Source organism: Cryptomeria japonica, chromosome 6 (genome assembly GCF_030272615.1).
Source record: "Cryptomeria japonica chromosome 6, Sugi_1.0, whole genome shotgun sequence".
NCBI classification, from domain to species: Eukaryota; Viridiplantae; Streptophyta; class Pinopsida; order Cupressales; family Cupressaceae; genus Cryptomeria; species Cryptomeria japonica.
The window spans coordinates 528,133,575-528,277,753 of NC_081410.1; the positions used below are offsets into that span (position 1 = coordinate 528,133,575).

General features: G+C 37.0%; 1 protein-coding gene across 2 annotated transcripts; it reads right to left on the reverse strand.

The window, feature by feature from the left end:
* Positions 1–21,622: 21,622 nt before the first annotated feature.
* On the reverse strand, positions 21,623–99,296 carry LOC131067984 (auxin-induced protein PCNT115). Of its 2 annotated transcripts, XM_058003167.2 has the most exons (9): positions 99,020–99,296; positions 98,626–98,823; positions 98,213–98,385; positions 97,918–98,020; positions 97,423–97,747; positions 63,053–63,061; positions 22,648–22,795; positions 22,347–22,449; positions 21,623–22,177 (listed from the first exon to the last, which is right to left on the reverse strand). In XM_058003167.2, exons 1-9 carry the CDS (start codon positions 99,230–99,232, stop codon positions 21,839–21,841), a joined length of 1,611 nt encoding a protein of 536 aa, XP_057859150.2. In that variant the 5' UTR covers positions 99,233–99,296; the 3' UTR covers positions 21,623–21,838. The 2 variants fall into 2 exon arrangements, with proteins under 2 accessions (XP_057859150.2, XP_057859149.1); XM_058003166.2 differs by lacking the exons at positions 63,053–63,061; positions 97,423–97,747; positions 97,918–98,020; ... (1 more) ...; positions 98,626–98,823; positions 99,020–99,296 and adding exons at positions 23,122–23,319; positions 23,517–23,867 and having other exon boundaries at positions 22,648–22,820.
* Positions 99,297–144,179: the final 44,883 nt, after the last annotated feature.

Genomic DNA, 144,179 nt, shown 5'->3' on the forward strand with positions numbered 1-144,179 from the left:
CCTTTATCTACATCTCTACCTCTATCTTTTGTTCCCCCCTCTCTCTATAGACAAGTCTCCCTCTGTTTATTCATCCATCTTTCTCCCTCTCTCTCCCTCTTCCTAGACCATGAAATCTATATATATTTGCCTCTATAGCTCTATTTCTTCATATTTCTTCTTCCATCTCTCCATCTATATCTATCTTCTTATCTCTCTATCTCTCTACTCCTATATATTTATCTTTATCTTTCTATCTCTCCCCCTCTCTATCTACATAATTATTTCTTCCATCTTTATCCACCCCTCTCTTCAACATATTTATCTCTTCGATCTCTATTCATCCCCCTCTCCTCCCTCTTTCTTTCCTCTTCGCAACCATTCCCTTCTCCATCTCTATCTTTCTCTCTATCTCTCTCACAAGTATTGCACACATATATACAAAAATAGATAATTTTTTATTCTATTTGACCTTCCACACCTATTTGACATACCCATTAACACCAAGGTGTGATTGCTAGTTTACGCCGAAGGCGTATCCTTATTTGAGATGGACAAGCAAATTTTTAAAATCAATGGCTCAACATTCACACTAAGAAATGCAAGACCATTGAGAGCATTTGATCCGTTGATCTTTCTGTAGTCCTCGCTATCAGATTTCCATCAGGTTTCATCATTTCTCCTTGCCTTTTTCATTGTTTCTTTTCTGTCAATTTTCTCGCTGTATATACTGCTTCCGCCTTACATCAATCGCTTCTCTTTCGTGCAATATGTACTATTTCTTCCGTCTGTTGTGCTCTATTGTTATTCCGTCATACCCATTTCGTATCTTCTGGTCCAGAAAGATGTGAGCACAATCAGGCATAATCCTCACCACATCCTCATCCACATGTTCTGTAAGACATATGGAGGAACAGTCCTCAGCCTTGGAACCCCTGTTTCCAGACTAGACCATTTTGGGGTAACTATCCAGGGTTGCCTTTATATCTATTTTTATTGGCAACATACTCCCTGCCTGGGCCAAAATGGTAGCTACAGAATAGGGTAGACATCCATCAAAGCATATCAAAAGGGCATAGTTTAGTCGGAAATACTCTGGTAGACATGAATGCAAAAATATGGAAGCATAGACAAGGCATGTGAATGGGCTGAACAGTTTGACAGAATGCCCCAAAGAAATGTGGTCCCATAAAATGCTATGATTGCAGGATATGCAGAAAATTCATTTTTAGAAAAATGTTTAGATACTTTCAACCGAATGCAATTAGCAGGTGTAAAGCTTTGCCTATAGGCCCCCAGCTTGTGCAAAAATGGGAGCTTTGGAATAGGGTATGGACATCCGTCAATAAACAATAGAGGAATTTTGTCACATGGTGTACCTAAAATTGCCCTGTTAGACATGTGTACAAAATGTGTAAAGCTTAGATGAGCCAGGTGAACTTTGTAAATTTAGGGTTAAATCAAAAGCTTTAAAACTTATTACTGTTAGGCTATCACGTATCAGATCATCTTACCTTCTTAATGCTTTGGTAGTCGATCTTACATATTTCTTATCCATAATTACATCATCATCATTATTATCATTATTATTATTATTATTATATTTGATTGTTTTATTATTTATTTTTATTTTTGCATTTTCTTAAAATTTTGATTTATATTTAAAGAAAGATAATTATATTTATAATTCACATTCAAATGTTTATTTGTTAGTTTGTATTTGTACAATTCACTCTTAGTTAAAACAATAGAAGTTATTTTTAGTGATCACATATAAAATTCAAAGCTAAGTAATCAAAATTTAGACAAAATATGTGTATTCATGAATTAAATATAGATTGATAAATCATAATTCATGCTATATATTTTACCCTTAATTTTATGGAATGATTTTATTGGTCTCAAAAAATATGAACAATTGAATATAAGTTTTGGTTCACCTTTGTCAACCTCTAAGATAAATGCTAACTATTGAATATCATAATGAGTGATTTGAAGGGGACACGCGAGAAAATGTAAATAAAAAGTCTCTTAACTTTTGGCCTTCTCAATTTCTAGACCATCTAATCATTTCTAAAGAGGCTTGCAATGAATATTATTTATTCCCAAAGATTATAAAAGATTTACTGGATATTGATTAACTTGGTTCTTTTAATTATATGATTCATTTGGTAATTACTTTTGAACTATCCCATAGAATTTAGATTTTAGGTTAACTTATTTAGCCTTCTAATTTCAAAATTCAAGAATGACAATGTCAAATATTTAGGTAATTCTAGTATTGATACATGTGATGCTTTAGTTGAACCAATGCAAAAGAACTTGTTACAATAATCTAGGATGCTTTACTCCCATTGTCATGAGATTTTTTGAATTTTGAACTTAAACAAATTTCTACTAAAATAAAATACTTTTTCAAAATTCTCTATTGATTTTGTTGTTGCAAGACATTATGAGCGATCACCAACTTCTTTAATCAATAGGAGGTCAAGTTTGTTCCTCTTGATTGTTTCAATGAATTTGTATGTGGACCAATTCTTCTTTACAAAAAAATAATTGGCAACTTGTGAAATAAGGCTAAAGGAAAGAACCCTCAACTCCAGCGCATCCTAACCATGTGATATTCACCATTTAATAGTGCCAATTTAGGCTAATTTAGTTTTATCAATCATTACCTTGGTTTTCTTTAGGTTGGATTATAAACAATGAAAAAGGCTAGCTGATGTGTTAAAAGAGTTAACTCCTCATTACTATACATTTTTCATAGGGAATTCATAAGCCTTTCTTTCACTTTTTCCTCATGAGATGGATGCACTTCCCCAATCTTTCCTACATATTATTTGAGATTTAGAGCATAGGTTCCCATATGATGTGTGGTGTACACAATGTTCCATAATTGTATCACAATGGGTCTAATATTATTTTTCTCAAATCTCAAAGTAGGATCACTACTATGAATGCCTTGCTTTTTTATCCAAGCATGCTATCAAGCGTCTTATAAATCTCTCAAAGGCATGAAGAGTTTGTCTTAACACATCTTATGATTTGTGTAATAGGTGACATAAAGGAGAAATCCTATTTGTAAGTGCAAAAAAGTTACAACAATTATAATTTAAAATAAGGATTAAGACTCAAATGAGAAAGAGTGAATTCTATTACAAATAAGAAAAAAAAAATTATGAGTTAAAACATTAATAAATTAATTTTTAAAATTAATAATAAAATTAATAATTTCTTATTTTATTATATAAATTTGCAATCATCTGTTAGGCCCAATATGGAAAGCTAATGTACTGAGAGGGGAGGGGTGAATCAGTACTTCAAATCCTTTCTTCAACAATATCTTTACTGTTATGCATAAACCACAAACTGTTGTAACATAACATAAAGCTAGAACAAATAAATAACAATCATACATGATTCACTCCATAACACATATATTTTGGTTACGTAGAAACTCTTGGTTAGAGAGAAAAATTGCGGTGGGGATGGCACAACACAACATTACTACTGCAATAATAAAGGTTGCTCGGTTAGAGCTACATATTCAGCTATTTCTAATAGCTTACCCTGTTAGGAGTATCAAGATCATTAGATCTACCTTGCTAAAGGATTTTACAACACTTATTCTAAATGTTGCACCTAGTTAAAGGCTTTACAATTTATAGACTTTGTTAGAGTCTTTTACCCTATTAAAGGTTCTCTTACAACTTCAAATATTACAATAAAATCTTTACAAATATCTGCAACTTTACATCTGGAATGTTATATCAGATTCTATGTGCTCAAAATGAGATTACCTTGCTTATAGCATACCTCGGTAACCCATAGAATAACTCGGTAAACCCTTTTGTTTACTTTGTACCTTGATTGTTCTCTGAAATCCTTCTCAGTGACCTTTGTGTCTCTATAATAGTCATAACACTCAATGCTTTCTTATGTATCACACATGTCTTTCTTCATACACCTCTTTATGTCTCTATCTGATCTCAATCCATGTTGTATAAATAGGTCTCTTATGTCGGTGATCTGGTTCATTGCTTTGATCTTACAAACATGATTTATTGAATGAATAACCATACAAAATATTTCATTGGATAGATGATCATACACAATCCTTAAGTGCAATTTTCAATGTGATAACGGTTCTATGTTCCTCGATCTTGTAACATGTTTCCACATGGGTGTCTAGGTTCAATGAATCTGGTAAAACGTTTCACTCAGTGTATCATTATTTCTGCTCGGTAGTCATGCAATGTTACTCGGTAGATAGCTCTGTGTATACTGGGCTCTATGACTACTTTCTTCTATAACTGACTACTCTGTGCATACCGACTGAATGTTTCAGTAGAGGTAACCAACTACAGTATATAGAATGACTTTGGATATAAAACTAATGGCAACTATAATAAATAGTAACAATCTCCCCTTTTGACATTAGTTGAGATGTTTGACAAAACTACTTTCAAAGTCATAACTCAAAATCTATATACTTACAAAATTTTGACAAAACTGACAGCATATACTTTTGTCAATGAAATAGCAAATATACTCCCCTTATCAATATACTGTACAAAACTCTGATTTTGCATGCTCGGTGATCAATGTTCTGTATCAACTGCTTGGTTCACTGGTCGGCTCACTACTCTTCTTGTCAAAATTAACTGTGCATATGAATACTTTGTTCTGCTCGGTATACTCCCCCTGTATACTGCATTCCCCTATATACTTTGATACTATACTCACTCCCCCTTTTTGGCAAACATCAAAACTTAGTTACCATTTGGTGGTGGCAACTGGTCAAAAATAGATTTATACTTTGTCTTTGCATCGGTAAGGGCGGCAAAGAGGGCATCCTTGACACTGTCCATGAGTGAATTCTGAGTTGTAATGTCAGCTAACAATGAAATTAATCCATCTAAGGTGCTTCCCTCTTTCTAAGTGGATAGGGAGGTAGCTTTGTTGATCTACTCTTGGATGAATGAAAGATGAGGAATGAATAATGTTTGAAGTGTCATTATGTCCATCCTTATCTTGTGCTCTTCATTCCTGAGTTCCAATTGTTGAGCCATGAGCTTTTGTAACTTTGTATAAAAATGCTAAATAGAATGTGGCTCAGTGGTCAACTTATTTGAGAGATTGGTGATCTCTTTCTCAATCACTTCAATTTTATTTTTGATATCTTTAATGAATAAAGAGAATGTACAGAGTTTCTGAAATAAATAAAGAATGTGCTTGAGTTGAGGGGACAACTCAGCAATAAATTTGACAAGTTTAACTTTGCCAATAGCAATAGCTTTCTGGACCTCTTCAATCATTTTAGCAGTGAGCTCCTTGTCTTTTAACTTGCTCAAATATTCAGATGCATCTACTCTAGATGTCTCTATCTTGGTTAGGAGTTCATCCAGTTGAATGTGGATGGCGACATCTTTTGTCATTGTTGCTTCAGGTAGCATATTGGTTAAGAGTGCTTTCACCTTCTGAAGTACTTTATTTTTCTTTTGAATAGCCATTTTTCTTCTCCTGTTCGGCTTTGGCTTTGCATAGTTCACCGAATTCAATGAGTGCTTGCCCTTTTAATTTGGATCTATCAACATTGGGCAACACTATTGGTTTTGACAAATCTAATTTGAAACTATGCTTTTTCATCTTCTTTTCTTTACCTTTCATCGGTTGAACTAAAACAATGGCTTGGGAGGCTTGTTGACCCTTGATAGGTTGCTCGGTAGAGGGAACACTTTGGTCAGTTTCTTTAGCCTCTATAGTATCCTTTGGTGTCTCTAAGCTTGGTGTCTTGGTTGTAACATTTTCAGTGCTAGATGGAGCTTGAGAGGTCTATTCTTGAGAAGTAGTTTCTCCTATTGTTGACTTGTGACCTTTTGTGCCTTGTTCCGTATCCTGAGGGGCCTTGGTTGAAACAGGCTGATTGACCGAAGGATAGGGCTGAACTTGTTCCAAAACTGATTCACTGGATACAAGTTGGGCATAAGCATTCCCTTCTATCATTTCTTGTTCTGGTGCCTCGGTGTCCATGATATCCTCATCAACTTGTATAGTGTCAGCAGGGTCTTGCTCAGTGATATCAGGATCTTGCTCGGTGACATCAACTATTTCAACTTCAGCTTGCTCACTAGCATTCTTGATTCGAAATATTTCCTGCCATTTTTCTTTGGTCTCATTCTCTACATCCAAGTAAATGCCATTCATCAATTTCAAGGCTCTTTGCTTGACTAGGAATTTTGTGTGGCAGTTTTTCAGATGTTCGGTGATCTCATCTACCGACATGTCTGGGAAAAGATGTACCAGACTTCTTTCTCTCATTTGTTTCTCTAAGTCCATGGCATACTTCCACTTGTTGTCAATATGCAAATATAATTCATTTGGAAGAGATTTAGATACTTCCAATGGGACCAATCAGAATTTCAATAGTGTGCAGATGACAACTTCTTCTATTTGTCTCTTTTCATCATCAGATCTAGATTCATATTTAACATATTTGAATGCTCCAAACCCACCATATTGCTTCAGATTAGCACAAAAAAATTCAACACTATGTAAATTTACCTTTTTACTCTTGACAATCTGAAATTTGCTTGCATCTTCAGATTTAGTGTCACTAGACTCTTTAGCCAAAATGAGTCTCCGAGTAGATTTCTTGTAAGTTTTTGTTACCTTTGGTGCAGCAACATTCTTTGGTTTCTTACTCGGTGATGCTGTAGATGCTCTTGTGTTAGGTCGCTTTGTTGGAGGAGTCGGTGATACTTTTGATGTATATTGTTTCTTTCTTTTCAAAACTTTCCCTTTAGGCAATTCAGTGCTCAGTGTTATAGCTACCTCTTGGGCTTCAAATTCCTCTTCGGTGATGGCTAGAGTGCCCTTGACAGGTGTGGAGGAAGAACCTTCTCCAAATTTCTCCGTTAATACCTTGATCATTTTTGTTGCCTTCCTTGTAGCCTTGGGCACTACAATGCTCATTTTTACTTTTTCTTTTACTTCTTCATATGTTCCATACCTCAGCTCGGTAGCATGCCTTGGTAATGTAAGAAAAGCATCTATTTGCTATTGTGTGATGTCAAAATCAATCTCATAACCCATAGGTGGCAAAGATTGGGTTCTTGGTTCCACAACATTAACATAGCAGTAATCAGTGTCCACTTCAAAACATATGTCATCCTTGTATCTCTCCACTAACTTGGGTCGAATTTTATATTTGTTATGCATCTTCTCCTGAAACTTGTTGAAATAATCATCCATAATATCATTAAAATTATCACCTAGCTTCTTGATGAAGTCATTGATTTGATGGGTGATTGGTTAGTGTAGCTCCCAAACAACTTTACTGACTGATGGAAAGAATTTCTCAAAATAGAAAAACATGCATACCAGAAGTGATCCAAATTTTTGTGTATTAGCTGAATTTTTCTTCTTTGGCTTCCTTATGGTATTGAGATTCTCAAACAGGTTTTTCAACAATACCTCACATAAATCAATTTTCATGCCTTTCTTCACAATTTAATATGCTAAGTCGACTGCTGCACAGTGTACACTGTTTTCCCTTGCTGATTGGAAGAAACAATAACCTATTACTCTAATGGCAAATTTTAGCTCTGCATCTATGACATTGTTCAATTTCAGTAACCTACAATCAGATTCTACTCCGATTAAATTGATCAATTCCTTTTGTGATATCATTTTCTGAGCTCGGGCATGATCATAAATAGGGTAGCCGGTGATCAAATGAATGATTTCCTTGGTGATCTTAAACGGTTTCTCTTCTAGCCACATGAAGTCATCATGAACTCTGCTCATAACAAACTTGACCCATTGGGGTTTGAAGACACGGGGATAGGTTAGGGCTTTGGTCAAGCCCTTGATTTTGATGTGTTCATATTTTCTATCCATTTTACCATCAGTACACAATTCATCATATGTGTCTTTGATCTCAACATGACCTAGTTCCTCAACTCGACACTTGGTGAAGAATCTCACATCCTCGACTAATAAAACTCTATCTAGAATGAGTGAAAATGCAGTTTCATCATCCGGTTCAGATGCAATTTTGGGAGTTAAAGAGTATTTCAGTGAGGGCTTTTCAATGTTCTCAACAACAACGGGCTTCTAGATCTTACGTGCCATTGCAAATTTTAGATAAATACTAATAAAAGAACCTTAGGGTTTGAAGACTTTCAAACGGCAGATGCTTTCTACTTAGCAAATAATAAACACTTGATATGATCGGTAAACTATCTTGATAATGTGTTGTGATTGATGTAAATACCTTTGAATTTGCTTCGGAGGAGGTTTGATCGCCTTTGATTCGCTTTGCTCTTCTTTCTTGAAAACTTGGTGAGTAAAAAATGACTGCGCAATAGCTTTAAGTATTCATTGTACCTCATCAGGCTTCGTGCAGTTAGGTCAGAAAACATTAAATGCACACGGTACCACTTCCTTTTTATGCTTTTACCGAGTAGCCAGACTTCCTGCATCTGTCGGCTTCCAAAAGACTTTGATAAAATTTCAAATTTTCTAATGCATCTTTAATTATGCAGATTTTGAATTAAGTACAAGATGAAATAGGAACTGTTAAGATTTGACCTTTGAGAGAATGCAATCCCTTCATACCTTTACCGATTAATTTAGAATAGGTGCACCTAACTTGGTAGTTAAGGTGCTTTCTTCATTTGACACAATTTCTTTCTTTCTCCAAATCATCTGTAATTTTTCTTTTATTTCCTCAGTGTCTCCTCTAGGTTGATCTTTGCAATCTCTAGCCAAGTGTCCAACTTTATGACAACGAAAACATGTCATACCAGGATTTCTCCATGATCTTCGGTTGTTCATTCTAAACCTTATAAAGCAGTTGGCACTTATATGTCCATATCTTCCACAACATTCACACCATATCATTGTATTGTAATCCCATGGTACTACATAATAATGTCAGTAAGGATCTGTGTGAGTTCGGTAGCCTCTAGTATTTGCTCGGTGTGCAAACCACATATAGTTCTTCTGCTTAAACCAACACTCCTTGGTACTATGTCCATATCTATTGTAGTTTTTACAAAACCCTTTGAATTTTGCCTTCTTATAATTGCTAGTAGAATCTGTCCTACATTGGTTAGATGTGTGACCATATTTGTTGCAATTGTGACAATAACCATTAGACCTTTCGGTTGCTTACCTTTTCTGATTTGGCACATATTAGCAGTGTGACCTTGTTTTCCGCAGTATTTGCAAACATGTTTCTTTCCTTTGATATTCTTCTTATTTCCATCTTGCTTTGATGATTCTCCTCTCTCGGTTGTATGAATTCCCTTCTCGGTAGAGTCTTTTCCTTTGTAACCGAGTCCTGCTTCTTTGTTGGGTCTTCTTGTATTCAGTTGCTCATCCAACATCTTTGATGCTTCATAACTCCTTTTCAGTGTTTTCTTGGATTTCTTTTCCGTTTCAAGTTCATTGGTCAACCTTGATACTTCAAGTTTCAATGCTTGATTCTCATCATCTTTCAGATTTGCTTCATGATGTGCATAGCCCAATTGATCTGACAGATTACTTTGTATTCCAATCGTCCTAGTGATTTCATCATTCTTTTCAGATACTAATGCTTCAAGTTGTTGTTTTTCTCTTTCTAGATCTCTTACTTTATCTTCAGTTGTCCTCAATGCATCAAGATTCTCAGTAATCTGTGTGCTGAAATGTTCATGTCCTCTTTTCATTGCTTCTAGCTAATTAGTTAGTTCTTTGTTCTTCTCCTCCAGTTCTTCAATCATCTCTTCAGTCTCTTCAGATATACTGTTCTTAGATGTTGTTTCAATTTGTTCCACTAACTCTTGAGAGTCCTGCAAATCATCAGATAATCTTCTTCTAACTTTCAATGATTTTTGCATTTGTCTTTGCAAGTCTACAATCACTTGATTAGCATGATCCAACTCTTCTTGCAGATACACAATTTTTCGAGATTGTTTATAGATTTCCATTGATAAGATCTTTTTCTTTAGGCTATTAAACCCTTTTCCAAGATTCAAGCTCTGATACCAATTGTTAGGTCCAATATGGAAAGCTAATGTACTGAGAGGAGAGGGGTGAATCAGTACTTCAAATCCTTCCTTCAACAATATCTTTACTGTTATGCATAAACCACAAATTGTTGTAACATAACATAAAGCTAAAACAAATAAATAACAATCTGTAAAGCGGAAAAATCAAACCCTAGTCGTTCTCCCCTCCCCAACTCCAAGGAGAGAGAAGGGAGAGTCACTAGGGTTGATGGTTTTCACTTAGGAGAGACTTTACATTCAAAAGAGGGGTTGAAACCCACAAGATCCAATCCCACGCAATGCAAGATTGGATTCTATATGAGTTTCAAGGGTTGTGATAGCAAGGATACCCTCTTTTGTAAAGAATGTAGATAGAAAGATTGAACTAGGAATGCATGTAGAAGCAAGAAAGATTCACTTATAAATAGAGATAGGGATATGATATGAAGCTGCGGACCTGGAATTAGCAGTAAAATGTTGAGACGGCGCTGTCCTGCAAATTTGAGCAAAAGTTGACGGGACGATGGCGCCCGGCATGCACACGGTCCTCCGAAAAATCCGCGAAACGAAGGGGGATCTGTTCGTCTCTGCACAAGGATTCCAGATCTTCAATTTCAGCCGCATACCTACAACCTACACACAGAAAAGCGAAGACGATTGGGGGGTTAGGGATTAGGGGTTTGCCCTTAGGTCAAACCCCGGTTTTGGAATTAACCAAGAAGTGAGAAATGTTGTAAATGTAAATGACTGTAATGTAAAACAAGTACTAGTACCTTGTTGTAAGGATGTTTGTATCCTTATATGCGAAGGTATAGATGTTGTTGTTTGTTGTATGTTGTATGTTGTAGTATGTGATCTCCTCTTCAATGGTTGAATCCTTGGCTTGAATGCAACACCTAGCCTTGAATGGAGACTTAGAATGATCAATTGCTTGAAGGAATGCTTGAATGTTCGAATATTGTTTCCACGTCTTGTACACATATGTCCTTCCTCCTCAAAATGGGAGAGGAAATGTAGTTTATATACTTGCCAATTAGGGTTGATAGACTGATTTTCCCGACCTTAGGCCGACCAGGAAATGTTATTTTCCAAATTGCAAACATAAAGACCCGAAGCCCCATAGGAGACCGGGCCCAAAATAGGGCCAGGGAACAGGGCGTTGGGCGCCATGGTCCTGGGGGACCAGGGCGCTGGGCGCCCTAGTCCTGAAGGACCAGGGCGCTGGGCGCTCTGGTCCCACCTCCCGAGACAGCAGGGTGCAAGGAAGATCAAGCCAGGGTGCTGGAAAAATGCAGTTTTTGGTGTTGTGAGCAAGTTTCGGGGTCTCCATTCAAGTTCAGTGTTGCGTCGCCATCGTGAAGACCCAAATGTGGTCGAAATTGCAAGTGTCGCAATTTTAGGATGCTACATTTGGCCCCCACTTTAGCGGGAGTATAAGCGTACGCTCATACTTCCGGTAAAGTACAAGGAAACAACATTGAAAAACTTTCACCACGTCAAGGAGGCAAGATACACCAAGCCCCCAGTGGACTAAGGATCTTACGACTTCGATTGAAAAAGTAAAAGGGAAGATCACGAGGGAGAACCATGACTGTCAGTAGTAAGGTTCCCTCACTATGAGTCATGCAAGAAAGATATCAAAAATTTTCAAGGCAAGGCTAAATTTGCCAAGAAATTTTCAAGTATCTTGAAAAGATATGAACGGGATGTATGCCCCCCTACGTTAAAGCGATCGCACACGCCTCATCGGGGGTGATTGCTTTAAGGTAGTGATACATATAAGAATGAGAAAGGAGGACGTTATCACAAGGATTTAGCCCCCAAGTGTGAGATAAGCCCAAGGATAATAGACACAAAACACAAAGCACAAGGTGACTTCGCTTTCCTTGGGGTCAGTATGCTGTATGATAATTCATGTATATCATATGTATGTATGCATAATTGTTCTTCATTCCCCAATCAAGGAAGGTCACCTAGAAGAAGGGAACACATGTGTCTTTTGAGTCAACATGAGAGAGACCAAAAGAGATCTCAATGCTTTGCATCGTCCTCAAGTAGACAACACTACGGACAACAAATAGAAGAATGAGAATAACACATAGAAGAAGTAACAAAAGAGAGGAGGAGAGAATCTGCTATGCTAATGAAACTAGTCTAGCACGTCATCTACCCCCCCGATCTTGCTGATCAATGTTTCGGGAAGGTAGGGAACACACTAGAGGAGGAACATCCAACACAGCAGATGGAGCTATCACAAGATCCAAACAAGGGCTATGTTCATATCCCAAGCCACGGTGTTCTTGTCTAGGAGCTAGGATAAGTGCTTTAGAAAATTCATTAGATAAATGGTTATCAAAATCAACAAGTTCATATTCACTATCAGAATGAACAGGAGTAATATTTTCATCATGAATAATATTTTCATCTATATCATCATCAAGATTTATAAAAATAGGATCTTTAACTCGCACAGGATCAAGACCATCATGCATCTTATGTTTAGGAGATTTCGGCCCGATTCTCGGCTGAGGAGAAAATGGAATAATGCTTGTTGAAGGTGTTTTTGGGGATTACAAAGTTTGAGAGACAGCTGCCTGAGCTCTAAGACGACGCTTTCGTCGGCGTTCACGTGCAGAACGATTCCGTCTAGTCTTAGTAGGAAGTTGCGAAGATTGAGGAGGAGGAATGTTCTCATCCTTATCACTTGGGTGTTTAGGTTGTGGTCTCTTAGGTTGAACAATAGGAGAAGAGGAAAGTCTCTTCTCTCCATAAGAGGAAGGAGGAGGAACTGCTCCATATAAGGGAGGAATATTTGGTTTAGGAAGGAGACCAAGTCCATCATGACGAGGAGGTATAGGTCTACTTTTAGGAAGTTTATTAGACATAGACATAGTCACATCCATAGGGATGGGTTGGGAATCTTCTTGAGGAAAGACATTAGTTTTATCTTTCAAAGGAAGAACTTCCTTCTCAAGAACGATAAGAATATCAAGTTTGGGTGTTCTAGGTTCACTTAGAGATAGGATCATATCTTTTTTCCACTTTTGATAAGATTTGAAAAGATGATCACTTCGCGGAGGAAGAGATTGGAATTGTTTAGGCCAAAAATAATCAATAGGAATGCTAGAAGTTCTTTCAGCTGGTTGAAAGAGACTATGATTGACAGTAACAACTTCACCATTATGGGGAAATTTCAAACACTTGTGGATAGGAGAAGCAATAGCTTTCATGGAAGATAGCCAAGGATAGCCTAGCTTCACACGAAATTGTTCGGATGATGGAATAATAGCAAAATCCACATCAAGGGATTTGTTATGGACCTCAATAGGTAATGTAATAGAACCAATTGCAGAAGAAGAAAATGCATCAAATAGTTTCACAACCACATCTATTTTGTCATAGATCACTTGATTCAATTGCAAAGTAAAAAGAAATTCTTCAGTAATAACATTAACCATGCACGAAGGATCAATAAGCACTCCACGGCAAGGTGTGTTCTTGACTTTTACAACTATATATAAAGGACCATCAGGTGCCCTGATAGTTTCACTAGAATCAAAGGTGATGGAACGTTCTTTAGGGATTTTCTGCTGCTCTACAAAGTTAATCACATTCGGAGTCACAGACACAAGATCATCAGGTGAGACAGAGGAATCAATAGTATCAATCGCATTAGAGGTATGAGAAGGCAATGGATCAATAAAAATCTGAAGATTTTGGTTAGGAGGAGCTACAGATGTATTGCCTTTATCATTCACTCCAGAAACATAAATAGTATTATTATCAATCAAATCTTGAATTTTCCCCTTTAAAGCAAAACATTTTTCAGTATCATGCCCAGGTTGACGATGAAATTGACAAAAAGATTTGTTATCAAAATAAGGTGAATTAATCTTTGCAGGATCAATTTGCCTTATAGGAGGAAGAGTAAGCACATTTTGTTCCAATAACTTATTCATAATACTATGCAATGATTCATTCAAAGGAGTAAACTTTCTTTCTTTCTTGAAAAACTTAGAAATAGGAGACAGACCTGATGCTGCATTCACATTGTTGTTGATGATGTTTTCATTGAATTTAATGGACTCTCTGTTTGGTTTAAACTTTCCAAATGGTTGTTGACTACTATCACCCTTATCACTCGGAGCCATAGGATGTGATTGTTCCATTTGACTCACAGTCAGTTGATAATTGTGAAGAGTTGCGCACAACTGTTGGAAAGAAGTAAACTCAGAAAACAGGAGTTTTTCTCTAATATCTTTTTGTAAATTAGAAATAAAGATTCTTTGAATATCATTGTCAGGCACTGGAAAAGAAATTTGAGCATACAAATGCTTATATCTACCAATGAAATCAGTCACTTTTTCTTTAACACCTTGTTTACAATGCATTAAATCAATCAAAGTAACTTTAGGACTTATATTGTTTTGAAATTGTTGAATAAAAGCATTTGCAAGTTGTTCGAAAGAAGTAATAGAATAGGAAGGCAACGAGCAATACCATTGTAGGGCTTTGTCTCTTAATGTTCTAGTAAACAGTTTTGCAAGCAACCTTTGGTCATAAGCAAAATCAGTACATATTGTTTGAAAGGTCTTAACATGTGTTAGAGGATCACCCTTACCATTATAAAGCTCCAAATGTGGAATTTCAACATGTTTAGGGGGAATAGCTCGAACAATGTCAAAAGAGAGTGGACTCGCAATATCAAATGTGGGCACACTAAACTTAGACTGATTCATAGAGGCAATTTGTTGCTGTAAAGAAGAGACAGTTTGTGCAAGATTGTTAATGGTCGCTTCAGTCGACGAGTTCATATTAGACGTGTTAGATTGTGATGGAGGTATTATGTTATTGAAAGAAGGTAGAGAGTAAGGTGGTGGGACACTATGATAGTTAGTCATAGGAGATGATTGGACAGGAGGAACACTACAAGGAGGAATGGAATGGTTGAATGAATTGCTCCCTTGCGTCATGTTCATTTGTGGAGATATAAGAGGAACACTCACTGAAGGAATGAATGAAGAAGTTGGATTGAATGAAGGAAGAGGGTTGATTGAAGAAGAAGGGTTGCCCCCATGATTAGTGATCATAGGAGGAATGTCTTGTATTGAAGTAGTCATTATGTTTGATGTAAAAGTAGGTATACTAGCAATAGGAGTCATCAAAGGAATAGAATGATTGACTTGAGTAGGAGGTTGTGTATAACCTAAGGTTTCGGCACAACTTTTCATAGGCATCACATTCGAATCCACAATGTGTGCAATACCACGCAAAATATCAATTCCATTCTTATCACTTTGAAGCATACGTTTTAGACCCTCAATTAAAGGAAGAGCTTGACTATCAGGGTATTCTTGAGACATCCACTGTCGAAAATCGTCAAATTGGTTATCCAATTTTGAAAGTTGTTCTACAGAAACCTCATGGAGAGCTTCTTCATCATTAAGAGGATTAGAGGAATTACCCATGTCCTCGTTAAAAAGACCATTCAAATTAGGTTCCATCTCCTCAGTAATTAAACCTTGGAAGGACTTAATTCTAAGGCTTCGTCTAACGGGAATAGTGTAAGTAGGGCTTATTGTTGTAAAACTCATGCACTAAGGAGAGAGAGAAGATTTTGAATTTTAGAGGTAGCAAATTTCAGTAAAACCAGCCAATCTTCTAGATTTAAGCTGTTAAATACAATCAGGACAATCTCCCGAAATTTCGAAAAAAATGTCTGGGACCGTGGCGCTCGGGGTGCACACCGTCCTCACAACTTTTTTCGAAATTTGCAGGGATGAAAGTTATGATGATTTTACAGCTAACCTGAAAAAATTGAGTGATTTTACGATCTGTAGATAGGCCAAATTAAAGTTGCAATCTCAAAATTGAACCCTACCAAGATTGTCGAAAAATGCAAAATTTGAATTTTGAAAAAGAGAGAAACTGAAATTTTGAATTTTATGATTTTAGAGGGAATACCAAAAGCAATGCAAGTTTTGAAATTCAAAAATTGACTCAATTTCACGCAAAATTCAATTTTGAAAGTGGAAATCAAGGTTGTTGCAATTAAACACTTAATTTCAAAAGTCACAAATTGTAAAGATTTGAAAAAAGCACTGAAATTTCGAATGAATGCTAACACATTTTTCAGATTTAGGACAGTAAGAAACACAATTTTGATACAAATTTTAATTTCAACAATTTTTGAATGATTAGAAGCCTCAATCCAAGCAATCGCTAGACCAACTTTGACTGTAATTTTGAAGGTGTTAAAATTGATAAAATCAGCCAAAATTCTGGATTTTAGCAGAAAAATACAGTAAGATCTAGCTCCCGAAATTTCAGAAAAAATGTCGGGGACGATGGCGCTCGGAGTGCACACGGTCCTTGCAACTTTTTTCCAAATTTTCAGGGATGAAAGATATTATGATTTTATTGCGGAATCCAAAGTTACAGCTGATTTGGAGATGTTTTGATCAGTGAAATTGTCGGACAAAGGTTGAATCAAGAGGGTTTCGAAAATTAGGGTTTTGACACTTAACCACTTAATTTTCAAAATTAACGCACAAATATGAATTGATAATTTGTAATAGAAGGGCAGATCTGAAACAAGCATCAACAATTAAACATTTCACAAGTTTAATTACTTAAAAAGAAAATTTAGGGTTTTTATGCAATTAACCTCTAAAATTTTGCAAAAGATCAAACATGGAAATGTAATCAAGGAATCCAATTCTCAGATCTAATTATGAATAATAAAAAAGGATGTTCACGTCGGGTTCACCAAAATGTAAAGCGGAAAAATCGAACCCTAGTCGTTCTCCCATCCCCAACTCCAAGGAGAGAGAAGGGAGAGTCACTAGGGTTGATGGTTTTCACTTAGGAGGGACTTTACATTCAAAAGAGGGGTTGAAACCCACAAGATCCAATCCCACGCAATGCAAGATTGGATTCTATATGAGTTTCAAGGGTTGTGATAGCAAGGATACCCTCTTTTGTAAAGAATGTAGATAGAAAGATTGAACTAGGAATGCATGTAGAAGCAAGAAAGATTCACTTATAAATAGAGATAGGGATATGATATGAAGCTGCGGACCTGGAATTAGCAGTAAAATGTCAAGACGGCGCTGTCCTGCAAATTTGAGCAAAAGTTGACGGGACGATGGCGCCCGGCGTGCACACGGTCCTCCGAAAAATCCGCGAAACGAAGGGGGATCTGTTCGTCTCTGCACAAGGATTCCAGATCTTCAATTTCAGCCGCGTACCTGCAACCTACACACAGAAAAGCGAAGACGATTGGGGGGTTAGGGATTAGGGGTTTGCCCTTAGGTCAAACCCCGGTTTTGGAATTAACCAAGAAGTGAGAAATGTTGTAAATGTAAATGACTGTAATGTAAAACAAGTACTAGTACCTTGTTGTAAGGATGTTTGTATCCTTATATGCGAAGGTATAGATGTTGTTGTTTGTTGTATGTTGTATGTTGTAGTATGTGATCTCCTCTTCAATGGTTGAATCCTTGTCTTGAATGCAACACCTAGCCTTGAATGGAGACTTAGAATGATCAATTGCTTGAAGGAATGCTTGAATGTTCGAATATTGTTTCCACGTCTTGTACACATATGTCCTTCCTCCTCAAAATGGGAGAGGAAATGTAGTTTATATACTTGCCAATTAGGGTTGATAGACTGATTTTCCCGACCTTAGGCCGACCAGGAAATGTTATTTTCCAAATTGCAAACATAAAGACCCGAAGCCCCATAGGAGACCGGGCCCAAAATAGGGCCAGGGACCAGGGCGCTGGGCGCCATGGTCCTGGGGGACCAGGGCGCTAGGCGCCCTAGTCCTGAAGGACCAGGGCGCTGGGCGCTCTGGTCCCACCTCCCGAGACAGCATGGTGCAAGGAAGATCAAGCCAGGGTGCTGGAAAAATGCAGTTTTTGGTGTCGTGAGCAAGTTTCGGGGTCTCCATTCAGGTTCAGTGTTGCGTCGCCATCGTGAAGACCCAAATGTGGTCAAAATTGCAAGTGTCGCAATTTTAGGACGCTACACAATCATACATGATTCACTCCATAACACATATATTTTGGTTACACAAAAACTCTTGGTTAGAGAGAAAAACTGTGGTGGGGATGGTACCCACAACTTCACTACTGCAATAATAAAGGTTGCTCGGTTAGAGCTACATGTTTAGCTATTTCTAATAGCTTACCCTGTTAGGAGTATCAAGATCATTAGATCTACCTTGCTAAAGGATTTTACAACACTTATTCTAAATGTTGCACCTAGTTAAAGGCTTTACAATTTATAGACTTTGTTAGAGTCTTTTACCCTGTTAAAGGTTTCTCTTACAACTTCAAATATTACAATAAAATCTTTACAAATATCTGCAACTTTACATCTGGAATGTTATAGCAGATTCTATGTGCTCAAAATGAGATTACCTTGCTTATAGCATACCTCGGTAACCCATAGAATAACTTGGTAAACTCTTCTGTTTACTCTGTACCTTGACTGTTCTCTGAAATCCTTCTCGGTGACCCCTATGTCTCTGTAACAGTCATAACACTCAGTGCTTTCTTATGTATCACACATGTCTTCCTTCATACACCTCTTTATGTCTCTATCTGATCTCAATCCATGTTGTATAAATAGGTCTCTAATGTCAGTGATCTGGTTCATTGCTTCGATCTTACAAACATGATTTATTGAATGAATAACCATACAAAATATTTCATTGGATAGATGATCATACACAATCCTTAAGTGCAATTTCCAATGTGATAACGGTTCTATGTTCCTCGATCTTGTAACACGTTTCCACATGTGTGTCTAGGTTCAATGAATCTGGTAAAACGTTTCACTTGGTGTATCATTATTTATGCTCGGTAGTCATACAGTGTTACTCGGTAGATAGCTCGGTGTATACTAGGCTCTGTGACTACTTTCTTCTATAACCGACTGCTCTATGCATGCCGACTGAATGTTTCGGTAGAGGTAACCGACTAGAGTATATAGAATGACTTTGGATATAAAACTAATGGCAACTATAATAAATAGTAACATCATCAACATGATCTTTTATTTTACATTTATTCCTCTTGTTGTGTGAACCTCTAACTATCTACCAAATTTTAATTGACTGCTATTAATTATGGAGGTTCTTCCACCTCAATTTTTCTCTTTGTTATCTCTAATTATTGTCTTCTATGCTAGGTGTTATCTTCTCTTTATTCTTGCATAGCCTCTCCATTTACTTCTCTTCCACTCAACACTTCACTCAAATCTGCATAGTCTTTTCATGTCCACTGCTTCTCTTCCCCTTGTTGTTCACTATTCTTTTCCAATGTGCTTCCAAGATCTTTTAATCTACAATAAATTTTATTCATTAGCCAACACAATGCTCCTTGCACATTTCGTGCAACCTCAAATTGGAGAATTCCCTTCTTTTTCTTTTCCCTTGTTCACCATGCCTCTTTCCTATTTGTATCCTTGCTTAGCAGTCTTTTGTGGAGGAAAATGTATGTTCTTCTTTCCATGTTGTAGCAGCCCTATTCCCCTGTTTTGGTTCTTTACTCTTCTCTTTATCTTCTTACGCGCCATTTGATCTTCTTTCTTCTCTTTATCAATTTCTAAATCTGCCATGCATTTCCGCTCCTCTTTTTGTCCTTTCAACTTTCTTCTACTTTGTCTCTTTAATTTCACATGTAGCGTTTTACCTTCAATTCGACATCCATATTGATACAATGTTTGCAAAATAGTAAAAATCATTTAAATCCATGAGTTTAAAAAACATTAGAAAATCTCTACTGAGAAGCATGGAAATTAATAATTGCTATAGATTATGGAATATCATATGAACCCAAAAATAAAAAACTTACCCTTTTTCTAACTCTTCATATTTGAATGGTTAATAATGTTTGGTCCTAATCAAAGGCAAGATAATGTTTGTTCATCATTAGAAACAATTCTCAGTGGTATTTGTATAAAACTCTTTGAACATTTAATGAGTATTTTTTTAATTTAATTCTCTACATTCAAAACAAGAATATGTTATGTTAAATTTCCAAAACATGCATAAGCTTTTATAGAATTATTAATCTATCCCTCAACCCTCCCTCGCTTTATCTTTAACCCTCCTCTCCATACTCTCTCTCTCTCTCTCGCTAACATAACACAATTATATTATCGTGTATGGTGAAGCGGCAAAGTTTAATATTTACGGCAAACTTGCTTCCAGCGCCTATGGTATTTTCTGCAATCAATTTCTGTATTTGGTGTAACATCTCTATTTCTGTTCGTAGCTTCTTCTGGAATCATTCCAACCCTTCACACGAATAGTTTGGAGTTTATATTATTCTGAATACTTCCCTATTCTGTGCGTGGGAAATATCAAGTTCTTTTTCTGCTATTCTTAAAAGTTGCGGTTGAAAGTATAAGGTGTAAACTGTTACTTTCGACTGAGTTAATTTCCTCCGATTAATGAATCTGTATCTTGGGATGTTATTGCCAGATTTAGATTATGCATTTATTATATCTATGGTTATGATTCTACTGGACTTCTCATTAATAAGCAGCATACTTAATCTGCACTTTTGAACAACACTTGCAATTGCTGAAAGTGAATATCAAAACCTTGTCAAACCAATTACAAGCAAACTGTTTGACGGAATTACTGAGAGGGGTAAGTGGCAAATCTAGGAAAAATTCGTAGGGGTTTTTACATGTTTGTCCCAAATCAACTATTTCTAAAGCTTGCAGGCAGGTTTTTCAAAGCCATCTTGTTTTCAATGATCATGGAGCTGTCATTCTGCGTGACACTATTTTCATTTCTATATATCAATGAAATTGAAAGTTATGGACAAATATTTTCCACATAAAAATGTTTAGTGGAATAATCCACTTTTATTGAAAAAAAAAAAATATATTTTCCACATACACCTTGTTACCATTATATGGTTATTTTTGTTTAAATTAAAATGATCAGAAATGAATTTCGTATTTATGTATGGTTTTTTTTATTACATGGTCTTTATTCGATGTTGATATTACTTCTCTGAGCGTGTTTAATATTGTTTCAAGGAAATGTGAATTTGTGTGTTTAATATTGGTTCTTGTACTTTGTCTTGATAATAAAACGTGTAATTCTCACCAGATGGACATTTTAGATTATCTACTTTGAAACTTGAAATTGTTGACATGCACTGATGATAAATGTCATATTGTTATCCTGATGCTGGAGCCCACAAATTATGTGAAGTAAAACAGTGGTTGATGAATATTGAAGTTTTTGAGAGAACCTTGAGGACATTACAGATCTATATTACAAACTCTTGACTGAACTGATGGCTTTAAAGATCAATCTGGAAGTGTTTGGGTTTATCACAAGTCCATAAATATTGTCTTGCCAAAATGTTAAAATCCCAGTATTCATAGGGAAATAGTTTATTGGTTTTAAATATATATTTCAATTTCTTTCTATTAATAAATAGTATTAATGACACATATATTTATCATGTTTTTTAATATCTCTATACAGTTATTTACCAATAGCTCTCTATTAATAGAGCGAAAACACTACATCTTTTATAAGCATATATAACTGATATAGTAGAACAAGACTTAAAAAACCAAAGCTCTTTATTAATAGATTGTGAAAATACTATAAAACTATATCTTTAATAAGATATGGTATAACAAGACTAAAAGACCATTTATTCAGAACATTTTTTGATGATAATTCTTCATTGGCCTTAATTCATCTAGCTTAATTGCAAATGCTCTGATCTGCAAAGCCTTTATTTCACGCAGGTTACATACAAACATTTATGTGCTTTCATTCAATGAAGAATATTGTAAGGGGGCGTTTCTGAATTCATCCAGCTCATTTGCAATTCCTCTTCCCTGCTTCGACCTCCAGCTGCAGCATCTACAGGAAAGATGGCCTCAATTTCTTTCATGTCATCTGCAGTCAGATTTACAGAGACCGAGAATATATTATCGTCCAGGTTCTTAATCTTGGTGGTTCCGGGTATGGGCACAACATCATTCCCCTGGTGCTGAACCCATGCAAGAGCAAGCTGGCTTGGGCTGCATCCTTTTCGTAAACTGATCTCACTTAGCTTTTGGAATAGAGCTTGGTTGTGCCCAAGATTCTCACTTTGAAGCCTTGGACTCCCCTGTTTAACAAATCAATTATATGATCTGGATTAATTTAGAATGATAAAATCAAATTAAAGTAATTGTCACCTTCAATTCTCCACTTTGGTCTTCTAATATAGATTTGTGTTTAGATTTTATTTTGTTTGAACTTATCCTTCATATCAAAAGTAAAATTCAATCCGATACCTTACGGTAGTCATAATCAGTCACACTTTCAAGAAGTTTTGCTCCTGAGGCAAAGAATCCCCTGCCTAAAGGGCTGTATGTAACAATCCCAATCCCCAACTCCCTGCGAATGAAAACAACGAAATTAAACTAATCAGCATTCACATGACTTATTTAAATTCTTACAAGTTCCTTATCAAAGCCTCCAATTCGAGTTTTGGTATAAACCCAATTTCACAAATATTTGTCCTCAGTGCTCTACATAAATGAATTAAAAATGAAATTAGTGACTGTTGTGTTATTGTACTGTCACACTGTATGCCTGCAGGTAGGAATGATTTGGGCCTCAGAATCCCTAGTCCAGAGAGACCATTCAATCTGCACAGCAGTGATTGGATGCACTGCATGGGCTCTACGGATTGTTGAAGCAGAGGCTTCGGACAAACCCACATATTTTATCTTTCCCTCTTCTACCAGCTTCTTTAGTTCACCCATCTGTATAAAAGGCCATGTCAATTGCTTGTTATTAGACTTCTTTTGGTTCGCTAGACCTCAGTTAAAGCTAGAGGGATACACGTTTGTCCTTGAAAGCCGTACAACCTTGATGATTCAGACACTACAGTAGCTTGATAAAAGAACATTTTTTAGCCAGATTACAAGTTTGAAATCTTAAGAATTATAGTAGCTTGATGAAGCATATCTGCCGCAATATTACAGGTTTCAAATCTTAAGACTTACAGTAGCTGATAAAAAATATTTTGGTGCAAGATTACAGGTTTGAGATCTGAAGACTTACAGTAGCTTCTATGGGTACACTAGTATCCACCCTGTGCTGATAATAAAGATCAATGTAGTCTACATCAAGCCTCTTGAGGCTTGCTTCACAGGCAGCCCTCACGTATGCAGGATCTCCTCTCAGGCCGAATTCTCCATTAGCCCAAGTGATTCCAAACTTAGTAGCAATCTGCACCTTCTCTCTGATGCCTTTCAGAGCCTATTTAGGAACAATAAATGCAATATTCATAAATTAGAACAATGAGAAAATACATTAAGTCCATAGGAGTAATGGATTAGGAATTGAAAACAGGATACTTCTGAAAGAGAGCACGGACAACTAACTGTAAAGCTTTTAGGCATTTTTTTTTTGAAAGCCATGGAAGTGTGAGATTAAGATTTACTAACAAAACTGACCTTTCCTAGAAGAATTTCATTGGTTTCTGGTCCATACATGTCTGAAGTATCAAGAAAAGTGACACCTCTGTTGACAGCATAGTGAATGAGGTCAATCATCTCTTGCTCAGGTTTGGGAGGGCCGTACAAAAAGGACATGCCCATACATCCCAGACCCTGTGCAGACACACAAAGTCCCTGCTGCCCCAACTTTTTCGTACCCACATTCGCCATTGCAGTATTTTCTTCTGTGAAGATATGAATGAAGTTGAAATGTTATGGTACAATGTTTAGCACATACAACTTTTCGCCATTATATACTGTAGCATCATCTCTTTTCAGCCTATCGAAATTAACTTGGTCTTTAAACTATGGAAATTGACCTGATCTCGCATTATTTTATTTCCGATTATCGAAATTGAATTGGTCTCGCATTTATTTTGTTTCAGTCTATCAAAATTGACTTGGACTGGCATCATTTTGTTTCAGCCTGCCAAAATTGAATTGTTCGGCGAAAAGTCTTGTTTTCAAGATAAGTATCGTAGAGGTTGCATGTTTTCGAAGCTTCCAAGGATTAGATGTGGTGGAATAAGCATTAGTTGTCGCACAAAAGATGTTCTTAACTCAAAAGCATGTTCTAAATCGTTATTTAAGTAGACGTCATGTTTCGCCATTACTATGGACAAACGGCATTAATGATTAAGGTAGAATAAGCCGAAGGAATAAAATAAGATTAGCAATTGACATATTTTCTGTATTTGTTGAATTTAAAAAAAGAAACATCTGAAAACGTTTTCTGTATTTTAGTCTTCAGTGCAGGTAAAAAGCTTTCAAAGCTTATTTGATAAATAATTTACCAGATCTAGCCATAACAGTATGAGAACGTAACATCTGCAAATGTTTTCTGTATTTTAATCTTCAATCTAGTTAAATTTATAAAAAGGGAAAAGCTTCAAAATTTATTTGATAAATAATTTGTTGAGAAATAAGGGGTTGTACACCTTGCATAATAATGTTTATAATTGTAATATTTATTTATTATGTGATGTTGCATATAGATGTGTTGATGTGCAAGTGGAAGTAAAAATCCCAGATAATTAAATATTGGAGAACAAGTTAGATGCAAAGAAATATTGAAGAAAAAAAATGAGCTTCAAAACAACACACAAGACATGAATTTACGTGGTAAAATCTTGATAAAATACCAAGGAAACATTCACGGGGCAAAGTATCAGTAATCTTATTGCTCAAGAGAAAATAATTACAAACTTCACGGCTGCTAACAATTACATCACTTTTGCCTTTACAAGCAACATAGATATATACAAAAATTCTTCTAAATGCAACCACCATCAATCATAGAAATAACCTGATCAACTCCTTATAAGAAAGTAAGAACTTTCCCACAAAGAATAAGTGTTATTCTGAAGGTGAGAATATCCACACTAGGCTCAATGACCGGTGCTTCAGTTGCTTCCTGTGTAACAGTAATGTCCGGTTGTTGTAAAGGTTCCATAACTAGTTCAATGATATTACCAGTTGTATCAATAGTGTCCTGGATTTCATCAATATCATCTACAAAGATAACCAGTAGAGAAGTAGTTTCATCCTTATGCTTAATAGGATAGACAATATCTGGTGCAATAATTTCTTCTTCATCTAGCTTCGATTGAGCTCCAGTCTCTGTTTGATCAGTTTTATGAGACATCATTTGCTCATGCATCCTTTGAATATTTCTGGCTATTTGGTGAGTATCAACTTCAATACATTGAACCTTTTCAGCCAATAACTTCAATCTTCTTGCCTTAGAATGAAATTGTCCTTTGAAATTATCAAGCAATTCTAATAATTCATCTCTAGGTGACTGAGGAAAATATTGAATGAAAACTCTATCAATAATTTCTTGATCTTCAGACAAAAGTCTGTGGTAATTGTGAAACAAATGCCTTTTGCAAAGTGTTTCACCACATCTTCAGGTAGCCTTAACCTCATGCTCATCTTCTTTTGTAACTCATTAAAATATCTGTTCATAGCAACAGGGAATGTGTTCTTTATAGCCTTAATGATGTTCTTGATTTGAGTTGTTACTAGTATGTCTTTTGACCATTGAATGTCACCAATTCCTAGTAGGAAATTTAAAAAATAGAAGAATAGACCAATCAATAGTTGACCATATTTGAACTTTTGACTAAGACCAAAATCCAATATGCTTCACTGTCTTTCTTAATTGATTGCAGGTTCAACATCAATTGGCTCCTTATTGCCTCGCATAAGTCATAATTTGCATTCTCAACAATCATCCTATAAGTTGATTGCACAACAACAGATGGCACATTGTTCATCCTACTGGAATAAAATATCCTATAACTAATGACCATAGTTGCAAGTCTAACTAGGGTCTTTAATGTTGTTGATCGAAAACGCATGATCGTCAAATGTGGTCTGCGTCAGTGCAATCACAGTCTCTTTTGAAATTTTCCTCAGCTTTGGAACTTCACCAGTTTGCCAAAAACCAGTCACTACATGAATTGCTTCCTTCGTAATTGTGTGCGACCTGTCAAGATACATATTCTCTCCATGCACATGACTACGAATTATCCTTACATGTTCTTCTTCAAAATCTTCAAGAAAATATGCCACATTGTGAAAACCTTTTTCATAAACCCTAAATAACTCGGGTTTGATTTTCCTGCTTTTATCACATAAAGATTTGAGTTGAGAATAAATTGACAGTGATCCTAAATCCTCAATTTTATAGTTAATATAGCTGGATAAATCACATTTGATCATAACACCATCAGGAACTTGAGATAATGCATTGTATGATACTATTTTGTCTGATTCCATGGACTCCATATGTTTAGCAGTAATCATAAGTCTCTTTGCTTGCTTAGACGACGATGCCATTCTAGATTATCTAGATTTGAGAGTAATTAACAAAATAATACCTTATTCCCTTCGTGCTGGCAGGGTTTCTGGTTGAAATCTAAAATGCACACTCGTTTCGCCTTCTCTTATCTTCGAATCCGCAACACAAATCCATTCACAATCAGCTAGCAATTCTCTTTTTCTCTCTACAGGTGCTCAAAAACTCTCCTTCAAATGCAATTAGGGTAAAAATTACCTGATAAAAATTGCTTTTATAAACTTACCCACTGCATTAATTACACAATCGATAGGGTAACAAACCCTAATATATTGTTTAACAAAACTTGCCTATACCGATAGGTATATAACCAGTTGAGGATTCGATAGAAAACTGATAGATAATGATATCAAGAATTCACAAAACAATTCAAAATGCAAAACTCTCTTACCACACATTCTTCAAGGGGTCCAGAAGTAGTTTACCGCTATGCTCCCCTTAGGCCTGTTGAAAGGCTTAGTTCTCTGGTGCAGGATTCTCCACACTAGGTGAAGGGTTATATTCCTCTGCTAGCTTGTCTTCACTCTTCTTCTTCCATATTATGTTCATCTCCACTCTGGTTTCCTCAACATCGACCTTCTGCTTACCTTTCTGATCTTCAAAGTGGTTAACCGGTTTGTTCTTCCTAGTTCTACAAAACTTTGCCATGTGTCTCGGTTTGTGACAATGATAGCAAGCCATCCCAGATGATCTCCAAGGTCCTGCATTACCTCTTCCAGTTCTCCTTCTACAATTCATGGCCACATATCCATATTTATTGCAAATGGTGCAAATCACATTTGTTACCTTTTCCATTTCATATGGACTAAACCGGTTGACATAGGGTTTCTGCCAGTTCATGTTTCTCCAGTTGTCATAGGTTCTCCTCCAATCACCATTAGGTCTTGGATTCATGTGAGGTGTCAAATGGTTTGCTCCATATCTGCATTCAACTTATCTATGTCCATATATGTTGCATGTGAAACAATGACCTTCAAATCTTCTAGACACATACCTAGCATTTGCATTATAGCTTGTGTTCTTGTTAGGTCTGCTTCTACACACATTAGTAGTATGTCCAGGTTTACGACAGATAAAGAAAACAGGTTTGAAATATTTCTTATCGGTAGGCTTGTTAGCCTTAGGATCAGTTTTACCTTTGTGCATGGTGCTCTTGGTACCAGAAGATTCTCCTTTCTTAGATGTACTAAAACCTAGTCCAGATGTGTCACCTTTCATCCTCTGAGATTGGATCTGCTCATCCAGCATAGAAGAACTCTTATTGAACTTTTCAAGCTTTCCATTAGCCTCAATGAGTTCTCTGGTAAGATCAACATTGTGTTTTGTCAGAGTCTCTCTTAGAGATGTTGCCATTTCAAGATCTAGCTGCAATGCTTCTTTCTCTTCCTTCTCCTCATGCCAATGTTCATACAAAGTTGCCTTCTCATGTTTGATCTTAGCAATCTCATGATCTCTCTCTTTGATTAGGTCTTCAGTTTCCCTTCTTGCTTCAAGCTCTTGGCTCATGCGAATGGTTAGGGCTTCAAGCTCTCTCCTCAGATTTAGCTTTTAACCATTCAGTTTTTCAACTTCTTCAACCAATGCATCAATGTTGGCCTCATCTGAACAACTATTATCAGAAATATCTAATAGTTGCTCAGTCAACTCTCTCCTTTTAATTTGTGAAGCTCTAAATCTAGCCCTTAGGGTTTCAAGCTCTTCCTTGGTTGCATCAAGAACTCTAGCCATCTCTAAATAATTCATATCCCCAATGGTGGCTTTAGGGTTTCCTTCCAAGTGATTAAGCCTTAAAGAAGTTAGGCTTTGATACTAATTGATAGACTTATAAAGCACTGAGAGGGGGGGGTGACTCAGTGACAACAAAAACAATACCACTTCAAACACAGAAGAACGTAAAGACAATTAACCACTTTACTTAATACTATGCATGCAATCCAAAATGATATTAAAGCGTCCACAATAAGTAAAACATCCACCATAACACAAGTGTTTATACGTGGAAAACCCAACTAGGAAAAACCATGGTGAGATGAGACTCACAAGTTAACTATCTGCAGTAATAGGTAACTGACCGGTAAGGTCTACAAAGTGCTCTGCTAGGAGTGAATCTTGTTAAAGATCCCAAAGCCCTGTTAGGAGCTATACCCTGTTAAAGGTAGTACCCTGTTAGGAGTAACCACAGTAGAGGATTTCAAACCCAAACTAATGGATCACCTGGTTAGAGGATTTGTATAATGAAGCTTGTTAGAGATTACCTGGTTAGGGGATTTGATTGTTGTAGTGATTAGAAAACAACAGGCGGTGTGATCTAAAAGTAGCACAACTTGCTTGAATAGATCATCTTTTGCTCACTCAAAACATCATCACCAACATACTGCAACGCCTTCAGTAAATTGCAACAATTTAACACTTCTATCTCGCATCATGAAAATAGTTCATCACCATGTCATTATATAGACATTAGATTTCATGTCGTCTTGGGAATCACATCACAATTTCCTAGGTGCAGTGTATCTAGACAATCTAACATAACACATCACAGATTGCCGCCAAATCTATTGGTTAGGGATAACTCATCACGACCAGTGATAACTCATCACACAATCAGTGAGACCCATTGGAACATCGATACAGGTTAAGAGTTAACCTCTTCCAACTCATAGATCGATTGTCCTCCATGCGGTTCCTTGTTGATCTTCGTTGAATCTCCAAGTTGGTGTCATGCCATTCCTGCATATATCTACATATATCGGTTAGACACCTTCAAAACCGATTGGACTTCTCTATACATATAATACTATCGGTTTGCATTACAAAGTCTTAGGAATAGTACCGGTTTGTCTTAACTAAGATGACTAAGACAATGTGAACATATGTGTGTGTATACATGTGCCATCAATGACAACACATGAAGTCACCCATTACAAGAATCATCATCAAGCCAACAGGTCGATCTAAGGACCTCCTATCCTCAATAGACCTAGTGTCTAAGTTGGGATCTCTCTCTCAAGCCATTGAATATGAATCATTGTCTTTTTTCTATTTTGTATGTAAAAAATCTAGACATTGGGCGAAAAGATGCCCTCTAAATGGTGACAAGGGAGACTCCAGACCCAAAGTACCTAGGCATTGGAAACCTAAAACTAAGCTGGATGAAAAGGGAGAAGAATTAGTTGATAATATGAATGAGGGAAGCCTCCAGTAACCCTAAATCATTTGAGAAGGGAGAGGAGTCGGGAGTGAATGAGGTGGCCTCTAGTAGCTCTAAAGAGGATATCCAAGTCGGGGTAAAATCCCCTTGTCTTGAGCAGGAAGATATGAAGACAATTTCTGGGGAAGATGGTTCCAAGGTTGTATCCTCTCAACATATGGAGGATAAAATTAGTAATGTTGAACTGCATCTGGAAGCTAGCGTTGAAAAGAATAGGAGTGGAGATCTAGAAGAAGGGGAGGTGTTGGTCCAGTCATCCAATGATGTTGGGTCTAGAAATATTATTGTAAGTGATATTGGCAGTGATTTGGAGGGCTTGGTTGGGTCAAAGGGCTAGTTGGACTATACATTGAAAGATAGGCAATATTCATGCATGATGGGTTCTTCTTTTGGTTTTTCTGTGTGTAACTATAGAGATTTCCTCAAATCTAAACTTTAATGGTATTCTATTAGTTATGCATCCAAATACTATAGTTTTGGACACTGCTCAATCTCCAAGTCTTGAGTGGAGTAGAGATGAAAAGGATAATATTAACCTGGAAGATATTGAGTTTGATAAAGATATGTCCTATACGAAAGTTGATAGGAGGAAGAAGAAAATGTAGTTGATCTTTGGAATAAGAGTCTCCACCAGAAACAAAATGAGGGCAGGTTGTGGACCCCAACGAAGTGTGGGCAAGAAATCTTCAAAATGGAAAAGAGAGCAAGAGTGTTTCCAAAACATTGTTGATGGATCATAGAAGATGACCCATGAACGTATCTTCCAATCCCCTGGTAAGAAATGAAACTTTTATCTTGGAATATTAGGGGGCTTAATAGTTCCCATAAACAAGACGTTGTTCATAATTTTGCTAGGGATCATAGACCAGATATTATTCTTATTCAAGAAACTAAGATGCCTAAGGATAAAGTTGAAAAATTGAAGTTTTTCAAGTTTTGTGAATCTCAAGGTAGTAGTTTTGATGGTGCTTCTGGGGTAGTTGTCACCTTATGGAACTCACAGTTTGTTCAAGGTATCCCTTTATTTGATGATGGCAATCATGTTGTTACTCTATTCAAGCACACTAGAGATGGGTTTTCATCAATTTTGTCTAATATTTATGCCCCCAATAATAAGGTTTCAACAAGGAGATTTTGGGTGATGCTTTCCTCTTTTCGAAGAAACCATTTTGATTTTCCTTGGCTTATTATAGGAGACTTTAATACCCCCTACAAGAATCAAAAAAGTTTGGGGGGTACCAAATACAACTAGATAGAAAACAGGAGCTAGCTGACTTTATTAATGATCATTGTCTTATAGATCTGGACCTTTCAGGAGCTAACTATACTTGGACCAACAAAAGGGTAGGTGATAAGCTTATTCAAGTTAGGTTGGATAGGTCCCTCATTTCTACAGATTGGCTGCTTCATTATCTTTGCTCTTTGAAGGTGATGCATAGAATTGGATCTGATCACTATCCCATAAGTTTTGTGGCGGAACCTAAAGAAGGGAGAAGGAGATTCCCTTTTAGATTTGAAAATATGTGGCTTTCTCACCCGAGTTTGTATGATTGAATAACGAATTGGTGGGATGTTGAGATTGATGGAACTGCACTATTTCACATTGCTAAAAAGCTTAGAATTGTTAAGGAAAATGTTAGAAAGTGGAATAAGGAGATCTTTGGTGACATTTTTCTGATGAAGTTGGCTATCTAGGCTGAGTTGAGCCTTATCCAGGAAAAAATTCAAGAAGGATATCTAGGGAATCATTTCTCTAAGGAAAGTGACATCCTGTCAAGATATCATTGTGTCATCTCAAGAGAGGAGTTGTTTTGGAAGCAATGCTCCAGGTCTCTTTGGTTACATGCTAAAGATAAAAATACTAGATTCTTTCATATCACTACTTTGAAGCATAGAGCTGCAAATAGAATTGATCATATTCTTAAAGATGGGATCAAACGTGAGTGTGATGAAGATATTAGCAAAGTTGCTGTGGAGTATTTTGCTAACCTTTTAAAGGCTGATCCTGTGTCGGGCCTAGAGGCTCAGAATAGTCTTGTTGACTCCATCTCAAATATTTTGACTATTGACTAGAACAAAATGTTGGTTGCTATTCCATCTAATGAAGAGATTAAGAAGGTTGTTTTCTCCTTTGATGGCAATAAGGCTCCTGGACTGGATGGTTTCTCCATGCTCTTCTTCCAGATCTTTTGGGATATTATGGAGGATGATGTTTCTAGTATTGTCAAGGAATTCTTTGGGGCTCGGTCTTTGCTTAAGTAACTTAATTCTACCTTTATTGTCCTTATTCCAAAAGAGAAAGGAGCCAATTCTCTAGATTCTTTTCACCCTATTAGCTTGTGTAATTCTTTCTACAAAATCATATCTAAGGTGTTGATGACAAGATTACTCGAGATTCTGCCTCTTCTGATTTCTCCTCAATAGAATGGTTTTGTGCTTGGGAGGCAGATCCTAGACTCTATCATTACTGTCCATGAGAAAATTCACTCTTTGAATGTTTCCAAGTCTCAAGGTTTTCTTTTGAAACTTGATATTTTTAAGGATTATGATAGGGTTGATTAGGCATTCCTTATGAATGTCCTTGTGGCCTTAGGCTTCTCTGACAGGGTCATTAGGCTCATTTGGAAGCTTATTTCTATAGAAATCCATGGTTGTTATTATCAATGGGTCTCCCTCCCATTTTAAAAAAACTTCTCATAGCTTAAGAAAAGGCGACCCTATCTCTCCTATCCTGTTTACTATTATGGTAGAGAGCTTGGGAAGATTTATTCAGAAATAGGTGGGTAATGGATCCGTAAAAGGTTTGAAACCTTCTTTTGCAGATCTGATTTGTTCTCATTAGCAATTCATTGATGATATTGTCTTAATGGGGAGCTTCACTGTTGGTGAAGCTAGAGGTATTAAGTCTACCCTAAGTCTTTATGAACATGCTTTGGATCAAATGGTAAATAGAACTAAAAGCTCCATATTCTTTATCAACACCCCAAAGGCTAGACATAAAAACATTGTTGATATCCTTGGCTGTCAGGTTGGAACACTCCCTTTGACCTATTTGGGATTACCTTTGGGGCTTAAACCTCTTGATTCTTTCTATCTCTATTTGATTGACGAGTTTAATAGGAAGTTGGTAGGTTGGAAAGGTGCCTTGTTGAGCCAAGTTGGGAAAGTTCAACTTCTGAAGTCCACTCTTCAAAACCCGTCGATGTATGCTTTGAGCTTATTCAAGATCTCTCCTAAGTATGCTAATATTATTGAGAAAATCCAAAAAATATTTTTTGTGGTCTAGGGCAGAGGAGTGAAAAATAATTGCTTTGGTGGCTTGGGAGAGTGCGTGTAAACCTAGGAGATATGGAAGTTTGGGGTTCAAGGGTATCAAATATTTCAATTATGTTCTTCTTGCTAAGCAAGTCTGGTGGACCTTTGGATGTAAAAGTGAATGGAACACCCTTTAGAATAATAAATGCCTTTATGTTTGTCATAACTTTCAGATGTTTCTCAATTCCCTGAATCTCCCTAATGAATCTCATCTTTGGAACAATATCATCAAGGTGAGGGATGTTTCTCTTCTAGGGTCTATTGGAAATTGGGAAATGGCAGAAGTATTTTGTTCTGGGATGATTATTGGATTGGTAAGGCTTTGATGGCTTCTGATCCTACTTTTGGGGCTTTTAAATAAGATTGCATTGCTTCTTTGGGTTTGAAAGTGGCGGATTATTAGGTTGATGGATGCCGAGTTAATCTCTCTTTGGTCAATCCTACCCTTGGGCCTCTACAGTCTTCTTTGAACTCTTTTTCTTTGGAGAATGAGAACTCTGAGGATGAGTTGGTTTGGAGATGCTCTTCATCTGGTAACTTCTCTATTGCCTGGGTGATGTGGTTATCTCTTAATTCTCCTCCCTTTGTGGTCTAAAGTTTGGATTAAACATTTGATTCCGAAGATCAATACTTTCTTTTGGCTCCTTGTCTTGAACAAGATCCTTACTACTGATAATCTCTGTAAGAGAGGTCTTTCCATTCCCAACATGTGGTATCTCTGCATGCAGGAAGCTAAATATGTTGATCATCTCTTCTTGCACTGGCCCTTTTCTACTGAATTCTGGAGTCAAGTGCTTCAAAGATGGGAATTATGATAGATCTTTCCTGAGTCAGTCAAGGATTTTATTTTCTAATGGAAGGTGTCAACTAAGAACCACATCTTACAGTCTCTCTGGTCTTTTGTTTTTGCTCATGTTGCTTGGGGAATATGGAAGGAGCGTAACAACAACATTTTCAAGGAGGCTTACCTTCAGCCAAATATTGTTTTTAGAAAAATCAATTGGGATATTAATGATAACCTCTCTATTTTAAACCCAAAGCCTAGTCGTCATAATAGACTGGTCTGTAATGACTATGAACTCAGGGTTGATAAGGCTTGGGAGGTGCAAATGTATATCTCTTTGATTCTTAAGACTAATCTTAAAAAAGGGTAATTCAAGCTTGGAGAAGGCCCACACAAGGATGGGTCAAAATTAACTTTTATGGGGCAGCCAAAGGTATCTTTGCATGCAGGAAGCTAAATTTGTTGATGATCTCTTCTTACAATACCCCTTTTCTGCTGAGGTCTGGAGTCAAGTGCTTAAAAGATGGGAATTATGTTGGATCTTTCCTGAGCTAGTCAAGGATTTTATTTCCCAATGGAAGGTGTCAACTAAGAACCATACCTTACCGTCTCTTTGGTCTTTTGTTTTTGCTCATGTTGCTTGGGGAATATGGAAGGAGCCTAACAACGTCATTTTCAAGGAGGCCTACCTTCAGCCAAATATTGTTTTTAGAAAAATCAATGGGGCTATTAATGATAACCTCTCTATTTTAAACCCAAAGCCTAGTCCTCATAATAGACTGGTCTACAATGACTATGAACTTAGGGTTGCTAAGGCTTGGGAGGTGCAAATTGATATCTCTTTCTCTTAAGACTAATCCTAAGAAAAGGGTAATTCAAGCTTGGAGAAGGCCCATGTAGGGATGGGTCAAAATTAGCTTTTATGGGGCAGCCAAAGGTAACCCTGGGCTAGCTATTTGTGGGGGAGTGTTCAGAGATCATAATGGCATGGTAATTTCAGCAATGGCGCTCCCCTTGGGAACTCAATCTAACAACCTAGTTGAATCCATTGGGGCCTTCCAATGTCTTAATCTTTCTACTTGCAACATAACTTCAAACATGTTTAGATTGAGGGTGATTCTAAAAATATCATACAATATCTCAAAGGTATATCCAAGCCTTCTTGGAATGTGGAGTTATGGATTAATAAAGCAAGGGATATTATTAACTCTCTCAAAAATTGCATTATATCCCATATTTATAGGGAGTCTAGTGTTGTTGTTGACTACCTCACTAACAAAGGGGTTAGTAGTGCTAGCCAAGTTACATGGACCAATGAGGATAGGGTGGATATTGAACTCTACATGCTCATCCTTCATGATAGATTGAGGCAGTAAGGACAATGAGTAATACTGATTTTATTATTCATAGTGATTCTAGAAAGATCACCTTTTAATCATTTTGGTATGTGTTGGCCACAGGTGATGCAATTATAGTGTTATTATTTCACATGCTTTGTGGGTGGTTTTCCCTTCTACTTGTTATTTTTGTTTTAGGGTGATCGATGTGTTTTATGTAATTTTTTTGAGCATCATGGGTGGAGCTAGGAAGCGGGTTGAGCCTCCAAGCTATGAGAAATTGAAGAAGATCCATAAAACCTAGAAGCTATGGGTGCAAGGGGGTGTCACTCCGGACATTGAGAAGTTGCAGGGGGTCAACAAGGATGTCATCGCTTATTTCGATAAGCACTAAAAGGAAGGAACCATTATCTTGCATGGGCGTAAAATTATTGTGGATGAGAAGTTGATAGCTAAAATCATGGGCCTTTCCTCTGATGGCATGAAATATTACATAGATAGTACTATACTGATATTGTAGTGCAAAACGTTCCAAAATCGAAGAAGGAAAAGGGGAAGCTAGTGAAGAAGACGACCAATTTTTATGATATCAATGTTCTCAAGGACATATGGGCCCAATTCCTTAAGGTACTTATGGATTATTTTACTCTTGATGGGCATTTCACTAGGGTTTATGGCCATCATTTTGTTTTGTTAAATCATTTCCACCATAATGTTAGAATTTCTTTTCCCTTGTTCTTGATGTCTTCCCTTCGGGCTAGCCTCAGAGATCATAGAAAGAATCTTGTTAAATACCCTATCCTTCATGAAGTGTTGCTGGTGTTAATTGATAAGCATCTTTAGGCCCTTCCTGCTCCTCCTTCTTATACCCCCACTTCTTCTGACAATAATACTATCGTTGGGGAGTATGAGGATGAGGATTTCTCCTCGGAGTTAGAGGATGAGACTTTCTCTCCTCCTAAAAAAGGTAAAACTGAGAATTCTCCTAAAGCTAAACCTTTTAAGGATAAGGGCAAGAAGGGTATGAAGCAAGTTGTTATCTCCTCCTCTTCTACCTCTGCTAGTAATGATGCCTTTGCTTTTGATGGTCATAGAGGGAATTCTGAGGATAATGCAGCCAATCAAAGAGTTAGCCCCGAGCCTGGTAGTCAGAATTTTGAAATTCCCCCTCGTCTCCTAATCAGGGGACTAATAATACTACTAGGGCTGCAGCTCAAAAGGACCTTCATCTTAAGAGTGTTGAGCTTAGTGACAAAAGGGATGACTATGTGGACATCATGGGTATGGCTAGAGACCATTCTATTGATACTTTCAACCTTTTTAAGTGGCTCTTCCATGAACTCAAAGATGTCAAACTTAACGAGAGGTCTTTGGGGAGCAAGCTGGAAGCTATGCCCACTCCTACTTGTCAAGATAAACATAATGGTGATGGTTAGTGGACTGTGGAAGAGGAAAATTCTATTGTGAATTGTATTAATAGAGTTGTTGCTGACATTGATCATATGAAGAAAGGGTTTGAAGATTGATTCTCCATTGTTGAGGAGAATTACAAGAAAATCCAGGCTACTCTCATGACCATTATGTCCAATAGTCACAGAATTGTCGAGCAAATTGTTGATGCTATGAATATAATGGTAAATAATCTAGACGACCAGGACAAGATGATGGTTAGTGTGGATGAGAACAAAGATAATACTCAGGTGGATTTTGGCCCTTGTAAGTGGACTAGGGGGATCCTGAAGAAAAAAGTTGCAACTCAGACTTTGGACTACAAAGATCTTAGGTCTGTTGCTAACAAAATAAGTCTTCTGGAGGCTGATGTTGTTGAGACCCTTAAGAGCCTTGTGTAATTTTTGTTCTCTATTTTCATGGTTTTGTCTATGTCTAGTTGCTGGTATGTGGGTCTCTGCTGGATTTTTGTTGCTAGTTTGGATTTTTGCTAGGTCTTTGGCTACCAAATGTATTGCTCTATCCTCTGCAACTTTTTTTGTTTTGGATTCTCTTTTTTTGTGTTGATTCTAAACCTTTTAGAATCTTCTTTGTAAAGGGTTCTAGGGCTCCTTGAAAACCTATTTTTTCCTTAATCCAAAACATCACAATTATTTACAAGCCTATTTATTGATGAATGATTCAGAAGTGTATGTGCACAACATTGATCAATAGTCAATGTCTATCTCCATGATACGTTTCAGTGATCTAGGGGAATTCTCAGACATGGGGTCTGTTAATCTGAATGAGGATGAGCCAACTGGCTCTATGAAGAATGATTCAGAGTATGGATGTTTCTTTGATGATATTAATACTATAAAGATGAACTTTAGTAGTGGATATGAAGACATGAACATTGCTAATGACATGGGGATATTGTGTGAATATGTGGAGACCAATGCATTTGGCGAGATTATGTGTGATTGTTATGCAAAGAAAAAGAGGGTTTATCAAGAAAGGAATCCTCATGATGATATGTGTGGCAAGACACTTTTAGACTTGTATAAGCTAGTATTGGAAACATTTAATGAGGATATATCTTATAGTGAATACCTAAGGGCTGATTATGTAATGAGACCGGAATTAGAAATACTCATAGGTGATGAGAATGTTGATGAAGTAGGCAGCTTGTGCTTGTGAGATATAGAGATGTGCAATAATGTAAGTCTGAAAGTTTAGATATGCACTCTTACACATATGATGCGACGTTGTTACAAGATGGACCAACATATGAATGTTTCTCCTTTGATACATTTGATGTCCCATGCTTTGGTTTGTAGCACTACATTGTTGATGAATGTGTTTATCCTCAACAGACCAATGACAAAGATAAGAAAGAGGTTATCTATGTTATTGAGTATGAGTGTTTCATTTTTTCAAAATTAAATGATTGTGATATATAAGATAGTATTGAAAAGGATACTATAGAACTCTTTGTTGGATTTGAATTTATCCTATTTGATGGATGCAATAAGGGTGTGCCATATGGAGGTGAATATGTTTAGTTTTGACCTAGTTACATAATACATGATCAAAATGAAAATACTAATGGTGACAAGTGCAATGTTGTTTTGAGGAAGGATAGTAGTATTGCATGTGATTAGATGATTGACAATGATATCATTAGGCTGGTGATATTGTCACATGATGAGAATCAAGTTTTTGACAAAGGGAAGTATTGATTTTTCCTTTTTGGTGGCTTGGGGCTGCCAATTGAAGGATGAACTTGATTTTTATTTAAATTTTTATTAAGGTGCCCAATAGATAAAGCTTGTTCTACTTCTACTAGAGATCTGGATTCTTGTAATTCCTGCAAGGGGAATTCATCCCCAACTAGAGCCACTATTAGCACTCTCAAAATTTTCTTGATAATTTTGAGGGCTCAAGGTGTAAAATAGAATCATACACATTGATATGTCCTTGGAATAACTTCTACAAAATGCCTCAGAGTTTGTTCATGAACTTTATATTGGTTATGAAGTGTATTCAAATGACCATTTGATGAGTATTTTATATTTGATCGGTGACTTTTTGTATCGGTCACCCATGACTTGAGTTTGTTTTGTTAGGAATTGCATGCATAAAATATCATTTATATGTAGTTAAACATTAACATAGGAAAACACAAATAATAACAATGAAGAGACAATATTTAACGTGGTTCACCCAATCTCAGGCTACATCCACCAAATAGAGAGTCCAATATTATTATCTATTAAATCAAAACCGATTACAACCAACAATCCCTTGCAACTCAATACTATTGCAAAATGCTATAAAATTCTCTATGGAAAACCCCTAACCCTTAGGCTTTTTATCAAGATTCATGTCGGTTATAAATTAGGGTTACAATATGTCAACCAAAAGAAAAATAACACCTGACGCCTTTATAAAATAATAAGTCTTTTTTGGCCTCACAGGGTGCAACCCCTTGACCCCGCCTTGTATCATGAAAGGGAGCGTGCAAGGGGTGCTTCCCCCAAACCCTTGTCAAAAAATATTGGGGGAAACCATGCCGATAGAAGTAGGGAAAATTTAACCTCAAAGTCTAATTAGGCTCCATATAACAACATGTTTCTCATGGGTTCCTTATCATTTAAAAATTGGCCCCAAGTTCTAGTGTTTCTTTTCAGTTGGTAAATTTAGGATTTTATTTATCCTTAGTATTTGGCCCCACTTATTTGACATCTTAGGAAGATGAGTTATATGCATGTGCTTCAAAGTAATTCTAAAGTGGACCATATTTTAAAAGTCCTCAATGCTTGTTGAAGTGGTTTGCACACCTTGTTGAGGCTCCAAGTCTTATTTGATGTGGCAATTTGGTCGTGTTCTACAAGGTAACTTGGGACTCAATGACAAAAGAAAATACATCTCACTGAGTTTCGAGTAATAATTATCAGCCGCAAGGATTCTAGTTATGCAACTCACATGCTTGGTGGACTATTCCAAAGCTTTTGTCAAGTTTTTAGTTCATGCTATGAGACATAGGTGATTGTATACTTAGAACTTGGTGAATTATTTATTTGTGCCTTGGAAAATGTCCAAGAAAGCGGTTGTGTAGTGATGTGAAGATTAACTCGACACTCGTTGAGAGGCTTTCCTTCTCTTGGGCATGTCTCTGAGTAAGTGAAGATAAAATGCTTTGTCAACAAATGGAAGAGATCTAGTGTGTTAACTCGAGATGTGGTGAGATGGTTTAGGGGATTTCAACGAGTCCTTGAGTGAAGAAAAGAGAGACTAGTGATGTTGAAGTGAAAGATAGGTGTATGCTCGGTAAATCTCAAAATGACTCGTGTCATGTTCAAAAGGTAAATCAAACGGAATCTAGACTTTTGTTGATGGTCGTTGATGCCATTGAGATTGATGGATAAGAATTGAGAAGAATAACATATAGAAAAATAAATAAAGCAAGAAACTAGGAACATGAGTTTTGTGGCCAAAAACCAAGAATATCTCGATGAATCACTTGTAGAGGATCATCACCAGATTGGGTTATCGGAAGAATTAATGTGTGTTAAGCCCAAGGAAGGAAAATGGTGGCATGAAAAGTTGCATGGGTACTGGTGGTAGATTATTTTGAAAGAAAGAACCGAATTGGTAGTTTGGTGATTATAGAGGATAAGTTTTGATTCTTTGAAAAGACACAAAGCAAAAAAGATGTTTTATATGTGTGGGATTGGCTATATTTAGAGCTTCTTCTTTTAGAAGCACTATATTTTTTCTTAAGTCAGTGACTAATGCATTGGTTAAGAAGTATTATTTAAACTTCCCTCCATGCTTGTTCAAGAATAGTTTCAGTAATGAACTGCTTGTATGCAGAGATGGATTGTGTGTTTGCAAGGTGCAAATTTTGTGACACCGAGTGGAGGATACTTCAATGAACTGCCTTGTAGCTAAAGGGACACTGAAAGGTAGTTGCAATTGCAAAAGGCCTTTCAAAAGCTACCTATCATGATCTCTTCATCGTCTAATGACTGAGAGGTAAGGGGAGTAGAGAGGAGAACAATAAGGGTAGAGGATAGCTAGCTCTAGCAAAGAGCCTATTAAATTCAAATTGATTGCCAGAGTTGGAACCCCTATTCTCATTACAACATTGCTTGGTGAGCTCCTCATCTAATTTTATTAGCTTTTCTTATAGTTCCATGAGCTCCTCCTCTAGTTTTGAGGATGCTTCCCTTCTGGTTTTGTTGAGCTCCTCTTCTAGTATGGAGAGCTTCTCTTCTAGTTTCTAGCAACAACGAAGCTATGATAGCATTGCTCAAAGCAGTTAGACTTAAATGATGTTTTATTCTCCACCTAGATGGTTTCTTGTACACAGTCTAATTTTTGTCCTATTCTTATTTTGTAGTGGTATTTTTTCTTTTATGCATATAATCCAAATATGTGTCAAAAGAAAAGGGGTTAGTTGTAAGCAGCCTGAAGCTTGTTGCATTCCTTGTTACTATAAAAGGAATTGCAAGGTTGTGAAAAGGGATTCTAGTTGGTGTATAGTTTTAGAGGGGAATACTACTAGAAATAGTAGCAGTGTTTGAGTCATGGAGTAAGTCTAAAACAAGGAAGAATGTAAATATTCTAATGGGTAATGTCAATTAGTTTATGATCTATCATGGATATTTTGCAAAAATTGTCTCCATAATGTATTTCTTATATGACATAAATAACAATATTAAAGGTTTTGTTATGTCTTCAAAAAAATCTTGTGAATGTGTAGCATTGTTCGTGGCTTTTCTTTGAGGAAGACATTAATTTCCTTCATTCAAGTACAGGAATTTTAGGAATATAGTATAGATTTCATAAGAATAATCTTTGTAGTAATAAGAGGGGCTACATTGATGTCAGCATCAGTGCTACAAGATCTCACTAATTAGTATGAATTGACATTTGATATTCACATTCAAGTAGGCTTTTGTCTCTGCGTCCTTGATTAGACATTGGTCCATGGAATTCTCACAACCAAACTCAAGGAAATTCAAAATATTCAAGATTTCTTTCTCTCTGTCTTCTTTATTTATTGTTTAAGTTATTACAGGTCTGATATCTCCAAGGTGATTGAAGGATAAAGAAGCATGCTGTGAGAGTATTATTATTGTTCGATCTTTTCATATGATAAAAATGGAGATTCTTATTATTCTCAGTGATTAGTTGGAAGAGATGGGATCAATATTAGGTAATAGGTGAATTGTGAACATCCATTGTTTGTAAACCTAATAATTATCCACCATTAACTACTTGTAGTTGTTGATTAAGGATGAATTAATAATGTTACATGAACTTGTGATTTGGGAACACCCTCCTGAGTTTGGTGGAGATCAAAGTGAAGAGGGTTGGCTTTACGCCATGTTGTGTTGTGTTTTATTGTCCTCAATGTGTGATAGGTTTGAATAATTAACCTATATTCCTTGTCCCATGGTTTAGGTTTCATGATTTTCCCTAGGACTGAGGGTAGCAATAAAATTCATCCACAAGTTGTAAAATTATAATTAATTAAATAATAAAATATCTAATTAATTTTAAGAAGAGGAAGGTTCAAGGATGATTAAAGGATTTAAAATATAGAAATAGAATAATTAGAAATGATGAAATATTAGTTTTGAAGAAATGTGATTACATTAATTAAATAATTATTTAACTAATAAAGATGAATAATTAGTGTGTTAGTGAGACATTTTTAGGTGTGTACATTTGCCTATCTTTGAGACAATGTTGGAACAATATGGTTTCAAAGAATTTTTTTGAAATTTCCTACCCTTGCATGGCCTGGTGATGGTAGGGTGTAATGCCCCCTCAAGAGATTGTTTGTGCATTAAAGGTATGAATGATCTCTCGAAATAAGAAGAATAATATATGAGAGATGAAAGAATGGTTAACTTGATGACATGTATGGGTTTGATTGGATAGAAGTGATGGTTGGAATGATTTGTAAATTGATTGATTAGATTGATGGGTAAAGATCTAGTCTGGTTTTAGGAAGGACATGTCATGTATAAGACAAAGATAGATGATTGCATCTAGTTTCAAGGACACATCCTAAATAAGACAAATGATTGATGAAATGTGATGAAAGTGAAGAATGTTAGGGAATATAATTGATTGATAGATTGAATAGTTGATAACAGGAAATGAAACTATCATGAGTTCTTGTGTCTTTATTATATTACAACATTTTCATCATTGAGACTTATTATGTATCAATGGAGCTTTGTACACTAGGATATGAAAAACCAAGGTGTAAATGATGTCCCATTGTAGAAACAAAAACATAGTGGACAATGAGTGAATCCCTCCATTCTAGGTGTAGCACTAAGGGTCGAAGTATGTGTGATAGTCACAAGCATAACTATCCTTGACTTTTAGTTTTTTTCAAAGGATACTTGCTGAATGAACATACCAACATAGACACCCAAAATACTCATGCCCGAAAACTTCATGAAAACACACCACAAACAACAAACAAAGAAAAAAGATCACACTCCACCCCAGCTCCTCTAATCACTTGTGGACACCCTCAAGTAGCATAGGAACATGATCTGCCATAAATTGATACAAATAAATCAATAAAAGATAAGAATAACTTGACCCAGGTCAACACCCATATTGATCTTCTTGCTAAGGATAAGTGTTCATGGATAGGATGTCCATTATAGGAAAGATGTATCTGTTAGTACATAATATCTAATAGGTGCCTATTTTAGGAAGGATGTATCTGTAAAGGCACATTGTGTGATAAGGATCCTTAAACTAATAGGGAGTTGATCAATTAAGTTGTAGGCTAGTTTGGTAGTTTGTTTGTTGATACATGATTTGTTAAGCTCAATGTTTTGACCTGTTGTGCATTTTGTGTCTACTTTCATTTGCAAAGGATAATTATTCTGAATTGTGATTGATGGATTATTTTAGGGTTTTTGATTGTTTTTATGATTTTTTAGGTTTTCAAAATTTATTTGATTGTTTTTGGATTTTTTATGACATTTTATGATTTTTTTGGATTACAAGCAAGATATATTTGTTTTCCCCCAGTGTGTAGCAAGGAAAGGAATATTATCAATGAATGAATGAACTATTGAGGTGGAAATGGATACGAGAAAGATGGAGGTATCTTATTATGGGATCAAAGGCGAGTTGGTTTTCCAAGAACTATCTCATGATGGATAACATATTTCCAAGATAATTGATTTGATAGTGTAGGAAAATGGCATGGTGCATTGAATGGAATGTGGTCCACATGAAGGGACATGTCAAGAGCTTTTTAAAACCATGTTTTTTCATTTTTCTTTTTGTCCTTAGTTTTGATCAAGATCATAGATAGTAATAGATGATGGAAGGAAGGGATTGATATGATAAGGGATATGGACTAGAGGGTATGGGTAAGGTGAATCCAATAAGATACTTGATACTTATGAAGATTCTTAGCTTTGTCAAGATCAAAGATGGAAAAACAAGATGGATGTAGATAGGGTGATGGATAGTGGATGAGGGATAATGTGAGATGTGGTAAGAAGGATAGAATGGATGAAACTCACCTCCAAGTACAAAGGTATCTATTTATAAAAGGGTGATATGAGAAATCATCACAACATAGATAGCACCACCTAAATAAGTGTTCCTGAATGTTTCAAAGATAGAGACCCAACCCACACTTAGAACCTTCAAAAAATTCAACCAAACATATCTAGTGACTAGGAAGCATACTAAAAAGGGAAGAAGAATCCCAAATTGGATAAAGGTACTTAGTCTTTGATTACCCATGTGTGTGCAAATGCATTCATTTTGGTCCATATGTTCATTGTCATCTTTAGAATCTGGCATGACTAGCTACGCGAGTTGTCTTGACGTCAAAAGCATCCTAGATAGAGCCTCACTACCACCGAGTGTCCATAGCACTGACAAGGTCATCATTTAATCTCACAAATATTGCTCCATTGCCAGCTAGGCATCCATAGCCATGATGGAGTTACTAGAATTTACCCAAAGCCAAGCATTTTGATATTGCATTTCATTGCATTTTTGCTTTTCTTTTCTTAGTATTTATTTTCTTGCTCATTCTTTTCTTTTGATCTTTTTGATATTGGTTTTATCATAATTTATTTTTCTCGCATTGGCTTGTAAGAAACAAAGCTCATGTGGGTTTGAGAATTACAATGGCACTGAAGAAGGATTTTAGATTTTTCACTAGTCATGTCTTCACCTAAGAAACCACAATGACATAGATTGACATATTAATTATATGAAATATAGTAATCAGAAGATGTTGGTATCAAGATACAACAAGTGATTCTCTTTTTAGACCGAGTAAGTATCCCAACCAAAAGATAGTGTCAAAGAGGATCAGCCTTAAATTTTGAAGTGTTTCATGAATATATATTTAAGAAATGGACTGAACATAAGTTTGAGCGTTTGGAAAAATGACCCAAATGTCTATTTCACAGATGAAGGATTTATGCAAAGGATTGAATGGGAGGGATGGAAGGATGGAAAATAGGTGTTGGATAATAGATAGGATATTGGAAGATTTACAGTTGGGTGGATAGAAATGTCTTCAAGATAAATGTTGGCACACACTTTAAGGAGTGGTGGAGTGATGGAGGAGAAGTGGATCTTGGATTTTGAGATTTTGGGGAAGGAGAGGACGTGGTATTTGGGGAAGGAGCGGAATGGATTTGGAATGTGGGAGATGTGTAGATGGACGATTGAAGGAAGCTTTTAGAACAAGTTTGGACACCAATTTTAATTTTTCTTTGGGATGCAATTCTTTTATGGGAATCCACATTGATTTTGATTTTTCTTTTCTTTCTGGTTCTTTTGAACACAATTCTTCTTTGAGTGACTTAAGAATCTACATAGTTTTGGATCTTTTTTTTTCTTAATGGGGCTTTGTGGCCTTTTGGATATTGTTGTTTTCTTTTGGATCATATTTTGCTTCATTTTTACATGTATTTTAGATGGGACATGTTGATCTTTTGATGGATATGGATTTTTGGACTTAAGGATTTTATGTGTGGCATATGTTGGTAATTGACAATCATCTGGTGGCCTCTAATGCTTGATTATTGGTTTAGGGTTATCAATGATGGCAACTCTTCGTGAGATTCCCATCCGGTAATCATAGATCTTGATTTTGGAAGAGGACGTCAACCGATAGCTAGTTAACTGATATTTCAGGATAAATAGAGCAGTTTTGGTCCAGGTGATCCGGTCAAGCTGACATGAGACTACACGTTACACTAGTAGGCTAACATGGTAAATGACCTATTTTGTGATTGTGGATATATAAGACCGATGTAGATGATATTTTTGGTGGATGGTATGATTGTATGTGAGTGAATGGTGATCGAGAATCCTTTTTTATGTAGTTTCATGTGCATATTATTGATTTGGTAGTTGTTTGAGACAGAGGATAGGGAAGAACAAAGAAAAACAATAGAGGTGATTCAGTCGGTATATTTGGCACTTAATCGAAACTCATTCAAGAATTGTAGATGGTATTTTGGAGTTCATTTTGTTGTAATTCATCATTGTAATTAATCAATAAGGCAATGAGCCTTCTGGGGTTGTAGCCCTTATTGAATTTGAGCAGTGAGCTCTAGGCAGTGTGCCTGAATGCCTGTGCATTCCCATTTTGTAATATTGTTTTGCTAGTGGCCATAGAATAATATTGTGGCTTCAAATCCCACTGTGGTTTTTCTCATTTGGGTTTCCATGTAAAAATACATTGTTATGATCTTGTGGTTGATTATCTTATGTTCTTTCAATTTAGTTTCATTTGTATTCTTTCGGTGGTTTAAAGTTAAGTTTGAAAATCTGCTAACCAATAGATCACTGATTCACCCCCCCTCTCAGTGATCCCTGATTCCAACAACATCAAAATTGCTTCCGAAAGGAATGGGATTATGGGTGAATAGGAATGATATGGAGGTCTTTTGTATGAGTTGATGTAGGTAGATGGTTGGAAGGTTCTCAAAGATGTGTACCTTTTATGATCTTGATTTATGATAGGATAATTGGATTGTGAGCTTGGGGTCATATTAATAGTGGATGAAGGGATGTAAGGTCCTAATATGGATGGAAGAGAGGAAGGCTTTGATTTTAGGATACAAGGACCCAAAATAGATTTGAATAATGGGGAATGTGCATGCTTAGATTTAGATGGATCATGAGGAGGATTAGGACAACGAGACAAAGGGATACCTTGATCTTGACTTAAAGAGGACAATTGGAGTTTTTTATTTTCTCTTGATTTTGAATTGGATCATTGAAGATGATGGAAGGGATATCGTGATATTTATTAGGAGGTGTGTGTTGAAGGGGACTTGGAAGGACACCTTTCTCTTGAGCTAGAAGGGGGCCATCATGGATGGAATACAAAAGGATTAGGGGATCTTCATAAGATTCTTGATAGTTGGGATCTTGATAATAAATTGGATTAGATTGGAGAGTCATGGTATCTTTATATTGAATTATGCTAGGACTCATTTCTTCTGACTTTGGATTATCCTCTTGACATAGGGTAGGTGTTTGGATATGCATGGAAGATTCTTGAAAGGATTTAATACTTTGGCATGATAAGAATGGATTTTGAATGGCTCTTTGGAGTTGGTTTTGATAGATTGTTTTAATTTTTTGTGATTTTGGATGATAATGCAACTAAAATGCACCTTTTTTTTTGCAAAATGTTAAAATGTTTGAGACAAGTTTGATTTTGAGAACCTTGTTTGAATTGTTTGTAACCAAATTTTTGTTTGCGACCTTTTTTTGATGTGACTCTTTGTTTCAAAAGTTTTTGTGTTGAGAAGTATAGAAGACCAAATGACTGAAAAAAAAACATGCACATTCAATTACAAGTCCTATGTTGGAAGAGACAATATTTGTTGGGTTCCCACTATGGATAAATCTAAACCACACTTATCCAGAGTGGATAGCTTAGAAGTTTGGTAGCACTAGCTCCCCCACCACAACACTCACTTCTCAGGTATACCAAACTTTGAATTCTCAAAGACCCAAAGATCTAGAGGAACTTGCTATATCAACTTTGAAATGAAAGAATGTGGGATGGCTTCAAAGTTCCAACCTCCTGCACCAGCAAATAGAAGGATTTTGGCTACTAAAAATAATTGGTTTATAATAAGGGAACTTCAATGAAACTTGGTATCTACCCATGTGGTGGTGAATCACTTAAGAGCCTATCCCAATCCTTGTTAAAAGATTTTTATGCATCTCACATGAATGTGGATACTAAAGGAATTGTCGGTGTAGATAAACATCACCAAGTAGTCATGGTTTTCACATGACTTGTTAATTTATATAGCAGGCTAAAGAAATACTACTTGGGTCATTCCCTCTCACCAACCCTAATGGATTCTCGGGAGGCAATTCCTCTAATAAAACAAAAAACAAAAAATTGAGTGTTGCTAACACTTTTCTCTTGCACCCAGGACCACGAAATCCAAGGGAGAGGATAGTGTGTGTTAGTAGTAGGTCCACTCATGAGAACAAGTGTGCCAAATACAAAAGATATTGATTAATTTTAAGCACCAATTGAGAGATTGTTTATGATAGAAAAATGAAGACACACTATTAATCTACCTCTACAAGAAAGTAATTAGTAGTTTGAGGTTTCATTTGTATCTTTGATCAATTGAAACACCTTTTCTATATTCCAATTTTGCCACATGTTGCAGATAGATAATTAGTTATAGAAAAAATCTGAAAATGGAGATAAAACAAAAATAGAATAGAATCATAATTACCAACCACATGCAAAAAACTAACTATACTCATGTGAAACAATACCTGAACGCATGCAAAACACTATGAATGTGAAATAGAGTCTGAACAAATGCAAAAAAACTTCTAGTATGAGAACTATAACTTAAAACCTGTAAAACAGATGATTAATTTTCACAAATTATTGTCAAAATATTAATTGAGTCCCTTGTATCATCTTATACTTCTGAATGTAGGCAAAGACATATTTTTTATATTGAAAGTGTCTGATTTATTCATCCAGTTCATTGACCAATTGGTTTGTTCGCAAGGTTTTCTAAGATAATTTCTGTAGCCACCAATGCTTTTCTCATTGTTGTGATCCCACAATGTTAATTTTTATCTTACAAGTTACGATTAAAAAAATTGCTTTCCTCTCCTATGCAACAAAATTCCTTAAATCTAAAAATAATTTAGAATCTGCAATTGATAGGCGATAGTAGAAATAACAAAAACCAATTAATAGGTCTTACCCACTTTTACCTATCATGTATGTAAAATGGCATCTGAACGAATGCAAAATAGTATGTAGACATATGCAAAATATTGTTCATATGAATGTGAAATCCTGCATACAAATGCATAAAGTGGTAAAACATTCCTACAAAATGAAAGAAATTGAAACCAAATCAGTAGTCTATAGTTTCACGTCGGGTTCACTAGATGTATCATGGGAAAAAAAGGAATAAATAACTATATTAAACAAGTCTAACCACCAAGACTCAAATTTAATTACTAAATCCACAATGACAATGAAATAAATAACAAAAATCAATGAAATATGGAAATTAGGAATAGATAACCCCCTCATTGATTTCGTACACATGTGGCTTCCATTTCTCTTCTTAATTGTTGTGTTTGATTGCATCTTAGTGTTGCATTGCTAACCTACAATATGAAACAACACAATAATTTTGAAGATAGTGGTTAATGAAAATGAGAGGATAAAGGTAAATTTATAGATTTTGAATAGAGGAATTGAATGGTCGAGATGCATTTGAGAACAAAATGAATCAACGATTGAGATCAGTTGAGATATAATTGATAGGGAGTTGAACTCATTTGATTGATGAGTTGACTGAATTCATTCATCAATGAACTGGATGGATTGATTAGTGAACTGAATATATGAGTTTATTCAAAAAAGCTGATTTGGAGTTAACTGAGTTAACTGAGGAGATGATTGAATTAATTAATTAGTCAGAAATAGGTGATTGTTAGATAGACTGAAAGTCAGTGCCAATTAGGATTTTGACATGTGTTGTAGGAAATTGAATTGAAATTCAAATTTCAATTATATTTGATTTGAATTTGGATTTTCAAATACATGAAATAAAATACACATTTTATTGAAATTAAGTGAAATTAGCATTTATGGATTTTTGAATTTTTGAATTAGTAAAGAATGAATTAGATAATTTAATAGCTTAAATAAATTATTTAATTATAAGAAATTGAATTTAATTAAATAATAAATATTATTCAATTAAAGTTATTAATTTATAATTAATTAAATAATGTTTATTTAATTAATGTAAAGAAAAGAAGCTTAAATGATAAAATGATTGGAAGGAAATTGAATAATTAGTTGATGAGATGCAAAGATTAAAATAGTTTAGAAGAATAAACATTAGATTAATTAAATAATTACAAAAATATTTAATCAATAAAGAGGAATAATTAGCGTGTTACTAATGAGATATTTTTAGGTGTCTAGACTTGCCCCTATTTGAGATAATGTTGGAACAACGTTTAAAAGAAAAAGTGAAAAAAATGCCCCAGTAACAAATATGCCCCAATATGTTGAGGCATAGAGGTAGGATGCCCTCTCGAGAGATTGTTTGTAGTATCACTAGATGTATCACTGGAAAATTAGGCATAAATAACTAGATTAAACAAGTCTAACCACCAAGACTCGAATCTAATTACTAAATCCGCAATGATAATGAAATAAATAATGAAAAATCAATGAAATATGAAAATTAAGCACATTAAAGCCCCTCATTGATTGCATTCATGGCTTCCATTTATTTTTTTAGTTGTTGTGGTTGATTGGCTCTCAGTGTTGTGCTACTAACCTGCAATATGAAATGACACAATAATTTTGAGGATAGTGGATGATGAAAATAAGAGAATAAAGCTCAATTTATAGTTTTCAAATAGAGGAATTGAATAGTTGAGATGCATTTGAGAAAAAAATCAATCAACGATTGAGATTAGTTGAGACATAATTGATTGGGAGTTGAACTCATTTGATTGATGAGTTGAGTGAATTTATTGATCAATGAACTGGATAGATCAATCAATGAATTGAATAGATGGGTTTGTTCGAAAAAGTTGATTAGGAGTTAGTTGAGCTACCTGAGAGACTGAATTGATTGATTAGTCAGAAAAAGGTGATTGTAAGATGGACTGAAAGTTGGTGCCAGTTAGGATTTTGACATGTGCTATAGGAAATTGACTTGAAATTCAAATTTTAATTATATTTCATTTGAATTTGGATTTTTGAAAACATGAAATGAAATGTACATTTTATTAAAATTAAGTGAAATTAGCATTTGGGGATTTTTGATTTTTTAATTTTTTAAAATTAGTAAAGAATGAATTAGATAATTAAATAATTTAAATAAATTATATAACTATGTGTATTAGGAATTGAATTTCATTAAATAATAAATATTATTTAATTAAAGTTGTAAATTTACGATTATCTAAATTATAAAATTATTTAATTAATTTAAGAAAAGGAAGGTAGGATGATTAAACAATTAAGATAGAAATAGAATAATTAGAAATGATGAAATACTAGTTTAGAAGAAAGGCGATTAGATTAATTAAATAATTATTTAATAAATAAAGGCGAATAATTAGTGTGTTAGTGATGAGACATTTTTAGGTGTCTACACTATGTATCCTAGGAGTTTCCCAGAGGTCGCTCCAAAGACACATTTCTTAGGATTTAATTTGACTTTGTACTTTTCCAAGTGATCAAAGACCACTACTAGAACATCCAAATGTCCTTCCCTTGTAATTGATTTTCGTAACAGGTCATCTACAATCCAAATGGCGTGACATTCCAACAAAAAGTACCCCAGGGACATGTGAATGATGTCTTGTGTTGATCTTCATTTGCTATTTTAATTTGGTTGTACCTAAAGAATCCATCCATAAGTGATAACATAGCATGGCCCACTGTGAGATCAATGATCAAATTAATGTTTGGTAATGGGAAGTCATCTTTCAGACAAGCCTTGTTTATGTCTCTAAAATTGGTATATATCCTTATGTTGACATCTAGTTTGCCAATAGGCACAGGATTGGAAATCCATTGAGGATAATCAATTGGTCTAATGAAACCAACGTCCAATAAATTTTCAAGCTCAAATTTCACTAGTAATTTCACCTATGGATGCAACTTTCACAACTTCTATTTGACTAGTTTGGCACCTAGTGTTACTCATAAATGATGCATAACCAAATCAAGATCTAGTCTAGGAATATTCGCATACAATCATGCAAAAATTATCTCTTTTGAAGAACTTTGTGAACTTAGGTTGCTCTATTTATGTTAATGATTGAGTGAGGAAGATGTTGTGTGGTACTTATTCAGTCCCAATGTTTGTTTTTATGGTCTATTTGATCAAGATAGATGACTTCTCTTGATATGTTGTCATGGGGAGGGTGTCAAAACTTCCAATCTCTGATGCCTCAAAGACGTTTTCACCATCGAATGTGTCCTTTCCTTTTAATTTTTAGGGGTTAGAAAGAATCACGATGCAGTTTTCACTAAATGACCCATCATTTGTTTTTGTTTTAATATTTTTGTGAATAAAAGGTTTGGCACCCTCTCCAATGTATGTCACGTTACTAAGTTCAATGGTGTGTCCTACTTTATGGTCTCCAAGAGGGAGATCATCTCCAATGCCAGGGTAATTAATGAAGGCCTCATCATTTTGGAATGTGTCAAATTGTGGAGTCCTTGTTGGTCCCAATCAATGAGTTGGGAGTGAATGAGGAGAAGGTCATCGGTATGTTCAAAGTCAACACATATAAGGGTAAAAGACACAAGAGTCTTTGGTTAGGTCTATGAATTCATCAGGATTATCGTTGGTACTTTCCTCATCAGTCTCAATTGTAAGAGAATCTAAATGAACATCGCTAGGACACTCAGCAATAGGAGTTCTAACTTTTCACCTAGAGCCTCGAGAAGTAGAGGGTTTGGGATCCCAAAAAGTCTTTATCCATGATTCACCACTATCTTTCTTTTCTTTGGGCATATAGCTTGATGATGCTTGATCAACTTTGAATAACTTTATGAAATTTTCTTCTCCTATAGGTTTGCTAGGTTCTCTAAATTTTTTCACAAGATCATAATCACTTAATGATTTATCAAAATCTCATTCCCATTAATTTGAGTCTATTGAACAATGGTTGTGTTGGAATCAGGGATCACTAAGAGGGGTGGGCCTGAATAAGTGATCTACCGATTAGCTAATTTTGAAACTTAACTTTAAACCACCAGAAGCATACAAATGAAACTGAAATGCAGAAAGATAGGACAAACAAACACAAAAGAATAACACTAGATTTTTACGTGGAAACCTAAATGGGAAAAAACATGGTGGGATTTGAACCCACAATATTATTCTACTATGGCCAGTATCAAAATAATATTACAATATGGGGAATGCACAAGCATTCAGGCACGCTTCCTAGAGCTCACTGCTCAAATATAATAAGGGCTAGAACCCTGGAAGGCTCACTTCCTTACTCATTGATTACAATGAGGAATTACACCAAAATGGAATCTGAAGTATCATCTACAATGCTTGGATGAGTGCCAAATATACTGACTGGGTCACCTCTGATGATTTGCTTTGTTCTTCCATGTTTATTGTCTTAGTCAGCTACTGGATCAAGAATGTGCACGTGAAACTGCACCAAAACTAATTATCAATCACCACTCGCTCGCATACAATCATACCATGCACCAAAAAGATCATCTACACCAAACTTATATACCAACAATCACAAAATAGGTCATTTACCATGTTGGCCTGCTAGTGTAATGTGTAATCACATGTTTTTGATTAAGGTAAAAGCAGGATTTGAAGGGGCCCCGAAACCCTTTACAAGCAGAACTTAAACAACAAAATGACAAGAAACAAAAGAGGACATGCCTACGAAAAACTAGCAAAAACCAGAGAAAATCGGAAAAAGCCCCACAAGGCCAGTAGGCCATCCAGAGTCTAGAAGATACTAGTTGATTTTTTCCAGAGCTTTTGCCAGAGTGTTGCTAATTTCATGCAGCTCTTTGATGTTATCCCTAAGATTAGGGAGATTCTTTGTAGGAGCAGCCGCAACTTTCTTGACACTGGCCCTGGTCCTCTTCGCAGTGCCACTCACCGGAGTAGCATCACCACTACCAGTCTGGATGGTCTCTTCATCCAAGTCAAGATCCACAACCGGTTTTGGAGTGTCACAGACCTTAGCGATATCCTCCAGGTTTTTAATGACAGTACAAAGGAAAATCGAGATAACGCCCATAAGATTTTTCATCGCTTCCTTCCCATCTTCCAACAATTTAACCTTATCCTCCATATTCTGCTTCTAGTTTAGCTGCTCTCTGTTTTCATCCCCCCTCTTCTCATCCATGTTTTTCCCCTTTTTTATCTAGGTTCTTCAGGTGCTCATAGGTCCATCTATCGAAGTCCATTCTTGCCTCAAAGAATTTCTTGAGGTTATCCAAGATTAGCTCTTTACCCACACTTTCCTTATCCTCGCTAACCCTATCCTTAGTCCGGTCCTTCTCAGAATCTTTGTTCATTCCCCTCTCGGAGTTCACATCCATCTCCTCATTATCCTTGAAATCCACTTATTCCATCGGATGGCTATTGTCCTTACTAGGGCAATCATTGAGGATAGGGCTTTCATGACCAGGCTCATTACCACCACTTTCTTCCTCATTACCCAGCTCCTCATCTTTCCAGTTGTCTTCACCGATGGAGTCGTCCATCGCCATACCACTACTTTCCTTTTCAATTTCCTCTATTTCTAACTCAGAGGCACTTTTCCTTTTTTTGCTAGAGGATGCTTTCTCCTTGTTGGAGTCTCCTTCTTCCATCTTTCTCTTACCTGGAGAGGCCGAAATCCTCTTATTTACCAGCAGGGCAAGGTTTTTGCAATGCTCATAGATGAGAAGCAAAAGCTCGCAATGGAGAATAGGGCTAGAAGGGTTATTCCTATATTTATTAAGGGACCTGGAGAGCGACCTGAAAAGGTAGTAGGGTAGGGATACCTTTTTGTCATGTTTGAAATGGTTTAAGAGAACAAAATGGTAGGTGTGGGCCCTGGAGAAATGACCTTCAACCATGATGTATTCCATAATTGCATTTAGAATCTAACCCCATAGTTTCTTGAGGTTTGCAGCTTCGTAGTAGCCCCCAGTAGCTTTGCCGATTTTAACCCTTTCTTTCTCTTTCCATGGGAACAGATTGACTGTATTGTTGGAGACTTTGAGGTCTTGAAAGAAATTAAGCCCACTATGGGGCATTCCAGTTATAGTAGATATGAGCCCATCGTCTAGTTTAAACTTGACTCCATAGATTTTAAAAGAGCCATTTGACTAGTTTTTAGAAATCTTGGAAATGATGAGGTTGACCCCACCTTTGTCATAGTCCACGAGCTTCTCCATGAAGTTGGTAAGAGAACCCTTTTCTAGTTTCGCCTAGACTTTTGGCATTTCTCTCCAAGTCGACATATTATCTGGTTCCTCCTGCCTTAGGTCACCTCTCACCTTCGGATTCAGGCTATCTACTCTGTTTCTCTACAAACTAATTCCTTCTTTCCCAAAGTTGCTTGAGATTTTGAAGCGGGTTACCCACAAAGCGTGTGGAAAATAATTAAAGATTGTAGGAGATCTGTCGCTTTGCCAAGTAATGATGACCTTTCCAACAATGCATAAATAATTATTTTTACCTGTCATGATTAAATTGTCCTTCTCTCCCCATATAATGGTCCTTTCTAAGGGACTCTTTAATGTTTAAATTTAGATCCTCCTCGTGCCAAATTGATTGGGAGTCTGAGTTAACTCCTATATTCGCTAAACAATCCGCTACACTGTTTTGCTCTCTGAAGGCAATGATCTCCCTAGCTTTCATGATGATATTTTCAATTGACCAAGAAGGCTCTGACTCCCCCTTTAAGAACTTACTTATATTGAGTGAATCTCCCTCAAGCCATAATTTATCATAATTGAGATTTTTGGCTAAAATTAAGGTGTTTAGGGTGGCAGAGGCTTCGACAAAGTGGCTAGTTTGATTTCCCAGGGGACTAGCCACTGCCTTTAAACAACTTCCAGCATAATTCCTGACAATGCCCCCATATCCAGCTTTACCCGGATTCTTTTAGAGGCCCCATCAAAGTTAGCCTTAATCCACCCCCGATGAGGAAAACACCAGATGAGACCTTCTCTTTCATTTTCCTTGCTGGTAGTAGTACTAGAGAGGTTCTGTCTTTGAAGTCATCTTTAGCAGCAGGTCCATGATCAGTGCCATAGAGGCATTCAAAACTACTCCTAAAAATTTTATGTGCCACCTCTTCAGGAATAGCCCTTTTATCCCTAAAAATCCTATTGTTATGCTCTTTCTAGATATTCCAAATAATAATCGATAGAGTGATTTTCCAAGTCTCCATAATTTTAGGATTAGAATTAGGGCATTACCATTGCTGCCAGGAATCCCCAAGGGAGTTCAGAAAAACCCAACTCAGGTTCCACTTGCTCAAGATGATTTTCCAGATGTCCTGACTAAAAGTGCATTTATTGAGAATATGACAAGTTGTCTCTTCTTCCCTGCAACAAATAGAACACCTATTAGGAAAAATAAAACCTCTTTTATGAAGGTTGTCTAGAGTTAAAACTTTATTTTGGATGAAAATCCAAAAGAAGATATTAACCTTAGGAACTAACTTCTTATTCCAAACTTTAGCCCAGATGGGAATTTCTTCCACTGGATCATTATGAATTGCCATAGCTGAGGAAATAGAATATTTCCCATCCAGGGTTTCCCTCCATATCAATTTGTCATCTTTGTTGTCTCTAGGGATTTTAATAGAGAGAGATATCTGAAGGAACTTAAGCCCCGGGCATTGCTAGCTAAAATCAACCCAGTTCCCATTTCTCCAGTAATCTCTGACGAACTCACCAAATCTGCTTTTGAACCAGTCTTTCCAATCTTTAAGGATTGGGATTTCCTCCGGAGGTTTATCCAGAATCCATCTATCTTCCCAAAATCTTATTCTCCTCCCATCCCCAAGGTTCTAGGTTCTACCAGCAGTAGCCCAGCTTTTAGCAGATTGAATAGCATTCCATATAGCTGATCCTTCAACAATGAAAGAATTATCAAGGAACTCTTCCTTAGAGGGTTGCATGTAGAGATATTTGTTTTTCCAGATTGAGTTCCATTCTCTTTCCTCTCCTTTTAGTCTCCAAATTTTCCTGGCTAATAAAGCTTTATTCATAGAACCAATGTTCCTTAAGCCCAACCCACCTAAGGCCTTAGGGGAACAAATTTTATTCCAAGCAATAAGGGGTATTCTATTTATGACTTCCACCCCTGACCAAAGGAACTTTTTTTGGATTCTTTCAATGGCTTCCGCAAACTTTGAGGGAATTTTGAACAGGCTGAGAGCATAACTAGGAAGATTGTGAAGAGTGACTTTGAGCAAAGTAATTTTGCCCGCTTGACTAAGGACAACCCCTTTCCAACCAGCAAGTTTAAAGGTAAGTCTATCATTCAAATTATTCCAAAAAGAATCCTGAGTCTTCAGACATAGAGGAAGCCCCAAATAAGTAGAGGGAAGCTCAAAAATATTGCAGCCAAGAATCCTTTCAATCCTTAGTTGCCTTTGGACCAGGGTATTGATGAAGAACAAAGAACTTTTATCCCAATTGATTTTTTGGCCAGAGGCAGATTCATAAGTGTTTAGAATATTCTTCATGTTCTTAGCTTCCAGAATGGTGGCTTCCCCCATGGTAATAGAGTCATCAACAAATTTTTCATGAGAGAAAACAACATTGGAGGAAGAAGGTTTCAAACCCTTAAGCTTGCCATCTTCCACATTTTTAAGAATAAATCTGCCCACACATTCAGCTAGAATAGTGAACAGGATAGGGGATATGGGGTCCCCCTATCTAAGACCTCTAGAGCTTTTGAAGAAACTAGATGGGGAACCATTGAAAATAACAACAGAGGAGGAAGTTTCCATAAGTTGAGAACAGAGCTGAATAACTTTGACACCAAAGCCAAACACTTTCATGATCCTAAGGAGAAACTGCCAGTTTACTCTATCAAAAGCTTTAGCCATGTCTAACTTTAGGAAGAAGCCCTGGTTATTCGCCACTTTCAGGGACTGGATATTTTCATGATGGATATGATAGACTCCAAAATCTATCTTCCAGGGACAAAGCCATTCTGCTGGATAGAGATAATCCTAGGAAGAATTTCTAGCAACCTGGAAGTCAGAACCTTGGATAAAATCTTGTAAACAGAGTTACACAAGCTAATAGGTCTAAACTTTTTGAGAGAATTAGCACTAGGGATCTTTGGGATAAGGACAATGAAGGTGGCATTCAGTTCCTTAAGGAGTCTTCTAGAGCCAAAGAATTCTTTGACACCATTGCAGATGTCAGCCTCCACTATGTGCCAAAAATTTTGGAAGAAGAACATAGGGAAGCTGTCCAGACCAAGGGATTTGTCTCCTTGAAAGGAGAACACTACCTTTTTGATTTCTAGATTAGAGGGAATATAGGATAAAAGGTTGTTGTCAGCTTCCATCAGGATTGAAGGAATAGCTTGCAAAAGGGTGTTTTGATTGCTGAAATCCAGGTTATCCACATCTCCCAACAAGGTGCTAAAATGCTCAAGAGCTTCCTTTCTGATATCACTATCCTCAGTTAGGATGCCTTTGTTGCAGGATAGGCTGGCTATTCTATTGGTTTCCCTATGCTTGAGAGCAGTTAAGTGAAAGAACCGGGTGTTTTTATCTCCTTCCTTTAGGAACAAGGCTCTGGATCTTTGTCTCCAGAATGTCTCCTCATTGGAAATGATGGTGTGGTATTTGGATAAAAGATCATTTTCGGCCATCCTAAGATTTTCTGATAGCCCAACCTCTTGGATTCTATCTTGAACCTCCTTTATTTATGCTTTGACTTGAATTTTGCTCTTGAAAATATCACCAAAAATCTCTTTGTTCCAGATTTTAATTTTAGCTTTTAGGATATTGAGCTTTTTGGCAATTCTAAAAAGAGTCATACCCTCCGCTTTAGAATTCTACCATTCAGCAATATGAGCTTCCAGAGAAGGATGGGAAAGCCAAGCTTTTTCAAATCTGAAAGGGAAGTTTCTCTTGGCCGAAAAAGAGTTGGTAGTAAAGGAGATGGGGTAATGGTCAGACCCAATTTTGATGACAGAAGCAAGGGAGCAGCTATACTTAGAAAACTAGTCTGGTGAGATTAAAGATCTATCAAGCTTAACTTGAATCAGATTAGCTCCGGTTCTTCTATTGGTCCAGGTGTAATTGATACCTTGGAGATCCACATCAATGAGAGCTTGATCATTTATGAAATCCATAAGGTCTTGTTTCCCATCAAGTTGTAAAGGGATACCTCCCATCTTCTCTTCCTCTTTGAGTAGAGTATTGAAGTCTCCCATAATAATCTAGCTTTAATCAGCAAACTTGAGTCTGTCAGCTGCCAGGCTGTTCCAATATTTAACTCTCTCGGTTTTGGTGTTGGGCACATAGACATTAGATAACACCCAAACAAAGTTGTCCTTAATATGCTCAAGCTGAACAAAGTTCCTGTTAAAAGAAGAGATGATTTCCTTACTTATAATATTTTTTTGGTTCCAAAAAATCGCAGTTCCTCTAGAAGCTCCCTCTGAGTTGGATCTTATGACCCCATTTTCCTTGAAAATTCTAATCTTTTCAACTTTTTCCTTAGACATCTTGGTTTCCTGAACCAGGACCACATCCGGTTTGTGATCTCTTATGATGTTTCACAACACATCTTGCTTGTGAGGGGCGTTCAACGCTCTGATATTCCAGGATATTATCTTCATACTTTAACTGGGGATAGGGCTGACTCAATGGAACACTGTGTTCCATCAGAATGGTTCTTCCAGCTTTCTTGTTCCCTTTGATGTTTTAGGGATGGCCTTTCCTACTTTTTGTTCTGACTTCCAACATCTACCTTCTTCTTGATCTTGCTTCTAGTTGAGATTCCTCCTTGTTTGTTTTTCCTTCTCTCAAACCGGGAATCCAGAGATTCCCATCTAGCATATCCATGCTTTGAGGAGGGGTTTTACATAGAAGTGGCTTTGGACTTCCATTGGTTAAAAGCAGTAAGGGCTCAATGTCAAAAGGGTCTTGAGCTTCATTAAAGTCTTCCTCGACTGATTTTGAGAGTGATGTGGCTGGAATGATTTCTTCCTTCTCCTAACTAACAAATCCAGCCTCCTGGTCTAGGATAGTTTCTTCCTTCTCATGACTAATAGATCCAACCTCCTGGTCCTCTGGGTTATTTTTATTGTTCGACTCAATACCTTGCTCTGCTTCTTTAGAGCTCTCTGGTTGGTTGTTGGAGCAGACATAGTCTTGTTTATCATTACTGCTATTCCCATTCCTCCTAACTTCATTTGCTAAATCCGTTACATCCTTAATTTGATTACATTCAATTGGTGGGTCTCCTTGTATATTTACCATTTGCCAGATCTTTTTGTTCTTGATGTTACTATTAGTCTTGCTTTCCTTTCTTTTCTTGAGCGGACATAATTTTGCCCAATGCCCAAAATTTTTGCAGTGGAAATAGGCAAACGAAAGAAATTTGTATTCAATATCTTGTGACCATTTTCCAAGTTTAGATATTATTTCTATGGAATGAGGCATATCCATCATTTGATTAACTTTTATGCAGATATGAGCAAAGACTAACCTTGATTTAGTCATTGTCATCAGGTCAATCATTAGGAGTTCTCCAAAGGATTTTGCAATACCCTTGAAAACTTCCTCATTCTAGTATTCCAGCGGGAGACCCGGGAGGCACATCCATACTGGCGCAGAAACAAAGGAATCATCAAGGGCAAGGTTCGGGGCCCATTTCTAAAGAGCCAGAGATGACTTACCAAACATCCAGGGGCCTTCGCAGAGAGCTTTATTCATGTCTTCTTCAGAGTTAAAACTGAAGGTAAAAAACCCTTTAGGCAGTGCTGCCACATCCACTTGACCTTTTACGAGCCATTTTCTCCTTATGAGATTCCTAACATCATCGATGTTAGGCCTAAAACTAGAGAATCATCCCACTAATGTCATGGATAGGCTAGCTACGGTCATGTCACCCACTTTGTTTAGAACAGAGATAGCAACCAGTCCAGAGGCTGAATTTGAGATATTTGTAACTTCTGGAAGCCCAAATTTAGCTAGCGGCTTCACTCCAAAGAGAGAAGACCATTTTTTACCTTTACCTCTATCGTGTGTGTCCCCGGGTTTTGAATCTTTATCCTCTCTTAGTTTTTCTTTTTCCTTGTCCTCTTCTAACCCTTGAGATGCCTGACCTCCTGCTTGTTTGCCAGATCTGGTCCTAGAAAAACTACAATCTCTAGGAAATCCGCCTTCCCTAGGAAATCACATGTTGGCTTGACCAGATCACAAAAGATAAATGTGGATCACCAAAACAATAATAAAATAATGTTTAAATGTCAGCCCAATCATCCTAAAGATGATTCAATGCACCACAATCACCAGAAAGCTTTCAGACCCAAAACTACTATGATCTTCCTAAAACATTGGTTAACTTGCTACTCATTGACATCGACTTCCGGTTAAGAAGAATTAAGGCTTCTGGATCAAATCTCCATGAAGATTTGCCTTCAATTATGACCCTAAACTAATAACAAACCATTAGAAGCCACCAGATGAGTGTCAATTTCCAACAATCTCCCCCTTTGGCATTGATGGAAACACTCATGAAAAATGGCTAAGTGTTGAGCACTGTATACCAGATCAAAAGAATTTATAATGCTCCCCCTTAGACAAAGAATTCCACTCTTCAATACTGTACATTTTTCACTAATTCTCACCCCCTTTGATAGCAATGCCAAATATGGGGTGTTGTCCAAAACTTATATACAAAGATAGTTGTTGGATATTTTACAAATACTTGAAGATGTCAGCAAAAATGGTCTTCAAGGATCCTAGGTGAGTATCCCACCCACTCTTCAAGTTATCTAAAATAGTAATAAATGGACTAAATGTAGTGGCATGAATCTCTACCTTCTTCAGATCAGATGACATAGGTTGTGCCATTGGCTTCATGCAATCTTCCATATTAATGAGCATGGTGTCCAACCATGGGCAATTAAGTTTTGGAGTTCACATACTGTCCTCAAAATTTTGTCTTTCTCCACATTGAGCCTTGAGATATGATCATTTAGAACCAAAATTTATCCTTCAACATTTCTAGTTGGAGTGACATTGGGAACAAAGGACTGAGAAATACTAGCAAGTTTTCCCTAGAAAACACTTATTTGCTTGTCTATATCTACAGTGAATTTAGGCAAAATTAGACAAGACTTATACAATTTTCCACCTTCTGTCAGAGCATCTGAAATAATTTGCAGACCTTTATTTAATCTCACCCTATTATCCTCAATCATCCTCTAAAATGTATGCATCCTAACATCCTTAGATATATCCAAAACTCTCTTAGTAGTAGACTTCTCCAAAGAATCAAAACTGGTATTTACACTATTATTTAATTACATTAATTTACGAGAGGGGCTATTGTTAGAATCTAGCTGTACATTTGGAGCCACCTTCTGTAAAACATCTACCAATGTCAAACTGAACTTCTTATCTTCAGATTCAGACTTTACTAGATCCTGGCTAGCTTGAGCTTGAATAGCAGCTACGAGCATGAGCTTCTCAATAGGAGACATATGTCCAAGGCTGATAGGAGCATCAAGATTGATAGGGATCTGAGGTAAGGTGGTAGTAATTGGAGGAGTGACAATTGCCAGATCAGCTACTCCTTTTCCTTTGTCAGACTCTGCAACCTTTTCCTCTCCATTCTCAACATCCTTTTCTCTATCTCATCCCCTTTATCTTTTACACCAGCGTTGCCACTTCATGCAGTATCATTCTTTTGGATCTCAGGGGCTATTAAGTTGTCCATCACTGGAGGGGTATCACCAGTCTCAACATTGAGTGGTGTGTTACCTTGATCTTCTAGATGTCCCTCAGTCTGAGTTTCACCCTTCTGATCACCGAAAACACCTTTCTTTTCTTTCGTCTGAGAAGAATTGAATGCATCTTTATATAGAGGATCATTTACAGTTATATATCTCTAGATGTATTATGTCTCCTTCCTCACCTCTTCCACCTTCCCAATCATTAACTTATTTACTTTTTTCTTGCTTCTAAATTATTTCTTGTTGGCTTCTTCAATAAGCCTTTTAACTTTTTCTTGAGTGATACAGGTGCAAACATTTACCAGCTCTCTTTCTTTCATCCCATTGTCAGTTTTTTTGGTAGTAAGTCTCCTTGCATCAATAAGGTTGTACAGGTCTTTGGGAATACTCTTCTCCAACTCAACGAATGTCTTGCTAAAATTGTGTAAGTATAAGACAACCATTCTTCCACTTTTCTCTAATCAACTTCATCTAGATTCTCATAGTAAGCTCCAAGATTCTTCAAGTTCCCATCAACTATTATTTCATCTATTAGCTAGCCTGTTGACAGTGGAGGAACAATTGTGTACTTATCTTGCAGGTCACCAGACTCAAGGTCTTTGTCAATTTGATTCTTGACCTGTCTACCTCTTTTGGACCTTCCGGAAGGAGCAATATCAGATTTGGCTTTCTTGCTTTGCTAGGCTCCACCAGATTGCGGCTTCCTCACCACTCTAGCAAATTCACCTTTCTTCTTTGCCTTGCTTGCTTCCTCCTCAGAATTTATCTCAAAGGCCACCAAAGATATAATAACATAAGTCCTCTTGGGCTTCTTCTTTTGCTTCAATACACCTTTCATGGATGGGCTAGGTCCTAAAGATTGTGCTACCAGAGCAGGGGCAGACTTGGTCTCTTTTGGTTTGGCCTTGGAGGGAACCGGATCAACCTTGGGCTTCTTGATTTCCTCTTTGGCCTCTTTCTATGCATATTTTTCTCTTTCCTTCTTCACCTCCTCTTGGGTGAACCCCATCTGCACTACTACTTCCTCTACCATTTTTGTAACCTGCCTTTTCCTAGTAGGTGCAGTGAATTGTTTGTGCAATTCAAGGTCTTTCTCCTTGAATGTTCCAAATCTCCCTTCCTTAGGGCCCACCAATTGGCTCAATAGATGTTGAGCATATGTGTCAAGAGTGATAGAGTCAACTTCATACCCCATGGGCATGATCCACATTGTCTTAGGCTCCATTGCTTCCATTTGACATTGATCTTTGTCTACCATGAAGCAAATGGTTTGCTCATACTTCTCAACAATCTCTTTAGGGATCATTTCTTTGTTTTTCATTCCAGCTTGGTAGGATTTGAAGTATCCCCAGAGAGAAGCTATTCTCATTGTAGCATCACATATTCCCCATAATCCCTCTTTTATTTGCATAGCCACTAGTCTATCATAGGCCCATTGGACCTTTCCTTTCACACAAGGTATCTCATTTAGGAAATATAAGGCCAACTAAATAAGAAGAGTTCCATATTTGAAGGTGTTCTTATTATCTTTCTTAATCTTGTTCAAATTACTTATCAACTCATTCAGGAGGACTCTGCATAGATCACACCTTTTGTCTTCTTTCAACATCAAATAGGTTGAGTATATAGCAGTACCAGAGACAGAGTTGTGGCTGCTTGACTAGTAAACCTTGTAACCGACCATCATAGACGCAAACTTCACATCATGCTCCAAAATGTCATTTATGGTCATTGCTCTACTATCAAATTTGGAACTAGTAGCAGCTATCACCATGTCATTCGATACTTTCCTTAAGCTAGGTACTTTACCGGTTTCATCGAGGCGTGTCATAGCTCAGATTGCATGTTTGGTAATCTTGTGGGGCCTTTCAAGCCTTATAAACTCATCATGAAATCGATTGAGAATGTACTGGATCCACTTTGATTCATCGAACAACGAAAAATGGATGAACTGCAAAAAAATCTTGTCCTAAAGAACCTTGTATTTTGGTTTGAGGTTTCCCAAACTTCCCACCAAGTGTTTGTTATACAGGTTCAACATGTCTGCGTTACCAAGCTACTTGAGATTACAATGGATGTATGCCCTAATATCTTCATTGTGAAGCACGTCGTAGGGTACCGAACAAAATGCACCTTCCATATCATCTTCAATAGACTTAAAAGGATGTTTCTTGAATATAGGTCTGGCCCTATCCTTAATCTCCACGACCAATGGGGTAGCAATACTAGAAGCTGTAGTTATTTTGAATTTAGGGTTTGCAAAAATAGATAATTGAACAGATAAATACCTTGATTCACAACCGGGCGTTGAAATTCACTTTAGAGTAGCTGAAATCATTGTTAAAATTGCCAAATAGCTTTTCTCTTCTTCTCTGCACTAATTGATTGATCACATTATGACAAATGAATCTTTGAAATACCTTTTTATCCTTCGAAAACCTAATTCTCCTTTTTAATAAATGTTGCATCCGGTTACCATGATTTTCATAGAGTCACTTACCAGAGCACCAATTCTTCTCTGAAACTTTCGGATAACATCTGCACATGTGATTTAAGCCTTTTGCAACCTTTTAGAATTGATTGTAGATCATTGAAGAGGGGATTCCTAGAATCTACAAGAAAAGCTCCCCCTAAGGCATAAAGCCCTAGTTACCAGATGAAGATCCAGCATCGGATTCGGGTGCAAATCCATTTTCTGCTTCAAATTCATCTTTTATGACCCACATTTTCTCATGTTTGTCTCTAATCTCTTCTACCTTCCTCTTTCCCTTCTCATCTAATTTTTTCTTGTCTATCAGAGCACTATTCTTTCTTCTACAGTACTTTGCAATGTGATCGGTTTTGTTGCATTCATGACAAACAACATTCCTCTATATAGGTTTGAAGTTCATTTGATTTGGTCTCATCCTGCACTAGCTAGAGATATGTCCAAACATCCCACAAGTATAACACCTCTTGTTTTGGAAGTTATTCATTGCTGCTTTACACATATTTGACTTGTGACGAAAATTATTGCATATGAAACACTGACCGATAAAGGTAGAAACATTATTAATGTTGTTCATTCCATTATTCATCCTAATTCTGCATTGATTTGCCATATGACTGAATTTATTACAAGAATCTACCATTGAATTTATGAGCATTAGGATATCTTACCAGAGGATTCTTTCTCTTCTTCTAATTGGGTTTTGCATTGCCTTGTCCAGATCGAAAGGATTCTCCTTTCTAAAATCCAAGTCCTCCCATGTCCTTTCCATGTCTCTGACTTTCCAGCATCTCATCAAGCCTTGCCGAGCTAGCTTTGAATTTGTCTTTGTAATCATTAGCAGTAGCAAGTTCATCCCTTAAGGAAACAATTTGTATTTCAAGTTCTGGACCATTATTCCTTGACTGTGTCAACTCAAGCTTCAACTGATCATTCTCATAGGTAAGCCTGAATCATTCATCAACTCTTTCCTTCAATGATTGTGCCAAATTCTCTTCATTTTCTTCCCATCTTCAATCTCCTTAGTTAGTCTCATCATAATGGATTGCATCTCATTCTTCAAGGCAACATTCTCTCTCAAGCTTGTCACATTCATCAACTTTACCCTGATTTTCCATTATTTGATCTTCTTTCTCGTTTAGCTTGCCCATCAATTATTTCCTTTTGTCTCTTGATGTGCTCACTTGATCCTTCAAGTCATTAATGAAATCATCATCAGCATTCAAGTTTCTCTTCAAGGAACTAATCTCATTTCTTGTTGCATCAAGATCCTCAAGTGCCACACTGAGCTGTCTCTAGAAACTGGAATCCATTGAGTCAATCTCCTAGACCTTCCTCAAGCAGTTAAGCTTCCTTAGAGGAACTAGGCTTTGATACCAATTGTTGGAATTAATGATCACTAAGAGGGGGGGGGGGGGTGAATCAATGATTTGTCGGCTAGCTGATTTTCAAACTTAACTTTAAACCACCAAAAGCATACAAATGAAACTAAAATGCATAAAAATAGAACAAACAACCACAAAAGCATAACACCGGATTTTTACGTGGAAAACCAAATGGGAAAAAAAATGGTGGGATTTGAACCCACATAAATTATTCCACTATGGTCAGTAGAAAAACAATATTACAATATGGGGAATGCACAATCATTCAGGCACACTGCCTAGAGCTCATTGCTCAAATAAAATAAGGGCTACAACCCTAGAAGGATAATTGCCTTACTGATTTATTACAATGCGGAATTATAGAAAAATGAACTCTAAAGTAGCATCTACAATGCTTGGATTAGTTCTGGTTGAGTGCCAAATATATTGACTGGGTCACTTTTGCTAATTTTCTTTGTTTTGCCCTATTTACTATCTTAGTCAGCTATCGGACCAAGAATGCACACATGAAACTGTGCCAAAACTGATTCTCGATCACCACTCACTCGCATACAATCATACCATGCACCAAAAAGATCATCTACACCAAAATTATCTATCGGCAATCACAAAATAGGTAAATTACCATGTTGACCTACTAGGGTAATGTGTAATCACATGTCGTCTTGACCGGATCAAAAAAGATAAATGAAAATCACCAAAACAATAATAAAATGATGTTTCAATGTTCTCCCAATCATCCCAAAGATGATTCAATGCACCATAATCACCAAAAAGCTTCTGGACCCAAAACTGCTTTGTTCTTCCCAAAACACTAGTTAGCTGGCTACCGATTGATATCCACTTCTGGTTAAGAAGAATCAAGGCTACATGATCGAATCTCCATGAAGAGTTGTCATCAATGACAACCCTAAACCAATAATAAACCATTGGAAGCCACCAGATGAGTGTCACTTGCCAATATGTTGTCCTCTTGTTTATCATTCGGGGAAGTGGGATAAGTTATTTGAAATGTTGTTTTGGATTCAAGACCACATAACCTTAATGGCACAAAACCATGTCCCTTAGTTCTCTACTTCTTTGGTACTAGCTTAGATTGTAGTGGTTCCATGATGCCTTTCTTTTGTAATCCAAGGGGACCTTTTCCATCAAATCCTATATTTTGCAAGAACTTAGAGCCTTTTCCATAATTTTTAATTGTATCTTGATGTGGTCTATGCTATTTTTTTGCTTCTTTGTAGAGAATCTTGTAAATATCTTCTTCTTCCATTTTACCTCATCTTTTGAAAGTGGTGGGATCTCATTTTATTTTTATTATGGATATATACTTTAGGAATGTGGTCTACCATAAATCTTGAGGGAGTCCATTAATTGTCTTAATTACATGGTTTGATTGAGATTGTATTCTCCCATTCCTTTATCCTTAAACTTTCGTTTAAGCTCTCCTTTCTTTGAAGTGGAAGCTTTTAATGATTTGGGATCAATGTATGTTGAAGATGGATTAGCTTCCCGATTTATAGGGACTATTATCTCAGGTCGTAGTCAAATGTTATTGCAATACATGCATGGGTTTTAATTGCCTTTAACCATGACCTCGATTCCATTGTGTGGGAACTTGATGCATTGATGGTAAGTTGAAGGAACTTCTTTCATTTCACGTATCCATGGTTGTCCCAAAACTATGTTGTATGTGAGATCAAGATCAAGGACTTGGAAAACCACATCTCTCAATACTAGCCCAAATTGAAGAGGTAGAGTGACTGTTCCTTTTGAGGAACATTCTTCATCATCATATGCATTTATAGTGATTGTCCTCCTAGAGTACACAACATTTTTAAAGAATGCCAATCCTAAAACAACTTTCAAAGTGCAAATATTGAGACCCACTCCTCCATCTATCGAGACTCATTTTATGCAGTGTTTATGGAGAAAAGATTCAATGTGAAGTGGTTTATTGTGTGGTTGTTGTGAAGATGTGTCATCTGCTTCAGTGAATATAAGGCAATGAGGGCTACACAAATGTCCCATCATGGCTTGAAACTATTCCATGTTTAGATCAGTAGGAATGGATGTTTTGTGTAATATTTTGTCCAAAATGGCTTTGTGCAAAGGTGAAATTATATGAAAGAGGTCAAGGATCGAAATGAGAGAATGTGTCTTTCCCAATTGGTCTACAATGTCATATTGGTTATTGGATGATGAAATTTTTTTAGATGTAGCACCTTGTAGAATAAATTTACCTAATCTATTAGTGAAATTGTATTTGTGGGCTTTACCTTTTATGGTTATGGTAGAGACATGGTTGTCCAATTCAATGATATGGTTGACAATGTAAGTGTAGGCTGCATTAGTGTAATTAGCATTGTTGTTTGTTTTAGGAGCTTTTCCCTTATCATGTTTTCGAAATGAATCTTTAAAAATTGTTTGTTCTTAATTGGAAGAATGACCGTCAACTTCAATTGTGCCATTGTTAATAAGATCGTGGATGAGATTTTTCAATTTATGGCAATTGCTAGTCTTATGGCCCTTGCTCTTGTGATATTCACAAAATTCATTGTCATTCCACCATGAAGGTTTTACCCTTGGCTCAAATAGTCGATTGCCTGGTAATGTAATAAACTTATTGATAGCCAATTCTTCAATTCACTTTCAATTGGTTCTCCCAAATGTGTGTACTTCCTTGTAGGTCTTGGTGCTCTTTGGGTATTTACTTGATAATTAGATGAACTAGCACCAGGAAAAATTAAATCATTGGTTTGACCATATTGGCATCAACATACCCCTCATTAATGATACTCTTGTTCTTGTTCTAAAATTGAGGTTTTTCTTTCCCTTTACCTTCATCTTTTTTTTCCTTGAATATCTTGATAGTGCCTTTCTCAATGAGGACCTTCTCAATATAGTGACCTTTTTCAATAACTTCTTGGAATGTAGATAAACATGCTTTGTGAATGTCATATCCAATGTCTTTGTTCACATTTTGGGTAAACACCTCAACCATTTTCTTTTGTGGAATGTGACAAGGGCATCGACTAGCTAAGCCTTTCAATCTTTGTAAAAATGACGAAAAAGATTGCCCATTTCATTGTTTAGTGTTGCACAATATTTTCAATCAAACTTCAAACTCAATGTTGTGTAAATTTCTTTGCCAGTTAACCCCATGATTTGATTCTAGGTGGTAAGTATGAAAACCTTTCCATTCTTTGTCCACCTAAACTTTGTAGAAAAAGTCTCATCAAATAAGAATCCTCTCTAGCAACTTCTATGCAAGCCGTGAAAAATTCTCTAATATGCACCTTTGGATCTCTTTTTCCTTTATACTTATCAAATTTAGGTACCACAAAGTGAGGATGAAAAGGTGGCATATGTATGCTTTTTCCATAAGGATAAGGGAAAATATGCTCAATTGTATAATTCTTTACGGGTGCTGGCATATTTGCCATTTGTTGCAATTTCTTATTTGTTGTTCAAAATCATTACTAGATGGTGCCTTATCTCTTTGAGATATCCCTATGCCCAAGCCATCAGGAGGAGGAGGAATATATTTCATGTGGGGATGATATTGGTCATATATGTGTTCAGGTGGTGGAGGAATGTAATTGCTATATGAACCACTTGGTATATGATTTTGTTGAGGTGTACTAGGCCTTGGGCAATTGTATGTGTCATGACCCTATGTATAATTGGTATTGTAAGCATGATATTGGGTATGGTCATCAAATCATACACGTGGTCTTCTGTTATTATCATTATCATTATTAGGACCTTGGGTATCTTCTTGTTGTTGGGTATAAGCATTGGTATTCCTTCGGCCTTGAAAATTGTATGCATGAGGTTGTTGATAAGTTTGTCTAGGATAATTGGCATGAGTATAAGCAATATGCACTTTGGGTTTTTGAAAAAGGGATGAAGGTGACTCAGGTATGGTACTCTCATGTCTAGGTCTACCATTATTACCATTAGTTTGATTTGGATCTTCTTCCAAAATCTGTGTCACATCAAAATCATGGGGTAATCTTGCTTCATCTTGAATCAACATATGGAAAAATCGATAGCGGTCTCTCCTCAAAATTGTTTCAAGTAACTTGTATTAATCTTGCGTCAAACATGTGATCTTGAATTTCTTCAGTTGTAAAGGACTTATTTTCAAATTCTTGTGTATTATGTTGTGTATTATAAATTCTTCACCATCAAATGTATATGAATCCATTTCAAGATCCTTGACCTTCTTCGGCTTGTCTTCTAGACCTTTGGGATTGGGTTTCAACCATGTAAAGACGTCCTTGGCTAAAATGGACTGTAGATGAATAGATATCAAAATGAGACTATGAAAATATAAGGATAATTGATACAGAGGCTACCTAGTTTACCATCAATTACGATTCTTTGATGGTTGCTTCTATCCCTTCCCGGGTTCCAAGTCTATCCCTTTAGACTTCTAAGGGCTTCCTTAACATTTGTTTACTTATCTCGCCTTCCTCAAGCTCACAAAGTAAGCTTGCTCACTATATCCTTGCAGGGGTTTAGGACACACACACACACACATGTTCTCTCTTTGCAAAACCACCCATCCTATTTGGTTTGGAAAATACACTCCTTTCAGTTACACAATGTCTAAGTTTCAGGTGTATAGCCTTCTGGATCTTCTTCCAGTTCTCAGCAAATTCCTTCCCCCTGCAAGTTATCTCCTTCAAGTTACTGACACCTAGCCGGACTATCACCAAGCTTGCCTAGGGCCAATTTGTAGGAATAGCTAATGCCATCTCCTGGACTCTTACCAATAAAACCCTTCTGCACATAATTGGCTCTGCTTGACAATCTCCAATGATCATGTGGAGTCTCAAGTCAGAGCCATGTATTTATTGCAAACAAAGAACAAAAACTAAAAAGGAAAACTTTATTTATAGATTCTGAGATTATGCATGGGTTAAAGCTAGCAACTCACAGAACAAAGAAAAGAAGCTTTACATTAACAACATACAAGAACTTAAGATATTTTTAACACATTATTGCAAATCATGAACAAAAAGTAAACTTTGATTGGAAACCAGAAAATGGATTTCTCTACTGCATTTCAGAAAACAAACAATCGTTTTCACCAAGGCAATCGACAATCAATGTCTCAACCATCAACCTCTTACAGATGCCTATTGGGTCTTTTTATACATTTTCTCTTCCGTTATGAACTTCTCCTATTGGACGAGATAAATCTCATTACCAACGGTTTCCAATAGCAACTATCTCATAGGTTCCGTTGCGCACTTTCCATCGAGTTATCGGTGTACATTAGAACCAAATTACCGATGTCTGGTGGTGACATACACCACTTTGCACTTTTCCATTGGGTGTCAGGATAGAAATAAATCCCTTCGTCTGATGGCCGATGATTTCCTCTTCTTCCTGGGCATTTCCATCGGGTCATCGGCAAGACAACCAAACAGCTATCTCACTCGTCCGATCTTGCTCGATCTCTCTTTTTGCGCTCCACCACATGGCACCTGTTGATTGGCTTTGGGGTCCCTGCCCTGCCACCTTAACATGGCCTCACTAACCACCCATAATGAAACTCTTCTTTATCACTGGGTCCCACCATGGTCGCCAAGTCACGGGGAATAAACTTTGTGCATCTCGCCATAGAGATATAGCGACAATCGTCCGATCTTCTTGGACTCGCTCACCTATTAACCAATCATAGGAAAATGGTTCCATCAGTGTAACACTAAATAGCTCCTTCTGATACCCGATGACAACTTGGCAAGCGAAGGCGGTCTCATCAGGTTATCAGTGTAGGGTGAAACTACTCTCGCTGATCTTCGATACTTCATCCAGCGAACGCGCTCCAAGCCAATGCTTTCCCATCGGGTCATCGGGGTAACATGAAAATACTACCACCAATACCCAATAACAATACTCTGAGCCTATGCTTTCACATCAGGTCATCAGGGTAGCTTGAAACCACTTCCGTTGATACCCGATACAACTACTCCAAACATAGATGACCTCATCAGGGTAAGGCTTGCCGATTGGGGTAGGTCTTGCCAATAAGAGAAATTCTAAAAAACAACAACTAAACAACCACTCAAACTGACTAGAGCCAGTCCTTATATCTGTACATGACTAGTGGAAGGTCTCGAAAGCTAAAAATGGTTAAGGGCATTCCAACCCTTAGGTGCTCCTGCACCATACTCCCCCCCCAAAAAAAGAAGTCAAATGACTACACATGAGAACAAGGAGAGATCAATTCCCAACTTGACAAAGTCTAATTCAGGGACCCAGATCACTTCAGAATCAAGTTTATGCATCCATTTGACCAAATGTTCCATGTAGACCTGGTGTCGAGTCTTCTTGAGAATGCGGGAATCCAACACTTTCTCATCCTAATGCATGGAAGAAGAAAGTAAGGGCAGGTTGGCAAGTGACTGCTGAACATCTGAAACTTGCACATCCTCCTTGGGAAGTTGTCCCTTGTAGACAACCAAATCTGCGACATTAAAAATGGGAGACAAAGCAATATCTGATGGAAAATCAATCTTATAGGCATTAGAGCCAAACTTGGCTAAAACTTTACATGGGCCTATTCTCCTCATTTGTAGCTTGCTGGGAACCCCTTTTGGAATTCGAGCCTTGCTCAAATGTACCATCACTGAATCTCCAACTAAAAATTGCACATCTCTCCATGTGGCATCAACTTTGGCTTTAACTTTTTGTGAAGAATCTTGGAGGGCTTGCCTGACTTGTTCATGAACCTCCTTTATAGATTGAGCAACATCATCAACTTGACCACTGTTGTGTGATATATTACCAAGATCTTGTAATTCCATAACACCTCGTGGGTGCATACCATACACTATCTCAAAAGGACTCTTCCCAGCAGACCTGTTGACATTGTCAGTGTACGCAAACTCTGTCTGGTGAAGAACCTGATCCCAACTCTTTCCATATTCTTTTGTCAAAAACCTTAAAAGGTTTCCAAGTGTCGTATTGACCACCTCTATTTGACCATTCATTTGGGGATGATAGGCTGAACCAAAAGATAAATTAGTTCCCAGTCTTTTCCAAAGAGTTTTCCAAAAATGTCCAAGGAATTTGACATCTCTATCTGAAACAATACTAACCGGAAAGCCATGGATTCTTATAACCTCATTGAAAAACAAGTCTGCAATGTGACTGGCATCATGAGTAGTTTTACAAGGAACAAAATGTGCCATCTTACTGAATCTATCAACAACAACAAAAATGCTATCACAACCAAGCTTAGTTATGGGTAATCCAACCACAAAATCCATACTCACACATTCCCATGGCCTTGTAGGAATAGGTAATGGCTGATAAAGACAAGCATTAGTAGTCATTCCTTTAGCTTTCTAACAAACCATACACTTCTCAACATACCTTCTAATATCCTTCTGCATTCTAGGCCAATAGTAGAACCTTTGAACAAGTTCCAATGTCTTATTAAGGCCAAAATGACCACTCAAACATCCATTGTGCTTTCCTTGGATCAGATTTTCCCTCATCGATCCTTTGGGAACACACAACTGTCCACCTTTAAACAACAAGCCATTTTGCAAAGTAAAATCAACATATTCACTATGAAAGTAATTCTGAAATTCTTGACAAACCTTGTAAATGGCGGCAAAATCTTCATCATTGGGGTACAAATCCTTGAAGTAATCCACTCCAATACTCTAAATTTGCACTTCTTGCACTGTTAGTAGCCTTCTACTTAAAGCATCTACTACTTTATTACACTGTCATTTTTTATGCTTAATAGAAAAAATATATGACTACAAATAGTCAACCCATTTAACATGCCTATGACTCAACTTATCTTGTGAATTCAGAAAACTTAAAGCTTGATTATCTATGTAAACAACAAACTCCTTAGGTAACAAGTAGTGCCTCCACTTCCTAAGAGCTTGGATAAGAGAATACGGCTCAAGATCATAGGATGAATAGTTCTTCTTGGCATCATTGAGCTTCTCACTAAAAAAAGCTATAGGTCTATTCTCTTGACTCAAAATAGCACCAACTGCTATATTACTTGCATCACATTCAATTGTGAACAACTTATCAAAACTAGGAAGAATGAGTACTGGTTGTGTAGCTACCTTTTGTTTCAAATGTTCAAACCCTTTGTTAGCTGCATTGGTCCACTGAAACTTAGTTTTAACTCCTCCTTTGATGGTATCCAACATGGGTGCACAAATCTCACTGAACCCTCTGATAAACTTCCTGTAGAACTATGCCAAACGGTTAAAATTTCTTACTGCACTTGTTGTCTTTGGTGTTTGCCAATTTGTGATGGCTTCCACCTTTGATGTGTCCATCTTCAATTCTCCTCTTGAAACTACAAATCCAAGATAGACAAGTTCTTGCTTCATAAACTCACACTTCTCCAAGTTTATTGTTAGTTGCTCATCATACAATTTTTGCAATACAATACTAAGATGCTCTAGATGCTCCTCTTTAATTCTACTAAAGATCAAGATATCATCTAGGTATACAACAATAAATTTACCAATAAAATCTTTTAGCACTTCATTCGAGAGTCTCATGAATGTATTGGGAGCATTACTAAGATCGAATGGCATAACAAGCCACTCATAAAGTCCTTCATTGGTTTTGAAGGTTGTTTTCCATTCATCACCTTCCTTTATCCTGATCTGGTGGTATGCACTCTTGAGATCAATCTTAGTGAAGTACTTTTCACTTCCCAAGCAATCCATCAAGTCTTCAATTCTTGGAATAGGAAATTTGTACCTGATAGTGATTCTATTTATGGCTCTTGAATCTATGCATAGCCTCCATGTTCCTCCTTTCTTGGGTGCTAAAATTGTAGGTACGGCACAAGGACTTATGCTCTTCTTTATCAACCCTTGGTCCAACAATTCTTGGACTTGTCTAGCCACTTCCTTGTTCTATCTGGGAGTCATCTTATAGGCCTCTTTGTTGGGTAATGATGCTCCTAGAATAAAATCAATCTGATGGCTTATGGCTCTAATATGAGTTAGGGTTGTTGGTGTTCCATCACTTATGATTGCTTTGAAGTTGTCTAGTATTTGTTGCACTTCATGAGGTATTTGAACCTTCTTTTCTTTCTTTGCTTCTTTTGGTTTCACTATAAGAGAAAACCCCACTCCTTCTCCTTCCTTGAGAGTGTTAATGAACTCTTTTTCACCTACCAGTAACGCCTTTAGTTTTGCTACTCTCTCCATCATCACTTAGGGACTGAATATGGTACGTAACTCCATCCTTGTGAAAAGAATAAGAGTTCTCTCCATTGTGAATGGCCTTTCTGTCAAACTGCCATGGTCTACCAAGAAGTAGATGGCAAGCATCCATAGGTAGGATGTCATACAAGACTTTATCCTTATAACTACCTATGTTGAACTCAACCTATGTTTGTTCATTTACTACCACATGCTACTCCTTGTTGAGCCAAGTGACCCTATATGGATTACTATGTGGAATTATTTTCAACTTCAGTTTATTTACTGCTTCCTCTGACATAATGTTGTCAGTAGATCTTGAGTCTATCACCACTCTACAAACCTTACCAAGGACCTTGCATTTGATTCTAAACAAAGCTCTTCTTTGAGTTGGTTCTTCTTTGATTGGCTCCTTAATCAAGGCTCTTCTCATAATTAAATTTTCTCCATCTTCAGGAGCTAAGCTCACATCTTGTGTCTTGATGCTTTCTTCATCTTCTTGTGCATAAGTCACTCTTCTTTCACTTCCTTGAGATGAAGAGGATTTATCTAGACATCTATAGGCAGGGTGACCCAACTTTCGGCAATTGTAACACTTCATGGTGGAGAAGTAGGACCCTCTCCCCGGTCCACTAGATCTACCTCTTCCTAGGTTGCTAGATGATCCCCTTCCTCTATATATTCTCTTGCTATATGAATCCTCACTTTTCTCTATAAGTTTGGACTCTCCTTGGGACCTTTGATCTACTCCTCTTCCACCAAAACTGCCTCTTTGGCCTCCACCATCTTTTCCTCTGCCTCTTCCTCTGTTGCTTTGGTCTTACTTCTTTTTACTCTTTTCCTCCACCTTCAATGCCAATTGATAGAACTTATGCATAGTGTTAGGACATAACAAACTCAACTCCTCTTGAATATTCCATCTCAAGCCATTCAAGTATCTAGCTACCTTGATGCTCTCATCCTCTACCACCTTGGATCTCAGACACAACTTCTGAAATTCCTTAGTGTAGCTGCTCACATCCAAATCTCTTTACCTCAAGTTTTGTCTCCTCATGTGCAATTGGATTTCATAATCTTCAGGGATGTATGCCTCTTTCACCTTGGATAACATGCCCTTCCAAGTGGCTATGGGGTTCTTGCCCTCTTTTTGCCTCTCTTCTTGGATAAACTTCCACCAAGTCAAAGCTTCCCCTCTCAATCTAGACTTAGCTACCTTCACCTTTTGGACCTCATTAATTCCATCACACTCAAAGTGATTCTCCAATCCCTCTATCCATTCTAGGACTACCTCTAGCTTCATTTTTCCACAAAAAAGTGGCACTCCTTCTAAAGATTTTCCTCTTAAGGCTTTAATTGCTTTAAGGAAAGGTTCTTCAGGTAGAATAGGGTCTGGTTCAAAAGTCCTATCCTCTTCTAAAACTTCTTTTCCTTTCCCCTCATTGACCTTGATTGTCACTTTCTCAGTTTTGTCTTCAACTACGTCTAGTTTGCTCTCCAATTGTAGCAATCTTTCTTTCAGGAGTTTATTTTCTTCTTCTTGGTCTTCTACCTTTTTGGCTAACTTTGCATTAGTCACCATTCTGAGACTCTTTTCTCCTACTGATTCAGTATCTGACATCAACTACTTTCTTCCCAAGTGTAAACTTTCTCTGATACCAATATGATAGGGAGGCTACCTAGTTTACCATCAATTAGGATTCTTTGATGGTTGCTTCTATCCCTTCTCGGGTTCCAAGTCTATCCCTTTAGACTTCTAAGGGCTTCTCTAACATTTGTTTACTTATCTCACCTTCCTCAAGCTCACAAAGTAAGCTTGCTCACTATATCCTTGTAGGGGTGCAGGACACACACACACACCTATTCTCTCTTTGCAAAACCACCCATCCTGTTTGGTTTGGCAAATACACTCCTTTCGGTTACACAATGTCTAAGTTTCAAGCGTATAGCCTTCTGGATCTTCTTCTAGTTCTTAGCAAATTCCTTCCCCCTGCAAGTTATCTCCTTCAAGTTACTGACACCTAGCCAGACTATCACCAAGCTCACCTAGGGCTAGTTTGCAGGAATAGCAAATTCCATCTCCTGGACTCTTACCAATAAAACCCTACTGTACATAATTGGCTCTACCTGACAATCTCCAATGATCTTGTGGAGTCTCAAGTCAAAGCCATGTGTTTATTGCAAACAGAGAACAAAAACTAAAAAGGAAAACTTTATTTATAGATTTCGAGCTTATGCATGGGTTCAAGTCAACAACTCACAAAAGAGAGAAAAGAAACTTTACATTAACAACATATGAGAACTTAAGAGATTTTAAAACATTATTGCAAATCATGAACAAAAAGTAAACTCTGATTGGAAACCAAAAAATGGAATTCTCTATTGCATTTCAGAAAACAAACAATCCTTTTCTTCGAGGCAATCGACAATCAATGTCTCATCCATCAACCTCTTATAGATGCCTGTTGGGTCTTTTTATACATTTTCTCTTCCTTTATGAACTTCTCCTATTGGATGAGATAAATCTCGTTACCAACAGTTTCCAATAGCAACTGTCTCACACGTTCCGTTACGCACTTTCCATCGGGTTATTGATGTTACATTAGAACCAAGTTACCAATGTTCGATGGTGACACACACCACTTTGCACTTTTCCATCAGGCGTCAAGATAGCAATAAATACCTTCATCTGATGACCAATAATTTCCTCCACTTCTTGGGTGTTTCCATTGGGTCATCAGCAAGACAACCAAACAGCTATCATGCTCGTTCGATCTTGCTCAATCTCTCTTTTTGCGCTCTGCCACATGGTACCCCCTGATTGGCTTCGGGGTCCCTACCTTGCCACCTTAGCACGGCCTCACTAACTACCCAGAATGAAACTCTTCTTTGTCGCTGGGTCCCACCATGGTCGCCAAGTCACAGCGAATAAAATTTGTGCATCTCGCCATAGCAGTATAGTGACAATCATCTGATCTTCCCAAACTCGCTCACCTGTTAACCGATCATAGGAAAATAGTTCCATCAGTGTAACACTAAATAGCTCCTTCTGATACCCGATGAAAACTTGGCAAGTGAAGGCAGTCTCATCGGTTTATCGGTTTAGGGTGAAACTACTCTCACCAATCTCTGATACTTCATGCAGCGAACATGCTCCAAGCCAATGCTTTCCCATCGGATCATCGGGGCAACATGAAAATAATCCTGTTGATACTCGATAACAATACTAAGAGCCTATGCTTTCACATCAGGTCATCGAGGTAGCTTGAAACCACTTCCGTCGATACTCGATACAACTACTCCAAACGTAGACGACCTCATTGGGGTAAGGCTTATCGATCGGGGTAGGTCTTGCCGATAAGAGAAATTCTAAAAAAATCATCTAAACAACCACTCAAATGGACTAGAGCTAGTCCTTATATCTGTACATGACCATTGCAAGGTGTCAAAAGACAAAATTGGTTACGGGCATTCCAACCCTTAGGTGCTCCTGCACCAATAATTATAGAAATGAAGGGAGAGTCTAGAGTTGCCTTGTAATATCCCAAAATGTTGGTCCAAGGTTGATATCATGATCTAAGTAGGGTGTGGTTTCCTAGGATATGACAAATTCCTATAGGAATTTGACCTTAGCTCAAGATATCAAAATGGCACCCAAGATTATAAATCTGATGTGGGGAATACTTAGAGAAGTTTATGATGTATTTGCAAGGTAAGATAAGGACTACTAAACAACCTTTGACTCTAGTTGAAAAGTGTAAGTGGAAATTTGGAAAATGGTGTCTGAAAGTGGATGAAAAGTCATGAAAAGATGATGGTTGATTATTTGGAATCCTATGGAATTAGCCTTAGAATCTCATTGAATCTTAGAACCACAAACATGGTATTAATCCACAAACATGTTGAGATGCTTCAAATATGCATTTTCAGAGTCTAGAAATGCAGTTTCACAATTGCAAAGTTGTTCTCATTTTATGTCCAAATACTCAATATCATTTCTCAAAAAAAAGTTAGAATGTTGCATAAACATGACAAAATGTCTCAAAAAATGCAATTTTTCAATCTGATTGTTGTCCAAAAATGTTGTCTATGTACACCTAGAAAGTGCAAAAACGTGGTAGAATGTCTCAAAAACATGATGGAAGTGAACACAGACACAACCAGAATGATCTCAAATATGCATGAGAAGTGCCACAGACGCATTTCTGGTAAAAAAATTGTTTTCCTCAATTCTATCCAAAATTTTGAAGTTGTGAAAATTTGGCTAGATCTTAATGTTGATTTTTTTCATGGCAAGAAGACATAACAAACAAAAAGATACCATATCTAAAATTGTTTTTATCCAAATGTGAGTGAAATGTGTATGTTCTATAGGTTGAAACAACCCAATTTTCATAGGTCTTTAACACAAACAAATACACTTCAAACACTTCTTAGCCCTAAGGTCAAGGTATCATGGAAATAACTCACAGATTGAAATCTCCATCAACTCAAATGTAGGGACACCTTAATGGGTGTATACACTATTTGCCTTTTTGAGAGAGGGCAGGTAGGGGCCTTCGGGACTAGAAGGATGGCCCAATCACCCTCTCCCCAAAATGTTACACGTAGCTTATACTAAGCCAAGAATTTTTGTCTCATCTCAAGGGAGCCTTATGGTGAGTATCTTGGGGGCAAAACCAACTATTCCCTTGAACTAAAGATATCGCGATGTTCGCTCAAAAATAGGGTGGGTCAAGCTACTATAGTTTTTAGTCACAATCTAGGGTCATTGACACCCTATGAGCATCCAAATCAATCCCTTTTAGATTGAAGACTATGACAGAAGCTAATACTAGTTGGATTACAACTTTTGTCTCTGCCCTTTTTTATATAGCAGACCAGAGGAAAATACCACTTGAGTTGCCTTAGGGTGAGTACTTTTTCTGATCAAAGCGAGCTCTCTACAAAAAAATAAATGCTCAATGAGTTCTATTACACCCAAGGTCCATGAAGGTGAGGGGAGATGATACTATCATTGAACACCTAGGGTTCTACAACAGATTGTGCAAGCATCCCAGACACTTCAAACAAATTGTTCTTTTTAGTGCACCAACATAAGTGTTTTCTAATCTAATAAAAATAAACAATCTCCTAAATTACCCCTGCAGCCACAAATGCTTTAGTAGTTTTTCAAAACACCCCAACCTGCAACCAAAAAGGATTAGATCACAAAGGGCTATCAGAGGGGCCTTCTACAAATGATTTTGGATGTTTCAATCTTTGGTCAACTTGTAGGTGATACATGTAGAAGTATAGACCACAAACGTGTTAGCAGATAGAAAATATGTAGAAATATCTAAACCCTAGACATGATAGGAAAAGCCATAGATGCAACAAAACATGACAAAACAAACTAGAAACTTTCAATTCAAAAAATTAGCAAAACTAGGATTGCGGTAGGACTAATCGTAGATGCAATAAAATTTGAAAAAAATGTAGCAGGATAGATTGTAGACTTGATAAGATCTAATGTTTAGGAATAATAAAAAACCCTAATTAATTAGAAACATGCTAGGAAGGCACAAAAAATGGGTTAGGATCTGACAAAAACACACTAAGAAGGACCATAAATGTGCCAGAAATAAAATCTACACAAACCCTAAAACTTGCAAAACCAAAAATGCAACAAAAAATCAGAAACATGACAAGAACCTGCAACAACGCATTAAAAATTTGAAAAATTAGACAAAACCAAAGACACAACAAAAAGGATTGCAGAGGTGCCAGAAACTAAAATCATTGCCAATTTACAATCTATGAAATTGCAAACACTAAAACATTAGAAAATAGGGACCAGGTCCCATCAGGCATGCCAAAATGTATACATTGGAATTGGAAACTCAAATATTGTAAAGCCTAATAAGATTCAATCACATAAAACCTAGTTCTGCAATGAAATCCACTATACACCAATGAAGAACCAAAAATCATGCAAACATCAAAATAGAAAGATTATACCATTCACATGCTCATAGGGTTTGATCTTCATTGTTTCCTATCTCCATTGATCTTGCTTGAACTTGATTATGGTTGTTCTCAGATTTTGTGTGCACACGAACTCAATAAAGAACGAATTGTAGTTGTGTATGCAATTCAACATAGTGTAGATGGTTGATTGATTGATTCCTATATTGAAGGATAGGGAAGTGACCTCTTTTATAAAGAGCACCCTAGAAATAGAGGGCTAGGATTAAGAGGTGGAGGGATAAATGGTCAGCTCAAATTAGAGGGTAGGTATAGAAAATAGGAAAATATTAGAGGTGGTTAAAGGTAAATTAAGAGATGAATAACAAGAGTCATGGGAGGAAAAAACTAATGAAATAAATAAATAAATAAATATTTATTTAATTAATAGAAGATGTGGCATAAAATTAAATAAATAAAATATTTATTTAATTAGGTTAGGACAATTTTAGGTGTCTACATTACTACATATATACTATATTATATATTATATAGTATATCATACTATTATAACATTATATTTTATTAAAATATTATTTTGTTCTATTACATTTTAGCATTTTTTTAATTCTTAACTTAATTATACATTGACTTGGAATCCCATGATTAGACTAGAGATCCAAAATTTTATCGTTACCTGGCTAATTTTTATTAGTTGAAAATAAAATATATACAATATTAATCTTAGAAAGATTGTGTCAACCACATTTTTATTTAAACTAAAATGATGAGAAACCATTCTCAAAATTTTATGCTTAAAAACAAATTTAATTGAAATTTTTAAATCTATGTCATTTCTCATTTAATTTTATATTTCATTTTTTATGAACAATGGATTCAAAAATTTATATAAGGAAAATAATATAGTATTCATAATAAAAGAATGGGTGGTAAAAGGAACATCCTCAAATATTATGCAACACCAAGCCCAAACAAAAGAAAAAATAAAAACAAAGTCCATAGGGTCAAGTCCAAACAATAAGAACCAACAAAGTTTGTAGGGAATGAGAGCTACACCATTAGGGAGGGATCATGGTAATCTAGTTTTTCCCATACATCAATGAGGAATGGTCTACCAAGAATCAATTCCCAACTAGTAAGAGCACCCTCATTTTCTAAATCTTCATTTGCAAGTTATTAGGCACAAATAGGAGAAATGATCAATCCGTAGTGGAAAAACATTGCCATAATCTAGCCACCCAAAAGTACCTCACCCAAGTGAAGAGGGCAATGATGGGCAAGAAGGTCGGTACCACTTGTAGGCAACATGATCTCTAGGTTGTCTATAATGTAATTGAAATCCATGTGACTGGGAGACATGACCTATTTTGTTAGGCTTGCTACATCCACATCTAGGTTGAGGGGAGTGACATTGGTGATAGATAGCAAGAGATGTCATCCTAGAAGCTATACAAGGCCCATTAGCCCAATGGCCTCAAAGCACCTATAAGTGAGAAACTTCAAGTGTAACCATGTTTGTTTTCACCTAAATCTACACTAGTACATTGGGGAAAAACATAGCTTTAGTGTAAAGAAAGAAATGAATACCAGCTACACAACTGATAAATATACCAAAATTCTTGTCTTTCTAAATGCAACAAAGGATTTCAAACCTAAAAGAATACCAGATATGGGAAATTTTAAAAGGGATACCATGCCAATCTCCTAAAAGAACCATGTGCCAATAAAAGGGTCTATCCTTAAGTATAAGTCCAAGTTTCTTAGGCTCTAAAAACAAAAATGTCTTGAGAGTCTTGAGTTTTCAACAAAATAGATAAGAAAGATTGAAAACTCTTAAATGAGGCAATTTAGATCCAAGTGAGATTCCTTCATAAATAAGACATTGAGTAAAATGAGTTAGCTTTAGTTTAATAATAAAAAACCATACAATGTAAAATATGTGGTGCCATTGGTGACTTAATTGAGATACCATTAGAAGATGATGTGTAAGAAACAAATATACTTTGTAAGGTTTGTAATTGTGAAATATTGTATTAAGGTACCATATCCAATCCTTCCACTAGACCTTGAATGTCCTAGCCCTAATTTAATCATGTAGGGAGTAATAGCCTTAATATTTGTTTGGTGTGTCTAATGACCCTAGCTGGAAAGCTATAATCTCAACTTGGCCTTAGGCTACATGATAATTTCCCATGGTGAGTTTTTTGAGAAGATCTAGTAGTGTTTTGACTTCTCTATTTAAAAAGAAATAGGCTCAAAATCAATTTGATCTTTAGGTAATGGTCAATCTTGACAAGAAATAACTTGTGATAGCTAGATAAACTATTAATCAATAGAAATACCATTATGAAAATATTTTTGATCCACAAAATCTAAGGCTTGATGGATTACATAGAGTTATAGATGTTTTTTATCACAAGTGTCCATTTTATCTAAATGGGTTCCTTCATAATGAGAATAGTATGGAGGTTAAGGCCTTGCCAATTTGGTAGTCAAAGGAAATAATAGAGGAAATATAATGCTATACGAGGGATTTCTAAGCATCTTCATCTTCTAAGGTCCTAATAGTGTAATTAGCACAAAGTTTCAAGGCTTAACGATAGATTGAGAGTTATCCTAGACCCTTAAAATCATGAGGGAGATGCCAATAATCCCAAGCCATATGTGAGATCCTTTGTGACTATCAAAGGAGGCTTGAAAACTCCCCAAGGAGGTTTTCATTTTTCAAATAGGAAGCCTTAGAAGGAACCCAATATAAACATTAGTAAACATCAATAACAACCAAAATTATAAAGTAAATCTAAAATTTACTAGGCATGAAAGGGGATTAGTGATCCAAGAAGCAAAAAAAAAAATTAATTATGGATATAACAACTTTCCATAACCTAGCAAGGGGTCTAGAAAGTTAAAGGGGGTGCTAAGAAATCTAAAGACTTCATTACGGGCAATCCACTTCCAACCAATAGAATCAAACTAGCCAAGCTTAGGAAGGAAATATTATATGTAGTATTGAGGCTTTTGCAATTGTACTTGAACCTTAAGCCTTTCAATGTTAATTATGCTCATCCTTAATTAGGATGAGAAAGTAGTCATCTGAAAAGTGGTATTTGATGAATTGAATAGATAAGTAAAGTTATGAAAGGTTTTTGACTAAAAGGAAAACTTGGCAAATAGAATTTTAAAGTGCCCAAAAGGATTGGAATAGTTTCCATTAATGCTGACACAAGAAAAAACATCTTAATTAAATGCACAAACATGGACCAAACCATAATGCATGAAGCATGGAAACAATGAAAGGTCATTAAATATAGTCATAAGTCTTAGCAAAGTGAATTTTGAGAAACACTGCTCTTAGCAAACTAGTAGAGGAAGATGTCAGAGTTTAAGAGAATAAGCTTTAGTAATAATTATATAGGAGACATTCAACAAGGTGATGGTATACCAATTGCAAATCTCCTCTAGGTCATCAATTTTAAGTATGAATTTAATATTGTCCTTATTGATTGATCCCAAAATAATTACAACGGAAAGCTTCTAGATAAACTGCACAAAATCATTACCCATAATATCCCAAAAAATTATAAAACTTAGAAGGAAATCTATCAAATCTAGGATCTTTATCATTGGACATGCTGAACAGAAAAACACATAAATCCTCCTTTGTGAGTGATAGGGATGAATACTAAGAGGGGGGGGTGAATTAGTATGCCAAAAATCTTTGCACTTAAACACTTTGCAAGACTGACAGTAAACCGGTAAAACAATTTAGCAGACAAACCGGTTAACAAATATGCAAACCAAATAGCTAATAATGCATTCACCCACAGAAGCACAGACACCATAAGACAAGAGATTTTGACGTGGAAACCCAAATGGGAAAAACCATGGTGAGATGGAACTCACAAGTAACTATCTACAGAATAGGAACCAGACTAGTTAAGGTCTTACAATGTTCTTTACCAAAATAGATCCTGTTAGGAATCTCAATCTTTATTAGGAGATAAGTCCGATTAAAGACTACCTTGCTAGAGGATTTTAGATCCACAGATGTGGACCACCTTGTTAGAGGATTTACAAAAGGCTTTTGGGCCTACCCGGTTAAGGGCTACAGACTTGTCAAAGATGTGAGTAATCAACAAGTGTTTGATCTAGCTAGTTGCATAGACTGCATGGTTAGATCCTTGGTAGCTCGTTCCTAATGCACTCCACCATTACTTCAGTCTTCTGCACATTCATATTCTCTCCAACACCTCAATCACCTTAAAACCTAGCCGCAATATCAGCTATCGCAACAACATCAACATCAACAACCTAAAACCCTAGATATGATGTCCTTATAAAGGAATCTAATTTCATGTCGGTCCAATAGGATTACATTACAATTTCCTAGGTTCAATGAACCTGGACATACTTGGTACCACGAAACAAAAAGCACCGTTAATGTGTCGGCACCGTCAAACAATCGGTGGATGGTAACTCATCACAAAATGTCAGTTGGTAACTCATCACAGAGTATTACCAGTTCATACAAAATGCCGGTTGTCGGTTTGACAAAAATGAAGACTAGTAAAAATGTGTTATGCCGCTTTAATCCCTCGAACTGCTTGGAGTCAACATGCCGCTTCAGACCGGGAAACACATTCTGCAAAACATCAATAGTCTAAAGACTATAATACAACATACCAGTTGGAACAAATACCGGTTGTGCTCAAACTCATACATATAAAGGGGATGTTAATGCAAGTGTGTGTCCATCAATGACAATCACAACATAAACATCAGAAATGCCAACAATATCCCCCTTTGGCATTGATGGCAACACTTAGGAAAATAAAATTTTGACATCTAAGTGTTTTACAACAAAATCATGCCATTTGCAAAATTGCTCCCCCTAAGCATATACACTATCCCTTTGACAATACAATGTATAGCACTTTTGCATATAGATCATAAACATTGAGATGTTCATATCATATAATCAAAATTTTGATTACCAGATACTTCTCCAAATAGAACTCTTCTCCCCCTTTGCCAACAATGACAAAGTACAACTGAACAACCCTGTTTTCATTTGATATTAAAAATAATAAAAGTTTATGACAACAAGGAATGATACTTGTCAAAAACAGATTTAAAGTCCTAAAAGAATTGTTCCATTGACAAAGACTGGGACTCAAGTAAGGAGGTGGCTACTTCTTGCTCTGTCTGCATCTGGGAGACCTATTCTTCCATGGCATCAATTGTGCTAATCTCTTGTGTAACTGTTAAGGCATCCAGGTTCAGATAGCACTTCTGAAGAATTTGCAATCCTAGGAGTACAACCAATTGTAGCTCCTACAAATCTCTAGACCGAGTGCTGATCTCTTGCTCCATTTTTGTTGACTGGATGTGAAACCGGTGAACGGTTTGCCCATAAGTTGTAAAGGAATCATAAGGCAGCTTGAATGTGCTCAAGTAGGACTGCAAGTCCATTTCAAGTATTTTCTTTTGAGCTAGCACATCATCATAGAACAGATGGGGTTGGCAGATCTTGTTGAGTAGCAGATTCCCCTCATCTAGAGCATCCCTTATATCCTTTTGTTCTTTCTTCAGTTCAGTTCGAAGCTCATTAAACTTCTTCACCAGAGCTATATTAAGAGCTTTTTGATGCTCCTTCTTAACATTAGCCTCTACTGCCTCTTCAAGGCTCTGCACCTGATCATCCACTACTGTGCATAGGAGCTTGAGTTTAGCTAGTGATGAATTAGTTTTGGGAAGATTTGTACCGGGTATCAAACCGGTAAGCGTATCCACCGCCGCTTGAATTAGATCCTTCTCCTTCTTCCATTGAATGATTTCAAGGCCCTCTTGAGCTACCTTGATGCTCTGCATTAGCTCCGTTTCACTTGCAGACTGGAGATCGATAGGACTGGAGAGATCAATTGGTTTGGCTTGACTCCTGGTTGCCTTCAGAGTCTCCATCTGGGTGCTCTTCTCTGCTTCTCCTGCCTTGTCCTCTTCTGCTTTCTTCTTCTCTACTTCTCTCCTCTTCTCCACTTCCTTATCCTCCTCTTCCTTCTTCCTTTTCTCTGCTTCTCTCCTCTTTTCCTCTTCTTTTTCTTCCTTTTCCTTCTTCTTCTTCTCTGCTTCCTTCTTCTTCTCTTGTTCCTTATCTTCTTCTTCCTTCTTTTTCTTTTCATCTTCTTGCTTCTTTTTCTCTTCTTCATCCTTCTTCTTTTTCTCCTCTTCATCTTTCTTCTTCTTCTTCTCTTCTTCATCCTTCTTCCTCTGCTCTGCCTCTTCCTTTGCCCCTTCCTATTTGTCCTCGACTTGCTTATCAACTTGTTTAGCCTGTTGCTTCTATCATGTTGCCTTAGATGGTGTTTCCTGAGTAACATCCTCAACATCCAGAGCATCGACATCAATGGTGTCAATCGGTTCAACAACCAGATTTCCTTCATCATCAAATACTTCGTCTGGTTTAGATATAACCGATTCTTTTTCAGCTTACCAGTTGGCTAGACGCGCTTTGTGAGTCTGGACAGCGGTTGTCATATACAGATGAGTGTCCTTTTCAACATCATCAACTCTACCTTCTAACAGCCAGAGACTTCTTCTTCTAGTGAAGAAGAGTCATTTATTTTGGTCAATAACATCAAACAATTCAGAATTTGACAGGTCAGGAAAGTACTATGCAAAAACTTTCTCCCTAATTTCCTATTCCTTTTCTATGGCAATACACCATCTATTGTCTAATGACATATATAAAGAATCCGGTGTCTAAGACTTAATCTCTGAGGGCGACCGGTCATTAACACATAAATACTGAATTATTTCCTTTTCAACCGCTTCCTTTTCATCATCAATAAAGTCATCAAAACAATCAATTAAGTCATTTAGCACTTTTCTCCTAAGATTCTTTATTGTTCTTTGACAATGTGTCAAAGGTTTATAGGAAGATATATCTATATTTATTGGTGCAGATGATGTTGGTTCATTCTTTGTCTTCCTCTTTGCTAGACGTGTTTTCTTTGTCTTTTCCTTAGACACAATTTCTTCTGAGTCTGGAGAGGTATTCCTTGTCTTCCTCTTTCTCTCGAAAACTTTAGCCGGTGCTGCTTCTGGTTTCTTCTTGGCTGGTGACCGCTTGGTCACTTTTGGAGTTGCAGTAGTAACCGGTGTTGATGCTGCAGGCACTGCCTTTGCCTTCTTTACTGCAGGTTCTTTTTCTTTCATTGCAGAGGGTTCCTCGACCAGTGTAATCCTTTCCAGATAGGTTCCGGTCCTCTTTGCCTTAGGATCAAGAGGTGAGACAATAAGGGTAGAGGCATACCCTTCCAGCATATCGTACATCACCTCATAGCCCATTGGCTCCACTTCTTCCTATCTAGGCTCAATAGCCTCCATTATGCATTTATCTACTTGGATGGTGAAGTAGATATCGTCTTCATATTTCTTGACGATGTCACCTGATATCCTCATTCTTTGGCTCATTTTCCTTCTGAACTCATCAAAATACTTGTTCAGAACATCAGGGTAGCCGGTTCTAATTGCTTCAATGCTTTCCTTGATTTGTTTGGTCATCAATTGGTCACCAGACCATTGGACATCTCCTACTCTTGGAAAGTAGCCTTGGGAATAGAAGAACAACCCAACCAGTAGCTGTCCAAACTTGAACCTAAGTGAATTATCTTGTTTGACCGACTTTAGATTCAACAGGAGTTGTCTCTGCATACTGGTGCACAGATCAAATGATGCATCCTCCTTTATCATCCAGTAAGTAGCATTTACCGCTATAGCAGATACAGAGTTAATTCTACTGGCTGAGAATGTTTGGTATCCAATCACCATGCATGCATACTTCACCAGATCATCCTTGATAGAATTTACTATCATGCCTTATGAGTCGCTCACTGAACCGGTGAGCTTGGACATTTCAGTTTTGTTGACCATCCTTAGGGCTGGCACTTCCCCTGTGTTGTAGAATCCGGTGACTGCATGAATTTCCTACGGTGTGATATCATGAGTTCTCTCCAGGTACATCTTATCACCATGGACTCTGCTCAGAATGATCCTTATATGATCCTTTGTGAAATCCTCCAGGAAGTAAACAACATTGTGGAGCTTTTTCTTCTCCAAAATATTAAACTCTGGTTTGATCTTCTTATCTTTTCCACAAAATAAACCTAACTGGGTGTGGATAGCTAGAGACCCTAGGTCTTCAATCTTGCAATCTATGTAGTCAGAAATTCCCTGTTCTACTATCACACCAGCCGAAACTTGTGATAGGGCATTATATTTGGACTTCCATTGAATAAAACTTGCAAACTCGACAGATGTACTAGGACTGGTATGAGATGCGGAAGCCATGATAGAAATCTTAAGAACTTGAGAAATACCTTTTGAAACACGTGAAATTAGGGCTTGTCGATTCTCCTTCACTTCACACTCTGTCGGTTGCTGAATCACTACTTTGTGTTCTCCACTTGACCGTTTCTAGTTTGAATTTGAATGTCCTTCGCAGTTTCTCAATTTCTCAAAATCTCTGCTCAAATCACCTTTTCGTCACTCTGCTCTTTGAAAATCTTTTCTTCGCTCGAAAATTGATAGTGAGAAATGATTTGAAAAATGCTTTTAAACATATTCCTCACCTACCATCATTAATGCTCCTCCATTAGGGTGTAAACCCTAATTTGCCTTTTATCATTTTCGGTCTTCTGCCAAATGACAAGTATAACATATCGGTTAAGGTCTTTTACTTGTGTAAATTGGGGGTTTGAAACATTTCGCCGTTCGCTCCCCCTAAGCTTTTCTGAAGCTTAGTTTGTTGGTTCCATGATTTCTACACTAGGTGTAGAAACCGGTTCCTCTTGTAGCACCGCTGGTTTCTCCTTCCAAATTTTGTTCATGTCCACTTGAACAATGTCAACATCAATGTTTCCTTAAGGAGTGATCGTTATATCATCAGATATGTTCTTTCTTGATCTATAGAATCTGGCAATGTGACCTGGTTTGTTGTAGTGATAGCAGACCAATCCAGGTGCTCTCCAAGGTCCATTGTTCATGTTTCCATTCTTCCTTCTGCATGTTGCAGCAGTGTGACCATGACCATGACAAATCATACAATTTTCTCTCCATCTAGTTGCCACTTGATAACCACCGCTTCTTGGCTGATGATTGAAGGCATTAAACTGGTTGTGATTCGGGTTCACAAAAGGTTCAGGACCAACTCCTTGGGTCCTCTAAGGATATCTTTTAGTGTTATTTATAACAGACCTACATTCAGATGCTCTATGCCCATACTTGTTGCATGCATAATAGTTATCATCAAATCTATAGGATCTAGGCTTATCATTTAGGAAATAAGGAAAATTGTTGTAAGCCTTACTCCTACACACATTTGCAATATGTCCTTCTTTAAGACAGTTAAAGCAAACAAGTTTATCCTTTGATGCCAGCCTTTATCCTTTGATGCCAGTTGTTTCTTTGATGTTCCAGCATTTTTACCAAAGGTCTCACCTTCCTCATGACTGGAATAGCCAAGTCCATTGGTATTCTTGACCGGTTTGGCAGATTCAATAGTACTCTTATTGAACTTAGCAAGTATTTCCTTTGACTTAGAGAGTTCTTTGGAAATAGCAGCGTTTGTTTCCAACAGGTTTTCATTCTCAGAGATGGCAGTGTTCAGTTCTCCTTGCATGTCTTCCTTTTCCACTTTGCTTGCATGGAGTTGAGCATTTAGGACACTCGTCTCTTGTTTTAGCTTGGAGATCTCATGATCTCTTTCTTTCACCAGATCTTCAGCTTTCCTCTAGTTCTCAAGCTCTTGACACATCCGGATAGTCAGTCCTTCCAACTCCTTTCTTAGGTTGGAGTTTGATTCATTCAACTTATTTACTTCAGCAATTAGGGCTTCTATGTCTGCTTCATCTAAAGAACTATTTTCAGATAGCTCCATCAGCTTTTCTGCATGTTCTCTTCTTTTTTCTTGAGATGCCTTGTATTTGACCATAAGATCATCATAGGCTTGCTCAGACTGAGTGAGCCGGTGGGTAAGTTCCCTCAAAGTGTATTCCCCCATATCTCTTTCCAAGTGGTTAAACTTATAGAAAGGTAGGCTCTGATACCAATTGATGAATACTAAGAGGGGGGGGGCGTGAATTAGTATGCCAAAAATCTTCGCACTTAAACACTTTGAAAGACTGACAGTAAACTGCTAAAACAATTTAGCAGACAAACCGGTTAACAAATATGCAAACCAAATAGCTAATAATGCATTCACCCACAGAAGAACAAACACCATAACACAAGAGATTTTGACGTGGAAACCCAAATGGGAAAAACCATGGTGAGATGGAACTCACAAGTAACTATCTGCAGAATAGGAACCAGATCGATTAAGGTCTTACAATGTTCTTTACTAGAACAGACCCTGTTAGGAATCTCAATCTCTGTTAGGAGATAAGTCAAATTAAAGACTACCTTGCTAGAGGATTTTAGATCCACAGATGTGAACCACCTTGTTAGAGGATTTACAAAAGGCTTTTGGGCCTACCTGATTAAGGACTACAGACTTGTCAAAGATGTGAGTAATCAACAAGTGTTTGATCTAGCTAGTTGCACAGACTGCTTGGTTAGATCCTTGGTAGCTCGTTCCTAATGCACTCCAGCATTACTTCAGTCTTCTACACATTCATATTCTCTCCAACACCTCATTCACTTAAACCCTAGCTGCAATATCAGCTATCACAACAACAACAACATCAACAACCTAGAACCCTAGACATGATGTCCTTATAAAGGAATCTGATTTCATGTCGGTCCAATAGGATTATATTACAATTTCCTAGGTTCAATACATACTTGGTACCACAACACAAAAAGCACCATTAATGTGTCGGCACTGTCAAACAATTGGTGGATGGTAACTCATCACAGAGTATTACCAGTTCATACAAAATGCCGGTTGCCAGTTTGACAAAAATGAAGACTAGTAAAAATTTGTTATGCCACTTTAATCCCTCGAACCGCTTGGAGTCAACATGCCGCTTCAGACTGGGAAACACATTCTGCAAAACATCAATAATCTAAAGACTATAATACAACATACCGGTTGTGCTCAAACTCATACATATAAAGGGGATCTTAATGCAAGTGTGTGTCCATCAATGACAATCACAACATAAACATCAGAAATGCCAACAGATAGATCACAAAGAATTCGCTGAGTTGGAAACTCGGAAAGTTGTCCTATTTTGGGATTATTGTAAATTAATAGCTCATCTAAGCATAATTTCTTAGGTTGTAAAAATGACACAAATTGCCAAAACAATATTGGAAGTTGTTAGGAAGACTAGTTAAAATGTATTTCAGCCATCTTTAAAATTTTCAATGGCTTGGCATGTGTAATGAGATCACAAGGCTTAGAAATTTTTTCTAGAGACCATGTCTATAATTTTAAGTAGTGAGGTTTATCTTTAATTCGGGAACCATGGACCTAATAGTTATTATAACCTACTTTTGGTAGTAAATTTTGGCAACACACAATTGCAACACAAGAGGATTGGCAACTATTGATGAAACACACAAACAAACAACTTAAACAAAGCACAAATGAACAATTTAACAATTCTATACACTTATTTGATACTAATGACATTGCAAGACTACATAACAAAAGAATATTAAAATAATTGAATCGACCAATTGTGATGAGATATGCAACAAATACTCGAAGTAAACCAACTATTGGTGTGGATAATGAACAACTTGAGAAACAAGTATTACTATGCAAGGGCTAGTGAATCGGGCTAACAACCAACATATGGACATAAGTAGGCCTTGTAAATGGAGCTCTAGGTGAAGTGCTTGATATCATGTATGGACATTTATCCAAACCCCTAGACATCCCAACATATGTTATAACAAGGATTGATAACTACACTAGGCCACCATGGAACCCAGATGATCTAGAAGTTATACCAATAACAACTATCTCACTAGGTACTCATAAGCAACTACCACTCACAATGGCATGGGCTATTACAATACACAAATCCCAAGGATTATCACTCCAGAAGACAACAATTGATATTGGAAGAAAAAAAAGACAAGGCAAGTGACACTCATAGCTATATCCAAAATCAAATCATTGCATGACCTTCACATCGCACCAACATTCTCCTTTGAGTGGTATCCTAAAATGCAACACAACCCATATACAATTATAAGGAAGAAAAGGGAAGCCCTATTATAGGAATTGTCTCTCCAAGTGAAAAAGGTACATAGTTGCAAATTGAATCTCTTTCATACTTACATATCTCACAAATTTTATTTTTCTAGACCATTCTAGCTTAAACTACATACTTCTTGTTAATTATAGTATATTTCCATCTTGCAAGGAAACTCATCTACAAAAGCATCAAAATTGTAGTGATTCATATCTTTGCACATGCCATGCAATGCTATCTTCAACTGACTGATAACAAGACCAGCTAAGACATTTCAACCTCTAGAGGCAAATGTATTTAGTGTATCCAATTCAAAGAACACAATGATTCACATCTTGCATTATACAATTATCTTATATTATATTTAAAACTGCAAAACTTTCAACATATATTGCTACCGATGTTATCATTGCACCTCCATTTGATGTAAGCGCTAGTCATTTAATTAAAATGATCAAAACTGACTTTGGAATTTTTCTTATTTTTTCTTTTAATATAGGCCTTATACAATGTTGATATTGCTTCTTGAGCACGTTCAATATTGTTTCAAGGAAATGTGAATATATTTGCAGCTACATAATCTTGTGCTTTGTCTTGATAATTGGCACTAGATGGACAGTTTAGATTGTCTACCTTGAAACTTGAACTTGTTATCGTGTTACTCAAGCTCACAAATTATGAATATTGATGTCTTCGAGAGAACCTTAACACTTTTAAGATTACTTTACTACATTGTGAAAATACCATTAGGTATTAAACAAGTTTTAGTCCAGTTGGGTTCATCTCCCCTGTGCGTAGTGACAAGATAGACTAGTAAAACTATTTAACTCCCATTTTTTGAGCTCATCCCATGATACGATTCTAGAATCTTCCAAACCAAATAAAGTTGTTGTAAATAAGGAGCATTCAATCTGTTCACCACCCTTTTTACAGATGACATGTTTATAAAGTCCCTACTAACCCAACTTTTTCGAACCCACATTCTGCATCAAGTTTGGAATGTTATGTGACCAACTCCCTCTTCAGATATCAATCAACTTGAAATTTTATATTACGAATGTTTTGCATATATCCAAATTGAGTTGGACTCGCATGATTAGACATAATAGATCCGCTGGTAGTTTATTGTTACCAGACTTATTTTTAATATTTGGAAATAAAAAATATAAAAATATAAATTTAGAAAGATTCTCTCTAATCTATTTTGTTTAAATTGTAATAACAAGAAAAAACTTCCAATTTTTTGTGCATAAAGAACAAAGTAATCTGAGATTTGACTTTTCATGTCATTTTAATTTTAGTTTTGTGTTTATTTTTTTAATGAATAATAACATTTATATTAAAAAGAGAATATTATATTTTTCACAAAATAAAGGGTGGATGTAGGGTCAAGTTCAAAAAATAGACAAAATTAAAACATAATTTAGGGGGACAAGCACAAAATACAAGAACCAAAAAAGTTGCTAGACAATCACAGCTACACTGTTAGGAAGGGATCATGATAATCTAGTTTTCTTCATACACCAACAAGGAATAAACCATTAAGAACCAATTCCCAACTAGTAAGAACACTATCGAGTTCTTGATCTCATCTACTATAATGGAAAAGAATTGTCATAATCTAAGCACCTATATGTACCTTTCAAAAGTGAAGAGGGCAAAGATGGGCAAGAAGGTTAGGACCACCCATAAGGAATATGATCCTCGGGTTGTCTAGTAGGTGATTGAAATACATGTGACTAGGAAGTAGGAACCATGATCTCTTTGGGTAGACTCACTACATCCACATATATGTTAGGAGTCCAATGACCTTGATAGGAGATAGCAAGAGATGACACTCTAGCAACTATATAAGGGTCATTACCCCAATGGTCTAAACAAAAAAACATGGATGGTAGAGGCACGTCTTCAAAGTCTATCATGCCAAGCCCAAACAATAAATAAAATTAGAGGCCATGTCCAAATATCGAGAACTAGCAAAGATGTCAGACATTGAGAGCTACACCATTAAGAATAGTTCGAGGTAATCTAGCTTACCTCATACCTCAATGAGGAAGCAAATATTTATTCTCAGATCTCTGCACAAAAGAAATTACTGACTATTGAGCTATTATACTGTCACACTGTATACCTGTAGGTGGGAATAATTTGGGCTTGAGAATCCCTACTCTAGAGAGACCATTCAAGCTGCACAGCAGAGATTGGATGCACTGCACGGGCTCTATGAATTGTTGAAGCAGAGGCTGTATAATTTATATTTCCCTCTTATGAAATCCTCTTGGATTCACCCATTTGTATAAATGGCAAAGTCAATCGCTTGATAGCAGTTTTTGGGTTTGCTAATCTAGTCTTATTACTAGGCCTTGGTCCTCCAAAGCCATACAACCTTAATGGTTCAGACATTACACCTATTTGAAGAAGGAATTGCATACAACTTTGGTTCAATTCCTACAAAGGTTGTATGGAAGAGAGAAGGGAAGAAATATTTTTTCAAAAGAAAACAAGACCATGGCCAACCTCACCTACAAGTTAGTTATTAGAAAATAAATTGAGTGCATATAAGTAACAGATTTTAAGTATTGGAAACAATGTATCTTAATAGCTGAAAACAATATATACTGATGGAAGAGACCAGGGACAACATTTTTCGATTAATGGTTTCAATATATGCATCTTTAAAGTTACATTAGATCACTTTTAAGTAAGGGTTTGTCCCAAATCAACTGTATGTAAAGCTTGCAGGCAGTTTGTTCAAAGCCATCTTGTTTTCAATTATCTTGTTTGTTCAAAGCCATCTAATCTATTTGGAAATAACTCGAGAATGTGTGTATGGGTTTTTTTCATATATGGTCCTTATTCTATGATGATATTACTTCTCTGAGTGTGTCTAATACTGTTTCAAGGAAATGTGAATTTATTTGTAGCCACGGGTTCTTGTACACAGTCTTGATAATAAAACATGTAATTGGCACCAGATGAGCATTTTAGATTATCCTGATGCTGGAGCCCACAAATTATGTGGAGTAACAGTGGTTAATGAATATTGAAGTCTTTGAGAGAAGCTTGAGGACATTACAGCTCATTTATTGGATCTATATTACAAACTCTTGACTGGAAGTGTTTGGGTTTATCACAAGTCCATAAATATTGTCCTGCCAAAATGTTAATATCCCAGTATTCATAGAGAAATAGTTAACTGGTCTTTAACATATATTTCATTTTTATGTGTTTCTATTAATGAATAGTATTAATGACATATATTTCTATCAGGTTTATAAAAACCTTTATACAGTTATTTAACAAAAGCACTCTATTAATAGATTGTGAAAACAGTATATCTTTCATAAGATATTTTACTGATATAGTAGAACAAGACTAAAAAAACCCAAAGCTCTTTATTAATAGATTGTGAAAATACTATATCTAATAAGATATAGTAGAACAAGATGAAAAAAACCATTTATTGGGAACTTTTTCTATGTTGCTAATTCTTCATATGCCTTAATTTATCTAGTTCAATTGCAAATGCTCTGCCCTGCAAAGCCCTTATTTCACGCAGGTTACATACAAACATTTATGTGCTTTCATTCAATGGAGAGTACTGTAAGGGGGCGTTTCTGAATTCATCCAGCTCATTTGCAATTCCTCTTCCCTGCTTCGACCTCCAGCTGCAGCATCTACAGGAAAAATGGCCTCTATTTCCTTCATCTCATCTGCAGTCAGATGTACAGAGACCGAGAATATGTTATCGTTCAGGTTCTTAATCTTGGTGGTTCCGGGTATGGGCACAACATCATTCCCCTGGTGCTGAACCCATGCAAGAGCAAGCTGGCTTGGGCTGCACCCTTTTCGTGAACTGATCTCACTTAGCTTTTGGAATAGAGCTTGGTTGTGCTCAAGATTCTCACTTTGAAGCCTTGGACTCCCCTGTTTAACAAATCAATTATACGATCTGGATTAATCTAGAATCATAAAATGAACTCAAAGTAATTGTCACCATCAATTCTCCACTTTGATCTTGTAATATAGATTTGTCTTTAGATTTTATTTTGTTTGAACTTGAATTTACATACCAAAAGAAAAATTCAATCCTATACCTTACGGTAGTCATAATCAGTCACACTTTCAAGAAGTTTTGCTCCTGAGGCAAAGAAACCCCTGCCTAAAGGGCTGTATGTAACAATCCCAATCCCCAACTCCCTGCGAATCGAAGTAACAAAATTAAATTAATCAGCATCTCAGACGACTTATTTAAATTCATAGAAGCTTTTTATTAAAAACTCCAATTCAAATTTTGGTGTAAACCCAGATTCACAAATATTTGTTCTCAGTGCTCTACATAAATGAATTAAAAATGAAACTGTTGTGTTATTGTACTGTCACATTGTATACCTGCAGGTAGGAATAATTTGGGCCTCGGAATCCCTAGTCCAGAGAGACCATTCAAGCTCTACAGCAGTGATTGGATGCACTGCATGGGCTCTACGAATTGTTGAAGCAGAGGCTTCTGACAGACCCACATATTTTATCTTTCCCTCTTCTACCAGCTTCTTCAGTTCACCCATCTGTGTAAAAGGCCAAGTCAATTGCTTGTTATCAGATTTCTTTTGTTTTGCTAGACCTCAGTAAAAGCTTGATAAAAGAACATTTTGCAGCCAGATTACAAGTTTGAAATCTTAAGAATTACAGTAACTTGATGAAGCATATCTTGCCGCAATATTACAGGTTTCAAATCTTCAAGACTTACAGTAGCTGATAAAAAATATTTTGGTGCAAGATTACAGGTTTGAGATCTGAAGACTTACAGTAGTTTCTATGGGTACACTAGTATCCACCCTGTGCTGATAATAAAGATCAATGTAGTCTACATCAAGCCTCTTGAGGCTTGCTTCACAGGCAGCCCTCACGTATGCAGGATCTCCGCTCACGCCGAATTCTCCATTAGCCCAAGTGATTCCAAACTTAGTAGCAATCTGGACCTTCTCTCTGATGCCTTTCAGAGCCTATTTAGGAACAATAAAGGCAATATGCATAAGTTAGAACAATGGGAAAATACGTTAAGTTGTTAGGAGTAATAGATTAAGAATTGAAAACAGGACACTTCTAAAAAAGAACAGGGACAACCATCTGTAAAGCTTTTAGGCATTTTTTTTTGAAAGCCATGGAAGTGTGAGGTTAAGATTTGGTAACAAAACTGACCTTTCCTATAAGAATTTCATTGGTTTCTGGTCCATACATGTCTGAAGTATCAAGAAAAGTGACACCTCTGTTGACAGCATAGTGAATGAGGTCAATCATCTCTTGCTCAGGTTTGGGAGGGCCGTACAAAAAGGACATACCCATACATCCCAGACCCTGTTCAGAGACACACAGTCCCTGCTGTCCCAACTTTTTCGTGCACACATTCGCCATTGCAGTATTTTCTTCTGTGCAGATATGAATGAAGTTGAAATGTTATGTTACAATGTTTAGCATATACAACTCTTCGCCATTATATAGTGTAGTATGATCTCGTTTCAGCCTGTCGCAATTAACTTGGTCTCGCATTATTTTATTTCCGTCTATTGAAATTGACTTGTTCTCGCATTATTTTATTTCAGCCCATCAAAATTGACTTGTTCTCGCATTATTTTATTTCAGCCCATCAAAATTGACTTGGACTGGCATTATTTTGTTTCAGCCTACCAAAATTAACGAAACGGATAAGAGTCTTGCTTTCAAGATAAGGAACTTAGAAGCGTAGAGGTCGCATGTTCTCGCAGCTGCTGTTATATATATATATGAAAAAATAAAAATAGAAGAGCAGCACATACATTACAAACCGGATCTCAACTGCAATCAGTTGAAGCAAAGAATATAAACTCAGCCATGGAACTTTTCACTGTGGCTAGCAAGACAAAAACCAGGTGAAGACTTAGCTGGCAACAAATTTTTTATAGCTGTTACAAAGAGAATGGATTCAAATCAGTTGTACTATCAACTGGAATTCTACGGCAAGCATCAGTAATAAAAACTTAAACAAAGAACGTAACTTAGCCAAATAAAACTTAAACAAGAACCATCTAAAGATGTTGAAGTCTGTAAAAAAATTAGGCACCTTCCTTTTCTGGGTCTTCATGGTCTCCATCAGTATTCCATTGGTCTGGTTGCATGAATAGTCTCAATTTTCTATCCAAAAATGAAATCTTATGCTTCAACTAAGTTAGGAGATCTTCTGCTCGTACCCTGCTAGCATTGTCTTGATCTTTTAAAGAGCTTAAGTATGAACATCATTGCAGTTAAGAGGTTGGAGCAAATAGTTTGATTATGGTTAAGTGGCAGGAACTGGAAATCATGTTATGAGCATTTGACGATCAGAGAAGAGAAGCTTTCTAAGACCAAGGAAAGTAGCAGGCAAGAAAGCAAAAAGTTCATTCCATAATAGTTGTACATGAGGGCAAGACCAAAAGCAATACTCGAAGGATTCAGACTAACCACAAAAGGAACAAGGAGGAGGTGGGATGAAGAATTTAAGTGGGGATCCCATTGGGAGTTTCACATGGAGAAGCTTCCAAATAATAAGGTGGGATTGGGAGTCCGCTTTGGATTTCTAAATTTGGAGGTTGAGTTTATTTTTGCTTGCATCTCCAAATAGAGTCTAATTGATGAGATAAGGTTATGTCCAACACTAGTTGTTTATAAAGGACTCTAAGGGGAAAGGATCTAAGGTTGCAACTATTTGGCCACCTTCAATCTTTGAGGAAACAAGAGTGGCGATTAGAAGAGATAAGAATAATCAGGTTGGGAGGCACAATTTTCTGAGCTTCCGTCATCACAGCCTTATGTCTATAATTTAAATTGAAGCATGTTTTGAGCTAGTGCCACTCTCCATGCACTAATAGTTATAAGATATCATTATAAGATATCATGTCACTCCTCATGTTAATACATTCAATGCATGTGCCCTAGAACTATGATGAGCTTAAGCCAAACATATTAAATATATTGTATATAATTTGAGTTATAATAAGTGTGTTCATGTGGACAAGACATATTTCTCCCATTTAAACTAAAAGAGGGGTAAAAATTTATTCAAGAACAAGAAAGATACAAAGAAGAACAGGTTGTCCCACAAGGAGCTTAAAGAGACTTGCCACTGTCCACTGAACAATCTAACAAAGCAGCCATCTCAAGAAGCAATTGCCCCTTATCATCAATATTCTAGACATACATTTGATCAGAAGCCCATTTGGCCAAACAATCAACAACCCCATTCCACTCCCTAAGAATATGCCTAAAAACAATTTAACAAATTAATACACTTATTTGCTATTAATGACTTGGTAAGACTATGCAATAGAAGGATGTAAAAACAATTGAATCGACCAATTGCAATAAGCAGTGGAACACATGCTTAAAGTGAATCAACTATGGATGTTGATGATGAACAACTCAAGAAACAAGTATTACTGTGCAAGGGCTAGTGAATCATGCTAACAATCAACATATGGACACAAACAAGATTTGTAAATGGAGCTCTAGGTGAAGTGTTTGATATCATGTATGGGCATGGATCCAAATCCCTAGACATCCCAACATGTGCTATAACAAGGATTGATACCATGGAACCCAGACGATCCAAAAGTTGTACTAATAACACTTGTCTCTCTAGGTAATTATAGGCAAATACCACTCACAATGGCATGGGCTATTACAATACACAAATCCCAAGGATTAACACTCCAGAAGACAACAATCAATATTGGGAAAAAAAAAGACAAGGCTTGACATTCACAGCTATATCCGGAGTCAAATCATTGCATGACCTCCATCAAATCAACATTCTCCTTCAAGTGGTACCCTAAAATGCAACACAACCCATATACGATTATAAGGAAGAAAGAAGAAGCCCAATTACAAGTGTAGACACCTAAAAATGGTCAACGCTTGCGAAGTCATACTTTAACATTTGCGCATTGCCTCATTTTAGGTTTTTGCGTCGCATTAACATTTCTCCTATGTCACGCACTTGGTCTTTATCATTTGCAAACATTGAGTCATTCTTCTACATTCTTCAATCATCTCGTCTTCGAATTTGGTCTTGTCAACAACATTATCCAGTCATGATTTTGATCAATTTTACTCTATCGCATCAATGTGCGTATTCATTTGTCATCATTTTGGACATCGTCAATCCTAATTAGGGTTTAGTCCTCTTATCAATCTTGTCGATTTATCATCAATCCTTTAATCTTGTCGTTTTACGATCGATTTGTCATCGATCGTTGTCATGTTCGATCTTGTCATCTTGCAATTCATTTTGTTGTCAATTCTTGTCCTTTTGTCAATCTTGTCATTTTGCAACCGATTTGTCATCATTTCACTATCAATCATTATCTGTCTCAATTGTGTCAATTTGGATCAAATCATGTTGATTGGCGCATTCAATCAAATCATTTTGTCGCACTGGTCATTTATCAATCCAAAATCAAATCATGACATTAATTATCTTCAATCAAGACCTAATTGTCATTTTCGCATTTCTAATTCGTCTTCTAGGGTTTTATGATTCAATCATTTAACCTAATTTGTCATTTCTTCCTTTAGGATTAAATAATTTATTTATTTAATCCTAAGTCTTCTCATTACAATTAAATCTTTATTTAATTGGCTAATTATTCCTCTTTGTGAATTGATTAATAAATGAAAAATTATTAATTGATTCACTAAATCCTAATTTCCATCAATTTCTAATTTTCTAATTTTCATCAATTTCAATTTCCTATTTTTCAAATTTCTAATTTCTTTTCCCTCCTATTTCATCTCCTAATTCTATGGGAGTGGCATTTCAATTTGTCATGAAATTGTCATAATTGATTAATCAATCAATTTTGACATGAAATGTGTCATAATCAATCAATCAAAATTGTGCATGGAAAGTGCATAATTTGCATAATTTGTCATAATTAACATATTGATTTGCAATTTCCATTTGAATTGCATCCTGCCAATCTTGTCACTTCTCCAATTTCTCTATAAATTGGATAATTTTTCTTCAATCAACCCCTTCAACCCCTTCGAAATCCCTTGATCCTTCAATTACTTCTTGAAATCCGAATTGCTGTCAAACTATCAAATTTTAGTTCTAGTACTCTTGAGCTTTTTGCTTTCAATTGTGAGGGCACTTGTAGGTGAGATCCACAAAACTATTGAAGAGGAAAGAACAACAATGGAGCCGCATGGAAGGAGTATTCAATCTTGGATCTGGTTTGCTTAATGTTTTCTTTTGAATGCTTCATTTTCATACCTTCATTGAATGTGCTTTAGAATTAGGTTCATTGCATTGAGTTTTCTTTGATTGAGCTATCATGTTTAATGTTTTGATTTGATCTACCTATCTTGTGATGAATCCTAATTTCTATGCCACAACAAGAACTGTCCCTCTAAGAGAAAAAGGTACACAGTTGTAAACTAAATCTCTTTCATACTTTTTACATTTTTACATATCTCACTAACTTTATTTTTCCACATCTGCATTCTACCTTAAACAACCCATTTCTTGCTAATTCTAACATATTTCCATCTTGCAAGGAAAACTCATCTACGAGAGCATCAAAATTATAGTGATTCATAACTTTTGCACATGCCATGTAATGCTATCTTCAACTAAATGACAACTAGACCAGCAAAAACATTTCAACCTCTAGAGACAAATGTATTTAGTGTACCCAACTCAAAGAATACAATGATTAACATCTTGCATTGTACAAATATCTTATATTATATTTAAAACTGCAAAACTTTTAGCATATATTGCTATCATTGTTACCATTACACCTCTACTTGGTGCAAGCTCTAATCATTCAATTAAAATAATCAGAACTAACTTTGGAATTTGTGTTGTGTTTTCTTTTAATATGAACCTTATACAATGTTGATATTACTTCTTTGAATGTGTTTAATATTATTTCAAGGAAATGTAAATTTATTTGTAGCTACATAATCTTGTCCTTTGTCTTGATAATTGGCACCAGATGGATAGTTTAGATTGTCTACCTTGAAACTTGAATTTGTTATCCTATTACTCAAGCTCACAAATTATGAATATTACTTTACTACAGTGTGAAAATACCATTAGGTATTAAACAAGTTTTAGTCCAGTTGGGTTCATCTCCCCTATGTGTAGTGACAAGATAAAGTAGAAAAATTATTTAACTCCCATTTTTTGAGCTCATCCCATTATACGATTCTAGAATCTTCCAAACCAAATACAGTTGTTGTAAATAAGGAGCATTCAATCTGTTCACCACCCTTTTTACAGATGACTGTCAAAGACGTGTTTATAAAGTCCATGCTGACCTAGCTTTTTCGTACCCATGTTTTGCATCAACTTGAAATCTTATGTTATGAATGTTTTGTATATATCCAAATTGAGGCTATAGTTATTCTGGCTCCAAAACGACATGCCTCTATGTGATGTCGAAGGCATACCATTCAAGTACGACAAGTCCATGAGAGCAACATTCCTGGGACCCACAGATGACATGGAGGAATTTGCGGCGGCGATGACGTGGATGATGTTGCCGGTTTGCGTTTGACGAAAAAGCCTGCTCGCGGTTAACATTTTCCTGCCCGTTGTCACCGTGATGCGACGGTTACATCGGGCGAGGTGGTTAACATACTGCTGGCCAGGCGGTTTACATTTTTGGTGACCGCCAGTTTTTTTTTGTTTTTTTTGAATGGCCACGCGGCAATTTTTTTTTGGCTAACCCGATTTATTGCATCCACGAGTCGACTAACATCGACGGTCACATGTTATGGGCACATATTTCAATTAGTTTTTTAAAATTTTTGAATGAAAACTCGATTTCTTGAAAATTGAAAATATATTTCGTCTGGGAGCTGCATGGGCCGCATGCAAAACGCACTGGTGGAGGCGAAACAAAATATTCGGTGGTGTAAATTCAAGTCAATCATGGCATGACAATGTCCTCGGTTGATTCACTGAGCGAAGGAGTTGTGCTTCAATTGTAGTTATAGGTATGCATTGTCAAAATATCTGTGGCTCGGAAGGGGAGGACAAAAGCCGACTGCATGCATAACGTGAGTTGTTTGGGTATATTATTATCGCCAGTTAACACACAGGTTTTTTCATGTGTAGGGAGGTATCAGTCCTTTCCCATCACAGGCCTTGCACAGGGTGGTGGTACGATTGAAGATTGTTGTTTAGGGTTATGGTGGCATCGGTAAATTCAAACCCTAATAGATAACGATAGTTTTATGATTCCTTCGTCAACCCTATGTTTTCGATTGTAATTTTTTATATCATTTTTGTATCGCAGAGGTGGTTGTGAGTGTGGCCTCAAGAGGTGTCAAGAGTACAACAATTTGGGTGGAGGCTTAGACGGCTACGGTAATTTGAAACCTTTAGACATCAAATAATTTTTTATTTATTTGCTATGTCATTTTGTGATCTATCTTTGAAAATTATGCATCATTTTGTAGCATGGTCGTGTCAAGATACCAAGGTTCCCTGTTTGTGGTTTGGCGGAGTGAAGAAGATCTACAAGATTTTAAAGGTATGTATATTTCCATAATTATATGTGTCAGTTTTCCATAGTGAGCAGAGTTGTTAAAGATGAAATGCTCGTTCTTATACATGCACATTAAAAACTAGAAAAAATAAACAATCATTGGCGCGTGCGCGCGCGCGCAGCGCGCGCGCGCGCGTGTGTGTGTGTGTGTGTGTGTGTGTGTGTGTGTGTGTGTGTGTGTGTGTGTGTTTGTGTGTTTGTGTGTATATTGCTTCATATTCATATATATATATGGGTTTGGTAGGGTGCATATATTTTGGCTCATTGTTGAAGGGTGTCCGATTTTTGAAGGTTTGACTATTGATGGCTCATTGTTGAGGGCTGATTTTTGGGATTTTGTTGAAAACCTTCAGGGTTTGCATTGTTTGTTTGCAGTTTGGCGTGTGCTAGTTATTATATATATATATATATATGAAGCAACACACACACACACACTCACTCTCTCTCTCTCTCTCTCTCTCTCTCTCTCTCTCTCTCTCTCTCTCACACACACACACACACACACACACACACACACACAAACATGTCCTCTGCAATACAGAGGAAAACAACATAATAAAATATAGATAAAAGAAACTATGGAAATATTATGTTTTGTTTCTATTATTCTTAGGTGCTCATTAGATAAAAAAAGAAAACCTAACCCTAGCAGCCTCTAACCCTAATGCGATGATATGCATCTATTCGGCTCCAAAACAGGTAAATTTTTGACATAGGCTGAAGTTATTCTGGCTACATATAGAGGCAAACAAGAAACACAAACAAACAATGCAAACCCTGATGATTTTAAACAAAATCCAAACCGAAATAGGAAAAATATGAGTTATAGAGGTGGATTTCAACATACCCCAAGCCGCAACACGACACAGAAAAGTGCAGTCCCATAAATTCCCCTTCAACAATAATGTTTTCATTCATGTATTAGTCTTACTTTTTCCACATTAGGCAGATTAAAAAGGTGGCATGTTTGTTATCATCAAACAAACAACAGATCAACTCCTAATTGTTAACAAACAACAGATCAACTCCTAAACAAGAGCAAGTCACGCACAGTCAAGGAATGGTCGCATCAACCGGGCAACAACCTGATTTTAAGGAGTTTACTTGCATCAAAAGGAAAACCATAACATGTAAATGAGGTCAAGACCACGTAAAAGAAGCTCAATTTGAAACAAATTCTTTAACCTCACTTTCTCTTTCATGTAGCTATTAGGTGCCTGCCACTTGTATTTGCATATATATTTATTCTCGGACATGTATGTTGATGCATGTCATTGGTACGATAGGTCCTTTTTGGAGCCAGAATAGACGCATCTCATGTATGTCATTGGTACAATCTCATTTTGAAGCCAGAATAGACATGTCTGACACAAGTTGGAAGCACTGGATCACACTCAAAAACTGCAGAATAAACATATATGCAAATATATGTGGGAGGCTATGTGTATTGTGGCTCAACAGCGGATATGTCATACCAATGACATGCATCGACACACATTTCCTAGACATGCATACCATGCCAACTTATCGTGGCCCTCAGACCCATGGTATATGTTGTCGAGTTCTTAGTTTCACTCCTCGGGGCCCACACAAAATTATGTGGACATGCTGGAGGATGGCTACAGCATGCTTTGTGGTTACCGCTAGTTTATTGTGCATAACACGCACATTAAAAGCTTGTGAATGAAGGAATCGCATTCGGATGACATCTCGCTAGGAAGAAGATGTCGCAGGATGCAAAACTTGGTATGTTTGTCAGAGAAAAGACTAGCACAAAACTCAAGTTACTCTTGCAGTGGGATGCCTCTATTGTGGCTACAAAAAACAGTATGGGGGGACTAACACCCCATGTTTGTGGTAGGTTTTTAATTGTAGGTTTTGCATTTGATGGTTGCTTTTGTCTAACATGGCATTGTTAGTCTGTACAATTTGTCTATTTTGGAGCCAGAATAGACACAACCTCTCGGACCATTGTTCATGTACGGTTTGTGATTTGATGCAACTAATAGCGGTAAAGCCAAAGGCTAACACGCGATGCAATTTACAATTGGAGTTGGAGTTAGTCAATAACAAGGCTCGAGAATAGACAAATGCTATTGCGTGTTAGTGACATGTTATTCAATTGCAGTCTTTGAATGTAAAATATAGTATACAATGTGTGACTAAGTTGCATGTTAGTCGGACCATAGCGTTGATTTCGAGTCCTTGAGCACATAACAATAGTACGAAAATAGGTGGCTGATATAGACAACTTTGGCACAACTTTGGCACTATGGAAAATTGACACATAATCTAGGTGATATAAATTACTTAGTGGTACTTTATATTGAATGTTAAACTGCATTTTCATATATGAACATGTAGGTTCCTTTTATATCTTTTGAAATGCATTTACTTCCCAATGTAGACTACCACTAACATTAGTTATCCATGCAGGTTGTTGATTTTCAAGGACTATTGAGTAGTTCCCCGGCAAACATCCAGACGTTCCCAGGTTGTTGCTCTCTCTCCCTTCTTTAATACTACTTGCACTGTAATGTCCCCTTATTAATAATCTTTAGGCTTGTGCAACTTTTTGAAAGGGGCTTGTTATATATATATATATATATATATATAGTTTGTTGTATATAATTTTTTTATGCGATACAAATGTATGTATAAATTTCAGTTCTTGATCATGTAATATTAATGTCCTTACTTTTACTGAATTTGATAATGATGAAAATGAACAATGCAGTTGGTTGATGCCTTATATTATATGCTATAGATGCCCCATATTAGACAATAAGATATTATTTTCCAACCTGAATGCAATACGATTATTATTTATGGATCTTCGAGTCATGAAACCAGTGTTGAATATATGAACCCGAAATCCTGATTCTTGCAAACTATGTGTTATAAATTTGTATATATTCTATTGATTTGCATGAGAGTGTTTATGTTCATCCCAGTGTATTTGTATATCTAGATTATTGATGTTTGTGATGTTTGAGAAATACATGTGTTTGATGATCCAACTCCGATTTGAAATGTTATTTGGGCTTCTGTTTCAGATACTCATTTCAAAAGACATGTGTCTTTGGAATAATGAATTGGAGGTCTCTGTACCCATTAATTATCATCAAATACTTTGTTAATGATAATGAATCCTTGTGTATTCTTTGACATAGATTGACCATCTTAATTTCTAAACACTCCTTTTACACCATCAATTTTGCAATTAGCGGCTGTGATTGACTAATTTGTCGCTAACACGTTGTAGGAAAGGTCCGTTTTGGAGCCATAATAGACGCAGCCGATGCGTTAAGTGTGTTTTGCATCCTTCTTTATCAATCCTTAACAAAGTCTAGTTTTTGTGTTGTATTTTGGATGGGGAGAACACACGAAGCCTTTTTAACAATGTTGGTGATGGATCATAGTCATTATTTCATTGCAATTGCAACAAAATATGTTCTATAGTGGAATGTCATGGATAGTTTATGGCTAAACCGTTAGCTGGGTTGTACATAACACAACGACATGTTGACTTTGTACTGCAACGTGGGAATAACCGGTCGTGTGTTGGTTGTGTCATTTGTGGTGAATGTGTGGTGTTATTGATAGTGTGAAGAATATGAATTACATTTTTTTTGTTTTAGCTCAATCATGTCAATTGCATTGCGAAAAAGGTTGAGGAAAACTATTGATCATGATTATGGGTTAGTGGAACTAAAGGTAGATGATCTCCTGGGAGTTGGCCGCATTTGCTTCCAAGTGACACGTGACATCAGTCTGCTTGTAAGCTAAGTAGTTTTAATGGATTATGCAATATGTAGTATTTCTTGGTGTTGTCACTATTTAATGCTTGTGACTGGAGAACAAATTTGTATACCTAGGAGAGAGTTGGGCTTTCATATGTGGGACCAGTTTAGCATTCATATCTGAAAGATTCAAGAATTGGGCCTTCACATCTGAGAGTAGTTGAGGATTCGAATCTGAAAGAGTCGGGAGTTGGGCTTTCAGATGCGCGACTAGTTGGAGATTCAAATCTGAAAGATTCAGGAGCTGGGCTTTCGCATCCAGGACTAGTTGAGGATTCAAATCTGAAAGAGTCGGGAGTTGGGCTTTCAGATGCATGACAAGTTAGGGATTCAAATCTAAAAGATTTAGGAGTTGGACTTTCACATCCACGACTAGTTGAGGATTCAAATCTGAAAGAGTTAGGAGTTGGGCTTTTAGATGCGGGACTAGTTGGGGATCCAAATCTGAAAGGGTCGGGAGATGGGCCTTCAGGTCAGGGAGTAGTTGGGGATTCAAATCTGAATGAGTCACAAGTTGGGTCTCCAATTTTGAACCCATTGTCAAGTCAGCTTCTTAGTGACTGCACAACCACACTGGTAATTATTTATCATTGCATTATATTTTTTTTCCATCATTGCATGGCATGGTTGCTGGAAGTTGGGATTTAAAAGTGGAAATGTAGATATATGCATGGGCATAAAATGCATTGATGATGTGTGCTATTTTATTGAACAACATTATGATAGTGGCTATGTTGGTGAGGAAGATGAGGCCATTGAAAATGTAGATGAGGGCGATTATGCTGATGCTCCAAGTGGTGAGAGTGAAAAAGGTGATGTTCGTAGTGACCACGAGGTGAGCATAGAGTAGGAAACTGAACAGTAATGTGATTATGTCAACGCTCACGAATAGGAACAAGGAGGAGGAGCGAGTAACAAAGAGGTCCACTATTAGTCATTATGTATTGGATTATCTTTATAATGCTTGATTAGTGCAAAATTGAATGTGACTCTTTCTCTTCGTTGGCTGTGCACAACAACAAGCTAATCACAAAAGATAACATATCAATGGCAGGTTGCACTACTTTTGTCTCTTTCGTTATTGTTCCCAAAATGGAGGCCATCATTTTGGGGATCTGGGGAGGCTTAATATGCATAGAGCCAGAGAACATCAACTTCCATTATTGGGGATTGCATGATGCAGTCGTCAACCGTGTGGTAGTGGACAACACAACACGAATCATATGAAGAAATTGCTGATGCACTTAAAAAAGAGGGAGTCTAATATCAAATATCAAATGGGTGTACGACACAGTATGCAAAAAAAACGTCACTGACCAGGTGTGCATGAAATATGGCAAGAAAACATGTGATGAGCTTCCTACCAAAGGGAAGGAAGAGATAAAGGAAGCAATGCGAGTGTACGACAACAGTCTGGTTAGGGAGGCGAGAAGGAAGAAGGTTTTAGAGTTACTGGAAAGAAAGAATATTGTAACAGAGGTAATTTTTAGTGATCGTATTATTTTGCAGTTTACTAAATTCCTTTAAACATGTGAAGAATGACTTATTGACCTATCCTATCCTGGTGCCCAGATTCTAAGTGATGGTGCAGGCCATGGTGAGGAGGTTCTAGCATTGAAGGCTAATTACGAAACAAACATGCCAGTGAATGAGGTTGCATCTATTTCATTAGGGAAGCAAAAAATGAAGAATGTTGTGGAAAAATAAGGCTGACTTCAGATCCTGAAACAAATAAGGGTGCACTTGTTTTGTTGGGGACACAAAAAAGAAGAATGTTGTGGAAAAAACAAGGCGGACTTCACATCCTGAAACAAACATGCCAGTCAATGAGCCTGCATGTGATTCGTTGAGGAAGCAAGAAACCAAGAATGCCGCAAAAAAAACAAGTTTGACTTCAAATGAGGTGACACATTTGTCATCGAAGGTGACTATCTATTGGCCTGTCCATATGTGTGTTTTCATTGCATGGTATGCTTTGCACTCCACTGTGTAGTATGTTGACTATTTCATCCATGTCATTGTAGGCTAATTTTGATGGGGTCCGTGGAGGGAGCATGGATTGTCCTGTGGTATTGGATGACATGGAACGCAGTGTGCCAAAAAAATTAAGTCAAAAACCTCGGTCGTTTGTTAGGTATAAGTCTGTTTCGTCAAAGAAGCTAAAGGAGACATCGAATGAAAAATTGGGTGCATGCAGTGGCAAGAAGATTGCGGAGCAGTCTCCTGAGTTGGGGCAGACGATGGACGATAGGAGCAAAGAACAGTCAATGTAGTTGCCTGATGACACCGTGTGTAGTGTTCCCGAAAAACAAAGTCCAAAATCTCGAACGTCTGTTAGGAGGAAGAAGCTGAAGGAGACGACGATTGAAAAACCGAGTGCATGCAGTGGCGAGACGATTGTAGAGAAGTCTCCTGAAATGGGGTAGAGGTTGGAGGATAGGTGTAAAGATGAATAGGTAATGCGGTGCCATTGTGCATGACATGTAATGCAATATCATCACATGGTGTGTTATACTATAGAGTAACTCTTTTTGTATGCAGTTGGCTGCAATATTGGATGAGAAACTTCAAAAGTCTATTTCAAGGGAGAAGCTAAAGGAGACACTGAATGAAAATTTGAGTACATGTAGTTGTGAGAAGATTGCAGAGGAGTCTACTCAATTGGGGTAGACATTGGAGGATAAGAGCAGAGATGAACAAGTATTGGGCTCTTATTTTGGATAGCAGGCGGTGAGAGGCAGTGTTATACTGGAGATGATTTTTTATGATGTTGTGGTTTGTGTCCATTATCTGTGTCCATGTTATTGCCTTAGTTGCATAAAATTCATCGGCCTTGGTCCAGTAGTGTTCGTAGGCGTATGGGTTTAATGTGTACTTACAATCCTGTACAATGTGTCACGTTTTGCAGCATAATTCGATAGAATAAAGCATTGAGAAAGAGTCTGGGGGAAATGATGATGGATGTACAAATGCAGGCCGTGACCGCGATGGGGGCAATGTGCCAGGAGAGATAACTATTTCGGTACTATTGTACTGCATTGCCATGAATTGATTTGCCTATGTTTGATGGACATGTATAAAGAATTTTATTTAAGTGACCGAGTCCACTCGTTACTGATGCAAGCAACTGTGGAAGACAAAGAAGAGTGCACCAATGAAGATGCTCACACTGTTGCCATTGGAGTTGAAATCCACCTACTAGTGGATGGGGCAATGGTTGGGGAAGGCATTGTTGATGGCCTTGAGAAGGGTGTAATGTGTCATACTATTTCAGTCCCACGACATTGTGCTAAAGTTCACATCATCAAAGTCTTTGATGCAAATGCCCAACTGCCTTGCCCAGGTCCTTTCACTGATGTCTTGTCGGATTCCGTAAACTCATGGGCAGTGTGGCCTATTGAAGACTTGGCGTATTCCCCACCCACGGTAAGTTTTGAAGATGACAAGATCCCTTCCTCTGTCTTCTCATTCCATCGTTTACCTTATTCCAATGGAATGAAATAGGTAGCACTCATATGATGTCGTTTGTATGTGGCAGGATAAAGTTGGCAAAAGTGTCTAGCCACAAAAAGAGGATGTTAAACGTGGCCCTGGATCAGATGGGTAAGTCAGAGACTACGGTCACTTGGCACCACCCCTACCGAGTTGCATAAGAATGAGAAGAATCGTAAAGCATTTTATGGTGTTGTCAACTCCATTGCGCAATCTAGACAACAGAGGCGATAATATTTTTTGATCATAGTTGTTGTTCCTCTTTCCTAATATTTAGAGTGAGATACTGTGGTGGAAGATCAGTCTTGATAGACTATTCAGATGGGATTTGGAGATGTTATATTTAGATGGCTTTTACCTTACCATAGTTTAAATCCTCTCAATTATTGTTTATGTTTTAAATGAATTGTACTTTATTTTCAACCTTTCCTGCTATTTTAAGCAACATAACTCTAAAGGCTTGATTTGTTGGACTGTTTCATGGTGATCCTGCACCATCAACTACCCTTCAACAACTTTAGAAACTTGTCAATGGTGCACAACATTTTTAATAATGATAGTGGATGCTACAATAAAGTCGATGATAGTCATTTATTGCTCAAGTTTTGTTCAAGGTCTCTTACATATTGCATATACATAGGTTTTGTTAGTGCGTAGCAATAGGGTTCCTTCAACTCTTTTATGTATACAAATCAAGTGGAATGTTTGATTGAAATTGTGAACCATGTGCTCTTTCCACTGTAGCTTAAGATAGTTCAATATACGATTGTTATTGTTTGTTTTTGAACACTAAATTTGAAATGAATTAACAAAAAAAAAATCAATTAAAATACACCAGACTTTCGTTAGAGTTTCAGGGCAGATGTGTAATAAGTTGGATGCAGGATGAGGAGTGGTGACTAATGGAGTTATCTTCCCAAAACATGGATACCCAATTGGCAAGTAACTTGCCACCCAAGTGCCCAGTTTAGTGAACATGTCAACTTTAGCGAACACGTTAACTTTTGTATTGTACATAATGTTATTGATGCAAAAAATGCAACAGATAGCTGTTCATTTCGTGTTGGCATAAACTATTGTTTCCTGCATTTTTCATGTTGTCTTGCCCACTTGTCTATGGATACTTCTTTTTGGCATTGTTTGTAGGGATGGCAATGGGAAGAGCACGGATAGGAAAAAGAAAGGGCGTCGAAACATCTGTTCCACAGAATGGAACACCTGCTACGAATTAAAAGGCAAATGGGACGCCCGATGTTGTCACCTCTGATGGCGGTTTAGGGAAGTCTGCAAGACAACCATCACCTCCCTTTGCAGACTGGAACGATGGGATGGACACAATGAATTTTGACGCCATGCGTGTAGAACTACTAATGTAGAAGGTCGAAATGGCTCACGCTGAAAATGAAAGGCTGAAGGGGATTGTTTCTAATCTTGAATGGAGATTCACTGAAGTGAAAAGGAGATGCACTGAACTCAATAAGAAATGCAATGAAATCAATAAGAAATGCATGGAACTCAATAACAAGGTCATGGAATTGGACGATAAGAATATGAACCTTGAGCTGGAAGTGCGTAGTTTGGAGATGGCGAATGAGAGACATAGGTAGTGCATGAGGCGTGCGCTAAAAACATCAAAATCATAAGTCACCAGATGTAGAGCATGCTAGATATTTGTGCACAACACGCTCACTACTGGAAACAGAGGTACACAAAGGTGTCTGCTTCTGTAATCGATGAAGATGATGGGAATGATGTGCCTCCCCTTACTCCAACCACTGTGGGAAACAAAATTCATTTAAATACTCAACCTCTGCCTCCATAAGAGGCTTGTACTATTATGAAAGTTTTCTAGATGTATATTGTTGACTCCTGTTGAATAAAACATCAGTAGTGGTGTAGACTGTCTGTAATCTGACATATTCTTTCATTTAAGAAAACACTTTGTATGCTTCATGAATGGTTATTTTCAATAAATGTGATTGACTGAAGTTTTTCTTTCTGGTTCTTTTCTTTGGGAGCCCTTCTTGAACCAGTTGTAAAAATATATATATATTAAGTGGCCTCGCCACCTTTTCAAAAAAATAAAAAAAATAAATGTGATTGACTTCACATAAACAGCTTCAATGGTTAATTATTGGTTTCTTGTATACTTTTTAATTCTTTCTGAATGGTTATATGTGGCTTTTCTACACGTCTTGTATGATGAATGGCTTTCTCACTTCTCTTAATGACTTCTGAATCAGTCTTGGTGAACCAAGGCGGGTGAATCTATACCTGAAACCTAACTGTAGGTTAATGGTTTTTATATAACGGATTTAAAAGAACCAGTAATTGTATGATGGCAATTTTTCTTAACTTCCACCTGCTTATAATAGTTGCTTATTGAAGATTGAAAAATGCTTATTTATAAATGATGGAAAAACTGAATCACAAGTACATAAGATAGGCAGCTCAATGAGTATTCTTCTTCGTAAATATTAAATATAGATCAATGAGTATTTAACTATTTAAGCTTTAGCACACGAATAAGGTGGAGTATAACACATAGGTTAGTTATACTTCTATTCCGTAAACAAAGAAACTCAAATTGAAAGTAACACTTCATATATATGTCAGAAGTGTTAGTCGTTTCCATCTGCTTATAATAGTTGCTTATTGAAGAGTGAAAAATGCTTATTTATAAATGATGGATAAACTGAATCACAAGTACATAAGATAGACAACTCAATGAGCATTCTTCTTCGTAAATATTAAATATAGATCAATGAGTATTTAACTATTTAAGTTTTAGCACATAGAATAAGGTGGAGTATAACACGCAGGTTAGTTATACTTGTATTCCGTAAACAAAGAAACTCAAATTGAAAGTAACACTTCATATATATGTCAGAAGTGTTAGTTGTTTCCACCTGCTTATAATAGTTGCTTATTGAAGAGTGAAAAATGCTTATTTATAAATGATGGATGAACTGAATCACAAGTACATAAGATAGGCAGCTCAATGAGTATTCTTCTTCCTAAATATTAAATATATGTCAATGAGTATTTAACTATTTAAGCTTTAGCACACGAATAAGGTGGAGTATAACACGCAGGTTAGTTATACTTGTATTCCGTAAACAAAGAAACTCAAATTGAAAGTAACACTTCATATATATGTCAGAAGTGTTAGTTGTTTCCACCTGCTTATAATAATTGCTTATTGAAGAGTGAAAAATGCTTATTTATAAATGATGGATAAACTCAATCACAAGTACATAAGATAGGCAGCTCAATGAGTATTCTTCTTCATAAATATTAAATATAGATCAATGAGTATTTAACTATTTAAACTTTAGCACACGAATAAGGTGGAGTATAACTCGCAGGTTAGTTATACTTGTATTCCGTAAACAAAGAAACTCAAATTGAAAGTAACACTTCATATATATGTCAAAAGTGTTAGTCGTTTCCACCTGCTTATAATAGTTGCTTATTGAAGAGTGAAAAATGCTTATTTATAAATGATGGATAAACTGAATCATAAGTACATAAGATAGGCAACTCAATGAGTATTCTTCTTCGTAAATATTAAATATAGATCAATGAGTATTTAACTATTTAAGCTTTAGCACATGAATACGGTGGAGTATAACACGCAGGTTAGTTATACTTGTATTCCATAAACAAAGAAACTCAAATTGAAAGTAAAACTTCATATATATGTCAGAAGTGTTAGTCATTTTCTTTGATTGGTTGATTGCCTGCTCGCCAATTCTACGTCACCGTCTCACGATGAAATACACTAACATGTCATGTTAGTCGATTTCGCCATTTTGCTGGCATAAAGGAAATGGCGGTCTGCCAGTCAGTGAATCAGCAAAATGGACTAACGCGGCGTGTTAGTCTATTTTGTCATTTCCCCGGTGAAAAGGAAATGGTGGCCCCGCATTTCGTGAATTAGCAAAATCGACTAAGACAAATAGACTAAGACGACATGTTAGTCTATTTCACCGTTTCGTATGGAAAAAGGAAATGTCATCCGTCCAGTCCTCGAATCAGTGAAATCGACTAACACAACATGGTAGTCTATTTCACTGATAGGCGGACTGGGTGGCTGCCATTTCCTTTTGCCACGTGAAACGGCAAAATAGACTAACATGCCATTTTAGTCAATTTCTCGCTCCAAATGACCTTTCATACACCATGTTAGCGACAGGTTAGTCAATGGCAGTCGTTTTGGAGCCAGAATAGCTTCAGCATTTCCTTTAGAGAAAGGATTATATTTATTAGATTTAAATTAACATATAAAGTGTATTGGTTTATAGACATATAAAGTGTATAGAGACAAACATATAAATTGTAAACATAACCGACACAAACATATAAATCATAAACAATCGGGACAAACGACGTACAAAGATTGGCTATGTAACCATAGAAATGAACTGTTTTATAAAAAGAGCATAGTCATATAGGAGGGACCATGCAGGAGCAGTTATACAATTTTAATGAGAGGACCTCCTTTGCATTGGGAATCTACTCTATATCCTGACAAACCTCCGTGCTGGTCAAGGACTACCATAACCCGTGAAAATATGGGTGTAGTCCATAATAAGGAGGTTCCATGGAAAGAATGTCATGACATCCTCGATACTGTCATTGGAGTATGGAACCAGGGACCATCCACATCTCCAATTGGATCTGTCAGCACACTGAATGTGAATCCGAGGGAGAGTGACCGACCGGTACGCAAGGGTGAAATACACTGGCCATAGTCGCCTATACAAAGTGACCATCACCAAAGTCGACAATCTGGCGAACAAGATCACGTCTTCTATGTGGACAGTGTACATATTGTCCTTGGTATAATGTATGCCCATTCGAATGGTCCACTCACCGGCCCATTTGGGAGTTATTGTTCAGATAATATTTGAAACAACAATATCCGAGAGGCATTAAAATAAGGTAGACTCTTCGTCATTCTCTGCCAACCTCTATAGCAGTCTGCGTATACATACGATAAGAGTGTTAGTAATATAACTATAGCATTCAATAAATTTAAGACATAAGAGTGTTAAGCACTAAAAAAATGCAAGACATAATCACACCATAAGAGTATTAATTATTTAACTAGAGCATTCAATAAATTGAAGACATAAAAGCATAATACTGAAAATTAAGTTGCATAAAACCTGCGCTTGTCGCCCGACGTGTATGTGAAAGCCATTTAGTGATAAAAAAGGATGAAAAACAATGGACCTGCATACAAAGATACATTATAAAAGATGGTTAGGGAGAGTAATAATAAACATTACAACACAACTACAATAAACAAAGTTGTTCCATATTACACAACAGGTTGAATGAAGAATGGCTAAACATCAAGCACATATATGACACAGTTACAAACAAAAAGCTTAATCTGAACAAATAATACCAAAATTAGTATCAAGGAGGATCATTCTATGATCCCTGTCCACATAAAAGACCATCAAAAGCCAATCGCCGATGACGACTCCTATGGCCAGGTGTTGAGGGGGTGCTGAACATTGTCACACATAAGTGTGGATCACTTTCATTGACTACAAGATATGACGACTATATAAATGCGTGCAACATTCACATGTTTAGAAACCACTTACAGGTGACACTAGAGTACCAACCTGTATCAAACACAACCAATGTAGTGGCAAGGACATGCAGTTCCAATGCTTGGTCCAATTGCCTCTTTCTTGTTCTCCTTCTAGAAGTCTCAAAGGGGAACTTAAAGGTGACAAGCTGCTGAACATCATGACAGATCTCACTCGTAGTACTCAGCCTATGTTGCCGCCGATTGCGACGATGGACCCAACTTGCACTGAACCAAGGCGGCATACGTTTGGTGGTTGTATTGACTGGATCACTAGACGGACTAAAATCAAATGACATGGCACCGACATTCTGAAAATCAGCCATGAACCTATCCAAATAGCCTACAAATGCCATTAGTTTATCGCCTGAACCTAGCATTGTTTGCAACAATATGTTTAACTTTTTGTTTGCTTCGTTCCACATTACGGTGTCCACATCCTCTAAATTTGTATGTGCATTAGAAATGCTATCGACGACGGGTTCAGGTGTTCGGTTTTCATTACTATTAGCAGATGTTGGAGTCGACATAGGAATAGGATCTGTATGAAACAAGATCTTAGAGTGAAGTACACATATTTTAAGTTAGCAAAGATCAACATTCACGAACATCCACTTACCTAGAACACGTGAATCATGGAATGAATTGTTCATCATTGCAACAACCTTCAATGCATGCTTGCACATGTTTCCTTGCAAACTCCACGGATATTCACAGATGTAGAAGTGATCCCCAAATTTCCTAACCACATACCAGTTGCACGAGGACTGACTTTTCACCCAATACCATCTAGGAGTAGTGTCGTCTAGAACATAATCGACATCAGGAATTGCCTTTTCCCTCTCCATAATAGTTTGAAAATGTGTCAACCTATAGTTTTTGATAAATCCAAAATGTTGCAATTCTCGCTTTTGTTGGTAGAATGGTTCCACTTTATACACAAGTATAAAATACAGATTGTCCATCCTCCTCGAGTATGTCTTTTTTATCATCTCTTAGGTGCAACAACTTCAATTTTCCATGGTATGATTTGATGGCATTATTTGTGTCTTGGTTAGCATGAGCGAAATTCCTTAAGTTTTTCGCCCACATAGCTAGCCAAAAAAAATTGAAAAAAAGAAATTTAAAATAGGAGTAGGATGTCAACTACCAAACGACAACCAAAACAGGTAATAATTCATAAAGCCACCAGTCGAATGTAATGTCCAACTCACCAATATGGCCTTCTCCTTGACACCATGTGTTGTAGAAGTACTCTAGAAAATGTGGCTGATCACTAAATTTGGCAAAGAAAGTGTGCAGCTCCTCCACAGTGCTCTCTTCACTTTCATGCATTGCCATCATTATCGCTCCTATATGGTGAAAAATGTGCATTTCTCTTTCCTTCGTTGCATACTTTTACACATTCTTCAACCATGATCGATGCACGTGCCAAATACAAAGTATGACACGACATTCAAAAACACTCCTGTTATGAACAAAATGTTTAATTGAGCTGGGAGCTAAAATGTAGAACAACATATCATAATGTTTGATTTCATGTAGACAAACATTTCGCTCTTGCACTTACTCTATCGCTTGAATCTTTGCACTCACATCATCCATGATAAATGCATTAATCCTCCAATCAAGCCTCTTTTCCTTTCCTCGTCTCTGCAACTCCATCAACCACATGTGGATATCCTCGATCTTGTTCCTCAATGTCACAGCCTATGCAATAGGCACCCCCGATTGCTACTTTTCGAAGACGAGACATGAATACAATTGATACTATTTTAAACAACAAACAAGAAGATCATAACCATCCACAAATTAAATGGGCTGCATGAAAACATGTTAAGTTCGAAGAGACTTACCCTGTATTTGTTTGTTGTGAATGTCGAATCCATTGAGATGATTGAGTCATGTGAGAATCGAACCATCATGTCAATCATCCAAGTTGTTTGTATTCCCATAATGAAAGGTTTGTCGGCACCTTTTGGCTGCTGGAAAAAAAAGAAATTTGCCTTATCTTGTTTTTTCCATTCTAAGATGCTAGTGGCATCATGCACATACTTTCGTGACCAAATAGAATGGACCCTCATCACTGCGTTCATAACATCCTTGCGTGTGATGAATGAATCTCTCTTCTTCAACATGTCATGAAAAATGGGATCATCAAGATGTCTGTCCATAATAGCATCAACGCTCACATCCATCAACAACAACCTCTCTACATATGCTTTGCATTCATCGGAAAGGTTTGGTGCAAATTGAGAGTGGAGCTCATTGCTGGTATCATCCATGCCATGACAAGCTTCACCATTCTTGTCTACATGCAACGGTTGCTTCAATATCAAGATGGCCACATCTAGCCTACCATATAACACCTTAACAATGAAGTGACATGTACAACCTCTTTTTTTCTGATATGTCAGGGCGCACTTCTTATTCGATGACCTTTTCCTATTGTCTTCTAGTCCATATGAACAGTAATACCTTCAAAAACAACTCTCCTATTATCAAGAACAATCGTAATGCCATTAAACATAGACAAAGAATAGGAAAGAATGTGTCTATGAACCGGCTATACATCTTTGTTGTATGTGTGTTCTACACACCACTCTCATGCTCAGTGTGCCACTTTCGGAGGAATTGGGTTTCAACACCTTTGCACAACGATTCCCCTCTGATGAATTCATCCAATCTACCCAGTGGAATTGCTGCACACAGGTCTTTCATTGAATCATTTTTGACACAAATTGGTGTCCATTGAATATCCCTTGAACATAAATGATGCAAACCTTCACCAGCATCTTGAACTTCCAATACCATAATGTCCTGCCATTTTCGGTGTTTTCCCATTCTGGTCCTGCACATATCGGACCAAGAAAGAGATATCGTCAATAGTAAACAGCCACAGTGATGATATCTTTAATGTGATAGTGTTTTGAGATAGTGGTTGATATCAAATGTGTTTGCCATGATATTGGTCGCTTGGCACAAATGACTTCACAAAGCTAGATTACTGTTAGACCTTCATCCTGTTAGCACATATTTTTACAAAATAGTTTTGTGCTATATGTGGATACTTTTAGTTTAATCATAAGAGCATTTACTGGTGGATTGTATGTACAGGTGATATGTTGTAGTATCTTCATGAAAAAGCATCACTTGGGCATATTGAAGGGAATGTTGAGTACTATGGCATTCTGGCAATCCTCATCTTAACAATTAGGTTCATTGCAGAATTACTTTTGGAGGATCAACATAGAGCAGGGTCATGAACATGTTTAGAGATGTCAGTGGTATATGTTGGAAATATGCCTCTAATTCACTTCACCTTTGTTCATACAGATCGGGTTAACTCTGACCGATGAAACACTGTGAAGAAAATCTGCGATCTCTATCGGCACAACCTTTGTCAATGACCTCGACATATCAGAGTAGGTATTAGCTATCAGGAGTGGTCTCGGTCTTCTATACCAATACCCGATGATTCTTGACTAACACGCACATTAGTTGCACGTTTTACACCGTTGATTTTGCAATTAACAGTTGTGATTGACTAACCTGTCGCTAACACATTGTACGAAAGGTCCGTTTTGGAGGTTGGAGTAGTAGGTTTGAAGTCATCTTGATGACTTGACGAAGTCATCTTTGATCATTAGGGCAGCATCGGTAATCAAATGGATGAAAGGATAAAAGGCGTGCAGGTTAGATCCAAATCCAATGGTTGTCACTATACTGCATGATGGAGATGCATGAACTTTATCCATCACGGCTTGGCGACCAAGGTGGGGCCCGACAAAAGAGAAGCTCAGGCGAGTTAACGAGCGAGAAAGTCCGAGATGATTGGACGATTGTCGCTATACCGCATGATGAAGATACTCATTGGTTAAACATCGCGGCTTGGCGACTGATGAGGTGGAGATGCATATTGAGTTATCTCGACACCCAATAAGGAAGATGAGCTCATCAGAAGTGAAGTGACTACATTAGGAAATAATACGTTGATAGACCAAAGCAGCCCGATAAGGAGAATAAGGTGCAAAAAGACTAGTCGAAATGACCTATGCCGATAGGTGAGACAAAAAGGTAATTGAAGGAACAGAAAATTTGGGTGGTGTGAAGTAATTGAAATATAAGGTAGGGTTATGCCGAATAGCCAAGAACAATTGGGGTGACTAGTTTGTATGCCACAATTTCACCTTTTTTAGGGTTTATGGTTTTTAGGGTGTTCCATATATGTTGCCCACATTAGTTCCTGATAGGATTTCCTATTTAGAAATTGTTAGGCAGTTTATCATTTCAAATGCCAAGCATTTAGCTGGTGCACACAAGCAGGTGTTTATGCCTGGCACTCTACATTTTGGAGATTTAACCATTGTCTCTACTAAGGCTTATAAAATGATAGAAAATAAGCTAGTAGAGGAGTACAATCTGTATGGACACCGGGCTTAGAAGAATTATGATCCAGAAGTCATTATGGTATAATATAAGATTGTTTTCTAGTATGTATCAGACCCTGTGGGATAGTTGGGATCACTAATATTGAAGGTGGATGGCTCATTTGTTCAAAATTGTAAAATTTCAATTATCGGCATAAGTAGTCCCGATAAAACAACATTGGAAAGCAAAATAAGGATTATCGGCATAACATATACTGATAAATCAGAGGGCATATTCATTGAGGCACTTGAGTAATGTTCAAACACGGTGTGTGCTCTTGGAAAATCATACCATTGGGATAGCTTGTTCCGATGAGGCAGAATGTGGGTATTGTTTATCGACATGTATTGACCTATCGGAAATAATGAAAAAACTCTATCTCGATACTTGATGACTGAAGGGAACTCAAGGCGGGTCCATTGGAGAAAGAGACCATATCGGGATAGTGCAAAAAATAGTTAGGCCGACCCCCGATGAATTGGAGAATCGGAAGGCGGAACTATCGGTATCACCTATACTGATAAAACAGACTCGGAGGTATAAAGTATAAAAGTGCATCAGAGACTCATCGGGACTTCGGGAGGAATAGAAAAGGGTTATCCTGATCCTTGATGAAGATAAAGCACCTATGGGGATATTGGTGTAAATTATACTGATAAAGTAAACATTAAGTGGGGACTCATCGGGACATCAGAAGAACTTTTTTGCTATGCCGAGTCCCGATAGGATTGTTAAGGCAGATGGTGAGTTGAAAGGATTTCTTCGGGGTGAGTTATGCCGATAACACGGGGGGCTTAGTCAGAATGTGGATTGGTATATTGAGATCATTAGGGCATCGGAGGGACATAAAATGAACTATGCCGACACCCGATGGGTTAAGTAAAAGAAAGTCGAAGGCAAATGCATTGGGGAGAGTTATGCCAATGGAGTGTTAAAATAAAAAGCAAAGTCAAGACTGAAGGAATGCCCATTAGGATAAAGTGAACCATCGGGATAGGAGAAAAATTGTTATCCCAAGACCCGATAAGTTGGTTGGGATAGCTTGTGCCAATTAGAAGGTGAAAAGCGGTAAAGTCATAACAAATGGTGCTAAACAATTGAATAATCAAGAAAAGTCTTGCCGATTAGCCATTTGAGGTCTTGATGTGAAAAACTGACAAAATTGCTTCCATTAAATGCATCCATTGAGTAGGTCCATTTCCACATGAAGTAGATCCATCAAGATTGTAGTAATTAAGTAAAAGATTGGACTCCTTGGGATATACAACCAGTGTTGCATAACAACATTTCATACAAAGTTATTGTAGAAAGATATCAGGTGTTTACTGAGAAATATTCTGAGTTGTTGAGCATAGAGTAAAGGAATTTGCAGAGATGGAAGGGTCAAGCTCAAAAGGGAAACGAAAGGTTGTTGAAATATCTAGTACCACGACAAAAAAATTGAAGGGTGAAGTTAGTGAGGCCCGAAGAAAATTGAATCAAGACATTATAGATCAGATGAGCTCTCCAGGAGCTAGGTCACACAGAGCTAAGGTAAATTTGCCTATTCTTGACCAGTTGGAGGATAGATATAGAGAAATTGGAGATGTACTTACAACAGTGTGTGGGCACGAGCTGTTTCTTTTTCATTACCTCCGTAGGGATGAGCCTATGCCAATTTCAAACCCATGGAGTACCAATTTAGGTAAACTTGTGGTACCTAATGTCTTTGTAAATATTGATTTATTGAAGCTCCTGGTAAGACATTATGATACAAACAAGCGATGCATTTTGTTGCCCGATGGGACTGCTTTAGTTCACTTTGCAGTAGCCACAATTCAGGAAGTTGCTGCAGTAGATCTAGAGGCAAATGTGCCCTTATCTTTTATGGATTTGGAAGAGGAATACAGAAAAATGGATACTACATACCAGGGTTGGAACCTCGCTATCCACAAAGAAGAGAAGGGGAGGCTAACAGAGGAAGATGGTCCTCCGTATGATATGACTATTTTCAAGAAATATTTATAGTATACATATATGGCTTGTGGTCAGGTTGGAGGAGTTGAAGCCCTTGATGTGGCAAACATAGGACTGCTGGTTTTAGCAACAGATATTCAGAGACATGAGCCTAGAGATTTTGATTTTGCTTCATACCTGGTGGATAGACTTCATGAAGGCTTCATGAACTTGAAATATAATCCAGACAAGCATTTTAAGCATTATTTGTTGTTGATGCATATTATTTTATTTTATGGGAGATTTAGAGGGTTATGGTCAAAAGGTTTGAATGTAAGTATAGTTGGGAAGAATGGACAGGATCAACCAATGCAGTTATGGGTTTCTCTCTGGGACTATAGATATGTAAATTCTCACTACCTCAAATTTGAAGAATTCTTTGTTAAGCTGATTTTCTTGCTCTTTGGTGAGCATCTGCAGGGATCATTTTCTGAGGATGTAAAGAAGTTTCTTAGGCCTCATGAGCACAAAAATCCAAAGGTTAATCACAATTGGGGTGATTGGTACTCATGCCAAAACTTCACTTTTGTTCGGTGCTATGGATTTGAAGGTTACCCCTATGTGCTACCGAAGCCTGCACCAGACAAGATTGATTTTTTGGAAATTGTAAAGCAACTAAGTGTCTCTAATGCCAAACACTTCGGAGGTGCACACAAGCAAGCCTTCCTCCCTGGCACACTTCATTTCTTAGATTTTAAAATTCTATCTACCAGAGCATTTGAGCTTATTGACAGGAAGCTAGTGGATGAGTACAACTTGTTCCAGCACATATCTAGAACACATTATGATCCTGAGGGCTACATCCACAGAAGTAGGAAGAGACAAGAGTTGGGAGATTACTTTCATCAGGAGGATGAGTTTAAAGACGTGTAAAAATAAGGAAGTAGAAGAGTTTGTAGAGGTTATGGAGACCTTGGAGAAGAAACTGGAGGAGAGAAGACAGAGACTACAAAACATGGAGGGAGACCCAGCCCAAAGTGATTCAGTGGAGAACGAGGTATTTTCCAAGCTCCGTGCACCTGGGAAAGAGAAGGAACCAGAAGCACGAGATAAGCTCCTTGTTGTGCTAAATACAGAAACATATGAAAGGATGATAGAGCACACTTCATTTGTTTCAGATGATCAATTCATCAAATCTTAAGAGTTTAAATCCTTCTTATACCACTTCAAAGGGAAGAGGCTGAGGGAAGCAATGCCAAATATCACACCAGAGAATGAGGAGGAAATGTTGCAAAAGTTCAAAGTTGATATTGATGCAGAAATGGAGACAATGACCCCTTAGAGAGGAAGGCGGTTGCTAGTGGAAGAAGGTATTATTCTTTTCCCAGGATGGGATTTGAGTGCATCATTCATTTTTGACATTTTACTATATGCAGACAATAAAGACTTCAAGTTGAATGTCCAAGGGCTTAATGATATATTCATTGGATCGAGGTATGATCCGGATGAAAAAGCAATTTTGTTATGGGCTTTGTACCCCCGAATAAAAGACCAAAAATCATAGATCATATGGTCACTACTGACATAGGTATTAATATCTCAAATTTCAATAAGGCTCAGATGAAACATGAAATAGCAGAGAAAAATAAATATAAGGCTTTATATGAAGAAACTCTTAAGATGAGTGGGCATCCGGTCCCTCAAATTACTAATTCAGGAGGCTAGTGGAAGAAGAAATTTGAAAAACTAGCTTATGAACACACCAAGTTGAAGAGGGAGATGAAGAGCATCAGGGCTGATATTGCTTGTGTATTAATGAGTAAAAGATATGATAACATGGAGAAGGCATTGAACGAATTCTGGGATTTATATCAGAGGAACATGGACAATATGGTTTCTAATACCAAAATTCGCGATAGATTCAACCTATTGTTACAAGATGCATTGACTAAGGAAAAGGTAAAGAAGAAGGTTCAGGGTTTGCTTGTCACACATGAAGAATTCATGAAGGAATTGAAATATGAATTTGATGAATGCCAGCAAATTGTTCAACATGGGGTTCCCAGTTTGGTAGATGATGCAGGTTTAATCAAGGATAAGACCGTATGGCTTTCTGAGTGTAAGTATTTTCTTAGTGCAGCCCAAGCCATTGCCAAAATGGATATTCTTGATATGAATGAAACAATCGATGAGTCGGAGAAATTTTATGTGATAGAGAATGCAGCCAAGGATGCAATATTCAATGCTACAACCTACAAAGATGCAGGCTATTTGTGGCACATTTAGAAGTGCGGACAATGGCTAGATCAAAAACCTTAAGTGATTGTTTAGTTTTGTGTTTATAGTGCAATTGATGTTTTAGTTAGGTTGTTTAGTTATTGTTCAATTAGTTGTTTAGGATAATGAAAGGGTGTGTCCTTTCATTCATATCTCTTAGCATGTGTATTTATAATGAGTCATTTTGTATGTAAAGGCATCTAGGATTTAGAAAGAACATACTGCCTGGAAGGACTGCAAGTTATATGTATTAGGGAAGTCTATAGAACAAAAAAGTATCTTTTTGTGCAAATAGACTGTAATGGAGTATTTTCAAGTGCAGCTTATGTATGCAATCATCTCTTAAGGATTAATATATGAAGGTTCATTGTTTCTTTTCCTAAGTATTGTGCATACTTCTATGTTGATGAGTTGTCTTTGTCCTCTTGATACATCTATCATATGATTTTCTATGATGTGCCATCACATGTTGTTACATTAAATGTGACATTGGGTTTTTCATTGTTGTGTAACACATACTGAAAAGTTCATAGTTGATGATTAATATTGTCTCAAGAGTTGATCAGATTTTTGTCCGCAAAGTGTCATAAATACCCCTGGATAGAGGCACTGGTCTATTATTTATCTTTTAAGGTCCTGGTTGGCCATGCATTTAAGGTCCTTGATAGAGAAACATTCTTCCCAAATTCTATATGAACTGTTCTTCGCATATTTGTTTTAAGTCTTGAAAGCATTCTTATTATAAATATACTATCATAATCATTTTCATTTCTTTTCAAATGCATTCACTTAAAGCACATAATAAAGCATAATTGCAGAACAACAATTTGCTAGTTTTTGTAATTTACTAAAAGGCTTAAATCCACATTAAATAATCTCTTTTGTGCTTGAGAGGAAGAGGTATACCCACTTAGGTTCAATGGAGCCTTAAGTGCAGAGGGATTTGGTCTTTGACCATCCCTATTCGTTGGCCAAGGCTAGTTGGATTAGTTGAGGAGTTGGAAAACCCTTCAGTTTTCCAATTTGTGGTTTTAGGCACCAACAGAATGGAAGAAGAGGCTTCAGGAATTAAGAGAGGAAGGAGATTCTGAGACCAGGTCTTATGAGAATATAGCTATATGGACCCTCTGAGCACCTAACTTACAAGAAGTGGCAGAGAGCCATGAGCAAGCCATGGTGAGAATGAATGCAAATGCAGATGTCAGAATGGAAGAGCATGTTGCCTTTATTCCAGATGACGTTTTTGTACAGTCTAAAGAGTTCAAATCATTTTTGTATCACTACAAAAGGAAAAAATTGAGGGAGAGCATCACAAATGTTACCCTAGAGAATGAAGTAGAGATGCTTAAGAAATTGAAAGAAGACATTGATGCAGAGGTGGCCATTTTGTGTTTATATTATTCATACAACACATAATGAAACCTTGACATTGATGATCTTATAATTGTCTCTTGAGTCATTAAGAATGGAATGAAAATTTGACAATAGAAATTCACATACATATCATCACCTTGATTTACTGAATCTATATATGCTTGACATATATAAACTATCAACCTATGGTAGACCCAGTCATCAAATTCATGCAAATTTACTGATTATCAATGAAAAGGAATTAAGTATACTTAATTTTTGTCCTTGAGGAAAAAACCTAAGACATTCTCATGATTTGCCTTGCAAATCATTTAACTAAACAATCCTAGATCATTTAATCAAAATGATAACAAGCATATAGACACAAAGACAACATTCAAATCTGGGCTCATAAATGTTCGGATAGTATATTAATATTCTCCCATCAAATTTTTACATAGATACAAAATGATCCTCCAAAATGCCAAAACAAAAGCCTGTATATATTTTTCTAGAGCTTTCATACAAAATTCTTGCGATCCCCTTCTAGGTAGTCCTAGTATCCACTTATACAAAATAAGATGCGAGAAGCTTTGGAATTCCCTAGAAAATATTCCTATCCTAAACACAATTCCCCCAAAAAAGTTACATCAATTACAAAATATTGTAGCAGTAGGAGTGCAACTGATTCTGAAAAGTATTGCTCTGCAGATCAGGTTGCCTGTGAAGTGCCACATGTCAGGGCATCGGTGGGACCTTCGTCTACTTCTGTTTCTTTCAAAATATATTTGGTTTCCCATATTGTGAATGTATCATCAGCAGGCCACGAGAATTTAATGATTTTTTTCTTCAGTTTGTTCCAACTCTTCCATGATTTTGTCAACTATTTAACTTCCTTCTCCAAAAAGCCGAAATGTGATTTTATTTTCTCAATTTCCTCAATAGTCTGAATAAATAAAGAAGTATCATCCATGTTTATAATGTTATTAATTCTCTGACACAATTTATGACCTAGCTCCTCAATCCATACTTCTTTATCTTTTATCTTGTTGGCGCTCAAAAAACCTCAAGGAAACAATTCAATTTTTTCATTTGCATACTCCTTTCGGTAGAAGTTTGCCCTCCTTTCGATGTTAACTTCTTCTGCTGCAAACCTGGACAACTCATTTGCTAATTCACAAGTAGGTTTGATTATGACATCAACACCTTCTTCTCCTTGGGACAAAGAATATATAGTCTTCAAAGCCACCTCTCTGGCGGTCCATTTATCCAAAATTGGCTCCAAAGTAGCCTTTTCTTCTTTGAAAGAATCTAAAAGACTCATTACCATTTCCTACTTTATTTATGCTTCAACAATAGATGTATCCTTATGTGGTTGTTCAACTTTCCCCTTTTCACACCTTTATTTAAACTACCCTATATGCCTTTGCCTAACAAATTGCAGAAAGGCTCCTGTCTTTACAAAACTGTTATCAGCCAAAAATTCATCACTGGCCCGCTTAATGATAGGATCTAGTTCTCTACCTACAAATTCATCAATAGTCAGGTCCATTTTGGCACCTGTTGGCTCTTCTGGCATCCCTTCTTGCATTTCTCCATATGTACATGCAATCTCCCCTAAGCTTCCTAGTTGAAATAATTGCTCAGCAACTTCCTACTCATCACCTATAAATAATGTGGATTGAGAAGGAGAATATAGGGATTCACTTGACTATGCCTCTTTTTCCAACCTCTACCTTTTTGGGGAAGCTTGTGACTAAAGGGCATCCTCCATTGGCCTCTTTCCCTTTGACGTAGAAGGTTCATCCCTCCTAGGCATTACCACATTATATCCCGATTTCTTATACATTACATACTCTCTAGGGGAATGACTTTGGCCAAACGGGCTTAGTGAAGACAAGTTTGGATTTCTTAAGGTTTGCCTTCATTAAAGCATCCTTCTTCTCATTCAGATTCTGCATTGCACCTTCAAACTATCCTATCAAATAATTGATCCTCTCCTCAAATGGGTGAAATCTTTTCAAAGGATCATAATTCTTGTCAAAAAATTGGACAAAATCAAGGGTCTTCTTGTATGCCAACAATTTTTCCTTTTTTACTTCGTGCTCATCCAAATTAAATTCATTTCTTATCAGATCTTCAAGGAAGTGAAATTGATGAATTCTGCGACCACACCTCACTTTCTTCCTAAACATACCATTGAAGAAGTCTTCAGATCATCAAACCTAGCCACTGTTGTTGACAATCTATATGGCTGAAGGAACTTCTCAAAATGTAGCCAACCACTTTTGGTGACTACAAATTGATGTGCCATGGTGACTATTGGGAAGATTGTCCCTCTTCCTTTATTCATTAGCTCTGCTTCTTGTAGGCCTCCAATTTGCCTCATAATCTCAGCAATACCAATCTTCAAAGGGACTTGATAGGGGAGCAAATATGGGGTTCCACTGAAACCATATACTCTGAAAATGATGGAAATGAGATGTAAGATTATGTCACCCCAATTGTGCACAATCTTGATGCTCTCTACAAACTCTTTAGGTCAGATTAATTCAAGGAGAACCTTTGAGATCCTAGGGTTCTCTTGACACAGAAGAATTCTAAGCTTAGATGCAAAGCATCTATCAAATTTAAGATAGCTAGCATCTTCTCTATCCCAAGACAGATTTGCACTCCATAACTGAACTGGCATGTCTTCACCATCCCTTTCTCTTAGTAGGTCCATATCTTTTCTAAAAAATTCCATGCATTTAAACAAGAACATATGCATCAACATGGAATAGAAGCCAAAACGTCTATCCACTTTCACATTATTTATCCCAATTAAATCCTCATGAATGACATCTGCAAGATAAGGTGCAAAATCATATGCCACTGCTAAGGAAGGGTTCAAAATTTGTGCCATAATAAGCATATAATGAGTTGGCATGGCATTCTCTTCATCTTCTTTGAAAATTTGACATAGAGACCAATATACACCCTTAGCCCTTAAAGTGAAGAAATTCATAGGGAAAGGCTCCATTGTGCCAGGGCCTACCAATTTTAACCCTCCTATCTTTGCAAAAAAATCCTTCAATGGCCCATTCCTAAGATGATCCTTCTGGGCATCATAGACATTCTTGAGCATTTAAAAATCAATGGGTTCTAAATAACTTGAGGCTTCATTAAGCTAGAATACCCTTTTGAGTTCATCATTAGTGATTTAAATTAGGGGGACCCCATTTACATTCCTCACAGTCCTAGTGATAGGGTCTTAACTTTTTGCAATCTAGGTCAACAAATCAATGTCCATGAAAAATCCAGGGACCACTAGTTTCCCAACATCTAATTCCCATATATTATTTATAGGACCAGGTGTATTCTGTTGGCCAAACCCTACCCTGAACAGACCTAAACCAATCATGCCTATCTGGGGATCTCTCAGCCAACATCCCTTGTCATATAAACCATCACCAATCCGTAGGCAGGGATATTTGGGCACAAGTTCCTTTATCTTGGTTGCACTATTTGTGGATTGAACCAATTATTCAAGAAAGTCATCGCAAATAGCCCTCTCTTGGTAATCTATCTTTCCCTTAAATTCTCTTCGTGGTGCCATCTTATCAATCTAAAGATATCATCACTTCAATTTTTATTCAAATAACCCCTTCTAAATTTCCAGCACCAAACAATGTCACACAAACAAGTATTGTAAAGCACAGTCACAAAAAAACTTACTTGTCGCCTGAAGAAATCACAAAAACTGCACACCTAGTCTCTACTAATCCTCTTCATAGCTATTTGCAATTTGAATTTCAAAACAATGTCTTATGGAGGCACCTTACTGACAACTAAGCATTAATTATCATCAATAGGGCTGCACACTTCTACAATTAATTCTTTTAAATTTCAAATTTTGGCTCGAATGGACCAAAAGGGCTTCTTCTAAATATTTTTCCCTTCAGTTGCTGATCCACAATGAGTAAAGGTCGAGCGTCTTCCTATCGCGGTCTACCGAGAACTGTTAGATCATGCGGATTCAACGCTCCCTTTAATCACTTTATCCTTCAAAGTGGGCCCATCATTTCATCACTTGCATGCTCTTTGTTGTTGATCCGCGATGGGTAAAGGTCAAGCATCTTCCTTTTGTGGTCTAGCGATAGCTGTTGATTTCCTTTGGACTTTGTCACATTGGGTGGGCCCACCATTTAGTCACTAGTCTGCGAAGAGTAAAGGAGGAGCATCTATTTATAGCGGTCTAGTGACAATAGTCCCATCATGAGCTAACTGTTCAATCCTTAAGGTCCTTCGTTACTTAGCTGTCACCACTAAACCGTCACTGCTAGCTGTCTCCATTAACTATATGGATTGACTATTTGACCAGCCCCGCGCTAGTGGCTTGTCGCTGGGTCACGAGGAATATTCAACACGCAACTTCCCATTGTGGTGTCATGACAACCATTAGATCAAAAGAAACTTATCTGGCCTTTAAGAATCCGACGCATACATAAAGGAAAATACTTAGGACTTTAGGAAACTATGAAACATTTCAAATTTAATCAAAACCTGCCCAAACCTAGAACTCAAAATGGCCCCTTTCGACGACATGATGACCCTTCCACTTAAGTGAAAAAAGAAATGGGAAATTCTCTTATGATGAAACTACGACCCGATGAGAAGGCATAGGCGTGGAGTGGAGCCATCAGGTATCGGGAAGAGTGGTTTCTAGTTACCTCGCTGACCCGATAAGAAAGCTTTGTTTTGGTCATTCGTTGGTGAAGCTATCGGGTATCGGAAGGAGAGGTTGATGTTACCCCGATGACCTGATGAGTAAGCATTGGAGTTGGAGTGTATTCAAAGGTGGTGCTATCAGGGATCAGGAAGAGTAGTTTCACGCTACACTGATGACCTGATGAGATAGCCTCCCTTGCCAAGTTTTCATCGGCCATAGGAAGTGAGGTTTTGAAGTCTTCCCGATGACCCGATAGGAAGTCCAGAGTGCAAAAAGTTGTCATCAGCCATCGAAAGATAGGTTTTGAAGTCTCCCTGATGATCCGATGGAAAGTGCAAAGCGGTGTGTGTAGTCATCAATCATCGATAGCCTATTTTGATGTTACACCAAAGACCCGATAGGGAGTGCGAAGTGTTGGAGGTTGTCATTGGACATCGGTAACCTTGTTTGGATGTTACCTCGATGTTCCAATGGAACCTATGAAACAGTTACAAATGGAAAACCATTGGTAATGAGATTTATCTCATCCAAGAAGATCCAGAAGGCTACAAGCTTGAAATTGAGACATTGTGTAACCAAAGGGGAGAAACTTTGCTAAACCAAACAAGATGGGTGGTTTTGTAAAGAGAGAAAGAATGTGTGTTTCCTTCACCCCTGCAAGGATTTAGTGAACGAGCTTACTTTGTGAGCTTGAGGAAGGTGAGATAAGCAAACAAATGGTAGGGAAGCCCTTCGAAGTCTAGAGGGGTAGACTTGGAACCCCGAAAGGAATAGAAGCAAACCATCAAAGAAACCTAATCGATGGTAAACTAGGTAGCCTCCCTATCACATTGGTTCTTTACAAATTATAATGTCCACCATCCATCATCAGTACATGTACATGAAAATGACATCTTTAAACATAAAAATATTGGCTACAAAATGACCATCAAAGGCGCTACATGCACCTACAATGGTGAGCCATTTCTAACATAGTGTCAGCTGACACTTTTTCCTATTTACCATAACAAGATGTTTTATAACATAATGGGTAAGTGCCTAAAATAGTGCTACTGCTAATTTTCCAAAATTATTCATATTGTCTGCAATAGGGTCATAGAAGTGTAGTTTCAAGTGACATATACAAAATAGGAAATTGTAGATAAACAAGAAAACTAATTCCCAATGTATTGGAGTATGACGACTATGTTCTCTCCAATCTCCATTACTTTGATAGTGGTTGGTGCCGATAGCCAGTAATCATTGGAGTTGACTAGTCTGTGGAAGGGATCCAGATTCCCATTCCTCACCCCTACCCTAAACACCTCCCATGCCTCCTTGATGAAGTTCTTCCTCCTCTTCCGTGCTACCCTTTTCTGGGCAATTTCCTCATCTTCACTGTCTAACTCCTCTGATTCACAGGAGATGTAGTTAGTGTGGCTAAAATAGATGTTGAGGGTGCTTACCTAACAATCAGAATGCAACTCTAGAATGGCATTTTCTAGGGTTTGTCCATCAAATGGGCAGACAAAACCATCGATCCTCTGTATGATCGCTTCTTGTGACTCGAATATGTCCACCATAGGGCAAATGACAACCTCATAAACAAACCCACCAGTGTTGATTAGCACCCAATATACCATTAGCCACCTACCATACAACATTCTAGAGCACATCATTTGCTTGAAATAGCAGGCTGCATTGGGCCTGGATCGATTCCTCTCTACACAGGCAACTGAGACCAAAATGATGCACCATCAGTTCAGATCGATGCTTCCAAGCTTAAGACTACAATCTGAACCATTCCTTATATAAAGTTTCAGACTTTCTAGAGAAGTCTAGAGACCAGGACAGGCCCGCATTCCAATCAAGGTTCATCCAAACAACATATCTTTACTATTATGAGAACTTGTCAAGTCCTTGCTCGTATGTACTTTATCTAACCAGCATGATACCAATCTGCCAAAGTGCATGAAAAAACATAGAGGTCTCCGGTTTGTCCTTCCACTAAGGTATGGCCTACCTCTAGCTAAAACAAAGCTCCCATGCTCGATCCACATTCACCGACATAAAGGGTGTTCCTTATACTAAAATAGCTTGTTCCACCAAATGGAAGAGATAAGGAAATTAAGACCATGCTAAAGAGATTCATCATACCAAGTGAGGTGTTAGGAAACTATTTACCAAGGTTTCCAAATGCTATTAAATGAGTCTATCTCTAAATTTTTGTTTACATAGTCTAACATTTAATTACAATTGTAATGTATAATGTTGAATCTCCAAAGTTCTTGAAATAGGTAAGTTGGACACCCATTAGTGCAGGAGCACCTAACTTTTAACCATTTTTTATGCATTTTCCACATTTTGAGGTGATGATCCATATTTTGGATTAGGTGTTTGAATCATGCAATACTCAGATCTCCGCATGTCTTTTTGATAGTCATTTGAAGGATGATTGTCACCTAGGTTGTTACTTTTCTCAAATCTGGCCTATGAGCCCTTGTAAGCCTAAAATAGCATAAATTTGCATTAAGATCTAAAATGACTTGTAAAGCCTGATTAGGCATTTATGCATGTTAGATTAATGTTAGGAAGTCATTATAGGAGGTTCAGTATAAGTAAAAATTGCATAAAAGGCAAAAATGCACATTTGAGCAACAGTTGTCATTGTTGCTTGACAACTTTTTGCAACTTTTTGAGCAACTTTGCATTTTTTAGAAAATCGGTGGTTAGGAAACCGATGAAGAGTTGGTTATGACCAAAATGACATATAAAATAATCAAAGAGTGATTGTACATGGGTTGGAACATTTGTGAGCAAGTTTGAATAGATTTTGAAGACAATTTCCAGATTTTACCTTGTAATTTTGTCATTTTTGTTGCAACAGTCTGTACCAAATGGATTGACCTTGCTACTATTCTTTCATAGTGGTTTAGTGTATGTTATTTTATTGCTTAGGAGGTGTTTCTAATTTCTTTTGGTGCGGGTTTCATGTGTGTTTACAAATTTGTATTGCTCTTTGCCTGAGCAAAGGTTCACGAGCAGTTTGACTAGCACATGTGTTAGTCGCGAGTTTTAAACCGTCGATTTTGTGATAAACAGGTGGGAATGACTAACACGTCGCTATCATGTTGTACAAAAGGTCTCTTTTGGAGTCGGAATAGCCGAGTTGCGTCTATTCTAGCTCCAAAATGGACGGACCTTTCGTACATCTTGTTAGCTATAGGTTAGTCAATCACAACCGTTTATTGCAAAATTGACGGTGTAAAACGCATGACTAACACGCCTGTTAGTCAATTCGCACTATCGCAACAATCTGGTCCATGAATTATGAATTTTGGGTTTAATAATTTTGAGAACATTTGATAAAAATCCTTCATGTCTTATTGTCTCTAAAGAAAATCTGTTTGTCATTACCTTTTTCTCCACTTAAATGGAAGGGTCTTTATGTCGTTGAAAAGGGGCCATTTGAGTTTTAAGTCTAGGTGGGTTTCATCTTTTAAGTTGGATCGCTTTAATTTTCCTAAGTATAAGTATGGTTTTCTAACGTATGCATCGGGTTCTTAAAAGTCGGGCAGGTCTGTTTTGATCCTATGACGGTTGTGATACCGCAATGGGAAGTTGCACGTTTAATACCCTTCGCAAGTCAGCGACAAGTTGCTAGTGGCAGGGCCGGTCAGAGATCCACCACTGGCAGTTAAGCGGTGTTGGTTAAGTGATGAAGGGATCTTAAAGTTTGATCGGTAAGGATTTGATCTGACGTTTGTCGCTAGACCGCGATGAAGAGTTGCGAGTCCTTTTACTCTTCGCGGATTAGCGACTAAATGGTGGGCCTGAAAAGTGTGAAGAGGAAAAAGCGCTTTAAACTATGGTTAGGTCCAAGGAAAATCAACGATGGTCATGAGACCGCGATGGGAATATGCAAGTCCTTTTACCCATCGCGACTCAGTGACCAATAGGGTCATCGAATAATGTCATCCCACGCTACTCCGATAGTCGATGGGCTAGACAGCAAAGGCAGTATCATCAGCATAACTTACTCCGATGAGGCAATACCGAAAGGCAGAAATACAAAGTCATCGAGATAACTCAAATCATCGATGAGAGGAGTTTTGGGTTACGTCGATACCTAATGAGGAAGACAAAGCTGAGCACAGAAGAGGAAGATAAGGTTATAAGTTTTTTTCCAACATATATATTGAAATCCTCCAATTTCTTACCGAGCCAGAATAGAAACTCAATTGTGCTACAATAATTTAATTTTATTTGTAGTCATATATATTGAAATGCTTGAGTTTGATGTTATAGAACAATTTCATGCACATACAATCAAGAACACTTGTTTTTCACCATATATAATGAAATGTTAACAACAATTTCAAAACAGGGAAGATAAGAGTATCAGTTGGTGTCAACAATTTTTATTTTTGTCTGGTAAAGCTATATTTTATATTAATTCTGAAAATGTTTACATTCTAAAAGATAAACCTCCATGGCTAGCCAACTGGACCATCAAAGACGGTATACATAACGGTCCATACATAACACATTCAAAAACATTTAAAAAAACAAACACAATTCTTGCTTCAATAAAGGTTGTATGTGCCATCTCGCTACTCTAGGTGAACAGTGACCGTGCCCACTTCCACATCCAACACTTCCATGTTCCTAACTTGGTTCATTTCTATCTCCCTACTGGAGCCTTCACCGAACTGCAACACATGACCCTTCTTAGCTGTTCCTCTTCCACAAGGTCGATCCCATCATTTTGTGTGTGCAGGAACTGTTCGTTGCACAAGTGCTCTATATTTCGACCAAGGTCCCCATTTTTCCATCTCCACACGCACTTCCCAGACATCGATCGTCTCAAGGTATTGCACAATACCATACATTCTAGCCTATGCTACACTTCTTCTAGCCTCTTTATTGAATGTGGCACTCTAGAGAAAGAACGGTCACAAGGGAGGAGTGAATTCACTCATGTGAATCCATGCTCCATCCACACTTTCAAAGTTGTCCATGTCTCATGCCAAACCTAATAAATCTTCCATTCCACATAGCCATTCCTTCTTCACACACCTATTCATGATTTGTGAATTTTAGAACAGGTCAGAGCTCCAGACACCATGCCATAAACAGAGACACTATTTCCACATTCATTCTATACTTCCATCCATCATCTATGTACTCAGGTCCAAGGATCAACTTCACCGTGGAAAGGAATGCGGTGTCTTCATAGATAAATAGGTTCATCAACCTATCATCACTTATTCGTCCCTAAAATGTGACCTATGTTTTTCTTGTCTCTAAAGAAAAGTTGGCCTCCATATTTGAAATCGAGATACCTGTGATTCCAAAATGAACATGCAAATCTGTCAGACTAATAGCGACGTCTATAAATTATTTGAATTTTTATCAACCTATGCCTTACTTTTTAGTGCTTTTTTAATAACTACGTTCATCTACCACATGTTCCATGTTATTGTAGAATCTAAGTTTCTACACAATAGTCTGTCGACGTTTTTGTACACTTACACATACTCATATCATGCTATCCTATGAAAACCTTTGATTCATATGATGCACACAGCTAATAAAATGTTTCTTCGACTAACAAGGCGCATTATGTGATTGCTCCAAAATGGTAGTATGCAATGACTAACACGCCTATTAGTCGCATGTTTTACACCGTCGATTTTGCAATCAATGGGCAGCAATTGACTAACACAACGTTAACATGTTGTACAATAGGTGCTCCCGCTCCAAAGCGGACCTTTCGTACAACGTGTTAGTGATAGGTTAGTCAATCACAACCATTAATTGCAAAATCAATGGTGTAAAATTCTATACTAACCCGCGTGTTAGTAAACCCGACCTTCGTTTTCGAACCACAATACATGTACGCACGACTAACACACCTGTTAGTCAATCTGTACTGACTATTTGGAGTTAGAATAGACAAGTTCGACCGTGGCTCCAAAACAAACATTTTTTTTGTTATTGTAGAATATTTATGTAATAAATAGTAAATCATATTAAAATAAGAAGATAAAAAAACTTGTGTAAAATTATCTACAAATAGGGGTATTTCTACATATTGATTTCAATCATTTGAAGATACTTTGAATACTAGTGTTATGTTATATATTTTACGTATATTGTTGTCTTAAAATGAGTGGTATTAGATCTACGAGTTTGTCAACCTAATTGGATACATTTAATTGTTAATTGTGGATGGACTAACATGCCGCTTATTCAATCCGTACGACGGAGTCATCGCAGCTATTGCATGACTAACACACATGTGGCTATTCTAGTAAATCCTTACCATGGTTTTGGAGCTAGAATAGTCAAGTGCGCATCTCGGGAAGCATAATGAGAAAAGGTGCCCCCTTATGGATGGAAGAAGTTCCTGCTTGATTATGGAAGTAAAAATTACAAATAATGGAAAGTTAAACTATCGAGATAAGTAACCTCAATAAAAACATGCAACAAATACTAATTGTTGATCAACGTATCATATACCGATAACAATACATGGAAATTTGACCAAGGTCGGACCTATTAGCATCACTCTCGCCGATTAAATTATGAAGTCAACAACAGTTATATCGGACAATCATATACTGATAAGGCTCATCAATATAGTGAACATAAGCGGCAAAAGATAAAATTATCTTGCTGATAACTGATGAGGCTATTGGTAAGACTTATACCGCAAAGTGCAATAGTGGAAATGTCGCCAAATGTGAAGGTTGTAGTGAAAAGAAAGTCTGAATAGCTTCACTGAGACATGACAAACCAAATAGACGGGGGCATCCTAACACCAATTCTAACCCTAATGCGGTGGACGCGTCTATTCTGGCTCCAAAATGGCAGTACAACAATACTAACATGCATCCCGTGCGATATCTAACCCTAACGCGAATAATTTCCCAATAAAGCAAAACAAAAATAATTTCCCACTAAAGCAACACAAGAAAATTTTCCAACTGCATATAAAGCAAAATAAAAAACGAAAAACAAAGAATTGAAAACTAGAATATACAAACAGAAAGAAAATGAGATACCTGACAACCTTAAAAAATGAATCCTCCTTCAACAACGCAGACTTCCCTTCAATAATAACTCGTTGCCTCCTTCTTTCCCTTCACCAATAGAAAAAGATGAAGCCTCCTTCAACAACATAGGCTGCCCTTCAATAATAACTCACTGCCTGCTTCTTCAAGCACTTTTTTCCCTTCAACAGCAGAAAACTTCAACAATGAGGATGCCCAACAATGAGGACACTTTCTTTAATCGCGCATTAGTCCCATTAGTCCTCCTTTTTTCCACATGAGGTAGAAAATGGTGCGAGGTTTTCTAAAACAGAGGTACAGGGATGCATACTATAGTTTACCTAACACGCGTGTTAGTGGCGCGTTGTACATCATTGATTTTTCAATGAACGACTGCGATTGCATTAGTCCCATTACTCCTTTTTTCCACATGAGGCTAAAAATGGCACAAGGTAAACAGAGGTATAGGGACATGTAGTATAGTTTACTTAACATGCTAGCGTGTTGTACATCATCAATTTTTCAATGAACGACTGCAATTGCATTAGTCCCATTAGTCCTTTTTTCCACATGAGGCAAAAAATGGCACAAGAGGTAATACGGTTTGCCTAACACGCATGTTAGGGCCGTTAGCGTTGTACATCGTCAATTTTTCAATGAATGACTATGATTGACTAAGGACTAAGCCACATGTCACTAACACGTATGAGATGTTTTGTCCATTTTGGAGGGAGCCAGTGCATTTTGGAAGCCCGCGCCTTATTTTTGCCACCGTTTTTCCGTCTGAATGTGGTCATCTACAGTTGTCGCCTATTGCTTGTTTTTCATGGCTATTAATGTGTGTGTTATGCACAACACACTGCCATGAGCCCCGACCCAGGATCCGTCGCCCTCTGACATGTCCACGTAGTTTTGCGTGGGCCCCGACGTTTGAAACCGACGAGTCTAAGACAACTCCACATCATTTTTTGTGGGTCCGGTGGCTACACCAAATTTGCATGGTATGCATGTCTCGAACATGTACTTCAATGGATGTTGTTGGTATGACAGGTTAGTTTTGGAGCCAGAATAAACGTGTCCTCCAAATTGACTTGGACTTGCATGATTATACATAATAGATCTGTTGGAAGTTTATCATTACCTAACTTATCTTTATTATTTGGAAATAAAAAATATAAAAATATAATCTTAGAAAGATTCTCTCCACCATATTTTGTTTAAATTATAATAACAAGAAACAACTTTCAATTTTTTGTGCATAAAGAATTGCAATGGTTAAATTTGACTTTTCATGTCATTTTAATTTTATTTTTTTGTTTATTTTTTAATGAATAATAATATTTATATTAAAAAGAGAGTACCATATTTTTCACAAAATAAAAGGTGGGTGGTAGAAGTAGCATCTTCAAAGTTTATATAGGGTCAAGTTCAAAAAATAGACAAAATTAAAACAAAATTTAGAGGGACAAGTACAAAATACAAGAACAAAAAAAGTTGCTAGACAATGAGAGCTACACTGTTAGGAAGGGATCATGATAATCTATTTTTCTCCATACACCAACAAGGAATAAACCATTAAGAACCAATTCCCAACTAATAAGAACACTCTCCACTTCTTGATCTTCATTTACAAGTTGCTAGGCATGAATAGGAGAAATCATCTACTATAGTGGAGAAGAATTGTCATAATCTAGCCACCTAGATGTACATTTCCCAATTGAAGAGGGGAAATATGGGAAAGAAGGTTAGGACCACCCATAAGGAACATGATCCTTGTCTTGTCTAGAAGGTGATTTAAATCCACATGACTAGGAATCATGATCTCTTTGGGTAGGCTCACTAAACCCACATCTAGGTTAGGGGTTTAGTGACCTTGATAGCAAGAGATGGCACTCTAGCAACTATACAAGGATCATCAGGTCCCAATGATCCAAAAAAACTTATAGATGAGAAACTTCGAGCCCAACAATATTTTCTTGCAACTGAATTTGCATAGGTATATTGGAGAAAATTGTAGCTTTAGTTTAAAGAAAGAAATGAATATCAACTACACAACAAATAAATTACCAAATTCTTGTCTTTTCAAATTCTACAAAGACTCAACACCTCAAAAGCATGCCATGAAAAAGGGTTAGGCCTTAAATCCAAGTCCAAGTTTCTTAAGATTTCATGAAAAACAAAAGGTGATTGAGAGTCTCAAATTGTTCACAAAATAGTAAAGAAAGATTGAGAATCCTTAGATGAGGCAATTAAAATCTAAGCAATAGGCCTTGATAAATAAGACACCAAGTAAAACGAGTTAAGTTGTGTCCAATAATAGAAATCCATACAATTTATAATATGTGTTGCTAAGGGTAAATTAATTGAGCCATCATGGGGGAATGAGGGTAAGCCACAAATGTCTATTATCAGGTTTATAATTCTGAAATAATGTATCAAGATACCATTTCTAATCCTTCAATTGGGGCTTACAATTATAACCCAATTTTGTGAACCATGTAGTGAGAAATGACATTAATAACTATTTGATACATGTCTAATGATCCTATTTCAAAAGATACAATTTTGTCTTGGCCTTATCCTATATAAAAAAAAAAACTTCATAACTTTGCTAAAAAGATCTAGTAGTGTTTTGGTTCCTCTATTCAAAAAAATTATAGGCTCAAACGCAAGGGGCTTTAGCCAATTGTCGACCATGATAAGAAATAACTAGTGCCAACTAAAAAAATGTTGATTAAAAATCATTGTTGACCCACAAAATCTAAGTCATGATATATTTCAAAACCTTCTAGATGATTTTCATAACAAATGTGTCTTTTATTTGAATGGGTTCCTTCATAATGAGAAGAGCATGGAGATTAAGGCTTATCCATTTTTTCTAGTCAAAGGGAACACTAGAGGAAATGCAATACCAAATGAGGACTTCCTCATGGGCAATCCACTTCTAGCTAAAATAATCCAACTAGATAAGCTTAGGAAGGAAATATTATATATAGCATTGTCTTTGCAATTGGATACTTGAACCTAAAGCCTTGCAACACCAATTATCCTCATATTTAATTATGGTGAGAAAGGATTCATCTACAAAATAGACATTAATTAATTATGTAGATGAATTAGGCAAGGTAGTACCTTTGAATAAAGGGAAAACTTGGTGAATAGACTTAAAGAGACCAAAAGGATTGAACTATTGGTTATTAATGGTGATACATGAAAAAAAATATGCAAAAGGCATTTTACTTTCAAAATGCACAAAATATGGCCAAAATCCCAACACATGAAGCATGCCAAGAATGAAATGTTATTCAATATAGTCACAAGCCTTAACAAATTCAATTTTGAAAAACACTAAAATTTTATGGGAGCGAGGAAAATATGATCTCCATTGAAAAAATAATGTTTTTGAGGATGCACTATCACGTTTAATGAAACCAAAATGCTCTAGGTAGACTAATTTAAGAAGATGTAACTTAAGAGCATAACCTTAATACTAATAATTTTATAGCATATTTTCAACATGGTGATGGGACATTAAATGTAAATATCCTCTATGTCACCAATTTTAAGCATAAATTTAGTATATTTTTCTTATTGATTAGTCTCCTAAATAATTAGAATGAAAAGCTCCCAAATAAGCTTTGCAATTTTTTTTTCCCATAGTATCTTAAAGAGCTTTAGAAAACTCAATATCCAATATATCCAAGTTAGGAGCTTTGTCATTGGAAATAACAAACACAATAACACATAAATCCCCCTTTTTGAACAATTGATCACAAAGAATGCATTAAATTGAAAAGTTGAAAACATGCCATATTCAAGAATAATTTTAAAGAAGTAGTTCAACTGGAAATAATATCTCAAGAAATAAAAAATTACACATATTGAATATATAGAGAAGTAATCCATGATGGGCAAGTGCACCAAGATGGTGAATAGAAAAGTGGCCACATGCCAAAAAAAAACAAAATTTTTCATTACCCGTGTGGGTTCTAAAATTTCAAAAACATGCTAGGCTTGGTAACACCAAGCCTAGAGAAAAAACAATTAAAAAAACCAAAAGTTTCTCAAAACCCGTACAAGTTTTGAGGAATATTTTTTTAAAATAAAAAAATTTAAAGTTTCTCAAAACCCGTACG

Coding starts and splice junctions, on each gene's coding strand:
- LOC131067984 (XM_058003167.2), bottom strand. CDS start 99,232: ATGGCGAATGTGTGCACGAAAAAGTTGGGACAGCAGGGACTGTGTGTC. Junction 97,748..97,917: donor CTGATTATGACTACCGTAAG/GTATAGGATTGA, acceptor TTTGTTAAACAG/GGGAGTCCAAGGCTTCAAAG. Junction 22,178..22,346: donor CTGATTATGACTACCGTAAG/GTATCGGATTGA, acceptor TTTGTTAAACAG/GGGAGTCCAAGGCTTCAAAG.